The sequence below is a fragment of the Telopea speciosissima genome, chromosome 6, assembly GCF_018873765.1.
Source record: "Telopea speciosissima isolate NSW1024214 ecotype Mountain lineage chromosome 6, Tspe_v1, whole genome shotgun sequence".
NCBI classification, from domain to species: Eukaryota; Viridiplantae; Streptophyta; class Magnoliopsida; order Proteales; family Proteaceae; genus Telopea; species Telopea speciosissima.
The window spans coordinates 36,837,649-36,981,827 of record NC_057921.1 but is presented as its reverse complement, the minus strand read 5'-3'; the positions used below and the strand labels follow the sequence as shown (position 1 = coordinate 36,981,827).

The 144,179-nt window shown below is 39.2% G+C and overlaps 7 protein-coding genes across 11 annotated transcripts; 3 read left to right on the top strand and 4 right to left on the bottom strand.

The window, feature by feature from the left end:
• Positions 1-5,492: 5,492 nt before the first annotated feature.
• On the bottom strand, positions 5,493-11,738 carry LOC122663807 (transcription factor bHLH30-like). Of its 2 annotated transcripts, XM_043859455.1 has the most exons (4): positions 11,724-11,738; positions 11,682-11,684; positions 6,497-7,104; positions 5,493-5,982 (listed from the first exon to the last, which is right to left on the bottom strand). In XM_043859455.1, exons 3-4 carry the CDS (start codon positions 7,091-7,093, stop codon positions 5,515-5,517), a joined length of 1,065 nt encoding a protein of 354 aa, XP_043715390.1. In that variant the 5' UTR covers positions 7,094-7,104; positions 11,682-11,684; positions 11,724-11,738; the 3' UTR covers positions 5,493-5,514. The 2 variants fall into 2 exon arrangements, with proteins under 2 accessions (XP_043715390.1, XP_043715389.1); XM_043859454.1 differs by lacking the exons at positions 11,682-11,684; positions 11,724-11,738 and having other exon boundaries at positions 6,497-7,127.
• A 9,129-nt stretch (positions 11,739-20,867) lies between these two features.
• On the bottom strand, positions 20,868-21,920 carry LOC122665697. Its single transcript, XM_043861848.1, has one exon. The coding sequence runs from the start codon at positions 21,918-21,920 to the stop codon at positions 20,868-20,870; it is 1,053 nt and encodes a 350-aa protein (XP_043717783.1).
• Positions 21,921-27,064: 5,144 nt separating this feature from the next.
• Positions 27,065-81,047, bottom strand: LOC122664174 (DNA mismatch repair protein MSH2). Of its 2 annotated transcripts, XM_043859888.1 has the most exons (14): positions 80,861-81,047; positions 80,683-80,732; positions 80,539-80,571; positions 79,317-80,390; positions 78,523-79,077; positions 78,342-78,452; positions 78,156-78,245; positions 77,991-78,062; positions 71,005-71,115; positions 67,583-67,709; positions 44,162-44,364; positions 42,947-43,099; positions 27,473-27,713; positions 27,065-27,351 (listed from the first exon to the last, which is right to left on the bottom strand). In XM_043859888.1, exons 1-13 carry the CDS (start codon positions 80,907-80,909, stop codon positions 27,513-27,515), a joined length of 2,829 nt encoding a protein of 942 aa, XP_043715823.1. In that variant the 5' UTR covers positions 80,910-81,047; the 3' UTR covers positions 27,065-27,351; positions 27,473-27,512. The 2 variants fall into 2 exon arrangements, with proteins under 2 accessions (XP_043715823.1, XP_043715822.1); XM_043859887.1 differs by having other exon boundaries at positions 27,065-27,713.
• Positions 74,522-103,175, bottom strand: LOC122665696 (arabinogalactan protein 20-like). The gene is made up of 4 exons (XM_043861847.1): positions 102,941-103,175; positions 88,365-88,389; positions 87,705-87,712; positions 74,522-74,534 (listed from the first exon to the last, which is right to left on the bottom strand). The coding sequence occupies exon 1, from the start codon at positions 103,173-103,175 to the stop codon at positions 102,993-102,995; it is 183 nt and encodes a 60-aa protein (XP_043717782.1). The 3' UTR covers positions 74,522-74,534; positions 87,705-87,712; positions 88,365-88,389; positions 102,941-102,992.
• Positions 94,040-100,584, top strand: LOC122664176 (cytochrome c6, chloroplastic-like). 3 transcript variants are annotated; one of them, XM_043859890.1, is made up of 6 exons: positions 94,040-94,169; positions 94,269-94,398; positions 99,989-100,086; positions 100,170-100,201; positions 100,281-100,344; positions 100,433-100,584. In XM_043859890.1, the coding sequence occupies exons 1-6, from the start codon at positions 94,107-94,109 to the stop codon at positions 100,571-100,573; spliced, it is 528 nt and encodes a 175-aa protein (XP_043715825.1). In that variant the 5' UTR covers positions 94,040-94,106; the 3' UTR covers positions 100,574-100,584. The 3 variants fall into 3 exon arrangements, with proteins under 3 accessions (XP_043715825.1, XP_043715827.1, XP_043715826.1); XM_043859892.1 differs by having other exon boundaries at positions 94,056-94,163; XM_043859891.1 differs by having other exon boundaries at positions 94,056-94,169; positions 94,272-94,398.
• LOC122664178 (cytochrome c6, chloroplastic-like) lies at positions 94,273-127,451 on the top strand. The gene is made up of 5 exons (XM_043859893.1): positions 94,273-94,398; positions 126,849-126,953; positions 127,037-127,068; positions 127,148-127,211; positions 127,300-127,451. The coding sequence occupies exons 2-5, from the start codon at positions 126,870-126,872 to the stop codon at positions 127,438-127,440; spliced, it is 321 nt and encodes a 106-aa protein (XP_043715828.1). The 5' UTR covers positions 94,273-94,398; positions 126,849-126,869; the 3' UTR covers positions 127,441-127,451.
• Positions 127,452-132,991: 5,540 nt separating this feature from the next.
• LOC122664175 (ankyrin repeat-containing protein BDA1-like) lies at positions 132,992-134,657 on the top strand. Its single transcript, XM_043859889.1, has 2 exons — positions 132,992-133,560; positions 133,747-134,657. Exons 1-2 carry the CDS (start codon positions 133,288-133,290, stop codon positions 134,575-134,577), a joined length of 1,104 nt encoding a protein of 367 aa, XP_043715824.1. The 5' UTR covers positions 132,992-133,287; the 3' UTR covers positions 134,578-134,657.
• Positions 134,658-144,179: the final 9,522 nt, after the last annotated feature.

The window sequence follows — 144,179 nt, the reverse complement described above, 5'->3', positions numbered from 1 at the left end:
ACCTAGGCAAAAAAAAAAAAAAAAGAAGAAAAAAGAAGCTATTCTTATATAATTTGGTACTTTTTCCATTCTTCCCCAATGTAAAGAACACTATAAAAGTTCTTTTAGGAAGTGTTGACCTATTGACATGCGGCCAGACGATGCTTTCCGACCAACTCCATAAAGAATGAATGAAGGAAGCCTTTTAAGTTACAACTTTGAAGCATGCTTTTGGATAAAGCAAGTTTATGGTTGTTTATGGCCAAGTGGCGTGGCCACCCCCCCGCCCCAGTCATATATAGATTTCAGCTCTATTGAATTCAAATTAACAGCAGCATTTGTGGGAAGCATGTGATATACATGGACTGCTCCAGTAATGTCATAGCATGTACTTGCAGAGTGGGAGAAGTAGATGAGATATCATTTAAAAAATAAAGTAAAATAAAAAAAAAAACCAACACTGATGGGTTGCACTTCTTGGTTTGGGTCAATCTGGTTCAGCTAGTTGCAGATTAAAATTCCTTAAATGGGCTGAGAATTTGGGTTGGGTTGGACATGGGCATGTAAATAATTAGGTTAACTGGGCTAAAAAACGCGTTGATCGACCTCTTCCTGGTCTAAATCAATTCTAGTTAGGGATGTAAATGGATAATCGAAAATCCGAATCCGATCCGCATTCGTATCCGTTTAGGAACATCTGTATTTGTTTCGAGATATTTGAAAAAAAAATCCGTCTGAAAAAGAAATTCGAATACTTAATAATAACAAATTACTTAAATAATGATCTAGAGGGTTTTTGAAGATTCAACAAGCCGGTTCTAGAATATGAGGAAAAGAGAATCATGATCTAAGAGATATGGATTGAGAGTGAACTGTATCCGTTAGGGGGAGGAAGATCCGGGTTACACAAGGCAACGATGTAAACGGATGGTCGAAGATCTGAATTCGATCCGCTTCTATTTAATTAGGAACATCCGTATTCGTTTAGAGATATTTGGAGAAAAAAAATCCGAATACTTCAATAAAATTCCATCCGGAAAAGAAATCCGAATACTTAATAATAAAAAATTAAGTAAATAATGAACGAGAGGGCTTTTGAACATTCATCAGGTTCTAGAATATGAGGAAAAGAAAATCATGATCTAAGAGATATGGATTGAGAGCAAATTGTATCCGCTAGGAGGAGGAAGGTACAGGTTACATAAGATAGAGAAATCAACGGATGGAACAAAATCCAAATTTGATCCGCATCCGAATTCATCCGATTCCATTTAAAGGTATCCATATTCGATTAAAAAAATATTTGAATCCAGTCACATCCGATCGTATCCAAGCCAAATCCAAACCATTTACATCCCTAGTTCTAGGTTTTTTTTTTGGTGAAACATCCCTAGTTCTAGTAGCAATCTCTATGATGAAAACCACAGGTTGGTTTAGTGAAACTATGTAGAACATGATTTCAATCATTACTTTGCTACACTATTCCAATCTGCATAAACATATATTAGAATGAGTGTTAGGAGGGGTGAAAAAACAGTTTGAGAGGTCAGGGGATGGTGATCAGATGTAATAGATCATTACATGATCTTTTGGATGGGGATTTATATATATAGTTATCATGTCTATGCATGATCATGTTGTTGGCTGATGTGGCCCATTTGCCACATCATTAGAACAGTTGCAATGTGGTTAAGGTAGGAATTATTTTAATAATTAATTCTAATGTTGTCTCACGTGACCAATTAACTTATTGGCCAAGTATATCTCTATTTATGTATTTGGATTTGATTTAGGAAACTCAATCACAGTCAATTAAGGCAATAGAGTCCTAATCTATTTCACGCTTCTTGATGGAAGGATGTATTACGGACTTTATAAATAGGACTCTAGGTCTTCTCTCTGTCTCAATGTTTTCATATCGATCAGCACCATCGATCACTAAGAGTGTCTTAATGGGACGTGGTTTGGTACAGTTTTAGAAGTGACAAATGGGTCCTTGACTGCCTGTCTAAGAGAAAATGAAGACGTCAAAACCCTCCACATAAGAAATCCATTTAGAGATAAACACTGTTGGATTCTCTTCAAATCTTGATTGAGTTAAGTTTTCGCAACTTCCCTTACGTTATATTTCCTATAATTGGTATCAAAGCGAGAAGTTGTCATTGCTCTGTAAAGACAGCCTCACATGGTCCCCTCCACTCTAGGAATCATGAAACTCGAACCTTCGATCGGGCTCAATAGCAAGGGTTTGTAACCCGAGCGGGGACATTAAGATAAACTTTTGATGATCCAAAATATCACATAACGAATGATTTGGTAACACTTGAAGATATTGTTGGGTTCTTGATGCAATAAATTTATAAGATTGCCAATAACAGTGATTTAGGAATTGCCACAACTTCCAAAGGTCCATTAAGGTTAAGGAATGGACATTCATATGTAAATAATCAGAATGAAGATCAAATTTTGCAACTTATGCATGGTAATAGATGCCTTCCCCAGTATGTTAGGGAAGCCTTACCAGATGATTTTATGGAACGGGTAAGATATCGATTCAGTTAGTGTGAGTTGTTCCCTTTAGGGTTTTTTGTAGGGGCTATGTATCCCTATATATCCTTTATTTTTCTTGTATTCGTCTGAGTATGCCTGGATGTAAAACATTTGTATTTCTTTTTTTTACACCTTAATTTAAAATGTTATAGCAAAAAAAAAAAAAAAAAAAAAAAAAAAAAAAAAAACCAACAACAATGGAATCCCCACAAGTAAGTACCTACTTTCATGCATATAAGTTGGAATATGATAGGATGATAAATATTTAAAAAAGAAATTTTTTATGGATCATATGTTCAAAATTCTTTTGTCTGAATGTGAAGCATTATAGTCTTATTGATTAAGATGCACTATTGTGAGTTGTAACTTTAGCCCATACGTAGGTTGGGATAAACTTTAGTTTTTCACTGAAATTAACATGAATTAATTTCAGCATAAAGATTTAGTTTGTAACATTTATAGGATCTAAGAATGCCAAATTTCTAGAGAAATATAGCAACAACAATGAGAATATACAGTCATGAAACATAGAGTTCAATGAACTACCCATTCAAATTATTACTCCCATATACGAAAACGAAGGGTTTACCCCTCTATCTAACTTTAATGAGGATTATATCAGAAATTGTTACCTCATGGATGACGTTGTTGTTGAACCTATTGTTCATCATGAAAATATCGAAATCAGCCAAATAGGTTTAAGGAGATCCTTGAGAGTCAAAAAGTCTTTCGAATAAATATTTTTTGTGAATTATTGTGACGTTAGTAGCTCATGTTGATTTGGAGTTGCATAAAATATGTGTCAAGTAACATTCCTAAATGGTGATCTTATCGAGGAATATCTCATATGCGTTCTCAGTAGGCACCTTAATGGCTTAATGTATGCTCATGTCTGCACAAGACCTGGTATTGTCTTCGCAATGAGGTATTGAAAAGATTCTACTAAGAATGTACGTTTCTTCCACTTTGGAAGTAGAAGTCGCAGTATATGCTATGAGATTGTCTTTGAAGAATAATGTTAAGGCATTTTTTCATAGGTCTAAAGGTTGTTCCATATATTGAGAAGCCAATATGGATCTTCTGTACGTTACAATGTTGTGATAGTTCACTTCTCTAACACATGCTCAGTGAGTCGATACATTGAGATAAAGAACCTTGTTGTTACAGAAGATTTTGGGATCGAAAAGTAGTAATCGAATCTGTTGGCATTGGGAAAATGATTTCAGACTCTTCTACGTACAAAAAGTATGTAAGCTAAACAACTTTGTTGTTTAATTAAATCGGTCGTATGTGACTATATAAATCATTATATGTTGGATATTCATTAGGACCTTGCTACGTACAGTTCATAATTCCAAACTTAGTTTTTTCTTTCATCTAGATCTATTTGGTTTGCATAAATAAAGTTTGAAATGACAGACGCCCATAAGGACAAGCGGAAATAAAGTTTGAACCTAAAATTAACTATGAGGTTGATTCTATAAAGTTGAAGCTTGTCACATCACATGAGGGATTATTCCGAAAAAGATAACTCATTGTAATATATGGAAGGACGTAACTTACATATTAGACATTAACTACCATGATTCGAGGGTTAGAATTTTCATTTTAAACGTAAAGTAGTCCTTAGTGTTTGAACCTGAATGTTACAGTAGTATGGCCACATATCAAGTTTTCATGTATATGGAGAACACAATTTATTCTCTGGTATCTTCAACTGGCTATCTTAATCTTCTACTCGTTGTATTTGGAACTATTCTCTCATCCTCCTCTCTTTGAAGAGCTGAGACCACTGTATGTTTTCTTGGATTCGAAGAATACAAAGTTATTGTTTTACATCCTAATTGAAACTTTGAATTTTGTCACACTGGATTACTAAAAACTGATACTTGTTGATTAATTTTTTATTTTTAAGTCTTTATACATTGTTATCTTAGAATTAGGTTAAAAAGGATTTTTTTTATGGCAGTTCAAGCTCATATTGATAGGCCAATAGCTCTCAATTTACGGGGTGTGGCAATATGAGTCAAGGGGAGAATAGATTTCTTATTAAGTCTGAAGCTGTATTTGGTATGTATTATTGGAATGTATTCTAGGTTGATTTTGTATTCTCGAATGATAAAAATAATTGTTTTTATCGTTCAAGAATACAAAACCAACTTAAAATAAATACCAAACACACCTGAGTTTTCAAGTTTTGAGTACTTTACTAGGCTCTCAATTAGTACTACTTAATCTCGCTACAAATTATAGTTGCTTTACTTGTATATGTGTGGTATTAAGGAAAACCCCCTGCCCTACCCACCCCAAAAAAGAAAAAAGAGAAAAAATGAATATATCATGCAATATTTCACAAAGAGAAAAGAGGAAACCCCTGATCCTTTTTTCCTTTTTTCTTAGAAATTAATAAGAGAAAAACCATTGATCGTTTGAGATCAATGAAACATAAAAGGGGGTTAAATCACACCTCACAAAGTACAAACCAAACTACCCCAAAAAAAAAAAAAAAAGTCAAACTGTATTTACATTCTCTTCCATGTTCCAATGTTTTGGAGTTGAAAGTAGAGACACTTTTCATGGGAACTTGCACTGTGTATTTTGTTTGTGTTGGTATCAGGTCTGCAATTCGAGGGAAACCTGCATAACTCCTTACTCCTTCTTAAAGACTTTTACTTAAACATCAGAGTTCAGACTTCTTGTAAGAATGAAAATGGTTGGTGAGTCTGATCAGGTACTGAGTAAGTGGAGAAGGAGATGACGAGAACACCATCGTCATCATCAATCATCAAATTCTATTATCATCCCTTTTTGCTACCAAACAAACTTCCCCAACTCCATCCTTGGAATTTCCTTACTTAGGGTTTAATCTAAAGGTTTCTCTTCTCACGAAAAAGATCCCCACTCCTTTCTTGGTAACAACAAACCAAGCCAAATAAACTAACAAACCAAGAAGAAAAAAAAAAAAAAGAAGAAGGAAATAAGAAGTTAAAGAGACCTGTGTTCAAGAATATTGACATTGGTTCTTTGTCTCTTAATACTTCCTGAAGAAGAATCATCACTTGTTGTTCTTTCCATAACAGCTTTCAATGCTTCTTGAATTGAGCTAATGGAGTATTGTTGTTGTTGTTGTTCTTCATTGTTGTTGGAATCATTATCATCTTCCCCTGTAATGAACAAAACGTTCTTTACACGTCCACCAAGTGTAGTAATCTCAGCTTTCAGAGTTCTTAATCGGAGAGCTTTCAATGTTTTGATAAGATCTGGTAAGAGATCAGACCTATCTTCACAACATAAAGAAGCTTTAATCATAAACTTCCCATCTTCATCTGATGCATCAACTGTGAGTTCATCTATCTCAGTTGGCACTGGACTTGCTTCAGCTATCTGTGATGTTTGCCTTTTTAGTTCTTTCACATGTTGGATCACTTCTGCTAGCAATGAAGCCTTATCCGTCTATAAACAAAGGAACCCACAAAAACCCAACCATTAAAACACATTACAAGAAGGGGAGAGAGAGTGAAAGAGAGCGAGAATGAGAGAAAGAGAGAGAGAGTTGTGGGCCTTGTGGTCTTGTGGGGTGGAAACCATAGAAGAAGGGGTGGGTATGGGTTATTTTATTTTTTTTTAATAAGAGTTTTGGAAGTCGTGAAGGAGGATCTGATGGGTATTTTCAGAAGGAATTTAAAGAGTTTAAAGTGCACGCTCTATGTGAGACTGACAAGTATGCTTGTTTGTCTTTCTTTCTTTCTCTCCTTCACCGGCAAGAAATTTCTATGGAAGCTTTTTAGCTGCTATATTGTTCCTCTTTATCATACCAACTCAGCCACTTCTACGCTTGGGTTTTTTTCTTCCTTGGAACTACAAAACTAGAAAAAATGCAAGAAGAAGAAGAAGAGCTAGACTAAGATTGAAATAGTTTCTTTTTCCACCTATCTAAATTCGTATCTCATAAGAAAAATTTACTTACTTTAGTGGTGTTGGGAAGCAAGCTGCGTAATTTGGCAAGATGGTTGTTGATTCTCTCTCTTCTTCTTCTTTCAGCTTCGCTATGGCTTTTAGAAGCTGCAAGTGCCTTTGCGTCCATGATTTCTTGGGCTGTCATCTTACCCAACTCAGCTTGAAACCCGAATTGATGAGAGGAAGTGTGATGGAGAGCAGCAGAGTTATGTGGGTCTGATAAGATTCTGAGATGATCAGAAGATTGAGCTTCATAAGCAAACTGAAGAGCAGAAGCTCTTCTATTGAATAAACCACCTAAGGATGATGAAGATGATGATGGAGGAGGAGGAACAAAGAAGGAATCATGATCTCGGACTGAGTTATTGGTGAAGGAAACCGGGTTGAACGTGTGAACCGGAGGGAGAGACCATGGAATATTGATGGGTGAGACATCAGGGAAGATTAACCCTCCACCTCCACCTCCTCCTCCCTCATACCCATCAGTGTTATTGAATTGGTGGAGCTGATGCTGTTGTTGCTGTCGAAGAAGTAACTGTTCTTGGTAGGTTTGGATGTTGTAAATCTGAGAACACTCACCTCGATCTTCTTCTTTCTTGGCACACATCTCTCTTATCTCTTATCTTTTGGAAACCTCAAAACTAGCTAGCTACCTCTCCCCCAAACACTTGAAGTCAATATTGTTCTTCTTTATCTATCACTGAAAAGAGATTGAAACTTGGTTTACTCTAACTGGGAGAGAAGGGAAAAGAAGAGAAAAAATAGAGGAGGTATGAAGAAAGGAAGAAAGAAAGAAAGAAAGAGGAGGAGAAGAAGAGAGAAAGTAAGACAGACTTTGCTTCAGATGTGATGTTGTGTGGGCTTTGTGGTAGAGTGGGGGGAGAGGAGGGGTCGTAATCCTTTCCCTCTCTCTCTCTTTGTATAGTTGCGTGGTACCCAAAAAGAACAAGAGAGAAAAGCCAAGCTTAGACTTCTCTTTGCCCTCTCTTTCTCTCTCTTTTGTTGTTGGGTTCTTCCAAGTTTGTTGCCACATCTGTTACCCTCTTTTATGCTCTTCCCCTACGCTTTCCTTTTCTTTAGTGTTTCCCCACTTTTTTGGTCCTTTCTTCTGTTCTCTGAATAACGTCTCTCTCTCTCTCTCTCTCTCTCTCAGTCTATAAAATCTATGATGACTAGTAAGTATAATTATGTATGTACACTAGAGTGGGTGTGGGACTGTGGGTAGGGTAGTCTTCCTTTGCTTTAGTCTTACGGCATTCTCTCTCTCTCTCTCTCTCTCTCTTTCTAAATTGTAATAATCCAAACAAGGTCAAGGATAGCTCTTGAGTTGGTCAGCTTAATCAGCTGTGTTGTTGTTGTTGTCACCCTTTTTTTAAGTTCTTAATAATGGGTTATCGTTAGTCTAATGCCATATTAAAAAATTAAAAAAAAAATTGCAGAGAAGATGTTTGTTAATTTGTGATTGGTTTTTAAAGTGAGTAATTTATGTATGAGTAGGATGTAAATGAATAAACCGTTCCATTCGCAGATGTGATAACGGATGGTTATTTTACAGTAACGGATAAAATATCCGATCCGATCCGTTAGAAAAGCTTCGGATGCGGATGCGGATATAGCACTATCTAATCCGATCCGTTACATCCTACGAGTGCCTACTAGCGGCTTGTGCGGTTGGTTGGGGCAGCAGCGGCAGAAGAAACAGCAGCAGCCTCAGGAGGAGATGATCGGCCAAGGGACCAACACAAACACAAACACAAACACAAAGCATAATAAATAAAAAAAAGGGTAAAAAAACAGAGTGAACGCACGACACACCGATTGTCGACCGACCAAAGGCCAAAGGTCCAGCCTCAGCCTCAGCCCCCTGCAGGGCTAATAATGATAAAAGCAGCTTACCAACCCTTCTTACTTCTTCTTTTTTACTACCTCTCCTCGGTCAAGCCCCCACGTTCTTCCACACATTCTTACACACAACACACCCTCGCTATTTCCACGCCACCCCTTTCTGCTTCCCCCAAAACCATGTAATCATTGTGTCTTGGAACGCACTCCTCCTCCTTCCATTCTCCTCTCCTTCTTCCCCTTCTCTCTCTCTCTCTCTCTCTCTCTCTCTCTCCCCGTCCCTGAGTTGAGTTCTCCACATTCCTCGATTTCAGTTACTTAATTTCATGCCTTTTTATTGGTCTTTTTGAACCCTTTATTGAAAATATAAAAAAAAATTCATCTCCACCCATGACCCCATCTTCGTCATGGGTAATATCTTTTCTGAACCCTTTTAATCCTAGATAATTAGTTTTAGAAAAGTAAGAGGAAGGGGGAAAGAATTCTTTCCCATGCCTCTGTTTAAGTTTTAAGGGATCGGTTGCCCTCCATCAAAATCCACAGACCACCACAAACCCATTCACATTTCTGTTGGCTTTTTGATGCACCAAAATGAAAATCTCAACAAGTTACTCATTTCTCACAAACCCTTTAGCTATTTTCTCATTTTTTGTTTAATAGTGTCCATCAATACCTTCATATATATATAACGATTTCTTTTTTCTTGTAGTTCGGTATTTTAGACTGTCAAACTGGAGATATGTATATAAAAAAATTCATCATTGCCTATTTGCTATCGTTTCACCTAAAAGTTCGAAACAGTGGGAAGAATAATGTCTATGTATACATCAATCTCATCCGCACATGTAAGTTAAGATCCCATGGTCCTTGCATGTGCAGCTCACGTAGCATTTTTTTGTGCGGCATTGAAGGAGACAGCCCTAACCAGATTTTTGCAGTCCCAAAAGTTGCACACACGACCTCCTTACTATGATACCATATTAACTAAGGAATCAAGCTTGCTTCTTCATAGAGAGAGCCATTGTTTATATATAATCTGTTAGGAAAGAGAATCTTGACTTCGATTCCTAATAGGAAAACCCTACGGTAATTTTGGTAATTGCCACAACTGTGTGCTACAATTGCACATTGTATATAGCTAGACACGTTGCAAAACTCTGATAGTCATAACATTGCACAACAAAGAAAACCGCGGCTCTCCCTCTTCAGAGAAATCATGCATGCTCTCTCCTTCCCCTCTGTACGAGTTGAGCGTGTGATCAAGGTTTTAGAGAAAACTAAGTCGACCATGGAGGAGCTTACATTAAGGGAACACAAAGTTGTACGTGTATGTTAGACTCATTGCAAAAGGGCTAAGATCGCATGGAGGCTTTGCATTTGTGAAGTTTCAAGTAACTATGAAAACACTAGTTTCATTTATAAAATTGAATGATTTCTCCCATCGATTGCAAAAATTCGTTTCGTTTTCATGGGATCGTATCAAGAATCCTTTCATAATCAGTGAGTGATGCATGTAGATATTCTAGGATTGAAAACCCTAGAGATACATAAGGTAACACAATATGCACTAAGGTTGTACAAGGTAATAGAATAGTAGACAATAGTACACAAGTCTAAAAGCCTCTCTTGTTTCATACTCTTCACCAGTCGATCTTCTTTCTTTTTTTTTTCTTTCAATTAAAGAGCCCTGATTATGTTTTCTAGTTAGTTCTCGTATCTTTTATATGAGGATTTTTTGTTGGAACATTAGTGGGGCTCAGTCCCCCATATCTAGGCATGCCTTGACTTAAAAGGAAATGTTATATCTTGCCAAAGTCTATTCGTGCTTGTAAAACTATTGCTTTTATTTCTAGTATTGGCTCTAGCTAGAGGCTTTAGTGGGGGCATTTAGTGTATGATGGGTACATCGATGTCTGTTAATTCTATACATTTGAGGTGTCACTTTATTTCTGTTTGCATAATGATCCCCACACTAATAGTCTATGGTGTTTGATTTGTATCTATACTCCACCATCTGTTGTTGCTGGGAAGACAGATTTTTAGACTAACTTGGTTGATTATGTTAGATGTTTACAATGCCCTATTTTGATTGTGAGTGATTTTAAAATGTCTTGATCTTAGACAAAAAATTGGGGTGGGGGTGGGGGAGGGGGGGGGGGGTGATACACAATGTTTTACCTACCTAATCCCTGCTTGACACGTGGAATGATTTGGATTACAAGTAACCGGCCCACGGCCAGAAAAGAGGAGACCACAAATGAAATGGTTATACAGGTCTAGACACATCAGCAAGGTCAGTTGAGAACTTCCAAATAGGTGGAGGCTGATAACCGTAATTCACGTGCAAGAAGATCAAGGATCCCGAGATCTGAGAGGAGAATCCTCCTTTTTTTGAGGGGTTTCCTAATCCGAGCATGGGGGGACCACTTAACCAGAAAGGAAAGCCCTCTGGCGGATCCAAGGAGGATCAGAGACAAGGAATTGGGAAGAAACCTGTAAAAATAAGGGTCCTTGCACCCATGTAAATTCATTCTTTGATCAATTGAGAAATCAAGAAACACTAAAGATTAGTCTTCGTTCTCCGTAATCTTTTCTAGTCCAGACTAACTTGAAAGTTGCAGCGTTTGAGGATCTTTCCTCAAACAACATTCTTTGTGCAACAGGAGGGAATGATCTTAGAGTCTCTGGTTCAGCATGTCAAGGAGCTTTTAATTTCATTAACAATTTGTATTGGTCGATCTACCCTCATGTGGACTTAAGTTTACATGGAGAAATAGGCAATTTTTTAATAATTAGGATTCAACTAGTTTGGTGTTATATGATCAGTTATTTATTATCTTTTGTATCCTATTCTATTAAGATGGATGGAAGTAATTTTTGTTTTTTTGAGCCTTCTTGGAGGATACGTCAAGGGTGTCCACTTAATCTTTTCCCTTTTTCTTTTTTTGTATAATAGTGGAAGTATTGTCTTGTATCCTAAAAGTGTATGGAAATATGGATTTGTTTAAGGGCATTAAGATAGGTAGGAACTATCCTGAGGTGTCTCATTTACTTTTTGCAGATGATATTTTTATTTTCTATAGGGCTAATCAACATGATATTTCAATTTGAGTGCTATTTTGAATCTTTTTCAAGATTAGTCTGGTCAATAAATAAATTTAAAAAGAGTGGTGAAATTATAGTCCACGAGTAGGGAAAGAATTAAAATTTTTATTTGTACATGCAGTCCAGAGATCAGTCCTATTGATGATTCTACCACATATCTTGGAACACTTGTATATTTTACTAGAAATAAGCCTAACATGTGGCCAAGTCTCTTTCTAAGAGTATAACGGAAATTAGGAAGTTAGAACATCCTTTTATTATCATAGCTAGGTAGGCAGATCTGTATTGACTAAATCTATACCTATTTATTGGATGACTTGTTTTGAGATTCCTCCAAAGGCTTTTGCTAAATTGAACTCTATCAACTCAAATTTTTGGAAAAGTGGGGTGTCAAAGTCTAAATGGAGTTCTATTGGATGGAAAGAGTTGTGTAAACAAAAATTAAGGGGGGGGGGTGTTTGGAAAATAATCCTCTCCAATTCCTAAAAATGTGTAGTGAGGCAGTGCTAGGTGGAGATGTCGACACCTGACAGCTCAGACATCCAATGGTGGATGTCAATGAGCTCGGACCATTGGATGTCCGAGCTGCTAGGTGTCGACATCTCCACCTAGCACTGTCGCACTGCACACTTGTAGGAATTGAGAGGATTAAAATCCGGGGGGGGGGGGGTGATGGTTTAGGCTATTAGAGGCTCATACTAAAGCTCAGTTGTTGAAACTTGCATGGAGTATTCTTACTAATTGAGGCAGCCTTTGGGTTCGAATCTTGAAAGGAAAATATTTCCCACAAAATCGCCTAATTCATTCATCAACCTTTTTTAAACATGGTTAGAAATTTAGATTAGCATTGTAAGGATCCTTGCCCTATTTCAAAAGCTAGTATGTTACGGAAAGCAAAAATAACGTTAATAATATTTCTATTTGACATGATACATGGATTCCCGGCTCTGTTAATACTTTTAGTCCCTTCCACACTTACAGTTAATCCACAATATACATATGTTAATGAGTTTATTTATAATAGAGAGTGATATGTAAGTTTGGTGTTTTCGCTATTTCCTATGGATGTTGCAAATGCTATTGTACAAATTCCTTTAAGTTCTGGCTCTTTAATTTGAGGATTTTTATTTTTCCCTTTTAGTAAAACTGGGGCTTTAATACTAAAATTGGAGTTAGATAGTTGCTTTAGAATTGGCATAATAGTAGGGTGAGAAATCCTAATAGGATGTTTTTGAAATTATATTTGGCATCTAAAAATACTATTTAAGTTTTGAATGCATTTTTGGAAAGTTTTGGCAGGAGCTATGGATGTCAAAAGTAAGTTATCTAACTTTAAGCCTACTAATCCTTACTGTTGTTATTGTAAAATGGAAATAGAAACGGATTGGCATTTGTTTCTATCTTGCGATTTTTCAAAAAGGATCTTGGTTGCTGAACCATTAATAGGCCCAAGTCAGAACTATTCATGACTCCCTTTGTATATGATCTCATTAAGTTGGTGGTTTTGAATCCCAATTTGTCAAATTAAGTCTGATAAACATTGTCTAAACTTTGTTCTTGCTATCTTATTACCTATGGCTTTGCTGTAATAACATTTTTTGTTTCGTCAGCAAACCCCCAATTCTATTATGATGGTTCGAACCATTAATAAATGAGTCTATGATCTAAATCTTGTATCTCAATGTCACCTCCAAACTTTATTTGGTGCTCAGTTTACTAATGGATGGAGCATTAATTGATGCTTATCATAGGTTATTAGAAGGTGTTTCATACCTTATTTGTGATGGGAGTTATGAGGCGTTGACTAGAGCAACGAGATGGTCGACACAACTTATATGAATAATAGTTTTGTAGAGAATTCTCGAGAATCAAAGGTACGAAGAATATACCAGAGACTGCAAGGAGCAAAAGAATAGAAATGGACGGATGTAGTAGTTTGGACAGATTGTCAAGATTTGATAATGCAGGAAAATGTGAAGGTTTAGTTTTGAAACTTTTTAATTTATTATATGATGCGTACCAAATATGTTTTTTGGTTTTATGATTGTTTTTGTTTAATAGACCGAATATAGGTTATTTTTATTGGCCAAATAAATTATTATTTTTTTCGTTTATGATTGTTTATGTTTAATATCTTTAAAGGATGGTGGAAAAAGAATGTTCTAATGAAGCTTAGGAAGAATAAAACCCACTAATCAAATGGCTTAATATAATGGGACCAAGCTATCTCTGGTCTGACCTAGAAAATCTTATACCTAGGTGGGGGCACATTGAGTGTATATTTTGTGTTCTGATCTACTGCAGGAGAGAGTCTTCAGACTCAAAGAGAATTGGGATGTGACACACCCATTATTCACAACCCCACACAACCATTTTCTTGTTTTAGGATCACTAATTACTGCCTTTAACATTAAACCCTTGAAACATGAATTTATCCCATCAGTGTATGCAAACAGTTATTCAGTTGTCTCCTCTTCTGCTTCTCTTTACCCTATTGTGCCAGTCAATATGCCTCTCTCTCTCTCTTAAAGAGGTTTTCAGACAAAGGGTTCTGACCTTTTTGGTGGTACAAGCATGGCTACTTTGGTCCCCATTCTTTTATGTTTCCTCCTTTTATCATACTAATATACTAATTCAAAGACTTGATGATGGCACCACCACCACTACCAACAAGAGGGCTTAAGAGTGAGGTTTTAATGACATAAGCTCTAAGTTATCATGACGTATGTGCACCAAGCAACTATATATATATCTCCTTGCTTATGGTCCATGGAGTAATCTCCCCTGCACTATCCTCCTGTACGGCTCACATTCCAACTTGGTTTTTTTTTATTATTATTATATTTCTGGTCTAACTGTCTAAGTACCATAACTGTATATTTTAAGTTAAAACTGAGAGAGCTTCTTTGCATTGTTAAAATGGTTCAAGCACAAGTGGATTAATTAACAAAATGAGATTTATTCTCTCAACCCATTCAAAAGATTATAGTGGGACATGTACATAAGATCCATCCATGAATATGCCAACAATATTGAAGACTGTTGGGCCAATGGGCCACAACACCAAAAGCAGATCAGATCAACCTAATTAATTACTCCCTCAACAAAACCTTTTTGTGGGCCATTTCACTATGACTTTAGTCACTATTTCTTTTTTTAGGATTATATGGGTATTTCGATTAATTATCTCTATAGGGTTTCACTATAAATTTTTAACAAATGTATTTTTTTCTTTCTGTAATCGATCCAAGAGGTGTGAGGACGAGCGGATATAACCCTATTCTCCATTGATAATGAAGCATATCTCATCCACCGTTAATGTAGGCAATCTTGTCAAAACACGTAAATCTTTGCTTTGTGTGATTGTTGTTTGTGATTTCCATTCGTTTCTCTTATCGTTTTAAGTTCTCGTTTCTCTACATCAAACATGTAAAATTCTTAACATGTGATATCAAGTGAATGGCTACATGACCATTAACATATTTATAGGTGATTACGAAGACCCTATAGAACTATGTGCTCCATTGCAATCTAGTGATCGTGGGTTCCAATCGAAAAACAGCCTTGCATACATTCTGACCCTCCCCAGATCCTCCAGTAACAGGAATCTCTTGCTCTTTTTAGGCTTCTAACGTTTGAATTTTATTTTATTTTAATTTTTTTGTTGTGGGTGGGGGGGGGGGGGGGGTTGGGGGTGGGGTTGGTGGTACAGTTCTACCTTTATTGCTTAAACTAGAATTCTAGCCTTCTCCATTAACTATACATGGTTTCTTTGCCCAATTGCAAGTCATTTCTTTCCATCCTCATTCCTTTTCTTACACCTTTTGCCAAGTCATAAAGCAAAAAAAGATTGCCTTCCTTTTTCTTAAAATATCATATCATTCATGTTTAGCTATTTTTAGAAGATCATCATTCATAAGCACCTTTGGCGTATGCCCGTGTTATACCTCAAGAAATTTCTTTCTTTTCCTTCCACTATTCATTATGGGTTTCTTCAAATCATGTGTAATTACCTTGGATTCTCAACATGATGATACTCCCTCAATTGCAATGTCCATTCTCTATATAAAGTTGGGGTTAGATATATATTAATGGCTTTAAGGTTCTGTTAAGAATTCTAATTCTTCTATCTAACTCTGTTTTTTTATGTTATTTTGGTAAGGACTCTATTTTTCTTTGGATATGATAAACAAGTAGGTACGTAAGTTTTTATTTTAGGATCAAGTTTTCCTTAAGCCACGGTGAAGGGGAATCCCTTGATCGACTGCGGCTGTTGGATGGGTGGGAACGGAAGGTACCACACAACTTGGGGGTATATTTTACCATTAATAGGGGGATGTTTTATGACCGTAGGATGGTGGCTGAACCCTTCACGTGGTGTAGAAAAACTTTCTACTTTATTTTAAATGTGGAAAGTGATCGATGCCTGGTCGTGTAGCGTCTGCACCAATGTGGGGGCACATGATAGCACACATAGGGGCATCATCATAGATGCAATTTTTATTTCATGAGGGCCAAGGCAATACTTTCACATGCTTCTGTGTCCAGACCTAGGAGCTATGAGACCAAGTAGCCTTTTGTCCCTTTTTTTAATTAACTACAAAAGTTCATACTATTTAATCAATGGGCATGAGATCACTACTTGGTCGGATGGTCTCTACACAAGGGTATGAGCTAATGGGGGAGCACACTTGGGTATCCATCAGGGGGTAGGGGGTGCCACCAAGCAGGGATCTTTTTCCCTTAATAAAATTAGTAATTTTTAAGGCTTCCTTGATTTAAAAACCAATATTCACAAAAGTATGTATACCATAGTTGGAAAACTGGTTTTGATTGGGTCAAGTCACTCGAATCAAGTCAAAATTTTGGAAAACCTAGTCAAGAGTTGTGAAGACTGGATCAAGGTAAAAAATAATGAGAATCAATCATAAATCGTCTGAGTCCTATAAGATTCAGTATTTTTACTTGAGTCATGATAGACTTGGCGAGTTTAGTCATTTAAAAAAAAAAAAAAAACATTAAATCGATTCACTTAAAAACTGAGTTGAGTAAAATAGTAAATATGTATTCTAAAACAGTAAGTGCATTAATATGTGATTACTTGATTTTTTTTTGTATTTTTCTGATTTTTATTAATCTATTGTATTTACAAATATAAAAAAAGTGACTCACCCTGATCGGGTTTGACAAGGCCGAGTCCCTAGATATTTCTGAAAGACGAGTCGATTCAAAAAACCTGATTTTCCAACTATACTTTGAACTCAAAATGTTATTACAAAAAAGAGAATTATGAGAACCTTTTCCCCATAAAAAGTGGTTTTTTTTTGTTTGATATTTCATAAATTATTATTCATGTTTTATAAATTCATATACTTGTGAATTTTTTGTAAAGGGAAAAGAATGCTAGCTAGTCGTGTGGCTCTTGAGCCTAGCCCCCCCCGCATCTCAAACCTAGTCAATATTATTTGATTGTGGTTTGACGGAATAAACAATTGTTTCGAAGAGGAGCCTATGTTAAGGCCGAAGGAATTATGTAAGTGTAAAATTGGATTATTCGTAATTTTATTATTATTTATTATGTTTAATGTTATAATAATTTCTAATTGTTAGTTGGCATTCATGGATTGATAATATATTTTTTTTATAATTTTTATTCTATTTATATGGATGTTTATTGTGATGTATATCTGAGTAAAGTTCTACATTTTGAGTGTGGTTTAATTTGAAGGACATGGGTTCATATTGATGTTCGGGTTTAACCATGGGTTGGTTGGCCATGATCTTTTGAGTGGTTCAATTTAAGTGAGGGTAGATTGTTTTGTGGTTTGAGCATCTATTTGAGGGTGTTATTGGAAATGAAAAAAGTTGGTCAGCTTGCATGAAATTCTATAGATTGTTTGGTGTGTGGAATAAGCATTTTTGGATGGGTATTTTGGGAACTCCAAGTGAGGTCTTAGAATACCACTGATTTATGGTTCGATATGTACAGTAAGAGTTAACTCTTCGATATGTACAGTAAGAGTTAACTCTATGTTTCTTGGTTTTTATGGCAGCGATGGTGTGGGCTCCAATCTTTCCTGGAGTTGATTGAATGGAAAATTTGTTATTGTTTCCATGAAACAACAACAACAACTATAATCTTATCCCAACTAAATGGGGTCGGCTACATGGATCCGAAGAGGAAATGACAATAGTAAAAATAATAGAAATAGAAAGGAGTAACAAAAAGTAATAAAAATAACAAGGAGTAAAAAGAATTAAAAAAGATGAAATAAAATTACTAGGGCAAAAGTCTAAGCAGTAATCAAAGCAGCATCCTCATTGTTACCGTGAAGCAAATCCAATTGTTGATTTCTTGGCTAAATCAGCCGCTTCTCTGCAAATCTCCCGCTTCTCTGCAAATCTCGTAGGTGATGGTGCCGTTCCCGCCTTTGATTCAAGATGATATTTTATTGGATGTACAATGTAGGCTGAGATTTCGTTTGGTCTCTCCTTGATTGTTATTGTTTTGGCTTTGGCAATTGATTTTTCTTGTTGATGGCAATGCCGAAAGTGGAGAAATCTTTTTACATGTTCTGGAGCTTGTTTTAGGTCCTTTGTTTTTGTCTCTTGTAATTTTTTTTTTCTTCTCTTAATATACATGATCTTTTAGCAAAAACAAAAAATATCGAGTTAGTTCTATATTGTTTTTCACTTTGTCTTAAGCGTAGTGCTGAGATTTGGTTGAGAAACCTAGAGAGGATTAGAGAGCTGAAGTGGATAAATATTGTTGTTGTATAGGAAATTTGAGAGGAAGATTTTTGTATTGTGAAGCTTTGTATGATGATCAAAGTGCCTAGTGTGAGCTGGGATTTTTATTTATCCTCAAGCAAGGGTTGTTTCTGAGAAAAACTTAGGGTTAGTGTTACTTCCATATGCAATTAGAGAGATTAAACACACATGCAACTAGAGAGATTAAACACAAGTTTTAGAATCATGATTAAAGAGGGAAAACTGACGGTAAGAAATCAATGGTTTTGAATTGGTTCTTCTTTGAGTTGTTGGATTTGAAATTGAGGATAGAATAATGAAGTAAAGTAGTTTCTTAAATTAGATATCATCCTGCATGAGAGTTTGATTTCATCTTCAAGATGAATTTGGAAAATCTTTTAGCTGCAACCCAGTTTTTGAGAGTAATAGGAGAGAATCAAGGTAATTAGCAGCTTTGAATATTGCTGATATTGTAAAGCTTGTAGCATGGTTGAGTTGATTATTCACTGGGATTTTTAGCTCATGCTTTATTATTTTCTCGTGTTATAGATGATGGAAGAAATTAGAAGGGCAAGGGTAATGCCATGACAGAGGAAGCGTGGAGGATAACACTCCTTTACTTTTATATTGATGACGGACATGTTTATTTATATTTAATGATGAATGTCAAGTACCGATGTTGAAGGATTTAATTTAAATGGAGAGTCTGTAGCAAAAAGAATGTTACAGATCAGTCCCTTTTTGCTAAACGATGTAAATGTTGAGGGCTAATCCTGGTATAGCCTCTTATAGGACTTTTATCGGTTCCATTTTCAAGGCAGGTCCATTTCCTCAAGTTTCTCTAATAGTAGTGGGTGGAAATGACTACTCTACCTCTATCCGAACACACTGTCCGAGTGAGGTCCACCCCCTTCTATTAGAGGAACTTCAGGAAATGGAGTAAATAGGAAATGAAGCAGATAAAAATACATATATTGTTTAGAGCCATCAAGTCCATCCTGTTGTTTCTGTTTTTGAATATCCTTGTCTTCCGTGATGGATTGTAATGAATATTTTAGTTAGTTTTACCTTGTGCAGTCCTAGCTAGGTCTGACTTGTGGGCCTGGTCTGACCTGTAGCATTTGGGGTCGTGACAATTGTCCCCATGCAAAAATGAAAATTCCATTCAGGCCGATGCTTGCGTGTGCAGTCCCATTGGCCAGCACGTGCATACAGATTTAGAGGCCCAGACAATGTTCTCTTTCCCTTTTTTGTAATCAATAGAAGTATTCTCAAGTACAAGCCAGACCTAGTCTACACAACTCTTGACCAGATTTTTCAAAATTTTGACTTGATTCGAACAACTCGATCCAATCAAAACCCACTTCTCCAACTATGGTTCAAAGTTAATTTAAACTGAGTATTAATGTGTGAACTTTTTAATGGCATATCAATCAATTCACAGTAATAAAGATTTAGTGGAAAACTAAATTCTAAGCCCATTAGACCAAACTATGGATAAAGCTAGGTACTTCATGATTGGTTCTGTGGTGAAGATGGTTTCCAACCATGTCTGGTGCAAACCGCAAAAGGCCTGGTGGTTAGAAATCATGTTGGATATGTAATTCTCAGTCAACAATAAATCATGTTGCGCATATCTATATGTGATTCTTATTACCCTTTCCCTGCTTATGTGTTTACTTTGTTTGTCTATGTGTGTCTCTGTGTGATAGCTAAGTAGGGAACATGGAAAAAGCTAGATGTGGTTGATTAATTGTTAGAGATTAAGATAATCTCTCATGATCTTGTTTTTTTTGTTTTTAGTGGTAAACTCTCATAATCATTTGTTTGGTAAACTTAAACCAGCTAGCTCCAACTAGATAATTTCAATCTCATGAATAGTAAAGAGATATCAATCACAATTAGGGTGGGAAAATGGTGATGTGACACTTCAAAATCCTATTCCAATTTTGTTTGGTTAATTTTGGGATGGTGAACTTCCAAAAGCTTAAGGGATATCATTAAGTGTTTTGTCTACTGTTGTGACACTTCAAAATCACACCATTTTGCTATCCAAAGTCCTATCATTTTGGTAGGACTTTAGTTAAAGTTCATGGAAAAAGTAACTTTACCTCAACTTCAGTCTTTACTTCTACATTTCCATCCCCAACAAAACCCCACTTACATGGGATTGTTATCCTCTCCAATTTCTAAAGTGTGGCAGTGCGACAGTGCTAGGTGGAGATGTTGACACCTGACAGCTGCTGCTCGTTGATATGGACTGTTGGATGTAGCAACTGCTAGGTATCAACATCTCCACCTAGCACTACCGCACTGCCACACTTTAAGGAATTGGAGAGGATAATTTTCCACCAACATGTGGGTCTCATCTTTCTAACAATCCCACCCCACCTTCCCCTCTAAACAATCGAGGCCTAAGGATACGAATAATTATCACCTCCAATTCACGGGCACCTCCTATTCCTCTAATAGGGGGGAGTGGACTCCACCTTGGGCAGTGTTTTCGGGCAGGGGGTAGGGTGGTCATTTCTGCCCTGTGTGAGGAATTGGAGGAGACAACGAATTGGAGGGAATAACGATTCCTAAAGATACACACAAATTATATTTTGTTATTTAATCTAGTAGGAAAATATATCTTTTTTTTGGGTAAACAAGTCTTTATTAGAGGATAAGACATGCAAAACTCATGGCGGCAATGAGAAACACAACTCACGCAACCATGGAGTGGAAATGGGCCATTCAGTTGTGCATGTTAACGCCAAAGCCCTCCGAGCCAGGGAGTCAGCCACACTGTTAATCTCCCTTCGAATAGAAAAGAAACAAGAAGATACAAAAGAGGAAGATACGTTAACAATATCATCCACAACCGCACGAATGTGCAGAGGCGAAGTCCCACCACCACCCTTGATATATGAAATCAGACTTGCATTGTCAGATTCGATCATAACCCACACAAACCCAACCTTGATCATCTCCATCATCGCAAAACGAACTGCAATAGCCTCACCCACTAAAATATCTGAAAAGGGAGATGGGTTAGAAGCAGCAAGCATAGGCTGACCATTGTGATCCCTACAAAAAAACCCAATGCCTGACTTGGCTGAATCCACTGCATAACTAGCATCACAATTGCACTTCACATAATCCACTGTAGGTGCAACCCATTGAAGAGGCCTATCAACCAAAGTTGGAGAACAAGAATCAACATTGGATGTATTAGCATCATACTCACGGAAGGCCTTAACCGCTGCTGCAATTACTTCTGTAGGCTGCCATACTTTATGTCCAAAAACCAAATCGTTCCTTGACAACCAAATGTGCCAACAGATGAAGCTACATAAAGTGATTAATGGTCTGGACTGACTGGACTCCTTCTTCCCCAGCCTGGAGAATAGTTTCCAGGATGCAATCCAATCTGAAAATCGCTGATCATCTGGCAATAAAGAGATAGAGCCTAGTGGGCTCCCAAACCATACCGCCCTTGCATATGTGCAAACCAAGATAATGTGTGAAGCTGTTTCACGTTCCCCACACCGAACACAAAGTGGATCAGCATGGACATTACGCCGTGTTAAAGCATCACCAGTCGCAAGCCCAGAGACACAAGCACGCCACAAAAACTGTTGAAGCTTGGGTAATGTCTTACAATTCCAGATTGACTTCCAAACAGCCCGCAGTGGGTATAGAACTCCAATCATGTAATCTGGATGATGTCGCCAAAGACATACGGCGAGCATGTTCCTTATTAAATAGGAGATGGTAGGCACTACGAACCAAAAAAGTTCCATTCTTACTGCCCATCCACACCAAACGGTCAGGCCGATCACAAATTGATAGATTAATCTTCATTATCTCCCTGATATCAACAGCATTAAAATAACAAGAAAGTAAATCATTGCGCCAAGCATGAGATACAGGGTCAATAAGATCTGAAACCTTCCTTAAACATGGGATGTTCGGATTAGGTGTGGTGACCCTATAATTAGTGTATGTAGCAATCCATGCATTAGACCAAATATCAACACAGTCACCATTTCCAACACTCCAACATAAACCATCCTTCAAGACCCCCTTCCCCTCCATAAGACTCCTCCAACCCCAACTAGGTCGCTGCCCACATGATGCCTCCAAGAAATCAGCATTAGGGAAGTAAATAGCTTTTAAAAAATGGAACAGTAAGCTATTGGGATCTTACCACAATCGCCATGCTGCCTTAGAAAGTAAAGCACTATTATGAAGAGCTGGAAAATATTAAAAATATAGAATTGGGCATATGATCAGCGTCCATAAAAAACGATTCAAATTGAATTAGTCCAGAGGAATCGGTCAAAAACTTTAGAAAATGAAATCAAAGAAAAAGAAACAAAGATTTTCAAGATCAAGGTCTTGTGGATTTAGCTACAAGAGGTTTGTTTCATTTATTTTCTATTATTTTATTGTATAAAAGAAGGAAAAATCTCTAGTAAGAATATTTAAGAGCATTCATGACTGATTCCAAAATAAACATTGGGAATCAGGTATAATTAGAATCGGGATCGATTGATTCTGCTTTGAATCATCCAATTCCACCGGTTTCAATCCGATTCTTTAAACTATCCTAGTAGTTGTATGATCCTCATAAGTCATTCATGTAGGATCCTCGTAAGGGAAATAAAAGGAAAGAAAGCAAAATCAAATCATAACTAAAATTTTGAAATCAAAACTTTTGTAACCTTACTCTAAAACATTCCAACTTTGGTTATTACATTTGACTATATTTTACAATCAAATTCCTAGATTTTTAAGAAGAAAATTAAAGATTCCATTTGGGGAGGATTAAAAAGTTATTTAGAAAGAGTTTAAGGTGGTTACAAAATCATGATTACAAAAAAGAAAAAAAAAATTAAAGAGGGCTCAACACACTGTCAATGTATATTGGCACGTCGCACACCAAGTCATTGGGTGCATAATAGGATTGCATTATGGTTTCTACCCACATGATCAAGGAGGAGCAGGGTTTTAGTAATCGGTATTTGGATTGGTATCGGTATTGATCTTGGCTGATATCGATACTATACCGATCCGGATTTGTCCGTATCGATTCATATCGGATGGTTTTACCCTTAAATTTTAATAAAAATCAATTTTATTTACACTTTTACCCTTGATAAGTACCATGGATTGGTATCTTATCGGTCAAGAATCGATATCAATCTTTGCTGATACCGATACAAATCGACCGATACAGCCGATCCGATACCGATTTCTTAAAACCATGGGGAGGAGAGACTCTCTCATTGAAAAGATAATGTGTTGAGAGTGTGAGAGAGCATACACTACCTGCTATTTTGCTTGTTGAAGCATACAACTAAGGCAATGTAGTAGTCACTTTCAAACTTTCATTTCAACTTTGGAAATTCTTTCACCTCTAAAGATAACAACAGTCCATGTAAGAGGGCTCCATCATGCACACACCACCAACATTAAGATTTCAGAAAAGTGAAATGGCAAAGTGAAAAAATTTCTCTAAAAATCTCTGAAAAACCATTCTCCACCACTTCCTTTAATCCTATACTCAAACAAAACCAGGATTCCCTTGATGGGTCACATCTAATTCTAGTCGACAAACATCTTTGGTTGGTTGATTCCCATTTGAATGGGAATAAAAAACAAAAAAGCCTCTCTTTTGACTTGAACCTTCCATCCAATTCAAGTCCTTTCTATGATTTTTGTTCTTTCATCTCCAAAGTCTGGTAATTTTAGATGGGAAAATGTTTGTTAAATCCATCTTCAAGATCCTTATCTTTGAGATCATAAATATCATATTATGTTTTTTGAGATAATTCATAATTTAATCTTGTGGGAACAGATCTTGAGACCTATAAAGTGTTGGATATATAGATATATGCTTATCAGTTAATTAGAAATCTGATATATGAAGTCTTTGGTCGGCAATGTTGCTTTTCATTTTCAGATAAAGTAACATACAGGAAAAGTCATAACAAACTCAAAATTTACTAGAATTTTGACTAATAAAGAATGGCCTTTAGCCTTTGATGGTTCTTAAAACTGTTATCACCTCTTGATATATAGTTGGCATTTTCCCAATACTAATATTCGAGTTAGAGCAGGGGGACCATACCATACAAGCAAGGTTCTTAATCTTGATTTCGAGTCAGTTTCGGCTGGCCGAAATCTGGTATTTTTTGGGTAAAACTTGACATGTTATGTACTGTTAAAATTGATTTAAACTGATTGACACTAGTTGAAACTTGGTATTTTTTTTATCCAAACTAGTCGAAACTACCAAAAATATCCAAAATATGGTCAAAACCAGATTGAAATTGATCGAAACTTGGTAAGAGTCAGTATATCGAAAATATCCAAAATATGATCAAAATCAGATCGAACATACCCACATGATCAGTTTGGATTCTCTTGCTCTCAGTGAAATAAAAAATCCCATCCAAACCAATGCCTCTATGTGCACTCTCTACATGACCAATTTGTGTTCTCTTGCCCAAAAATTATAAATCACAATTAGCAATCTACACTTAATTGTTTATTTTATTTTTTTGGGTTAAACTTAATGGTTTAATTTAGGTTCCATTTAATGTGGCCAATGAACACATCTACGTACTGCACTAACAGATGGTGTGTTGACTATGACTGCCAAACCAATAGACCACCATAGATTTTAGGATGGATGCAGATCTCCCCAACCCCACTTCTTCCTTCCCCACCATAATCCAAAAAAGAAAAAAAAAAGGGGACAGTGGGAAAACTAAAAGTTGAATTGGTGCAAGTAAAGTCATGAACTGCAAATCTGGATGACATAAAGATTGTTCTGCAAAGGTCCAAAAAACAGACTTAAGTCATGAGAGTGTTCTGCAAAGTTCCAAAAAAAGAATTAAGTCCCAAAGAAAAAAGTCAGCAAATTGTGCTGGTCATACTCATCGTATCCAGTTGACATTTGACTTAAGATCTTCAAGTGGGGAGTAGAAAACCGGCAAAGCTGTTCCCCAATACTATTGAGATACAACTCCCCTGGGAACTAAGCCTTGTGCATCAACTCTTAAAATGTTTTGTTAATTCTTATAAGAAACTCTTGAAAAGCATTTGAACAGCACGTTTTCCTGAGGAAAAGGTGGGGTGGGGGTGGGGGTGGGGGTGGGGGTGGTGGTGGTGGCGGCGGCCGTGGTCGTGAGCTTGTTTTGTTTTGTATTATTTTTTTATTTTTCTAGGAAAAACCTGCAAGTGGCAAGGTGGGGTAGTGGGGGGGGGGGGTGTGGGGGTGGGTGTACAGAGCAGTAATGTGCATAGGGCATTTGAGGTAATATGGATAAATTTCAAAGTACTCTAGAACTCACTATTGCAATCTGTTGGTTCATCATAAGGTCTTGAAATTTTTTTGGACAAAGTTTTCCTCCACCCATATTGGACGGTCAACCACCATCCTAGGGTTCACAAATCCTAATAGGATTTTAGTATTTTCCCAAAAGACCCCGTGATTCCTTCTCTCGCCCTCTCCTGTCTTGGATTTTTATCCTCTTAAGTGCGATGCACTGCTCACACCACACTTGAGAATTCAACCATAAAAACATGGGCAGTGGTGTCTTTTTATCTTCTCAAGTGTTGAGTGGACGGTTGAATTCTCAAGTATAATACATTAGGGCAGTGCACCGTACTTAAGAGGATAAAAACCCCTCCTGCCCCATGGTGGGTGGAGAGGAACTCGGTCCAATTTTTTTATTAAAGAGTTTTTATAGATCTTGTTACAAGAGATAAGTTTCATTGATTTTGTGCTATTTTACAGACTGAAAAAAAATAAAGATCTAAAGTGTACTCACGGCTGATTCAAAAAAATAGTTTGAGAATCAAGCATAATCGGATTGAGGTCGGCTGATTCCAATCCAATTCTTTAAACCATGGATGATAATGATTCAACAAACCTGTAAACAAACAGTCTTGTGAAACCATCAGATTCAATTATTAATAACTTCGAACTCTTTTTCAAGCTTTAACTAGCAGCAACTACTTATGTGGTTCATGGATCTGCCAAGGCTGATCCCTCTTTTGTTATCCGATCTGTAACTAAATGGCTCAGTGACATGAATATTCCTCCTCCCCTCCCGCCATCACCTCCAGTTTCGCATGTTATGTATAGTAATAATCCTATTTCTTCTAGTCATCTTTTATGATATATTTCTAACTTCTATGTATAATGGCCTGTTTTAATTTGCGCAGGCATTTTTGACCTGAAGCTAAACTTAACTGGTTCGGTTTATTCAATTTTGATAGATGGACAACATAACTTAACTTCTGGTGTACATACTACTATAGACAAGGTGGATGCTGAACTAATTGGAATATTGAAGGGTTGGAAAACAGCAACAAAATCTAGGATCAATCTTCAAGAGGTCTTTTGCAGCCACAAAGATTTACACTCTTATCTTCATCCTTTTGATAATACAACAATCCCCTAGAACATTGCTCCTAGCTTTTTGGAACTGACAAAGTTAACTGCTAACTTCTCAATAGTTACATCTAGCGTATGTATTGATTACCTCTGGAACCTAGCTCTTAAAACGATTGAGGATTGGCCTTCCAATCACAATGGAAATGGTTGTAAATAGTTTTTAATCTTCTAATATATTGCTTTTCCATAAAAAAACACAAAAAAGAGATGTACCCAGTGTACAAGGCTCTTGCCACTGTGGGTATTAGGGAGGGTCATTATGTACTCAACCTTACCCCTGCGTACTAGCATCAACAAATCATTTATACTTCCCCAAAAAACTACTGATTTGTGAAACGGATAATCCCCGGAGGCAGCCACACTGAATCAAGACTCTTCACAGGAAACGCAGCACCCATTTTAATCTGGAGGAACTGTACTTGGATTCAAAACTTAGCCTTTACATTGTTATCCTTAACTTTGTTTTGATGACAATGAACAAAGTCCTTTTGCAATTAATTATACACAAAATATGGGGGCTTCTGTATGCAAGCATATGTTCGCCCATTGGCTCTTGCCCAATACAAGGACATACAGTAGAAAACAAACAAGAAATGCAACTCAGCAGGGGTAGATTCTGATTATAGTTGGTTTTTCTGTTTCAGACATTGATCAATAAAATACAGGGTGTCAGCCTCAATCCTGACTCCCATTTGTCATCCCACAAATCCCTGTGCCAGCCAAAGCCATCGCCGGAAGTTAGGTGTAAGTCTTCCTCAAAAAATAGACAAGGAAGAATGCACCAAATGGAAGTCTTACCTCACTGAATAGATCTGTTGCATTATACTTAACCCTCATAAACATCCAACAGACAAAGATGCATGTCTAGGGACTAGAAAAATTGCTGGAGCCAGCGACAATCTTCTGCATCTTTCTCCAAATCACTTCTCAATTTGTTCACTTGTTGCAGGGCCTGCTTCAAGTCCATCTTCTCTAATGGCAATGCAGAAAAGTCCTGCAAAAACTTGTTTGCCCTAACAACACCACTTGACATTTCATCAGGACCACATACACGCTTGCGTTTACACCCAACCTGTAAATCATATTAACACTGAATCAGTTGCTGGACAAAATAGACTGTGTAAAAATAGATACAACTTAATAAAAGAAAAAACTTGGGCCTCTGTCACTTGAAATTCAATAACCTGGACTAAGATCAGATATTCTTAACCAATATGCTAAATATCAAGGTATCTAATCAGGCCATATAACCAATTCAGTAAAAACAAGAATTGATGTCCAGATTTTATTTTTTGCTTCTGTTTTACCTTATTTTACTTTCTTCCCTTTTGACTTCAAGTAAGGATTACAATTAATGTCAATACATTCATCACCAATACATGAATCCCCAAATCATAATATCTTTTCTCTAAAGTAAGGGAAGATTTCTGTAAGGAGAAGAGACAAGTCTGATCATTAGAGTTTTAGCATCCTGATAGGAGGGTTCGGTAAATGAGGTGCAACCCCATGGAAATACAAAAAATGGTAGGCCCCCAGGTAATGCTTTGATCTACGATGCTCTCCTTTCTCAATTGATAGGTTTCAGCCAGAATAAAGATGTTTCATCACTGTCTGATTTAATGATATGAGGTCACTCCAATACACTACCAGCACGAAATGGTAAAAGGATCTATAGTAAGAAGCAATTTTTGAAAAAAAACAGGGAGAAATAAATAGATAATATAGAAAATCATATCCACTTCAACCACTTTTAGCATCACCTCTAATTTTATACACATTCTTTTTGGCGAGTGCTACTGTGATTCTTACAGAAAGCAAAATTTCCACAAAAGATCCACACAAAAAATAAAAAGCGGTTCTTAGGATTGAGAAGCCAAAAACAAAAATAAATCTTCGAAAGCCCCAAAAGTGCAAAAGGTTAAAGTATCAGTCCACAGAATCCAATTTGTGCAAGACGTGATTATGGTCAGAATTGCTCAGGGAAATCATAAGACCCTTACAGTCACTCTCGGGTAGTGATAATGAACAACCTTAATGACTGTTTATATGCACATCGCAGAACACATACAAGAAAGTGGAAAAATTGTGAGCTATGCACCACTAAAAATAGGCAGTGATTCAAAAAGAGAACGAATGATCCATCTACCAGAATGCTCAAAGTGAAGATTTTTATTCTACATTAGTGGATTGAACTAGCCAAACAGAAGCCTGAGAAGTGGCTTACTGTAAATAGTAGCTAGTTCCAGCCTGGATACAGCACAAATGGATGGAGTTTCCATTTTGTGACAATTAGCCAACTGGATCAACCAAGATTGTCATGAAAGAACAAAACACATCAATGTAAGCTGGGACTTGGATTCACAAAATTTCCTATTATGGACATAGTCTGGGTGAAACACTCTTAGCAGTGAAGATGTTTTGGAGACGATCAGGCACCCAACCATAGTTGTGTAGGCATAGCCTAGGCATTCAGGTGCCTTCTTGGGTCTAAGACAACAGCACGCCATGTTTGATGAAAGAAAGGCAACCGCCTTGGATGCCTTGGCATTGACTAGGCATCACCTAGGATGCCTTGGTTTTGCCTTGGACATCTAGGTGTTGCCTTGTGACAGCACACATTATAATATTAGCTTTTTGACACTTCACAATTTTACATTCATTTATGTTTATTGCTTTGTTTTTTAATGAATATGCTTGTATTATATACTATACTTTGTTTATTATATGTTGTTTTATCATATTAGATCGTTAATGCATAATTATATCATATTGCATTGATATGATTTATATGTTGCGTATATACAAAATGTTGTTTTATAATATTAGGTCATTACTAGCATATTTATATCATTATGCATATGATTTCTATGTTGCATATAGGCATAATAATATAAAATTATCATTGCTAATTACATATAAAACATGCCTAGGGCACCTAGGCACCCGTCCAGTGCCTTGGCACACCTAGTTGCCTTGACAATTATGCAACCAACTGCACCGTATATTGAGTCCACTTGAGTGGACTCAGGCTTGGAGTTCACTTGGCAGTGGATGCGGTTTGAAGCATAGTACTATATCTCGCGATATATCAATATCTCGGGCCTACCGAGATATCAGAAATATCCGAAATTTGGCGAAATTTCGCCAAAATATTGCATTTTTTCTGCAATATTTCGGGAGTCCATCTCGGTGGGTATTTGGCCATATCTAGGCCTGATACTTCATGGACACCCTTATTTAAGCTAAATAAACACATTTAAACCTTCATATTGCAAAAAAAATGAACTCAAAGTGGTGTTTTGGGTTTGCACCCTTGATTGATTGTATACGGTCGAACCCTGTTGCATAAAATAGTTAAATATATATTGTTTAAGTACTAAAAGACATAATAAGAAATTTAAACAAAGTAATGAAACAAAAATAAAGTCAAATGTAGCCTTTAGTTTAAACTCATAAAGTCATAACTCATAAACTTCATAATAGTCAATAGTTCAATACTTAATACACAGTATTTCTACGAAATTTACCAAAATATACCGAAATGTACTGAAATATACCGCTCAATACACAGTATTTCTACGAAATATACCAAAATTTTACCGAAATTTGAACTTTTTTCATTTTGGAAGGCCATCTCGTCTCGGTAGTGTCGAAATTACCGAAATTTCGGCAATATATCGCGAAATTTTGTACCATGGTTTGAAGATGATCAGGCAACCATGGTACTGTATCTAATGCAGTTCCCTAGCAGAGCATAAAAACTACAACTTCTATACAATGAAGAAACAGTTGCAGACAAAAACCATCTACTTCATTTACTGAAACTGACCAAGTGGCCTGCTTCCATCAGTAAGGCTCTTGAAAGAGTATGTTTCACATTATTCCCAAGTGGAGATGATAATACCCAATATTCCCCCTCCCACCCGGTCCCCCTCAAGAAAAAGATGACAAACACCCATGCACTCTACCTGACAACTAAGCATGAAGATCGAAGTATGATAGTTTCATAATGGAGAATACAGTTACAGCCGCTTGTCCTCGCATCTCTCTCAGATTGATTATGGAGAAAGAACCCTTGTTACAAATATATAGTGAAACCCTATACAGGTAATTTACGGAAATACCCATATAGTCCTAAAAAAAATTCATTGGGGGCTGCCACCCCCAAACCCCCGTATGGACCCACCAATTTGTCGTGACCCCACCAGTAACGAAGATTAATGCGCAAGATGGGCCAATTCGTCCGGGCCTCTTAATGGTTCTTCACAATCAGCCCACTTATGCAAGGGACGTAATACAAGACATCGTATCCCCAACAATTTCAATGTATTTATGAAGCAGCTCAAGTGGAAGTTGGAGAACTTATTCTAAACTCCCCCTCCCCCCCCTCCCCCCACCCCCCTGCCCAAAAAAAAAAAAAAAACCCCCACCCCAAGATACTCTCTACCATTCTTCAACAATTTACTGTAACCTGTATGTATGAATTCATTGATACTGTTTTATGCCCAAAAGATTTTGCAACTTACGCTGAATTCATGGAGACTTCATAGATCCTTGCAGAGACCACTTTTCCACTAAGATAAGCATGGTGAAGATGGATCAAAGTTCAGGTTTCTGTTGTTACAGGGAACTCAGAAAAGCTACATCATTGAAGAAAACTATGCATACTTGCCACCAGGTTTTCAAGTATAGACAATGTTTTAAGTATCCTACCATATTGGCCAATACTAACTGATACGTATCATATCTTCAAGGTACCAAAAAAAAAAAAGGGTGTACCCAATGCATGAGGCTCCTGCCACTGCAGGGTCTGGGGAGAATGTACGTAGCCTTACCCCTGCTTTCACAAAGAGGCTGATTCCAGACTCGAAGTTGTGACCACTTGGCCACAATGGAGCAACCTTACCGTTGCATCAAGGTCCGCCTCTTTCAAGTTACCGATATGATACCTAAAAATTAGTATTAGTACATGTAAGAAACCTCATCATTTATTCAAAATCAATTGAATGCACTTGTCTTGTCGTAGTGTTCGAGTTTATGTTGTAAGGGGTATTTTTGTCATTGGCTTAGTATAAGTCATGTTAAGTTGTAATTTTATCTTTTGTTCTTTTTATCTTTTGCCTCCCTGCCCAGGGAGGCATACGCAATTCAAGAAGTTGTTAATGAAGAAAATAGGTGAGTAGATTTCTCTCAACTGTCCTTCTTTCTCTCTTCTTCTTCCTCCTCTTCTCCTCCTTCTTTCCTTAGCTGTAAATCCTTGTTCCTTTGCTAGAATCCATTCATACCTAGTTTCTAACTTGGTATCAGAGCAGGTTTAAGAGTCGACCAAGGTCATTTGTTCTCCACACCTCTCTTTGGAATCCTAGAAAAGGGAGGGTTCCAATAGAGGCTATCCAATGTAAGATATTACACATAGAAGATTCAATGGAGTTATATCTTCCAAACTAAGCCCTAATGGAGAAGTTTTTTGGGACTGTCGAAGTGGATTGAAGCTTTAGCAGGTCTGCCAGAGTTACTACCAGCCCCAGCTTTGTTCTTATCGTTTCTCTCTCATCCCATCACCATTTGGAGTGGGACCAGGACTGTTAGAATCGCCCAGGGGTCCTCTTTCAAACCCTTAAGGACTCGGTTAGTGATATGGAAAGGTTGAAGAGTATAACTCATTCCTTTACAGTCTCACAGGTACCGCCAGCTACTGGTTTGCTTCCCTGTTTCATCTTTGCAGCCTTGTGATGTGTTGAATAGTTGTTGTTGGTTGAAGAGTTATCTTATTTGAGTATAATTGGTTGTTATGGATTGAAGCTAAGGTGCAAGCAGTGCATTTGATTCAGGTATCTTCAATAAACTGTTGTTTGTTTACCTGCTGCTGGTGTATTTGCTTACTCGTTTGCTTCTTTTCTTGGGTGGAGCGTACTCGTCATTTCTTTAAGATATTATGGTGGTGTGTTAAGTGTTTGCATAGCATGTCTGGGTCCAGATCTGAGGTCAGTGGACCTGTAGAAGCTTCAGCTAGTGGTATGGGTATATTCATCCCAGCATGACTCCATTTGATAACCCCATACTCAGAATATCTATTGTGAAGTTGGAAAATGCCAACTATTTGGATTGGTCTCACTCTATGAAGTTATCTTTGAGAAGTAGGGGGAAACTGGGATACATTACTAGTTCTATCAAGGCACCTGCGATGACTGATCCAGCATACCTGAAATTGGAGGTTGAGAACTCCACCGCCATGATCTGGCTGATTTTCTCCATAAAACCTGAGATAGGAAAGATATTTATGAGAAGGGAGACTGCAAAGGAAATTTGGGACAAGGTCTCCAAGACTTTTGACCGAGTGAATGACTCAGCAAAAGTCTATCAAATTCTCCAAAAAAGTCATCACTATGAAACAGGGTGATCAAAGCATTTCTGAATAGTACAATATTGTCATTGGTCTCTGGGAGGAGCATGACCACTATAGGGACCTCCATTTGTCCAATGCTGAGGATGAAGCAAAGGTGTATAGGACACTTGAGAAGGAGTGTGTCCTTATTTTACTTGGTGGGCTTAATCCAAAATTTGAGCCAATCCGACTGTAGATCTTTGGGTGGTCACCTCTGCATCCTTAGATGAACTATGTAGTTACTTATAGAGTGAGGAGATTAAGAGAGTATCCATGGACAATGTACCATCTCTGGAGAAATCTGCTCTTCTAGTTCTCACAGAGATTGGCGAGGTGGGGGGAGAGGCCAAAGGCCATCCCATGGAGATAACAAAGAAAAATTTAAATGTGATCATTGTCGGAAGCTGGGGCACACTAAAGAAAGATGTTGGGTTCCTCATGGTCAACCTGCTGGTATGCTTGGTGGATGTGCTAGAGCCCACACCGTTACAGCCGAGATTTAGTCATCTGAAATACAAGTTGATCCTGATTCTCTTTCTAGAGAGGATATTGCAGCACTACACAGAATAATGTCTTGACTAGGCCACTCTTCTACTACTCCTGCAGAGACAAATTCTTCAACCTCAGCCTTGCAAGCCTCTACATCTGCACCCTCCACTGCTCCCTCTTAGGTCATTGACTTTGGTGCCACGATCACATGGCTGGTGTGTCTCAGTGTTATGATTCCTATTCTATTTGCTTTAGTAGGGATAAAGATAGAGTTGTCGATGGTTCTCTTTCCTCTATTTTCGGTAAGGGTAATGTTCGAATCACTTCTCTCTCTCTCTTGATTCTGTTTTTCATGTCCCTAATTTTGCCATTAACCTATTGTCCGTAAGTCATCTAACCAAATCCTTAAATTTTCGTATCATTTTCTTTGCTTCCTATTGTCTTTTTTCAGGATTTGGTGGCGAAGAGGATTATTAGCAGTGGACGTGAGGAGAAAAGGACTCTACATTCTTGAGCCTTAGACACCTGTTTTGCTTGCTGCTCAGTCCTATGTTTGTGGCCAAAGTAACAATAGTACTATTAATTCTGTGATGTTTTGGCATCAACGTTTAGGCCACCCATCTTTTATTGTTATGAGAAAACAATTACCCCATTTGTTTACTTCTTTTTCTCCTTCTCATGTTTTTCAGTGTGAACCATGTATTTTTACTAAACATTGTTGTTCATCTTATCCTTATCATGGAAATAGATCCACTGTTCCTTTCAATAGTATACATGTTGATGTTTTGGGACCTACTCCCACTACCTGTTTGTTTGGATATCGTTATTTAGTTTCTTTGTTGATGACTATTCCTGGTCTACTTGAACATTTTTTATGAAACAAAAGAGAGATATTTGTGACAGTTTCAAAAATTTCTATCAATTGATTTGCACTTAATTTGGTACTCGCATTCAAATAGTTCGTTCTGATAAGGGAGGGGGGGGGAGAGAGTACACGTATGGGGACTCCAAGAGTTTTTTTGTTGACAATGACATCATTCATCAAGTTGTTTGTGTTGACAGCCCCCCCAACAGAATGGGGTAGCTGAGAGGAAAAATCGCCATTTGTTGGAGGTCACTAGGAGTCTCCTCTTTGGCATGCATGTTTCTAAGACCTTTTGGTCTGATGCCCTGCTTGTTGCTGCCTTCGTAATCAATTGGATGCCAACTCATCTCCTTGGCTCTAAATCCCCTCTGGAAATACTTTCATCTCAAGCTTCTGCTTTTTCCCTTGTTCCGAAAGTGTTTGGGTGTGTGTGTTATATCCATGTCAATAAATCAGCTCGGACAAAGCTTAACCCCAAAGTACTCAAATGTCTTTTCCTTGGCTATTCCTCCTCTACTAAAAGGTATAAATGCTACCAACCTTCCTCCTGAAGGCGACTTCTCTCCAAAGATGTCATCTTCTTTGAGTCTATTCCTTTCTTTTCTCCTCATCAGCATCCTCTTTAGGGGGAGACTAATAGGAGTGAACAGGCTGCTGATGTCATCTCATTTCTTTCTCCTTTGCCTATCTCCTCATTTTTGCTTGATATTGGGAAAAACAAGGAAGTGGATGTTGTTGACATTGATACTCATTCAGGTGTTGATGCTAGCAATGAAAAAGAGTTAGTTGTGTACAAAAGAGGTGAATGCTTGAAGGGAAAGGAAAAGAAGACTTGCCAAGAGTCCTCTTTGGGTCCACATCCTGAACTCCACCTTCCTCAATCAGGTAACACTTTTTTTCCTCCCTGCATAGTTGTCAAAGGCGTCGCCTAGGCGTCCAGGCGCCTTGGACGCCTTGGTCGTCTTATTGGTGTCGCTTTTATTCTGGACCGTCTCCAGCGCCATGGATTGCCTAGATGTCATGACAAATATGCCACCCTTTTGAGTTAGATCTTCCCATTGCTACTCGAAAGGGGAAGAAAGCATGTAATAATCCCATAGCCAAGTTTGTTTCCTATGATGTTTTTTTCTCGTATAGGTATTGCCTTTTCTAATGCTCTTGCTTCTTCCATTCCCAAAAATGTCATTGAGGCTATGCCTAACCCATATTTATCAAGGCGTCGCCTTGGACGCCTTGGGTGCCATGGCAGTGTCGCCTTGATTTTTGACTCTCTAAAACGCCATGGTTGCCTTCCCGCCTTGATAACTATGGTCTAACCCAAAGTGGAAGGAGGCCATGTCTGAGGAAATGATGGCTCTTGAGAAGAGTGGTACTTGGACACTTGTAAATCTTCCCAGGGGGAGAGTTCTAGTTGGATGCAGGTGGGTCTATACAATTAAGTATTGATCAGATGGTATTGTGGAAAGATAAGGCTTGGTTGGAGGCTAAAGGGTATAGTCAAGTGTATGACATTGACTACCAATAAAGGTTTGCTCCTGTGGCTAAGCACAACTCAATCAGAGTTCTCCTCTCAGTGGCAGGCAATAGAGACTGGCCGTTGCATCAATTAGATATAAAGAATGCCTTTCTCCATGGTGACCTAGAAGAAGTGTACATGCAGCCTCCACCTGGTTTAAAGTTTCCCTCAACAGAAGGGAAAGTGTGCCGCTTAAAAAAGACATTTTATGGCCTCACGCAGTCTCCTAAGGTTTGATTTGAGCGATTTAGACAAGCCATTCTAAGGAATGGGTATTCTCAAAGTCAGACTGACTACACTTTGTTTATTCAGCGAGGAAATGATATAGTCACAGCTCTCATTATTTATGTTGATGACATTGTAGTAACTGGGAATGACAATGTTAAGATAAGTAGACTGAAATCTTACCTGGCCCAATAGTTTGAGATTAAAGATCATGGACTTTTGAAGTACTTCTTGGAAATTGAAGTATCAAGATCAAAGAAGAGAATCAATATTTGTCAGAGGAAGTTTGTACTGGACCAATTGAAACAAATACGAATATTGGGGTGTAAACTAACAAACTCCCCAATTGATTAAAATCACAAGATTGCGCAGGGAAGTACTAGAGATTGGTTGGGAAACTGATCTATCTCTCCTTGACTCGGCTAGACATCACTAATGTAGTTGGAGTGGTGAGCCAGTTCATGCATTCTCCCAAGGGTGGGCACTTGGATGCTATTTATCGTATCATCAGGTACTTGAAATCTTTCTCAGGAAAAAGGCCTTTATATGCCCGGCATAACCATTTGAGGATAGAGGGCTACACTGATGTCGATTGGGCTGGTTCAGTTTCTGACAAACAATCTACATCTGGTTAGTGTACCTTTGTAGGTGGTAATCAAGTTACATGGAGGAATAAGAAACAACCAGTTGTAGCTAGATCCAATGCAGAGGCAGAATTTAGATCCATGGCTCATGGAGTGTGAACTCATATGGCTGAGGTAGTTGATTCAAGAGTTGGGTTTTGACTTTGAGGGACCTATGTGGCTCTATTGTGATAACAAGGCTGCTATAAGTATTGCTCATAATCCCATGCAACATGACCATACGAAGCACAGTGAGGTTGATAGGCACTTCATCAAAGAAAAGTTGGATTCTAGTTACATTTGTACCCACTTTGTGAAGACGGGTGATCAAGTGGCAGATATCTTCAGCAGATGTCTCATTCCTAACCAATTTAATACCCCCTTGTGCAAGTTGGGAATGCATGAAATTTATTCTCCAACTTGAGGGGGAGTGTTAGAGTTTATGTTGTAAGGAAAATTTTGTCATTGGCTTATTATAAGTCATGTGAAGTTGTACTTTTATCTTTTACCTCCCTTGGGAGAAATATGTAATTTCAAGAAGTTGTCAATGAAGAAAATAGGTGAGTGGAGACTATTCTCACTCACCCACGAGTTCTCTCAACTCTCCTTTCTCTTCTTCGTCCTCCTCTTCTCCTTCTTTCCCTAGCTGTTAATCCTTGTTCCTTCGCTAGAATTGATTCATACCTAGTTTCTAACTCGTACTTGTTCTCCTTTTGTATACATAATATATTTTACAAATGACTTATAGTATTTTACATGCTTCAAAACTGTATTTTGCAAATATCCTAGGCAATTTCCATATGTTTTTTTGACCATAATCTATACATATCTTTAATCTATTTTGCATCTCTCCCTCACTGTAGCAAATAATTTCCATGCAATTATCAACCTTTAAAGAAACTCAAATCCCAAACCGATGCGAACTAGGCCCACCAAAGCAATAAATTTGCAAATATACTAGACTGATGACAATTCTGTAAATGCTGGCAACACATATGGGAGCACGCAAGGAAATATACCAAATAATGCAATCCGTCATTCCAAAAACTGGATTGGATCGATGATGGGCCCACCAAGTCAACAAGACCCCAAGAATTAACAGGCAATGGCAGTGTGGTAAATAACCATAAATTACAAAGGGTTATTGGCAAATAAAAAGGCAATGGAATACAAGAGGGATTACTGGAAACAAAATAAGAACAATAAAAATTGGACAAGGGAGGGATGGTCAGAGCAATGTTGTAATTTTCCTGTATTCCAAAAACAACCACTTAAATAGGGGTGGAATTATAAAGTAAGAGAAGCAATTACTTGGGAAGGGGTATTTCTGGAACGGAAGGAAAATTATAGTAGAAGATAATAATGGATTGAAAAGGGGGGGTAATATAGGGAAGGAAGCTAAAAAGGTTACTCAAGGGGAAGAAGGAACCGTCTTCTTCTTTCAAAACCAGAAATCAAACCAGCGGTAAACCCAATATTCCATCGACTTATGAGAAAATGGAAACCCCATCTGCAACAGCTCCTCCCATTCCATGTTTGAGTTTCGAAAGATGGCATTAGTTCCTTGATTCATCCTTGCGAGAATCCAAGTTGTCGCAGTCTTGTCATAAACCAGAAGTAGAAAGAGATGAATTGATTGGAGAACAGGGCAACCGATAACAGCAAATCGAGGATAGCATCCAAATCAGCGCACCTCTAGTAGCAACAAGTTACCAGAAAAAAATAAAAAGCAGTAGCAATAGATGCCTTTGATAATCACCATGATACCAAAGGGGGCCCACAATCCTTATGATCGAAGCAATTGGAACAGCAGCAGCGACAATAAAGCAGTAGCAGTCAAACCCAAGAACAAATCAGCAGCTCGATTCAATTCAGATAATCAAAGAACCATAGCACATAGCAGCTCCAAGCAACAAATCAACAGTAGCAACACTAGCAGGTCAGAAAACCAGAAATCTTCAACTTGGGAGCAGCAATCGATGGGAAGAGAACTCGATAGGAGTTTCAGCAGCAGTCTTCGAAACCAAGAATCGAGCATGAGTTCGGGAGGAAGGATGGTAGCAGAAATCTTCAGCCACAGGTTCAACAATTTTTCTTTCCTAGCAAGTAGGGTTTTCAGATTTTCTTCTTCTTCTTCATCATAGCTCTGAAAACCCTATCACGAATTGCAAATCAAATATCAAGAGATACTGGTTACAGCTCTGATACCATGTGACAAAACTAAGGATCTATAACCAGTACCTGTAAGTAGAGAGAGAAGCGAGAAAGAGATTGAAGGAGAAGAAGAGAAGCTGAATGATAGACAATATGTTGTATCGGACCAACCCTTGATCTTTATATATTAAGTCAAACAGAACTACAATACGAAAATGGCACTTACCTTGCTAAGCCTAAGACTTATAGGAAAGTAAGAACTTACAATAGTGTTGGAATATGTAATCCAGAATACCGTGGGGGTATTCTGGTCCTTTTGGGGGTAGTTTAATTCTTATGTCATTAGGTTAAGTTGCTGCTCTTATACAATCAGTTAGTTAGGGGTAATTATGTCTATTTCAGTCCCTTTGTAACTTTCCCCTCTATTTATCTCTATTATAAATAGAGGGGCTTACCTATCAATGAATCTAACACATTCTATGCTCTAATTCTCTCTTTCTAACCCACGGTTCTGCTAACATGGTATCAGAGCCAAGTCTGATCTAGGTTAGAAAGAAAGAAAAAACCCTCCTTTTCTTCTTCAATCGACTTCTCCCTCCTTTCTCTCTTTCTTGGTTTCACCTTCTTCTGGTTTTCTTCTTCTCATCCTTGTAAGGGGGTAGCACTAATGGGGTAAAACCTAAACCAATGATTTAGTTGCTGCCCTCCTACATCCTATCTACTTTTTTTCCATTCAAATTCTGCTGGAACCATACCTGTAACTTGAAGGTTTCCAGAACTTTCTTGAAGATCAAATTCCTCTCACTCAAGCAGGTTGATCCTCCATTGTTGGGGCCTCCTATGCAACCTTTTCCAGCATCTTTCTACCTTCTTCCATCTACTCCCCTTTCTTTTCTTCTCCATCCTTGATTTACCCCAATCGATCTGGCCAAACCCTTAACCTTCTAATTTTGGATCAACCCTTGGTTCTCACAATCCAACCATCAGATCAGGCTGAGATTTCTTGCACAGATTACTCCCTATACAAGCCCTACTCGACCTTAGTTTGGACCCTTTCTAATGGTTGGATTAGTTTCTACAGCAAAGCTTCCTTAACCTTCTAATTTGGTTACCTGCTAAAAATCCTAACAAAACCTTGAATCCAATCGAATTTAGGGTTACAGGTTTTAGCTCTTGCAATTTTTTGGAGGGCTGATTACTTCCACTTCAAAGACCAATCGACCTCAATATTACATCCTTCCAAGCTTTTTTGAAGACCCCTACCCCAATCGATCTCTACTTTTCAGGGTTTCCAAAACCCTGATACAAATCGATTTTTGCCGATAGGGATGTTTGTTGCTGCTATAGTGCTTTGGAGGTGGTTCTAACATTAAAAGAGACACTCTACTTCATCAATTCATGGCTTGAAGAAGGTCTATTTACTGCAATAGCTGCTGCCCTAATTTTCTGCAACTTTTTGGTGTCTCTCCCTCTTGAAGATCAAGTCTCATTCTAACTAGAGATTGGTTGTTTGCATTGGAGGTCCCATTCTAGCAAGTACTAATCAGCATCTATTGCAAGTCTACATCAACAGTTGAAGCCCCCTTTCCCTATATCGATCTCAATTTCAGGGTTTTCTAAAACCCTGACTAAAATCGATTTTAGAGTTAGGGCTGTCCTATCAAGCTAATTTTTTTAGGGGAGTCTTATACATACCAGAGGAGCATTCAACCCAAATTTCAGCATCATTCTTGGAGTTTTTTTGAAAAAAATTCAGGTTTCATTCTTATGGCTCGATTTCTCCAACTATCAACCTATTCTTTTACTGGTTCCTATGTGGCTGGCTGCTTCAACCACCTATGGATCTGTTGGGTTATTTATCTTATACTTGTTGGTTCTATTGAGCTTTACTACATACCTTGCTGGTTCTATTGATTGGCTTCTGTAAACATGACTGGTTGACATGTTACCGCTGCCTTTATGAGGACTATTGCCGCCCTGTTCTTGAGACTGAATATCCTACTATTGGAGATCGAATTTCTTTCATTGTTGAAGACTCGAATCTACTACACTGGAGATCAGTTTATGGGATTACAACATTGTGTTCCATAGTTATTGGTTGCCACTACGAACCTATTCAATTGTGCGAAGTTTTCTTTATTGATTCAAATCCATCTTACTTTGAGAGCTTGATCCTAGCATTGTTCACTAATTCAGATCTGATCCAAGTTTTTTTGAAGCTTATTACATCAATTCTGCCCAGATATCTTCGTCAGTTCTATTTAGCATTTGGGAGTTTACAAATTGGAGCATTGCACACTGGTTCTTCCTTGTGTGAAGATTGATCAAGTTTTGAAGAATGGTGCTTTCTCCTTATAACAAATCAAACCTGTTTTTTTATTCAGATCTGATCATTGGAGATTGGTGTTTCAGAGTAAGTTTAATTGATTGAAGAAGGTTGAAGATTACTATGTTGCATTGTTTTTCTCCGTGATTCATTATCCCACTGCTTGTTTTTCCACTTCACCACCTCCCATACCATAACCTTTGGCATATTATACCCATAACCACTTTGGAAGTTTATGGTATTCTCTAAAATGTCACTTCTTTCTTTTCCATTACTTTTGGAGAACTCTGGAAGGTTATCCTTTTGTACTATCTCATTCATCATCTCTGCTATGTCCACGTGTACTACTACACGTGAGGGGGAGATTATGTACAGTACACCTGCAGACATTGCAGAAGCAGAACTTGCAGGAACACTTGGTGCAAAACATAGAAGATCAGTGCTTCCACCATTGCCATTGGGTATCCTTTGTTATTGGGTTGAGTTTGTCGGTAAGGGGGAGATTGAAGTATTAAATTGGTTGTTGCCAGCCTATATGAGGGTTCACAGTTGGGTTGATTCAATTGTTTTCGCTGCCTGATTCAGTTTATTCCGCTGCTTGCTGCCCTAGTCTTTCACTTCAAGATTTTATGTCACTATGACAATCTGAGATTCATCACTGGATAGCTATTGAAGATCGTTGAAAGCTGCCTTCTTCGGAAGAAATTCCAGTCCCAGTTTGCTAATCATGTTTGTCCAAGTTTTGAAGATCTTTTTTTTTTTAAGTTCTTGAAGGTTTATTTGGGAGCTGCATTCATTTGTCAAGCTGGACTCTACTGCAATATTGTTTCTTCTCATTTTGTTCAAGTTGGGTCTTAGTGCCTTGTATGTGTCAACTTGAGGGGGAGTGTTAGCATTATTATGGAGCTTTTTTTCTTATTACTTTATTAGTTCAAGTTGGAGCTTCTTTTTGCTTATATGTATAATCCAGCTTGAGGGGGAGTGTTGGAATATGTAATCCAGAATACCGTGGGGGTATTCTGGTCCTTTTGGGGGTAGTTTAATTCTTATGTCATTAGGTTAAGTTGCTGCTCTTATAGAGTCAATTAGTTAGGGGTAATTATAAATAGAGGGGCTTACCTATCAATGAATCTAACACATTCTATTCTCTAATTCTCTCTTTCTAACCCACGGTTCTGCTAACAAATAGAAATAAGAAACAATAAGAAATTAAGCTAAACTACTTAACCAAGAATATAACCCCCACGGTACAATCTCTAACAATCAATAAAGACAACTATCTAAATTTATTTCGAAGTTACTAGCTCCAAGATAGATTAAATAAATCCAGGGTGTCCTTTATCCTCTCCCTTATTAATTGTAGAATGTATATCTCTTTTTTCTTTTTCTTTTTTTCATCTAATGCAACCTAAAATGCATTGAGCTAAAATATGAGTTAGTCTATTAAAGACCTAATCTCTATTCACTCCCATATTTTCTCTTCTCTCTTCTTCCTTTGTACATATTTCCACTCGTTTCAATTTAAGAGTATACCCACTATAGACCCAAAACACATTTTAGTAGACAGTACATGTTAAAGATGTAACTTTCAATAGATGAAGTGCAGCTCATAATACACTAGGCAAACAATCATGATCATAAAGCCTTAGAGCTATGAGATGCAAAAACAGTTTTAAAACTATAAACATGATGAGGAAAGTACAGAGCTCTTTTGTGACGGACCTCTTCCCTTGTGTCATTTGAAATGACTGAAGCTGGTGAAAAATTTTCCAACTCCGCAGCCTTTTCTCTAGCAAGGGAAACAACACTCTCAGGGAAGTTTGCAAACTCTGCAACATGAATACCAAAACTTTGATCACAAGCCCCTGGTTCAACCTGAAGATTTTTATCAAATTAGATAGTACAAAAAATTAAAAGTTTCAACAGAAATCATTAACGAGTACACTAATTACCTTAAGCAAAATATGGGAAAAACCTTTTAAATAAATTATCAGCAATATACTGATCTAAACATAGTAATAACAATGGATTGATCAGTTGGTTTCTCATAACATATGAAGCAACCTATCATAAATCCCACAAAAACCCAATCTCAACTTAAGGAGATCACTGAAAAGCCCTGGAAAAATCGTATATGTTGGTTCAGGAGTGCATTACTGCAACTTTTAAAATTGCTACTCTAGTACTTCAATTTTATTACTTTTTAGTAATTCTGAATTTCATTTATTTTTCAAAACCACAATTTATTAATTGTGGTAAATCCCAATATTACCATTTGAAGTATGGCCAATTTCTTATTTATAGAAAATATATTTTTGCTATTTTAGTTTCTTTTTTTTTTTTTGGTAAACATTTTTTCTATTTTAGTTAATCTGGGTTTCTTAGTAGGGTTCTTTAGGCTCCATTTATTTCCAGGTATATCTATGTACAATGAAAATATTCAAGTAAAATCGCATTTTTTGTATTAATTTTACCTGAAGATTTTCCATTTTTACATGGATTTTACCAGAAAACAAATGAAGGCTCGATAGAATAGTCATTCCCACGTTTAAGTGTCATTTTGTTTTATGCTTTGGTTCTTTGCTGCTGGAAAAACATTTTCTGGACATCACACCCATAGATTTTATCTCTTGATTGGCATTATTAGAGCTGTACAATGATATCAGACATTTCTCCTTCTCATATTTCTCCCACTGTCCCGATGATACCTCTGCCACTCTGGCAACTTGCACAACACCTCTACAATATCATCATTTTCTTTTCATGTTTTCCTGCTGTGGAAACTCCTCTCCTTCTCCAGCGATTCCATGTGGGGTTCCTTCTTTAACAATCACAGTATGGTTCATTCTCCAGCAAATTCAAACAAAAAAATTTTCAATTCAAGAAAGGTAAAAAAGCAAAAAAAATAATATCGCTTACTCAAGGTTAAGGACCTACCTTGTAAAGCATCGTCAGTTTGTGACTTGATGAATCAATATGTGCACTGACATGATAATTTTCCACACCAAGTAAGGACTGCCTATGAGGCTCATGATCACTATTATCATGAGCTAATGCAGTCAATTCATGAAAATGTGTTGCAAACAAAGTTGGTGCTCGGGTGACCTCTACAAGATGCTCACATATAGCCCAAGCCAAACCTGAGTAAAGAAGTGAACTTTGATGAATGCAGAATAATAAAAGCAACTTCATTCTAACTATACTGAAAATTAAGAAAGAAACTTAAGGTCATTATCTAATAAGAAATAAACACATCACTTAGAAAAATATCAAGAGAAGTAGCAAAAAGACCAGGAAGCAACTTGCATGGAAAATCAGCTAAGACGGTAAACTACATTGGGGCCAATATATCCAATCCAGCATAAGGATGAGTTCATTTCTTTTGCCCTTTTCCCCTTTTCTCTTCGACTCTTTGTGGTTTTTTTTTTTTTTTTTTTTGGAAGGGGGGGTGGGGGGTGGGGCGGGGAGAGGATGATAGGTGAGATGCAAATTTATTTTTGAATTCAAATTATATGGCATTAATAGAGCATAGGAGCTATCAAAATAACATCGTTCCAGTCCCTTTTGAAAGAATAGAATATGTCATGCAGTTCCTTAGGGATCAAGGACCATAGTGGTAAAATACTAAAGATTTACCTTACAACTTGTACTTGAGTGTAATAGATGTCCTCAAATATGCACAGATTCTTCTATAGATGCCAAAAATGCAACAGCGAAGAAATAGATAGAATGTTTCCCTTAGTAGTGAAAACTATAGATTGCAAGCTCAAAGTAATGTTGGAACATTGCATTTTGTAGTATGTTTTGGTGGTCACTAACATGTGTGTGATTGATGAAAAGACTTAAGCTTGAATAGTAATAAAGCAATTCTCCATAAGCGCTTGAATTAGTACTCTTTCCGGAAGTATCTTCTCCAAGCATCAAAACAACGTAAAGAATCAAATCAAGCAACTGGAAGTGAGTCGACAAGCAAAGTGTAAAGAGGAAAATCACAAATGAACACCCTTCCAAGAACGTTCCACAAGCTCGGACAATGGAAGTGTGAAGTTGGCAAAGGATACTCCACAAGCGCTACATCGAGCATAAGGCAGTTGCAGGACTCAAAGGCAAAACAAGCTGAAGTGTCAAAGAAGCACTTAAGCATGTTAGAATAGAGTGACAAGCCAACGTGCTTCGGACGCAAGAATTGATAGTGAACACCTTCAAGGGTCGTTCCACATAGGCGCAAGTACTTAGGATTAGTTTCATACTTGTAACATTTTGTAATCCTAAGTTGTATGGCTCTCACACACCAAGATTAATGTAAGGCTGGATCACGGAGGACCTAGCCCCAGGCAGGATCTTCTTGAACAAAGTTTAATGCTGGTTTGATCTTCAAAACTGGGCAACAATTGATGAACTTGTAGCAGATATTCCTTAATTGATCGCAGAACTTGTAGAAGATCACACAATAAAAAATAAATAAAAAATAGAAGATAGGTGGAAGAAGGATAGTTTGGATTGAGCCTCTCACTCTCTCCTGGGTCTCTCACCCACGGCCTCTCACCGTACCTATCTCTCACAGGAGCTGTCTCTCACAGCTACATGGCTAACGACCACTCTTTTTTTATCTTATCGTTGGCTGATCAATACAGCCTCTTGCCTTTATTTATAACTAAAGCATGATTACAATGCTCAAATAGTAACTCCCCTTTTGGCTATTGAGAGGATTACAAAATAGAAACCAAACGAAATAGAAACTAAATCTAACTAAAAGGAAACAAAGGACTGAAATAGAAACTTAAAAAACTAAAAACTTCCAAATAAAAACTAAGCCTACTTTCTAAATCTGAAATTAGAAACTAGTACTAACTAACTTGCTAAAACTGAATTTAGAAACTATGTAATCTCCTATTACAACCAAACTGGAAACTAAAAATACAAACGAGGTAAACTAACATAGCTAAGAAAAAATAGGAACAAAACTTGTCCATATCTTGTACTCCATGCAAGCTGTCCATATGTGCCCCTAAATCAGTGTTCACGTGAACAGTAATTTATTTTTTTTCTAAATTTCTGTCTAGGTCCCTTCTCTTCTTTCATGCTTCTATCTGGAATGGAGCTCCCTTTTGTGATGCTCCATCGAACCAACAAAAACCTGCCACATCATCAGACCAGGCTACCTCTCACAGCAGTTGAATCCCACAACTACACTGGGCTGGTTTTGGGGCCTGTTCCTGCGGCTACACATGGACCTGTGATCTACATCAATGATGCCCTTGGACTTAGTAAAAAAGTCAACCAAGATTGACCAACGCTTTAACCATCCTAATTGGAACTTGACCAGACCAACTGGGAACCATGTTGAACTTTATATTGGTATATTTGGACAAGCCTGATGACCGACAAGTTTCAACAATCAACCAAGGTCAAAGCAGGTGTTTTGGCCAAATGGTAAGGTTCGAGGTCTCGGTTTCTCAGCTGGTTTCGGTCAGCCAAAAAACCGAGTTGTCATGGTAACTCGGCGAGATCTCGGTCGAGTTGCGTATTTTTTATGTCAAATCTCGGCTCTTGGTTTCGGTGGCTATATGACCTAATTAGCTCATGAAACTTGCAAGACAGCCTATTTTAGGCCCTTAAAACATGGTGGAACCCTTAATTTTTTATAAAAATCACACCTAAAATGGTAGTTTGACTTAGGACCCTAGGTTGGTTGTGTACGATGTATCACTATATATACTAATATGACCTATTCCACACAATCTTTATTATTAGAACACATAATTCAAGTAGAACAACTTAAATAAGCAATAGGAATGAAAAGATGTAACAACCCAAACCCAGATAAAGGTAATAGGTCTCAACCTCGCGAGCAGTGATCAAAAGATCGGGAAAAGTTAACAAAAAGCAGCGGAATTTTTTTTTCCCCTAAGCCATTGTTTTATGTTTTGTCTTAGCATTTTTTATTTTGGCTCTTATCTAGTGGTTTCCGCGATGGAACTTTCTTTATCTTTTGGGTCAGAATGATTTGGAACAGTTAGTTCTCAATAGCCATTGCTCTCAAGTCGTAAGTCTTAGCAGGTGTCAACCTGTGTAATTTCGAGGGTGAAATTATTTTAAGGGGGGAAGGATGTAACACCCCGATTTTCCCCAGAAATCTTACTACATGTTTTTCGTATCGTCAGGTGTTGATCGCTTCGATCTCCGACAAAACCCGAAGATTTAGTATTTTTTTCGCCCGAAGGTAATTTTATTTACAAACCTTCGGTGATTTTCCCATTTGAAAATGTGTTAGGTGATGGATAGCATAAAACAATTTAGTTTTCAGAATTTAATAAATTAGTGGCTTAGCACACTGGTTGTTACTTTGCCTATACATGTAAGAGGTCTTAGGTTCAACTCCCATCAATAGCATTTTATGTCTTAGGTTCAACTCCCATCAATAGCATTTTATGTAAAGGAATTTTAAAACATTTTATTTGTCACCTAAATGTGGGACCCACCTGATGATGTGGAGGAGACAAGGGAAAAGAAGAAAAGAAAAATGCATGAAATATGATTGGGACGTGTCTTCCTAGGTGGCATGTGCATGGATGCCACATGGATGGGAGGAGGTGATGTGGATGCTTATGTGGCAGTGGGACTGCCACTTGGAAGGACAGATTCCAAATGGAGGGTGGATCATAGGTTGGTCAACATAGTAACTAGAGGGTGAGTCAAAGGGTATTAAGGTAAACTCACCTTAGTCAACTTGGTTGCATGGGAATAAATGGGTCAAGTCAAGGCTAGAACAGTAATTTTGGGAGATAGGGGTACCCTAGTCAATTTAATTGCATGAGAGGGTATTGATTAAGAAGGGAGGTGTCAAGGGGCATATTGGGGATTCTACAAGGCAAAAGAGGAATAAAACCTCTCCACTGTACATTTTGAAAACAAGAAATAGAAGAAACCGTGTGAGGGAGAGAAGACAAAAGAAAAAGAGAGCGAGACAAGGAGAGAAAATAGGAGAGGAGTGAGAGAACCGAATTTTGAGAAAAAGGGAAAGGGAGAAAATCGTGGAGAGTGGAAGAGGACTGTGAGAGGACACAGAGGAGTTTGCAAGGGGATTTTGAGTATTTTACCTTGTGGATTTGAGAGGAGATTTTCAAGGAAGCAAGGAGTTGAAGGACCAAGCTTGAAGTAGGATTTGAAATCTTCAAAAGGTAGATTTCTTTTTCTGATTTTGGGGATTTATTTTTATGGAAGTTGCTCTATTTTTGGGGAGGGATTTGAAAGAAAGAAGAGAGAGAGAGAGAGTGTGTGTGTGAGACAAGAGGGAGAGAAAATAGGTGAGGAGAGAAGGAGCCGAGAGAGTAAAAGAAAAAGAGAGAAAAAGAAGGAAAGAAAGAGGAGAGAGAGAGAGAGAGTGTTCGGCCAAGTTGGCCGGGCACCCCCTCCCTTGTACGTGTGTGTGTGTGGGAGCCACATAGGCTGCTGATGTGGCTTTTATCTACTGTTTTACAAAAAAAAAAAAAAATCTGCTGCTTTTTGTTAACTTTTCCAATCTTTTGATCGCCGCCGGCGAGGGTGAGTGAGACCTATAACCTTTATCTGGGTTTGGGTCGTTACAAAAGACATCAAATTATGAACCATTTCATAAGTCATATATCTAACATTATTTGTTATATAAAGTCAACATTTAACAATACAAGCCAATAACTACCAAGTACCAAGTCACCCCTATGGCCCTATCCCCATATGCTCATCCTGATATTGAACGAGTGTCGGGTCTTCAATTTCATATCTCCTCCAAGGAAGGTTGTTGGGCAGCAAATCTCCTCCAAATGTTGTTCTCGAGCATCAAATCCAAGTGATCCAAGCTTTTTTTGGTAAGATTTCGAGTTTTTTTCTTCACAACTGGCGAAACCAGTCGAGTTTACCAAGAATAGGTCAAAATTTCGACTGAGATAAGTCAAAACATGGTATTTATACAACTGACTTTGTGATATTTCGGCAAGATACCGAAAATTTGGCAGAGATTTCAGCAAGATACCAAAATTTTGGCCGAGAAAATGTATTCTTCTTATTGCGCACCCTATCACTACTCGACCCAAGTCGAAACCGAGAAAATTGCCGAGATCTCGCGAGACCTCGAACACTGCTTGGAAGTCCAGGCGGTCAATCGAACTAAGACTTGGACAATGTTCCCAGGGAGCAGTGGTTTTTTGACACTTAGCTGGTCAACTGGATGAAGTTACGTGTAACCTACAACATTGCAACAGTCATACAACGGCTATTTCCTAACAAGGGGGGTCAACCGGCTCAATTCTGAATAGAGTCGTTGGGAGCTCCAACAATCATATTTTTTTTCTAATGTAAAGTTGTCTATTTCAGGAGAATGAGAGAGAGCTTCTAACGATTTTAGAACTTCAATTGCAAAAAAAAATTGTATTGGGCTAAAAGGGTGTGAGAATCATTTCTTTGTTCGTAAACTTGTATACTTGCCTATTGAGAGGCTGAGTTGTTGTTGGTAGCAAACATTAGTAACCTACTTCCCCATAGTTTTAGTATCTGACTCGGAATGCAACCAGTTTTTGCAATTTACCCATTTAAGTTTTTACTAGAAGACAGTTTAGCTAGTAATTTGATTCAGAAAGCAACCCTAATTCAAAGAGGGTAGAAGTAGAAAGATGAAGCAGGAGAAATAATATTCAAGGGGTTTGAGTCATTTTTTTTCGAAATTTTTCTTGATGGTATTTTGGAGTTTATGCAGACAAACTTAGTTAATTTCCCTTCTATTACTAGATCTTCAAAGATTCCGGTACAATGGTAAAAAACTTACTTTTAGTTCTATGGGTAATCTTTTTCTGTGAGTGGTTGAGCTTAAGTACATAGCTTAAATTCAGCTTAACGAGATGAATTGTAAGAGACCAATAATCGAAGTAGGACATTGTAAAATGACAACGATAGAAAGAGACCAATAATCGAGGTAAGATATTGTAAAATGACAAAAGTAGAAACTAAGTGATAAAGATAGAAACCACATTGTAATTGTAATTTAAATTTTGATATGATGAATCCAACGAGATATGGGGTCTCCCATACATTTATTACCACAATAAATTTCCCAGTAAGGATAGTACTCGGTTTGTTTCATCGGTTACAGTTTTCTTCCTTCCAGCTTCTGCTATATATGCCTCCAACAACTCTGGAAGGAGGAAGCTTTAGGGACTCCTTTCTTTACCAACATATCTAGTCTTTGGCCTGAACCCTGGGCAACCTTGGGGAACTTCAACTAGGTTTTGCTTGTTAAAAAGGTGTGAGGGAAACCGGGTTATACCAATGCTGTTGCAGTACCTTGAAAATGTGTAGATGCTGCAGACTGGCTGATCTCACACGAGGGCTGTAGATTTACTTGGTCCAACAAGTGCTCAGGTAAGGGAAGAATAGAGTATAGGCACAAACGCGTCTAAAACAATCAGAGCTTGATTTCTCAATACCCTATCTGATGCTGCCTCTGTTAACCCTGGCACTTCTGAACAATCACCTATGATGGCTACAAAGTCTTATCTTGAGTTTTCGCCATACCTGAAAACAAGAGGATGGACTCCATTTCTAGGCTTGGAACATTTTTTTTAACTTTCACTCCAACATCTTGACGAATATAACTTTTCGTTATTTCCAGCTATATTTGTCTCAAACATAATGACTTGTTTCCATATGGTAAATATTGTTTCATTTCTCGTCATCTTCAAGCTGTTTTTAATGTTATGTCTGTTATTTACAGTGATGAAGAATCCCTGTACCTTTTCAGCGAACGACAATGAGAATAGGACAAAAAAGAACGAAACAAATTGGGCGCAAATTGCTGGGGGAATGTTTTCATCGGATCAATGATTTACCAGAACCTGAAATTATCTTCTTGATCTTTGTTCTCAGGAAGAAAGGTAATCCTTTTACTTGTTTCCTCTCTATATTTTCTTACTGAATTTATAACATCTTCAAAAGATTGTGTTATGAAAGACTATCCGGGCCAAGATTACACTTAATTAAAGCAATGAAAGATATCTAAACAAATATCTGAACATAATTCCTTTCATCTGCTTCCAAGACTTCACAGAATAGGGATTCTCTATCACTCCGATTCCACTTCAATGATGATCAAAAAACAGAGAAAAATATGCTTCAAATGCAAACAATTGAAGCTTAGCTCGGAAGGTGGTAACTACACTGTGGATCTGACTGTGGAAATGGGGTCCCAATTTAAACGAACTGATGATAATGAAAAAAAAATAGTGTGAATCTAACTCTAAGGATTGGTGGTCCTCAAGACCTCAACCATATAACGCAAAGATGGAAAAAAAAAAATGTTGTATAAGAAAGTGATGCAGCACAAGTCCATCAGTTGGGTTCCAAGGCAGGCCCATATTTGGAACATATTTGGGGACTATTTAAGCCCATATTTCTGTCCAGGATTTCCCCCATCGGTCCAGTGTTGTGGGTTATATTCTGTTATTATTCACAAGGTTTAAAGTATTGGTATTGGGTATTGTATTGGAAAGGTGGTCTTAAGAGACATATCGTATCATATCGAAGAGACGCAAGATACACACGGAAATGTTTAGGATACATGTGAAATACAGTTTTGAAGCAATAAACACTATAAATAATTAATATGTAAAACTTGTCTATGAAAATTATCAGATCTCCTCCTTGTGAGTGAATCACCATAACCACTAGAAGTCGTCCAAGCGAAGGTGAAGGTGAGGACAAAGACAAAGACAAAAATGAAGGTGAAGGTGAGGACGAGGATGAAGACGAAGACAAAGACAACGACGAAGGCAAAGACGACGACGAAGACAAAGATGAAGATGAAGACGAAGATGAGGTCATGGTAGGGTATGCTCAAGAAGAGATAGAGGTGGGTTATGATAGAGCTTGGATTTTCAAATACATTGCTATCTGGATACAATTTCATGAAGTTCCAGGTGGATTACTATTTCTCAATTTAGAGAGTGCTGCTACACTATGGTATGAGAACTCACGAGCTTGGGGCTCCCAACGCCGTTTCAACTCTACCACCAATCTCAGCCGTCAGTGCAGTGAATATTGGTTTTCAACAGGGTCGGTAGCCACCGGTGCCGTTACAGTGATTCCCCATGGTTATTCCCTTCAACCAGCCTTTGCATTAAATGATCATAATTCCATTCAAACGGTTACACATTTGAATATTCAAGGTGCAGCCAACAGTTATACCATCACCTTCTCTGCTACAATGGTTAATACTCATCAATCTCCACAGTTGACCAATGGTTACATGCCTTCAATTTCATCCATTTCTTGCACTTAGGGATCACTATGGGGCTCATCAATCCCTACAAATAAGGAGCAGTTACATTCTATTACAGTTGGCAAGCAGTTTCCTAGTGGCAATGAGCTTCTTCAATCGGTTATGAATCATAATAGCCTTCAATTTCTCAACAATCAAGCAGCACTAACCGTAATGGCACAGCTGGCCAATGGTATGTTAAATGCTACAATGTTAGAAGGACTCTCTACAAGTAATGCCCCAATGGATGTGGCTGTTACAACTCATTTGGCATCTAGTTTAGAATCACGTAATTTTCGTTTTTATTTCAAGGGAGGAAAACAGCGTGGCTGACTGACTTGTCAGGAGGACCCGGTTCTTGATGTGTGGAACTGTTTCGCCCACTTCTGTTCCATGGTTTCATGAAACTTGTAATTCAAAATCCATGTGTACTACATGTTCTTATCAGTAAAGCTTTGTTTACCCAAAAAAAAGTAATATGTAAAATATAGCATCTATAAAGATGAGAACAAAGTACGAAGAGACAAGTGCGTTCAATTGATTATGTATACAGGATGAAGTTTCTTATTTCTTCTAATACCCAAAAAAAAATGTCATTTCAGTTTGCGGAAGAGTGAAAGAGTTTTTATACACACACCATTGCAAAAAAAAACCTAGTTTGATGCAATCATTAATGCAAACCCGAGAGGGTAAGCAAGCCAAGATCGAATCTGGAAGAGGGTTCTGATCTGAATCAGGTTTGAGTGGGTTATGTGTAGGTATGTTGATCGATGGTGGTGCAGGGAATGGATGATGCAGATGATGAAGATGATTGTTGAAGATGAAGATATATAGGTGGCAGCCTAGAGTCCCACTAGTTGCCCAACCGTCGGAGTTCTACCGAGGTCATGATTGAAGGAGTCCCACCTTAATCCCCCTTGAGTCTCACAAGCAAAAGTTCTCAAAGAGAGCAATTTGTATTCAATTCATGGTTGCCAAGAAAGCTCCCATGATTTCTCTTTATGTAACCCAAGTGTGGAGGCTAAATGCCTCTTGGAACCACAAATTTCATTAAAGGGACTTTTGGGACTGCAAGACAAAAGTAATTCCCAAAAAGTCTAATTGAAAAGACCTAAGCCACAATTAAAACTTAGCACTAAACTCTTGAGTCTTGACTACTACTTTGGAAACTGAAAAAGACTAACTAATTGTCCTAAGAATAAGAAAAGGCGCATAATCATGCCTTGGAATAGAAAAGGCCAAGTACTAAAAACTACGAGATAGAGTAGTGGCTATTAGACTTCTACCTAAGAAATATGAAAGGACTCTTAAATAAGCCTAGGAAATATGAAAAGACTGTTTGACCTTCATAACTATAATAACAGAATTGGTTGAAGCTGTTCCCGTGTGGACTCCAATTCCAAAGAGCACGCAAGGGCTAGGCCTTGGGCTGGGCCAGTACGATAATGCCCTGCATCAATCATTCAGGTTATTTTTCACTATCCTAGTGATCCATTGCAAAAACTGACGTTAAAAATCAATATTTGAGCAAAATATTCAAAGTTTTGGTAGAAAACTGTTCTTGCGCAAATCTGGTTTTAATCCTTGATTGTAGGTTGTTTAATCACCAAATGATGATTAAATCAACACTACCAGAGTCGCTTTTGCTAGTAAGAACAAGGAATCAAGTTGATTATGCCAAAACTAAATTGATTATAGTGTCTTATGGGAGCTCTTGGTAAGTGTTTGAAGCATAGTTTAAAATCTTGTCTCAGCAGGCCATTTCAGCCTGACCGAAATGGCCGAGATACCAAAATTTGGTATTTTTAAGCCCAACTTAGGTCATTTCGGTGGGTTTTAGGCCAAATTAAGGCCTGATACTTCATGGAAACCCTATTTTAAGCTATATAAACATATTTAAATGTTCATATTGCAAAAATAGTCACTCAAAGTGGTGTTTTGATCTCTTCTTCAACTGCCCTTTCACCTCCAAGATCTATGTAGGGATTCTAGCTCGTTGCTGGCCGGTTCGCCAGAGGATCCTTCCATTCCATCGAGAATGTATATGGTTGACATGAGCTTTGGTGTGTCATCTTTTTGTGACCGTGTGGGCAAACTTGCATTCAGTGTTGTTGTTCATCACATCTGGTTCGAGCGCAACCTAAGAAGATGGACTTCCAACTCCAAATCATTTCATCAGATTTAGAACTCCATCTCTTTTGATATCAAAAGTAGATTGTCTGTTTTTCCTCTAAATTTTGTGGATACTCCTAGAAATAGACGCATTGTAACTTCTTGGAACCTCAACAGTTAAGACTTGCTATGTTTTCTTTGTTTGAGCTCTTGCTCCTTTCTTATTTCCCCTTTTGGCACCTCTCTTTTGGTAATATATATTTTTATTCATCCAAAAAAAATGGTGTTTTGGATTTGCACCCTTGATTGACAGTATACAGTCGGATCCAGTTGTATAAATAGTTAAATATACATTGCCTAAGTACTAGAAGACATAATAAGCAATTTAAACAAGTAAATCATACAAAGATAAAGTCGATGGTAGTCTTTAAACTCATAAAGTCATAATCATAGAATTAAGTACATAGCTAAGATTACAATTGATGCAGGTTCATCAGCAAAATAGGCTTGTTATATTAGGAATAAGTCTAGGGTTGGGTTCTATACATGTTGGGCCTTTGATCCCATGGGTTTTCTATGTAATAGGCTACTTTCATGGGCCTAAAATATGGGTAATTAAGTTGCATACGGGATTCCTTACTTAGTTTTATTTATATATAATTAGTGGTCATGTGATCACTTAAGTGATCATGTGACTTGGTTAAGTGGTCATGTGACTATTTAAGTTGGGCTGGATTAGGACTCTATATGTCCAGCCATGTTTTAAGTCTATCTCCTTTATTATTTCAGTTTCCTAGTCAGTTTAGGTTACCTAATAGGTTAAAGATTGGGTTAGGCCTTTTCTTTTTAGTGTAAGAGTCTATTTTTGAGTCTTTTATATAAGGTTGTAAGGGGGACAAGTATGGGACACGAATTTTGATATTAATGAAAAGCTTTTGTTGCTCTTCTTCTCCATTGAAAATTTTTGTCTTGTGTTTGATCAAGGCTGGTGGGATTGGTGTTTGATCTGATTGACACCTTCCGGAGGGAAGCCCGGGTTGTTCGTTGGTGGGATTGGTGTTTGATCCAATCGAAACCTTGCGGTGTGAAGCCTAGGTGGTTCTTTTGAAGCTCTTCTTCAAGTTCTTTGAAGATCTCCTTCAAGTTCAAGATCAAGATTCAAGGTTTATTCAAGATCCTCTAACCAACTGAGCTACCCTTGCAACAACAGTAAGTTTGAATCATCCCATCAATACCCATTATTCTCCTAATCCTCCAATCCACCCCAAAACCCTAATTTTCCCACCCATCTCCCAAAACTCTTAACAAACCATTCAGCTAACAACAACTTCACATAATTGGATCGAGTATTCCCCTGCCCAATTGGAATACTCGAACCAAGCTGTTTTCCCATTACCCCATTCAATCCACAACATCCCACCTATTTTTGGAGATCATCCCATTACCCAAATTCTTCACAGACCAATCCAACCTTCAGAAACACACCATACCTGAATCGAATTTCATTCACCACACTAGGAATAATCAATCCAAACCATAGCCCCAAATTCCCATCCTAAATCCTAGATCCCCCTCTTTTTCCTCTTTTCCAAAACCTGACACCATAAACCTAAGTTGCTGTCCATTCAAATTTACACACTTTCATCCCTCAAAACATCTCAGGACCTTCACTAATAGACTCTCCTACCTTGACTTGACATAACCCTAACATCAAACCCTAACCCTAACCCTAATTTCATCAAAAACCTATTTCTGACCTAGCCGATTCACATGTTCATAACAGATCCTGGTTTACTGGCTCCTAGTTGGTCACCTACCAATCTAGGACTACATTAACAATATTCAATACACATACACATTCATAAATCCTAATAGAACTGTTTACTAGTAATAACTGTTGCGCCTTCCTGGATCGACCCCACTCAAGGTCCGCTAGAGTTGACATGCATTTTTCTCTAACTGAAGGACATACAAATGCCACGTCATAGTCTGGGAGAAGAAACGAGTATAATCCTCCACAGTTGCCATGTAAATTGCATCATCGACATACTGAAGGTAACCTATCCTAAGATATAGGTTACCAAACTGTGAAGAACCACGACTATCCACTGATTCATTGTGATAATGATGCCTCTGGCAACATGTATGGTTGGTGGCTTGGGTAGCCAGGGTATGAGAAGATGTCGTCCACAAAAGACAATCCAGTAATAAATTCATCACTAACCAACATGTATTGATCATTTTTTTTTTTTTAAAAAACACTTCTGGAGAAAAAACTTCAACCTTGAACAATGGAGAAGGCTTCAAATATGCGGAGAAGAAGCTTCAATGCAGTGTTTCCCAAGTATTTTGGCGTTGATGCAACAAAAATTCGAAGAATGAACCTCAAAAGAGCAAAAAAAGCCTTTGGAGTCGAAATAGGAGCAAAAAGAACACCCTGGTGAGGTCTCGGTCGAAATTTCGACTGAGACTACACGAGTTCTTGTATTTATATTAAGTGAGCTTGTAGTGAGAAGCTGGAATTTTAGCGAATGTCAAAACTAGACGAAATTTCGACCGAAATTTGTTCTTTTTTCATTTCGAGGGTGCATCTCATCTCGCCCTCACCGAAATTACCGAAATTTCGGCAAGATTTAGTACTACGGTTTTAAGTCATAGATCGAGTTATATAGTTTATAAGAGATGTATCAAGTGTATTGATAAGTATCAACCACATCGGGTCACGTATCGACACGATACAGCTGATAACCTTTTTTTCTTTGGTATCATATTGGTATCCTAAAGATAAGATATGTATCGGTTAGTATCTTAGAACTTCATTATTTAAGCCCACAAACCAGGCCCTGTTTGCGGCCATCGAACAGCCTGTCCAAAGAGGTAATCCTTCAGATTTGATGGATCTCATAGCCAGCTCGCAAGGAAGAGATTAGGGAGAATATTTGGTGGGACCCATTACACTTGCATGAGAATACTATGGAGTACAAGAGGTGGACTTGCGTAGAGGACAAATTAGATTTAGCATTAATTAGATTTCAGTTACTACTTAGATTAAGTTATTTCTTTCTTTATTTGAATAACTTATTGTACAAGGTAGTCCACATCATGTGTGGGACTCCTCCATTCCTTTTTGAGTTATTGCCATTAAACACAATTTATTTGTAAGAGCTGTAGAGCTCCAAAATCGAATGGATTAACGAAAAGAATTGGTTTTGCAGTCATATTACTGTGTGAGGAAGTGTAGGAGAGAGTCCTATATGAGGTGAGATGCCAAGGAGAGAGTGAGAGGCTTGATCCAACCCTGGTCCCTACTCAAGACCCCACTTCAATGCTGCTTTGGTGTGCATCAGATGGCCGGGTTTGTCTATGTCACATACTAACTAATTTCTGAACCTACTTTCTAATTTCGTGACTTGCTCATATCTCAGCAGTTAATCATTGTATCAGGCTTAATTTTGGAGGGATTGTTCAGACCTATTGGGCCTCCATTCGATAGGAATATTAGCCCCATCTAACCCCTGTGATTATTGTTCTGAATATTGTTTGTTTTCTGGTTATTTGGGCCTTGCTAATAACCTGCAATAGGCATTCTGTAGCTGCTGTTCGTGTTTCTCTTTGATTGGGGTTATTCTAAACCTTTGTTAGATATTGTTAAGAGTTGTTGAGGATGATTCACCATATTGTTCACCTACTGTTGGTGGCTGTTATATGTACTGTGAGACTGATATTAATGTCTGATTTGGTTGTAATTAAGATCCTATTTTGGTGTTGAGTCATTTGTGACTTAGCTCTACATTATTTGGTATTGGAGCTAATCACGGCCAGCAATAAATGGCATCTCTCTGACCTGGACAACAACCCAGAGGCTCATGATTATGTTTACAGAGAATTGAAGCGTTTATTAGACCGCATGACCACTATTGAGAAAAAAGTTTGAAGCCAACTTTGGTCACCTATACCCTCAACTTCAAAGGATTGCTACCATGGTGGCCATTGCAGTTTTGAAGGTGGAAAAGGCAAAGAGCAATACGTAGAATGTCCTACCAAAGAGGTCTATGTTGAAGAAATCAAAGTAGACAAAACTGAAGCCGTGGACGATGAGAGACTTGACACTGCAGATAAATTAGCAATTGAAGAAACAACTGAGGTGACTGAGAACAAGAAAGAAGAGCCTCATGAGCTCGAGTTTGAGGTGGGGAAGTTCAAAGACACAATTGTAGATAACCCCATGGATGCGACTAATGATTTCGAAGTCAAGCACATCAAATTTCTCATTCCCTCAAAGTAACTTTGAAGAACAAACTCCTCACCTTGAAGATTACATTCATATCGTCAAGGAGTTGCAAAAATTCTGCTATGGATTAAAGATGGATGTGCACAATACCAAGATTTGTCCTAGACTTACATTCATATCATCAAGGAGATTATTTTAAGTGGGGTAAAACTGATGTGGCACAAGCCCATCAGTGGGGTTCTAAGGTAGGCACATATTTGGCCCATATTTTGGGGCTATTTAAGCCCAGGTTTCTGTCCAGAATGTTCCCCCATCGATCCAGTGTTGTGGACCATATTCTGTTATTATTCACACCCACAAACCAGGCCCTGTTTGTAGCCATCGAATAGCCTGTTCAAAGAGGTATTTCTTTCAGCTTTGGTGGATTCCATAGCCAGCTTGCAACGAAGAGATTAGGGAGAATATTTGGTGGGACCCATTAGCCTTGTATGGGCATACTATGGAGTACAAGAGGTGGACTTGTGTAGAGGAGAAGGAGAGCTACCGTTGAAATCTTTAGTTTCAATTTCTCTTTTAAGAGATATTAGGCAGATTTTATATTTCAGTTACCAATTAGAATTGGCATTAATTAAATTTCAGTTACTACTTAGACTAAGTTATTTCTTTCTTTAATAACTTATTATACAAGGTAGTCCACACCATGCGTGGGACTCCTCCTTCCCTTTTTGAGTTATTTTTTTAGTTGTAAGAGCCTTAGAGCTCCAAAAACGAATGGATTAATGAAAAGAACTGGTTTTGCAACTATGTTATTGTGTGAAGCAATAAAGGAGAGAGTCCTATGTGAGGTGCAACGCCTTGAGGTGAGAGGCACGATCCAACCCTTGTCACTTCTTATCTTCTTCTCTTTTATTTCCCAATCCATTCCCTGCGTTTTTCTGCATGTTTGAGATCCAATCGAGAGCTCCCTGTTGTTGCTAGAATCCTTATTGGATCCTATAGTGCGATGGACCTAACGACAATCTCGCTTTTCATTGTGAGCATGACAACAGGGAAATGGGAAAGCATGGTAAGGAGTCGCCACCTAGGGTACGGACCTATGACCCGCAACAAGGAGGCTCGTTCCCTAGTCAGGGGAAAGAGCCAGTTTTGATTCCAAATTAGTCTGGCCACAGTTTCGGGTAAGGGCCAGGTTACGGAGGTGCAAAGGTGTTAGGCACCCATTCCGCCCGATACAACCAGTCTTTCCACAGATGCTAGATTTTGAATCCTCTCCCAAATGTGTAATTCCTAAACCCACATGTGTGACTATGTTTATCTAGCTAGGGTTTATTACTGCACCATATACTGAATTAAACCGCTACCCTAGTCATGCCTTGTTAAATTAATTAATTAACGATAAGCTACTTCAACCTTAGACATGCATTTCTAATGCTATGTTACATTATACTACCTTGTACTACGCTTCATTAAGCTATACTACTTTATACTAATAGAAACAAATAGAAACAAAGACAATTTTTGACAATTTTTGACAACCGTCCCCTTTGGTCATATTTATAGAGGAGCCCAAAGGGGAAGGTTCAAGCAGCCCAAAGGGCGAAAAGGGGGCAATTTTCCGAATTTGGTGTTTCTAGCTCTGCAAACACCTATTAATGTAGTTCTAAATTGGTAGGAGACCAACTAGAAGCCAATAACCAGGATCTGCTATGAACTGGGTAATTCGGCTAGGTCAAAATAGGCGAAAATTGTGAAATTAGGGTTTGATAGGACCTAGGGTTTGATGGTAGGGTTAGGTCATAGGGGAGCCCCGTTTGTTTGACGGATAAAAAAGGGTGGGAAACTACTGAGGGTGGGTCCACATGTTGTGGGTTGAGTTGACAAGAAAAAGAAAGGAAAGGAAATAATGGAATATGCATTTTGTAGCGGGGTGGGATTTAGTGGGAGAGAGAGCAAATGGACATGGGGTGGGATTCCATGGGAAAGAAAGGAAATAGGAAGAGGGGTGAGAGAGACTCAAAAGTAACTTTTCCATGAATAGTGCCAAAGTCCTACCAATTTGGTAGGACTTTGAAAGTGAATACAACAACTCAACCTTATCTCAACTAAGTGTGGTCGGCTACATGGATCCTTTCAAAACAAAACAAAGTAGAAAGAGGAAATGGAGAGATGGAAAATGAAAAAATGAAAATAAGAGGAAAGAGGATAGCCCAGTAAATCAGGAAAAACTTTGCTACCTAATGTCGACAACGTGGATCCTAGCCCTCCAATAGGCTCTCTGATGCAGGTTCATCATAGAAATTGGCTTATTTCTTTAGAAATAGACCTAGGGTTGGGTTATATACATGTTGGGCCTTTGATCCCTAGGGTTTTCTATGTAATAGGCCACTTTAATGAGCCTAAACTAGGGATATATAGGTTGCATACGGGCTTAGCCCAATACTTAGTTTATTTTTATGTTTTTTAATTGAACCGGTTCAAATTGGTTACATCCAATTGGTTCAATTTAAGTGATCATGTGACTTGGTTAAGTGGTCATGTGACAACTTAAGTGGTCATGTGATGTAAGTTGGGCTGGATTAGGACTCTATAAGTCTAGCCATGTTTTGAGTCTATTTCCTTTAGTATTCTAGTTTCCCAGTCAGTTTAAGTTACCTAATAGGTTAGGGATAGGGTTAGGCCATTCCTTTTTAGTGTCTAAGTGTATTTTTTAGTCTTCTATATAAGTTTGTAAAGGAGGCCAACATTAGATACGAATTTTGATCAATAAAAAATATTGTTTTGCTTCTGCTTCTCTCTTCAGAGACTGTCTTGTGTGTCATATCAAGACCCCCCCTTGTGAGTAATATCAAGGTTGAAGGACTGGAATCCCCAGTGACTCCTTGCATCTTGTAGATCGGGAGGTTCTCTCTTAGCTTTTCTTCAATCTGCTACTGTTGGAGATCAGTGTTAATTCAAGTAAGTAGTTTTATAATTCTGCAATTTCTTTCCTCTCCTTAATCCTCCACTTAACCCTAATCGATTCCCATAACCCTAGCCTCACTCTAAAATCTGTCCAGCCTTATCCCTCCACTCAATCTCAGTTGCAGCCCAATCTGTCCATCAAAACCCTAAATCCAATTCTGCCCTAAATTGCAGAATTTCAAAACTCATCCAAACCCTAACCTTTTTATACCATAATAGCCCTCTAGACCTGCCCATTAATACCCTATAAACCCCTTTCCCAATATCCAACCCTAATCCTAGTTTTACCCTAAACAGCCCCAAATCTGCCTAATTAGCAAACAGTTTCAGAACTTTGATCTTACCTGGCTCCTATTAGGCCTTGCCTATATAGGACTACCTTACTCTATCTAAGGTCATACTTGGCACAAGACCCAGACTATGAATGTCATTCTTCACAACCTCACCTATGGTCTTTTTCGACTTTGAAAGTAAATGGAGTGGGAAAAAGAGGGGTGTCACCTCACTAGACAAGAATAAATGCATTTAATGAGCTTGTCTGGAAGTTTCCCACCCCATGTAACCAAACAGTCATATATGTGGTAGTATGTGGGAAACAAGTACAAGTTTCCCACCTCTTTTTACCTTTTCCACTTTTCTCCGTCAAACAAATAGGACTTTAGTGAAGGTCTTGTTACATTTGAATGGAGTTAAGGCTGTAAACAAGGTTTAAAATCTCGTTTCGTTTCAGTGTTTTAGTTTGACCGAAATTTCTTCGAAATATGGTATTTTTTCTATGAGTTTTGCTTGGCCATTTGTGGGTGTAAAATGCTAAAATGATCGAAATAATCGAAATTTCGATGAAACCGTGCATTTTTTAGACCGAAATTATCGAGATTTCTGAAATTTCCAAAACAAGATGACCGAAATTTCACCGAACTTTTCGAAATATTGCATTTTTTCAATTCGATGTTGCAATTCATTTTGACTCGACCGAAATACTCAAAATATTCAAAATTTTGACCGAAACAAAACGAGATTTTGAACTATGGTTATAAACTTGAATTGGCAGCAGGTTAGATTTACGGTTTCTGAAAAGGAGAAGATGAGGGAATCTAGAGTTTAGGATGGTCACCTAGGGCTGATACTGTTAGAGTTTGTATGGTAAAGGGTACTTTGATCAATGTCTTGTTATAAGACAAGATAAATTGTAATTTCTGTTTTTAGTTGTTTTTATCTTTTACCTCCCTAGGGAGGCTTGTGTAATTACTAGAAGTTATTAATGAAAGGCAATAGATGAGCTGAGTTTACTCACTCACGATTATTCTCCCATCTCTCTTCTTCTTCTCTTCTCTTCTCTCTTCTTCCTATTTCCCTTGCTGTGAATCTCGTTCCATCACTTGAATAAAGCCATTCATAGATTCTAACTTGGTATCAGAACTCAGTTTTTTTTGGTTTGAGAGTCAACTAAGCTCAGTTGCTGTTTTTCACCTCTTTTTGGAACCCTAAGAAGATGGAGGGTTCCATTTGAGGCTATACTATGTGAAAGATCACACATACTACATTTGTTGGAGTTTCATTCTTCAAACCAACACACAATGAAGGGAGTTTTTGGAACTGTAGATGAGGTTTGAAGTCCTAGAAGCTACACAGAGAATTTACGCCAGCCTGTGGAGTATTTTTTTGTTTCTCTCTCATCCTCCCACCTTTTGGGATGAAATTTGGTGCATTTGGATTGCCTGGGAGTATTCTTTCAGACCCCCTACCACTCAGTTGAAGAGATGAACCAGTTGAGGAGCATAGCTCAACTCTTTGCTGCTCCCCAGGTACCGCCAGCCTCTGTTTTTTCCTTACATGGTTGAGTTTTTGGTGGCAGTAATGAGTGGTGTGCATTTTTTTTGTTGAATGTTTCAACTACTTGCCCCTTGGTTGGTGTAGATTGAAGTTGAGGTCCCCATGAAGTGTTTATTTTGTTTTTTTTTTTTTTATCAAGGATCTGCTGAGATTTTTTGTGTGCTGCTGAGACTGCTGGGACTATTTGATTGTTATTTGTTTGCTGGTTTGTTTGTATTTGGGTAGAGTCTTACTCCCCATTAGTGTAAGGCACTATTTGGAATTGTTAAGTATTTCGTATCATGTCTACTATGTCTGAGACTGGATCTGAGGTCAGTGGACCTTTAGAAGCTTCTGCTGATGGTTCGGGTGGCCTCCCCACAACTATGTCATCCCCTTATGATAACCCCAATGCCCAAATTGCTATTGTGAAGTTGGACACCACCAACTATTTGGATTGGTCACACTCCGTGAAGTTGTCATTCAGGAGCAGGGGAAAACTAGGGTACATTACTGGCTCTATCACTGCACCTGCGTTGACTGATCCGGGATATCTAAAGTGGGAGACTGAAAATTCGACTATTATGACTTGGCTGATCTTCTCTATGAAGCCTGAGACAGGTAGGAGATTTATGAGAAAGGAGACAGCAAAGGAAATTTGGGACAGGGTCTCCAGAACTTTTGATCGAGTTGGTGATTCTGCCAAAGTCTATCAAATCCTCCAAAAGGTCATTAATATGAAACAAGGTGACCAGAGCATTTCTACCTTCTACAATAATCTTATTAGTCTTTGGGAGGAGTATGATCACTACAACGATCATCATTTGACCAATCCTGAGGATGAGGCAAAGGAATATAGAACTCTTGAAAAGGAGTGTGTCCTTGTGTTACTTGGTGGAGTTAACACAGAATATGATCCCATTCGACTACAGATCTTAGGGCGATCTCCTCCCCCATCCTTTGATGAAGTGTACAGTTATTTACAAAGTGAGGAGACTAGAAGAGGATCCATGGATACTGCAGCTTCACTGGAGAGATTTGCTCTCATTTCTAGTTCTGGTCGTGATTGGAGGGGAGGGGGAAGAGGCAAAGGGCCACCTCGTGGAGCTTGTCGCGAAAGATTCAAATGTGATCATTATGGGAAGCTGCGGCACACTAAGGACAGATGTTGGGTTCTTCATGGTCAACCCCTTAGTATGCATGGTGAATCTACTGCTGCTCGTGATGGTAGAAGAGAGGGCCTAGAGCTCACACTGTCTCGACAGCTGAGACTGAGTCACCTGGATTACAGACTGATCAGGATTCCCTTTCCAGAGAGGATATTGCAGCACTACGGATGATGTCTCGACTAGGCCATTCTCCTACCTCTCCTGCAGCATCCGATTCTTCAGGCTCAGCATTGCAAGCCTCTACTTCCACACTCTCCACAGCCACTTCTTGGGTCATTGACTCTGGTGCCACCGATCACATGACTGGTATGTCACAGTGTTATGATTCCTACTCTATTTGCTCTGGTGGGGATAAGGTTAGGGTTGTTGATGGTTCCCTTTCCTCTATTTCTGGTAAGGGTAATGTTAGAGTCACTCCTCCTATTTCACTTGATTTTGTTCTTCTCCCCTGATTTTACCACTAACCTATTATCTATTAGTCATCTAACAAAATCCCTAAATTGTTGTGTCACATTTTTTCCTTCCTATTGTCTTTTTCAGGATGAGTAACAAAGAGGGTTATTGGCAGTGGATGTGAGGAGAATGAGCTCTATCTACTTGAGCCTCACACACCTGTTTTGGCTACTACTCAGCCGTATGTTTGTGGTCGAAGTGACTGTAGCACTATGGATTCTGTGATGCTTTGGCATCAACGTCTGGGTCATCCATCTTTTGTTGTTATGAAAAAACAATCACCACATTTGTTTACTTGATTTTCATCTTCTCATGTTTTCCAATGTGAACCATGTATTTTTGCTAAACATTGTAGATCTTCTTATCCTTATCATGGTAATAGATCTACTGTTCCTTTCCATGTTGTTCATTCTGATGTTTAGGGACCTGCTCCCACCATTTCTTTGTCTGGATATCGCTACTTTGTTTCTTTTGTTGATGACTATTCTCGGTCCACTTGGATTTTTTTTCTGAAATACAAGAGTGATGTGTATGATGCTTTCAAAAAAATTTATCAGTTGATCTGCGCTCCATTTAGTACCCGTATTCAAATAGTTCGTTCTGATAAGGGGGTGAATACATGTATGGGGGGTTTCAACAATTTTTTATTAACAATGGAATCATTCACCAAGTTGTTTGTGTTGACACCCCTCAGCAAAATGGGGTAGCTGAGACAAAGAACCTCAATTATTAGAGGTCACTAGGAGCCTTCTCTCTGATATGCATGTTCCAAAAACTTTTTGGTCTAATGCGCTTCTTGCTTCTGCCTTCTTAATCAATTGGATGCCAACTCAACTTCTATGCTCCAAATCCCCCTTGGAAACTCTCACCTTAAGCTTCAGTTTTTTCTCTTCCTCCAAGGGTGTTTGGGTGTGACTGCTATGTTCATGTCCAGAAATCAGCTCGAACAAAGTTGGACCCCAAGGCACTCAAATGTATATTCCTTGGCTATTCAGCTTCTACTAAAGGGTATGAATGCTATCACCCTTCATCCCGTCGGTGGCTTCTCTCTAAAGATGTCACCTTCATTGAATCTATTTCTTTCCTTCTCTCATCAGCATCCTCTTCAGGTTGAGAATACTGAGAGTGAACAGGCTGCTGATGTCATTCCTTTTCTGTCTCCCTTACCTACCTCCACATACCCTTTTCTAGTTGACACTGGAAAATACAAAAAAGTGAATGTTGTTGATGCCAGCAATGAATGTCAATGCAAGACATCATTCTTTCACTCCTTTACTTACTTTGGTGTCATATAGCAAAAGGCGCCATTTTCCATGATCCATATAGTACATGCCACCTTTTCCTCCCCTCTTTCTCATGACGACCTATTACTTAACAATTTATACTAGTTCCTTTTTCGCACACTGTTGCAGTTATTGAACTCACTTATAGGTAAAAATCTAACACAAGTAGACAAAGATATATAGAGCATCCTTTTTTCCCCAGACATAGTTTCTAATATTCAATCATCCATGAAATTCAATATATGTGCAGGAAAGTCAAGAAGATGCATTCAGTTGCTTTATCTCAATCATTTACGGAATGTGACAAGCCTTGAAAGAGTAAATCAGTTTAGAAAATGTTTCTACAATGGCTAGATCAAGAAGCTTTTTGTACCATGTCCCTTCTTTTCAGCCACATGGATTGATGATTTGACATACTAACCGTTGGATAGGTTCAGGATCCCCTTGATAAGCCACATGTCAAATTTGGTGACCTATCTCAACTTTATTGTTCAGCACTGTAGACTTCCTTGATTTTTCAAAGGTTCTAGTTTAGCTCATTTCATACACCTTTCAAACATTTTTCGACCTTGGTATAACAAATGGAGATGTCATATAGGTTTTTTGTTTTCCTTTTGGGTGAAACCATAGATGACAATGTGGACAATTTTTCCTTTTGGGTGAAACCATAGATGATAATGTGGACAACATACCAAATTTGGGCTACAAACAAACTACCAATATAGCAGTTATTTAGGGTGAGATAGGAGTAGTTTTGGATCCAGGCATGATGGAACTATGTTCTCAAAAAAAACAGAAAAAATGGCAGTGGTAACAGCTGAACCATTAAAAAATTAGTGTTCCAAAATATTATAAGGAGAAATGCTAAGCAGTTAAGTTACTGAAATAGATGTAGATATTAAATCATGACTAAATATAGTAGATGGTATCGTTTTAAGAAATATACATATGCATGTCACAAAGGCAATTCTGTAAGTCAAAATTTTGCCAAATTGAAATTTGAAAAGCAACTTAAAAATGACAAACTGTTAAAGCAGGTAGGAGACAGACCAAATCCATCATAAGTTGATGTCCCACGGCCTAACTCGTCAATAATTACAAGAGACTTATCAGTCGCTCCTTTTAATATTGATGCAGTCTCGAGCATTTCTTGCATGAAAGTAGAGACCCCACGCAACTGAGGAACAAAATTGAAATTCCCAAATAAGAAATTCAGAAAACTAACAAGGTCAGAAGACAAAACACTTTCACGTTTTCTACTCATGAATCCAAAATTATAATAAACTTTCAAGCGATGATAATGAAAAGATGATGCAAGAAATCACACAACCCAATTTTTTTGGGGTAAGGATTGTCATGTGAGGCCTATATGGGATAACCACTGCATTCAGATGAAACCCTCACATTGAAGAGCATCGAGCTTGTGGTGAGAAGCAAAATTGGTCAAGCATTCAGAACTTTGTGTAACATTGTTTTTCCAAGGGGCATTTTTGTGGTTTAACTTGGATTTAATTTAGATTGGGTCCAGAACTTCGGGAAAAGTTTGACTTTTCAGGGTTCGAGACAATCAGAAAATCAAGTAAGGTATGAGAGTCCCCCCTTCCAAATCTACACAAAAGCATCCTAACTTTGATTTTTTTTCATATGCTTGGTTAAAAAAAATTCTTTTGGTTGTTGTGGCCTTGTTAGCATGCATAGTGAATAATTGGTGAGATAAGCAGTAAAATGGAGGGAAGTTGCGGCCTTGTTAGCATGCATAGTGATTCATACATTCCTACCGTTACTGTTAGTTCCAGAAATACTCCACTCTTAAAACAATTGTTTCCAAGTGAATCCTGACTCTGTTTCTTCTCCTAAAAGGGACCCTAAACTGTTGACAATATTTACTAAATTGCCATTACTTCCTTATAATTGGGTTTTATTTGTTTGGATGGACTCACAACGATTCCAAATCTGGATTTTGCAACCAGCCTGCATCAGATTAAAGAAGCCATGAACCAGAGATTATTGCTTGCCAAGTCTACCTTTATACAAAATATTCTAACAACTCTTAACACAATGACCATTTCCAAGAACAATATAAATCAAATGTATGTTTTTGATTGATTTAAACTTCCAATAGCTTGCTTCTTCAGTTCTGCTGTCTTCTAGTTCTAGTCTCACTTTGAGAAGGGCGAGGAGCAGGTATTAGTGACACAGTTTCAGATGGTTTGCACTCTCAAATCAGTGTTGGATTGGCTTCAGTCGACCATATATGGCGCCATTTAGGTAGTGTATCATGTAGAGGAGAGCCTGAAGAAGACTTACAATCGAAGGAGCTTCCCAGACACTTTTCTCTAAAGGAGACAGGGAGAAACAACCTTGCTGCATTCTTCGTCCTCTTTTGGCCACACAAATCTCTGAAGAGGATTACTGGCAACATAACATCATTTTCCAGACCAGAGTAAAGTGCAATGACATGTTGTCAACTATGGTGATTGACAGCAGTAGTTGTACCATTGTCGTTTCTAAAGAAACCGTACACAAGCTTGGGTTGAAGATAGAGCCAAACCCCAACCCCTACAAGGTTGCTTGGGTGAACAACACCAATCTCAAAATTCATGATAGGTGTTTGCCCATATATTGCATTGGTGGGTTGGAAGATACGGTACAATGTGACAAACTATCTCTGAAGGTTTGTCACATTTTTCTTGTGCGACCATGGATATTCGACAAAAAGGTGCAGCATTGTGGGTATGAAAATACCTATTCTTTCAAGCACAGTATCCTAGAGATAAAGCTTCTTACCATGAAATACTTCCCAGTCATTAAGCTCAAGCGGACAACGGGGTCGTTTCTACTCCAACGAGTTGACTCAGATGGTATCCTTGTTCCTCATCCAAACTTGACAGAGTCGAGTTCTTTTCAGAGGGGGAGAATTGATGCACTTGCATGTGTGTGGCTGGACTGGCATGACCCGATCTGGAAACCCAAACCCAGGTGAACTCAGCACAAACCTGGGATTCTGGTGCAATTGGGGTTGGTATTAGCTAGCTAACGTACAAAATTTAGTCCTTGTTTGAGTAGGAGTCTTTTTTTCTCTCTTTATATTATGATATTGACCCAAGGTTACGCAGAGATTGAATAAGAATATACTTGAGTTTATATGCTAGTTTTCCGTCAGAATCAAGAGGCTAGTTGATTGCTGGATTCCTCCCTTGCCAAACTTCCCTCTTCCGATCTGTTTCTTCTCTGGTCTGATCTCTTCCTTAATCTCTTAGCTTGTTCTTATCTATTCTCTCTTTTCCTTCTTTATCTCCTTTTTTTCCCGTTGCTCTCTCTCTCTCTTAATGTCAGTCCATGTTTCTCGGCGAAATCTGCAGCCCAAAAGTTAGGCAACAAACTCCTTTATCCCTCTGTCCTTTCACCCTGAAATCTTGGGCTTCAGTAACCTTCCCTTGGGTGACCAAAACGTTGGAACCTTGCTTCCCGAAACTATCCTATTGGAAGTTATACATCAAAACTCAAGACTAGTTTAGTTTCTACCACCAAATCAAGTTGACGGGATAAATAATATTTATTCCTTAGACTTCTGGTTCTGTTATTGACCACCTCGATGGGATTGGTAGTTGCAACTCATCCCTTAGAATTTTAGGTCGATCCATGGTTATCTTACAGAGATTCTTCACTTGAAGTGATTCTTGGTTGTCACTGGTTGTGGGTGTTATCATGGAGGAGGAGATGAAACAGTTATAAAAATTGCAACTAAGGACAATTTGTTAAAATTAATTAAAATCCCTTGCCTTTTAAGTTCTCTTCTGTTTTATCCCATCCCTATATTAACTTCCAAAATTGTCCCCTTCCCTTTAGAATTGATTCCTGATTTGTCCCCTATTCTGTTACTTACTCTTAAGGGCCTGACTTGTCTCGAAAGTTACAAAATAGCCACTCATCCCTCTATTAGGCAATTCATTCATTTTAGTGGGTCCCACAGTGACCCAAAAACAGGGTTTTATGACCCGGGGTTGTATTCATCAGATTGGTTTTTGGCAGTCTTTGATGAGATTTATCTATTTTGAGGTGTTAGCAATTCTTCATTGCCCTTTCAATGCCTTCGACCTGCACCACACCACTATCATTAATGCATTCTTATCCCCACTGCGTATGGCCAAACCATCTAGGCATTCAGGAATATAAAACAAGGACCACCCAAAAGATGAACCAAAAAATATCACTTCTAATATGCAACATTCTAAAATTGATGGACCAAAAGTCAGAAACTCATGAACAGAGAAAGAGAAATTCTTGGTATCTCAATTTATGAATTCTATAATTATGGAGAAAGAGGATGGCATGAGAAAAATGTCTACAGAGTCCTCAATTAGAAACACCATGTAACCAATGGATTTACAATGTTTCACTTTTGCATTCAGTCTAATATCTAAATTCACAAGTAAAGAACTTCTACAAGAGTTTAACATGTTTCAACTCACTTGGCAATCTCCCGCACCTACACGAGCAAAAATACAATCACGAACACTAATGCTTGCTTTGTCACAAGGAACGAAAGAACCAACTTGTGCCATCAGGATGTTCACACCAACCTGTTAGCAGCAACAAATGGAGTGTTCAAGCCAAGCAGGAAGAAATCAAATTGGTGAAATAACATCCACTAATATGTAAAATTACTTATGGTTAAATGATGGGCAAAACTGGGAGCAAATTTTAAAAATCCAAACAAAATATACAATGGTATGGTTTCTTACACAGTCAATTTAGGAAACCTTCCCTAAATGCCCTAAAAATCAGCCATGTCGTAGACCTCAAGGTCTCCGGCCTAAATGTGAAGTTTCAGCTAAAATAAGGTTTGCCAAGTGGAAAATAAAGCTTTGAAAATCTAGGGACCACAGTTGTCACGGCATCTAGGTGACCCAAGGAATTGTAAGGGGCCTGGATGTCAGGCGACACCAACAAGGCAACCCTAGTTGTCAAGGCACCCACCTAGGCGACACCTAGGTGACACCTTGACAGCTATACTAGGGACTACAAGAGGGTGCATGGACATACACGGACAAGGATGCATGGACATAGATGGTAGGGTTTGTTATTAAAGTTGACTCTGAAATTTGGCATGTGGCTAATCTATAAGGCGTATTATTAATTAAGGGGCAATTTCCTAGATCTATGAGATAAGAAAAAGAACTACAAAACAAATAGGATTACAAGACAAAAGTGTAAAACAAAGTCAAATATACTTGTTTTGTAATTAATTTACTTATCTCGTAAATCTAATTACATGGTCAGTTGGCCAAAACTAACTGCCCACATGGCTCAAAATGGTGGACCACTTCGGAAGCCCTTCCAAAACGAGGCCTTTTAAAGGCATTTTTTTTTCCCATATACAATGTCAAACTCTTGATCAATCCTTCATGTCCAAATTATCATCTAGGCAAACTGTCTCAACATTTAGATGTGGTAAACATGAATACACTAGATGAGGCAAAATTTTCTTAAAGATCACCATCAAATGTATTCAAAAACTAAAGAACATAAAGAAGAGAAAGTATCTATAAAGATAAGAAAGTTATCTCATCGATTTTGCAATCACTAAATAGACAATTACAACTAAGCAAAGAAAGCAAGTAAACCTAATGCAAAGTTGTGGCATATTGAAAATTTAACAATATGGTTATGAAAGATGGCCCAACATGGATATATGGATATGAGCAGAAGAAAAGTGGGTATTCTCTGAATTCCATTATGCAACAAAACAAATATCTCAGTGGAAATATTGGTGTAAATTGAAAAGCTAATAACCAAGTCTTAATATGCCAACCATTATCTTCAAACCTTAAACAGAATGCCATGTTAAACTTTTTCCCTTCCAAAAAATTGTATTCATTTGTTATCAACACTTAGATTTCTATAAAAAAATTAAAGATAACAGAAAATTATAATAAAGAAAGATACATTCACTAAGCACACTAGAATTTAGGGGACTACTGAAATTAAATGGAATCACGTTTATGGCTTGATGCATGTTAAACATAGCAAAATATATGAATTTGCAAGGATTATTGAGAAGAAAATTGAACCTTAAAGGTTTGAAGTCAGTTACCCCTTCAATCACAAAACAATCTAGTATGTACAAATTCGTAATCATAATTTCCATCATGAAATGCAGACATTTTATATTAAAAATACCATAAGATAGAAAGATTCTAGAAACCAAAATACTTTTTAGTAATAATGTCCTTACCAATAAGGCACTCAACTTTTCTCTCTGAAACTCTATGCAGAATCCAAGTATAGGATGTAGTATTCTCACAGGATAAAGAACAGACCAGAATAGGCCTACAGTTCAACCTGGTCCAGTTTTGGTCCAGTTTTTCTGGCTTTTCTGAACCAGTGGTTTAGAGTTTCTGGTTCCCTCTAAAACCAGAATCAGAGGGTCTTTTTTCGGCTTTATTTTATTTATTTCGTGTTATCAATGTGTTAGTAGTCAAGCAGGAATAGGTTACTATAAATTCAGTTTCCTAGTTGTACTACTAAACCTCAAAAGCGGCTGTCGGCTGGGGTTTCTAAAGTCAGTTTCTATTTCTGTTTTGTTGCCTTCTCTGATCAGTTTCTAATATTATAGATATATGTACTGGCATAATCCTCCCCACAATTTTCAGAATTGAATACAGAAGCTTTGGTTGCTTGGTTCTGTGCACCTTTTCTGCTGTGAGATTCAGTAGAAGCCTGGTGGATTCTAGCAAGGGCTTGGCGGGATTCCAGGTCTGCAGTTCAGGTCAGATTCCTGAATTGGTTATCTTTCTTCGCTTCCCTATCCTTCTCCATCGATTCAGGTCAGATTGTCCGCAATTTTCTATCCTGCGGCTAGTAAGTTTCTCACTCTCTTAGTTCTGTTCAGCTTTGCATGATCTATTATTCTGCTAGTTAGTTTTCTGCCCTGAACATCTTCAGTTTCTATTTCTGGTTCAGTTTCAGTTTCTAAAAGCCTGCTTCAACTCTACTTTCTAAAATTCTGGTTTTCTGAATCTAGGTAATGTAGTCCTAGTCTCCTAGATTGGTAGGAGACCAACTAGGAGCCAGTAAACCAGTATCTGTTGTGAACAGGTGAATCGGCTAGGTCAAATAGGGTTTTTGGTGAAATTAGGGTTATAGTTAGGGTTAGGGTTTGATGTATGGGTAATGACAAGTCAAGGTAGGGGAGTCTATCAGTGAAGGTCCTGAGACGTTTTCATGGATGGAAGTTTGTAAACTTGAAGTAACAGCAAATTAGGTTTAGGGATTCAGGTTATTAAATAATGAAAATTGAAGGAATCTGGGGTTTAGAATGGGAGTTTAGGGTTGGGACTTGGATCGAGTTTTCCTTATGGTGAGAGGAGAGTTCGATCTAAAAAATGAGGGATTTTGCTGGCTTGTTTGACCTGGGCAGAAATTAGGTATTGGGAAAATTGAAAACAAAAGAGGGAATCTTAGGGTTTGGGCTGTGAGAGGATTAAAAGAAGAATTGTTGGCGATGGGGATGATTCAAACTCACTGTTGTTGCAGAATTTCCTTGGCAGTAGCTTGTTTGATTTTAGATCTTGAATAAAAATCCAATTTTGAACTTGAACCTGAAGGAGATCTTCAAAGAGCTTGAAGGAGAGCTTCAAAAGAACCACCCAGGCTTCACACTGCAAGGTGTTGATTGGATTAAACACCAATCCCACCAATAACCACCCGGGCTTCCCACCGCAATGTGTCAATCGGATCAAACACCAACTCCACCAGCCTTGACCAAACAGAAGACAAAAATCTTCAATGGAGAAGAAGAGCAACAAAAGCTTTTCATTAATATCAAAACTTGTGTTCAATACGTGCCCTCCTTACAACCTTATATAAAAGACTCAAAGATAGACTCTTATACTAAAAAGGAAAGGCCTAACCCAATCCTTAACCTACTAGGCAACTTAAACTGACTAGGAAACTGAAATAGACTCAAAACAGAGTCATAATTCAGCCCCACTAAACACTTAAAAAGAAAACTACTAAAATCACTTAAATTGAACCATTGGCTGAACCGGTTTAATTTATGAACAAAAATACCAAAATAAAACTAAGTATGGAACTAAAACAACTAATCCCGTATGCAACCTAATTACCCATATTTTAGGTCCATAAAGTGGCCTATTACATAGAAAACCCATGGGACCAAAGGTCCAACATGTATATAACCTAACCCTAGACTTGTTCCCATCAAAATAAGTCTCTTTTGGTGATGTATCTACATCACTGGGTTACTAATTATGATTTCAGATTTTCTGATTACTAGTTAATTCCTTAATTACATGAGCCAGTAGACTGCGGTCTCGAGATGCCGGGTAAACGTCTGGAGTAAGATCCATTCTTGCTATGAAGCACACAATCTATTTCGGAAAGCTTTCCGCAGTAGGGCATATAAGGACCTCAAAAGAAATTCCCTTTTCGTCCTCCATCTTATGAACTTTAAGGTGTATGAAGTTGACTAATAGAGTGATTACAGTTGAATAAGGGAGTTCGTTAGCCCTACTAGTAAAGCACAGGAAAAAGAGGGATTGATTTCGACCTTGCTTTTAGTTGTAAGGCTAGCTTTTGACTTATAGGGCGCTTAGGCTTAGCTCATCAAACAAGTGCGCCAAAAGTGGGAGGTGGTATCATATTATCTTATAAAATAGGAGTACGCCTGCCTTTAGCTCGTAGTTTCACTCTTGCTTTTGCCTTACCTTCTATTATATTAGTAAAGGGCGTGTTCTCATCTTTTGAAAGAAAGTGTATTCCATTATTATATTGGGATCCTGTAACGGCACAGTAGCCGCCCATGGTATTTCTACCTAATGGGAAGAGGGTCCCGAATAACAGTCTTGTACTCGATTCTCCCTTTCCAAGCCCATCCAGGTCAGCCCTATGCTCAAGGCCCAACAGACAGTCCCATCCATGAATCAACATACCCCATTTCCCAAGGCCCTATTAAAATTTTGCTTTAAAATCTTTAAAACTGTCCATCAAATTTACTGGTTGTCAGGGTTTTGGATTTCCTAGTTGGAGTAGGAAAACTACATCAAATCTTACCATCAAATTTGGATCAATATTTGTTGAGCTGATCCCCTTCCCCCGATATACCACTCAACCAGAAAGTTGGACCAAATTAGATCTGTATTTGCTAAGTTATTAAATTACTCTTAATCTGATTGATTCTTTATCCCTGTGGTTCTGGATTATTAGGGTTTTCCAAACCTTAATAATCCATAGGCGGTTAGAATCCCATTAAGCTCTACTCCTATACTTTTCACCAGTCACCATTAAGTCAGACTTCAACTACACACTTAAAGAAAGACAGATAAACCAACTCAACTGATAATCTAAAATGCAAATAGGCCAATTTGGAAAAATGTGGTTTACAATTCTTCCAATCATGATAGGAAATTGTCTCGAATGTGTTGAAAAGGAACTCTAATTTCCCAAGAAATTATGGAGCACAACTTTTCTACAGGTGCAAAATGAACCCTCCCCCCCCCCCCATCCACACACACACACACACACACACACACACAAAAAGGGGGGTGCTTTTTACTTATTGAGGCAATATAAAAGTTAATTCCTTAATGAATTCTGAAATATAAAGCAGAAATGGATACATGGAAAAACTTAAAAACTCTGAAGGTATTTCCTAAGTTAACCGATGTATGTGGATTGAATGGACAATTTGTACATGAAGCAAGCAGGAACATGTCCCTGCAATGCAAAATCACATACATATTAAGAGGAAATCTAATTTCCCTCAAGATCATAGATTGCTATAATAAGAAAACTATTTATACCAATACATTTTATAGTGTCTTGAAATTAGCCACCTATGTGATCTTTTCTTTGAGACTTTATCCACAACCAACTTCACCAATGTAAATTTTGCATTGCAACAACTGTTTTGAAATCTTGAAGTTGTTTGGTAACCGCTTTCACACCCCAAAAAAAAAAATTTTGCTGCTTGAAAAGAATATAAGGCATGTCAACAGCTGTTTTCACTAGTTAAGGTAAGCCAAGGAACAAAGTTTTGATACGAAGGTGTGTATCATTTATGTCAATAGACTTATCATGCATATGCATGGCAGGAATGGATACCAAGATGCTTAAAATTTGGAGCCTGTTTAGTTCACAATCTAAATGTAAGAACTTCCATGGGTTTTCCCTCAGTATTACTAACATAGATATCAAGGCGGCAAGGCGACCAAGGCGTTGAAGAGGCTCCAAAATCAAGGCGACATCAACAAGGTGTCCGCCTAGGTGACGCCTTGAAACTATGATTACTAATGACATGTCTCCACCCTTGAACACTTCTTGTGCATTAGTTTCATACCTAATAGAATCCACCTTGATAACACTTCTTGTACATTAGTTTTGATACGAAGATGTGTATCATTTAAGTCAATAGACTTATCATGGACATGCATAGCAGGAATGGATACCAAGATACTTAAAATTTGGAGCCTGTTTAGTTCACAATCTAAATGTAAGAACTTCCATGGGTTTTCCCTCAGTATTACTAACATAGGTATCAAGGCGGAAAGGCGGAAAGGCAGCAAGGCGACCAAGGCGTTGAAGAGGCTCCAAAATCAAGGTGACATCAACAAGGCAGACCAAGGCGTCCGCCTAGGCAACCAAGGAGCCTGGTCGCCTAGGTGACGCCTTGATAACTATGATTACTAATGACATGTCTCCACCCTTGAACACTTCTTGTGCATTAGTTTCATACCTAATAGAATCCGCCAGCAAATATCTCTTATTTCTTCTCCAAATAATAAAACTCTCCAAGAAAACTTATCAAATTATATCTATCGATCCCAAAAAAAAGATAATCAAATTACATAAGAGATGATGAAGAGAAGAGAGTGATCGAGAGAACAAGGTCAAAAGGACTGATATTATTTTATTATTAGGTGAACTATTCATTCAATGGTGCATAGTTATTTGCATTCTAAATATTCCATGTGTGAACTACTCGTTCAATGGTGCATGGTTATTTAATTATGAGGTCTCATAATTAATATTCTAATTTAGACTGTTAGTCCAAGAAGCTGTAGTGTTGAATATGGTTTTATGCTTCTTTTAATATTGAAGTACTTCTCTGATTTCTATTTCTTTTTCATAACTTCCCAATTTTCTATTTGTCTCATTTCTTATCATACTTAACTTTAAGTCATGCTGATATCAGAAGGGGATGTAATTATTCCTTTCAAGCAATTAGTAAGTATGTAAATTACTTTAAAGATAAAAAAGGATTCTGACATCAGCTACTGTTCATGTATCTTGCTTTTTATTTGACCATAGATGATGATTTGCATGAGAAAGTAGTATTTGTTTCTCTTGATACATGCATACATAGTGTTTGTGTATTTCCGCGGAGTAGAAAGTAGAAAATAGAATGTATCCACACAAAATATAAAGATCATACCTGTCGGATGAATGTTGATTTTCCACCCATGTTTGGTCCTGTTATAATCTGGAACCAACTCTTTCCCCTTACCTAACATAAAAAACATAAGGAGGTAAAAAAAAACACCTAAAATCATTTAAAGGATAAAGCAATCATTGTGTGTGGGACGGTATGAATACTCACAAGTCTACAATCATTTGGTATAAAATTCACCCCATCTTGAGCCTCCACACAAGGATGCCTACTTCCTTCAAGTATAATATCCCCATCATCCTGCAATTTCAACATAAAGCCAAAATATACTTAGGACATACATTTATCAAAGAAGACCAAGGGATACATGGGGAAAGGAGAGGTACAAATCATTACAGAAGGAGTGATGTCTGGTCGGGTGTACGGAGTAGGACAACTAGTAGCCAGATCAGAAAAACTAAGCAATACATCCAGTTCTGAAAGAATCCCAGCTAAAGACTCGAAGACCTGCACATGGAACTTCCATGAATTTTGAAATAATTCCTAAGAAAAAATCTATTCTGTAAAGTTTAAGTACCTCATGGAAACTTGCTGCAGTTTGAACTACTCGAACAACCAGCTCTTTTTGACAACTAGTATACTCCTCAAATAGTTTCAGATACTGATCCCCTAACTTTTTAAGCTTTGTGTTTGTAAACTTGACCCCATCCTTCCGAGTTTCAAGGACAATAAAATGAGTAGTAAGCTTCTTCCTAACTTTTGGCTCCTCTTTTTTTGTGATTCTAAAGACATGTCCAAATTGTGTGCCTTTGTCTAACTTCAGTGCCTTGTCTATAGGAAGATCAAGGTCATTGGCAATTTGTTTATGTAAATTCTGTATCTGCTTCTCAACTGCATCTCGCTCATCCTTCAGTGCTGATAGTTTTGGGTCATAACTAGAAGATATCATGTACTCCCCATTCTCAAGCTGGTCCAGGTCAACAGAAGCTTCAACAAGACCAACAAACTTGTTCAAGTGATCATCATCGGTCCAGTACTCAAGGGGATCCAGATACCTGTCCTTAATCAATGTTAAATATTGCCCATCATAACGCTCCAGGGCACTTTTGATGTAAGGAAGCCGGATACTAGACTGCATTAACAAAATAAATATTCAAAAGCATACCACAGTCGAATTAAACACCAAATGAAATATAAAGAAGAAAAATATGCTCTGCAGAGCCACACAGACCAATGTAGGATTGAAAAATCCATTATTGCGTAATTCGAAACATTAAACTCCGAAAAAAGAATTAAACAAACAAATGTTTTAATTTATTTTTCCTGTTCGTAACAATAAAAAAAAATTGAAATAGAAGGAATGGATATTACCTGATAAAGTTTTACTATGTGTTGCAGACTAGCCCTTTTCTTTTCAAGAGTATGCATCAGGCGCTCTATATCTGAAATTCTTTTTAGATGCTGCCTAAGATCCTGACGAAGAGCAGTATCCTCCACAAATGTATGGACCAAATCCAGCCTACAATTGATCTCATTCACATCTAATAGAGGTTGTTTCAACCACCTGTTTAGTAGTCGTTTTCCCATGCCAGCAGTACAGGTTCTATTCATAAGACCAAACAGGCTAAAATTTTTGTTTGCATCTGTTTTGCTTTCCAGAACATTTAATGCTCTCATAGCAGCAGAATCTAACCTCATGAAACTGTCAAGGTTATAACGCCGGATGGTGTAATTCCCATAGTTGCTCTCATCCGCTAGTAATTCTGCATAAGAAAGTAATGCCCCCAGAGCCCAGGAAGCATATTCAAAGCTGGAAAGCAAATCACGAACTGGTTCAATAGAACCTTTGACAAGTCGACCAAGATCCTGCACCAAATCTCTTGACTTAAATTCCGTTTTCTTTCTCTCAGTCAGAAGCACGCCGCATCTAGACAATGCATCAAGCAGAGTTTTGCTCTGGATGGACTTTCCTCCCTCAATTGGCAGGAGACACTCTTTGCAACCAAGAGCCACCAAAGCTGACTCAACATTTGTTAATTGGCTATCATCAATAAATTCTGCCAACCCAAGTATCCTCTTAGTTAGGTCCAAATAGCCCATTCCAACAATGCACTCATTTTCACGGAAGTTTGGGCATAGTGCAACAATCACAGGAGAGTCCTGCATTTCATTGTTGGCAAACAAGATATCTTCAAAACTACCAAGGTTTCCTGGTGTTCCACTCTTTGTCAACCTCCAGTTCGACCCACTACCCTCATAGAGCTCCAAAGTATGGTCTGTTCTCTCCAGCAGGAGATCACGGGCAATGGTTTCAAACATATTTTTACTGACACTCACACTAGAAATACCATTAGAGCCAGTACCCAGCTGCCGCATAGCAGTAGTCGTATGATAGTATGTCTTGGCAATGAACATCGCATTATCTCCGTGGGCAGTGTAGTAATCCTGAACAAAATGTTATTACACAAATAGGAAAAATTGACAATAGGAGCTAATACATAGATAAAGGCATTTCAGTTATAATGAATGGAAACAGTAAATGTAAGGGGATATAATGATAGAAGGATGGAAGCGATTTAAAATGAGAACTCACCCGACGATCAAATAATCGAACAGCCCTTGGGTCCTGCAGCAAACAAGTAGTAAGTGAGACCAGTGATACCAAGTTAGAGCATGAGAGGTTATTCACAATTTTTCCCCCATCAAATAAAGAGGAAAACTAGAAGGCAGGTCTTACATTTGGTAGGGTTTTGAAGAATGAAATAAACCCTTGAGCTTGCTTGGCATCTACAGTTTCAGAGCACAGAGGTATTTTTAGTTATATGAGCTGAAACAAAAACCTATAAGATGCAGACTCTGACAGAGAGAGAGAAGCTGTCATGGAGAAAGATGGTGACGCTAGGAAAGGGTCATACCAAGTTTTAGCTCTGGCAGCTTGTTTTGCTCCTGCAAATTATCCTCCATTTGAAGCACTGTAAGAGAGAGGGTTCTGTAAAATTTTGGATTTGTAAGTACTCTTAAACTATCAATCGAACAATATGAAGAAGAAAGAGGAGTTGGGGAGGGAGGAGATGAAAAGTGAAATGAAATATTAGGTAATGGCAATGGCGGGAAACAGACCTCGGGTTTTGTGGGGTGCTTGTTGCTCTTCTATGGAACTGGAACTCCAAGTGTGAGAGTTAACGGCGACTTGACGTTGACGAGAGTGTTCCTTTGTTCCAAATCCCATAAAAGGCTGGATCGTGATCCTCTACGGCGCGCTGCCCGTAGCGGCCATAGCACGGCACACACAAGGTGTGGCGCAATGACCGCCTTACCCCCGCTTGGGCAAGGCGCTCGGGTAGGAGTAAGGCGGTCATTGCGCCACGCCTTGTGTGTGCCCTACTATGGCTGCTACGGGCAGGCAGGCCGTAGACGATCTGGATACAGGCTAGATCTTGGTTCATGCTAGACCGATTTCATTCCAAGTCTGGTCCTACAGGTCTGGTCACCACAGAGTACGGCTCATTTATTTTTTGGGCAAGAGTTCTTTGTAAGGGAATGTGCCTTACGTGCACGGTGGCATCAACAGGGCAATTATAATCGCCTTTCATGGGTGCGGGGTGGTCATTCCACCGCCTCTGTGTCTACGCATAGGGCGCACACTCCCCCATAGAGGACTTTATCCCTTATTTTTTATGCTATATGGGGACATGAATATATATGGATTGGGAAACTATTTTCTGTTCAGGAGTGCGACTCCTACGGGGGCTAGTCATTTCCCCCTCCCCCATGTGTCTGGGTGTAGGCCCCCCCCCCCCCACAAAAAAAAAATAGTTCTTCATATGGATTTTACCCTTAGAGTTGTTGAAGAAATTCAAGTAGGATGTCAATGGGCCAGGATTGCCCTAAACCCTAGTCCAGCCCTATGAGCCTTAACCTAAACCCAAACTTAGCCTGGCCCGATCCTAATCGGCCCCAAATAGCCAATTACACCCTCAACTCAACCCAACCCTGGCAGGGTTTTCCCAAGCCTGGCCCTAAATATCTTGACTCATTGAGTTGTGAAACTAACAACTAGTGACCAAGTGGTCGAAATAGAGGAACACCTTTGCAACAAGGACGACTCTCTATATATTTTTAAATATATATTATATAATATAGGTCGTGGCTTCAACCCAGGCACGGCCCAGCCTTGTCCAAGCTCATGGCAGGTTTTGGCAGTCGAGTTGGCCGAGTTTTTTTTGATACCCCTAAATTCAAGACATCAAGTTAATTTAGGTATAATCTTAACTAATAGAGTGGTTTTCCATTAATATGTACTCTCTTAAATATTTGGATTTAAAGATCGACCTTATGCTAATGTGATAGTGAATTTTTTTGGGGTGGAATAATGTAGTTAATTGAAGGAAGCGAAATGCAAGCACTAGGAACAAAGTCTTGTACAAAATTTATGACCTAACCCCACCCCATAGAGTTGAATTCCTCTGCACATACGTGCAACATGCACGTAGGGTTAGAATGAAATATGTCTAACGTCTTTTTAGAACCAAAGTTTTGTACAGAACTCATGAACTACCTCACTCACATAGAGTTGAGTTCCTCTACACTTACATGGTGTTGGTGCTTTTCCAACACTCACAAAATGGCGTAGGGATGGTGTAGGTGCAGGCGTGCCAGAACCTTTGACGCAAGCTCAAACGAGGCTAAGATTGCCTTATCTGACTTTCAACTAGGGAATTTAGGGTTCCCTTGTGCTTGAGTAACTCTAAGGACCTTTGGGTTAGACTAAAGGGTGTAGGTCTCAATGGAACTCAAAAACAACAAGAACAGAAAAAGGGAAATATGCAAAATACCTAAGAAGATAAATGCAGAAAGACAAACAACTCCACTTAAATAAGGAAATGACAAGCATTAAGTCATACCATCACACATAGGCGGATAAACTCTTGACTTCTCACGACAGAGAACCTAATGATTGAAGAATACATCTCCCAAAAATGCAATAAAATAAAGAGATTGAATAAAAGACAAAAGCTTAAAAGATAAAAGTGTTGAGTTGTTGCTTGTTGTGTGTTCCTTCAGTGAAGCTCTTTCCCCTTTTATAGTTGGAGCCCACTAGGACTCCTGCTTGGCAGTTGCCATAACCGCCATACCCATGGACCCATCACTCAATCAGCACCACGTGTCCCAGCTTCCCACATGATTTCCTTTTGCGAGGAGGAGTGCCTCGTCACACCCCTCCTTTCTCTATCACCTCCTGACGCGGTGGGCCATCACAACTACCCAGCGCTGTTGACGCTTCATCTCAGCCGCCCATCTCTGGTTCTGCCGATTTCGCCACGTGGCCACGTATCTGGTCTCCCTTTGGCTGAAAAGTGAGAACCAACACGTGTATGTTGCATGTATGATCAGAGGATGCCAAATGTCTTTTTCAATCTCATAAATACTCTTCTGCATCCTTAATGGCAGTTAAACAGGCGCTTGACATCCTTTAATTTCGTACCTACAATCTATAAATACGTGCAGAGGAACTCAACTCATACATATGTGTGGATTTAAAAACTTTAGATTTTCTTATTTCATACTTTTCAAGTCTACATGTAACTGTAAGGCGCTGTAGTGATGGTCAGTGTAGACTTTCGTAAAAGGGATGGTTCTATTGCTAGCATGTGATTTAAGTGATTGTTCTACTACACATCTAATGGCTGATGGAATCATTTTATCAATTCGATTTTTATTTTGCTTCTAAGTGAAAAAGAAATAAAAAAAGAAGAGAATCAAAGAGCTGGAAAATGGGAAAAAGGACTTTGTCCACGAGCATGGCTCGTGCACCCAAACATAGCATGTGACGAAATGATCGTCCCACCCTCATTAAAGGCGGAAATTCCACCCCTATTAATTCTTGCCTATGCAATCTCATTGGCCCCCGCATTAGCTTAGGGGCCATGCTCCCAGACAAAGAATGCAACCTCTAGAAAAAATTAAAAGAGAAAGTTTTCCTCCACCATAGATGAATGAAAAGTACAACCAGCTAAAGTCATTATTATTCTGCCCTTCTACCTCTAGATGAAGTCAAATATACCCATTCCCTCATATTGATGCCTATACCACTACGTAATGAACTCATGATCATGGGATTCCCTCACACATAGGTGAAGATAAAGTGGGTCCAAGGGAGATAAACAGTGTGGCTGACTCCCTAGCACGGAGGGCACTGTCGATTACATGCACGACAGTATGGCCTATATCCACTCCTTGGTTGCGAGAGTTATGTTCACTCTCCAATCTTTGAGATGTTTTCATGTTTCTAAATAAAGTTTCTTCTTTTTTTTTTTTTATCCCGAATATTATCTGGGACCCGGGGAAGCCCCTAGAATTTTATTAATTGAAATGGAAGCAAACCAAAACAAGTACAAGGGGGGGACATTGCCGCCTTACCCCAACCCAAAGGAGAAACATCTCTCAAAAACACTCGAAAACCCCAACCCTTACAGCAGAGAATACAAAACAAAGAAAACCTACGTTCTAAGAACTGGAAGATCGGTTTTGTCCTCCCAAAGGATTTGACGAAGCTCTCTTGGAGTCTCTTCCCCAAAGTGAAAAGTCTTATTGGCAGTTGTTTCACAAGCTAACTTTGCAAGCCAGTCTGCCGCCCCAATACTTTCCCTGAATGCAAACATGACGCAAGCCCGAAAAGAGTTACCCAATCTCATGATCTCATGAAACCAGTACCATCCCTTCCAAAGATTACACTTACCTTGATTGACCATTCTAACTGTCATTGTCAAACCCGAATTTACCACCAATTCTGACAAACCAAGATTAACACATAAACTCAACCCATCCCACAATGCTCTTAATTCAGCAATAGAATTAGTACTAACTTTCCAAAATAATATATCCTTCAACATCTATTAATGAGTCCTAAAACTTATAACTATAAATTTACATCAACATCCATCCATCAAAAGTACATCCCTATGTCTATGTTCAACAAAAAACTAATTTATGTAAACTATTTCTATAAATCTAAACCATCTACTAGGAAGGTTGGACACCTTTCCCTCTAGGTCTCCGGATGCGATATGCATACTGATACTCCACATGTGTGTGCTTTGTAAAAACATTGGTAGCTATGGGGTGAGTAGTTAAGTTAGTGAGAAGGAATGCAATTCATATCATGTTCATGAATATAAAATCATGTTAAGCTGTAAAACAATATACTGTAATAAAAAGGTAATATATCATTATATCACTTATAAAAAATTGTCATTGTTTTGCACATGTTTTTTTGTAAATATTTGAAGGAAGAGGATCCTCTACATAGCCCAAGTGTAGTTTCGGGCCAATAAGGGAACCCCTGTTGGAATCTGACAAAAGGGGGAGAAGCTTTTATGACATATCACCCCCACACATGAACTGTGAGGGGGGTGTGCAATTTCACTTTTGAGCTGACATTGTACCAAATTTTTTCCCATATTTGAAATTGTAGGATTTACCTTCATTTAAATAAAAAGGTACGTATATAAAATACATAAAGGGAAAAAAGTATGATTGCAATTTATTTGACAAGTTAAGAGATGTGAACAAGAAAATCCCTATAAAAATTTGAGGAATGAATTAAAACACATGTTGGTTCAACCATTAAAATAGGACCAAGTTTTTTGTGTGAACAAAAGAAGGTGTCCTCCTCCCATCAAGTGGTCTTAATGGCCCACTAGACTGCCCATTTGGAAAAAATTGGGGCAGAAATTTTGTTAATCCTATTTACATGTGTTTGTATAGTCTATTTTATCCATTTCTTGGACTCAAATGAAAAGTTTTGCATATGAATGTGGGGAGATGCTTACACTATTATAGTAATACCTAAGGAAAATGTGATTTTAAATGTGTAAATCAGATGGGCTCAGGCCAGGTAATGTCGTAACCCAATCCAAGTTAGGCCCATCTAAGCCCATTCAAGTGCTTTGGTGTTTAGTACTACATCAGAGAGAACTTCAAATTATTGGCTCTTTATATGTTGGGTGTTTGGTAATAATAAACTACCGAGCTCAGCAGCGTGAGCTTGTAACCCATGCGAGGGCATTATGGTGATTGAACGTTGGTTCAGCTCATTGTTGGGTGGGGTTCATTGATGCAATTAACTGGCTTACCCGATCCAAGTTGAGGGTTGAACCATGTGGTTCAAACGAAGGCTTGGCCCCCACATGGCTACTAGAGTGGAGGGCACCGTGCCAGGCTGGCTTCACAGAGCAACGATTACCTCCCGCACTCTACAGTGGAAGGATAACGAACCGGTGTGTCTTGGGCCCACTATGCCCCATGAGCTGATCTCAATCGGACTGTCATCTTTTTTCTAGGAGACTTGGTTTTATTTTGGTTTGGTTTTGGTTTATTTGGTTCTTATTTTTGCATATATGTTTGATTGATATCGACCTATGTTTAGTTTGATTTCAGTTTACCTTGTATGTATATTAAAAGTGTAAGAGATCGATGTATGGTTGTGTAGTGCATGCACTAACACGAGGGCCAATGAGAACGCATGCAAAGGCATCAATATAGATGCGGTTTTTTTTTATAGGGGCAGAGAGGTACTTTCGGGTGCTCTTGTGTTTGGCCACAGGAGCCATGCAACCAGGAAGGCGCTCCTACGCCTAGACACAGGAGTATGGGAAAGTACCATCTTGCACCCTGAGATATAAAAAATCCTATAAATGTTTATGCTCTTGTGCACACACTCATTGGTCCCCACACTGGTGTTGATGCTACACCTTCGCATGCTCGTGTTGCATATATATTTGATATCGACCTATGTTTGGTTCGATTTCAGTTTATCTTGTATATATATTGAAAGTACAAGAGATCTTTGTTTTGTTGTGTAGTGCATGCACTAATACAATGGGTAAATGAGAGCGCATGCAAAGGCATCAATATAGATGCGATTTTTTATTTTTATAGGGGTAGAGTGGTACTTTCGTGTGCTCTTGTGTTTGGCCACAGGAGCTACGCAACCAGGAAGTGCGCCTATGCCTAGACATAGGAGTACGGGAAAGTACCATCTTGCACCCTGAGATATCAAAAATCCTATAAATGTTGAAGCTCTTGTGTACACACTCATTGGCCCCCACACTGGTGTTGACGCTACACAGCCAAAATTCAGGGATGTAAAAGGATCGAATGTGAATTGAATGTGATCAGATTCAGATATCTCCTAACCGGATATGGATGCAAATCAAATTCGGATTTTCAACTATCTGTTTACATCCCTAACTTGTGTAACCAAAACCTTCCTCCCCAGGGTGGATATAATGCTACTTGGTCGCATGGCTCCTGGCCATAGAAGCGCACTAAAGTCCCACCCTACCCCCTGAGAGATAAAAAAAAAATCCCATAAATGTTATGCTCTTGTGCACACTCTGATTGGCCCCCCTACACTGGTGCAGGCGCTACATGACCAAAATTTAGGGAAGTAAACAGATTGAATATGGATCAGATGTGATCAAATCTGAATATTTCCTAAACAGATATAGATATCGCTAACCAGATATGGATGTGAATCGAATTCAGATTTTTGACTATTCATTTACATCCCTGACTTGTGTAACCCAGATCTGTCTCCCCTCGGTGGATATAATGCTACCTGGTCATGTGGTTCTTGTGCTCAGAAATAGGAGTGTGTGGAAGTACCACCCTACCCCTTGAGGTATAAAAAATCCCATAAATATTGATGCTCTTGTGCACACTCTCATTGGACCCACATTGGTGTATGTGCTACACGACCAGAATTCATGGATGTATACGGAATACGGATCGGATGTGATCAGATCCAGATATCTCCTTATTGGATATAGATATCCTTAACTTGATACAAATGCAAATCAAATTCAAATTTTTGACTATCCGTTTACATCTCTGACTTGTGTAGCTTAGACCTTCCTCCCCCCTGTCGGATATGATTTGCTCATAATCCATGTCTCTCAGTTGGCTTAGCTATTTTCCTTGTCTCTAGAACTTGTCGAACCTTCAAGAACCCTGAATATCATTAGATATTTAATTTTTATTATTGATTGATATCTAATCGGAATCCGAATCTGGATATCCTCTGACAAATACAGATGCCCATAAACAAATAAGGATGCGAATCGAATTCAGATTTTCGACTATCCATTTACATCCCTAGACCAGACAACGATCTCTTGCCCTAAAAATTATGAAGGGAAAAAAGTGGAATTTAGTTTTTTATCGGTTTGATTTAGTTTCCAATTTCAATTGGTTCAATTCAATTAGATTTTTATCGATATCATAAAACCCACCCTGAAGTTGGCCCGATAAGGGTTCGGTTTGGGCCGAAATTTATCACCCACAAACTCAGGATACTATTACTCTGTGCCATTATCTTATGTTCACAGTTTGCTTGTTAAAAACAATGGTGGAAAAAAAAAAAAAAAAAAAAAACCAAAACAGAAGAGACTACCAGCTAGAATCACCCATTTCACACAGACCACAAATGATCTTTGTGCAAGTATTATATGATAAGGAAAAATGATCACCTTGTAGGCATCATATGCCCTCTTATGCTCTCTCTCCTCTTTTACACTTTTTTATCCTACCTAGCATGTGGGTCCTTTAGATACAACTTGTGTGACACCCTTTCTCATGTTGCCATTTGCTTGGTGGAGGAGATTCCATTGTACACTGATAGAGTGTCGATCCGCTGTCCAATTTATAATTAGTCAAAATCAAAATTTGTGAAAGCACTTTATTTCAAAGAGTTTCACAAAAATAGTAAACATAATAGATTTCAGATTTAGGGGGGGGGGGGGGGGGGGGAGTGGGGATAGGGACTGCCATATGGCACTAGGTGAAAATGGGAGAGTCGAACCCATGTTTCATACTATAGTTAGGATTGGTTAGACATGTGGTGCTCTAAGAGGTTGAGTCTCATGCATTCTAATTGTGTCTTGAGATGATTTTGAAGTTCTACTGCACAGCCCTCCTCTGGCTAGACAGGTGTTCTCCAGATCCTCTACTGCCGAGCTGCCTAGTAGGACCGTGCTGTCAAAACACAGCAAGGTACGCAATGATCGCCTTACCCCCATTCAGGTAAGGCGTTCGGGTAGAGGTAAGGTGGTCATTACGCACCTCACCATGTCTTGGTAGCACAGTCCTGCCCGACAGTAAAGGATCCAAATTGCTCCTCTTTGGCTTCCATCTTCTCTCTCTCTCACTCTCTCTTATTCTTCTTCTTCCTTTTCTTTACTGGTTTGCTGGTTAGGTTCTGTTACTCACATGGTATCAGAGCTCTATTAATAACAGATTGATCTCTCTCAGTTCTGGTTTTGATAAACTCAAGGGCTTCTCGTTGAGGGTTGCAACACCCTATGATGTCTATTTTCTTGTGAGGTTGTAGTTGATGATAACTACGATAAATTAGGGTCTCTATTTTCTACTTAGTTGTTTTCATGGGGTGAAGATCGACTGCAACCAATAAATTTGAAGATAGAAGTGTGCCACTTGTTCTCGTATTCTGGTTTTTCATATTATTGAGATCTCAAATTATTTTTGACCCAACCAATGGATCATTCTTAGATTTTAAAAATGACATAATTATAAGGCAGTTTCAACTTCTTCTTTTTTTGGCTAAAGGGTCAGCAAATTGTATTAAAATAGAATATGAGAATGATGTACAAGAGCCCTTAGAAAAGGGAGAGAGAACCAAGACAGAGGAGGTTTTATCTAACCACCTTTGGCAAAAAAAAACCATCAGCGGAAAGAAATAAAACCACTATCAACAATAACCGAAGAAGAAAGAAAACAGAAAAATTCCTCCCACCTTCGGCAAAGCCATCAGTAGGAAAGGAAGTTACTGATACACTCAATAAAATCTGAAGAAAGATCTTCCAGAAGCATCCCAATCCAAACCATTTGCAATAAAAGATGGCGCTGGCGTCCAGTATTGGGAGGATCAAGACTTGGCTGCATGGTTAGCAAGGCGATCTGCAACCGCATTGGTTTTCCTGAAACAGTGGATAATGCGCCAGTTGATACTGTTCATAAGATGGTAAATTGCACATCACTCTTGCCGAAAGGACCATGGAATTTTCTTTTGGATGATAGCATATACCACAGCCGATGAATCACTTTCAATCCAAAGGTTCTCCACCCCAATATGAATCACATTTTTAAAACCTAAAAAGAAGGCAGCACACTCTGCCTTGTAATTTGTACCCACACCATTATAGGAAGCAAAACAGCTGACCGCCATCCCCTTGTTATCTCTGAAAATTCCACCTGAACCCGAGTGTCCTGGGTTTCCCAAAGAACTACCATCAATATTGAGCTTGAACCATCCTGGAGGTGGTGGATGCCAAACTAGTTCAATGATTTTTTGCGCTGGAGCACTGGCAGTACAAATCCTCAACTTCTTGGAGAGAATTAATTCTTGGATATTAGAAATGTGAGCTGGAACCAAAGAAGCAAAATCTTGAACAACAGTAATAATTCCATTGCTCACCTGCTCTGGAAAACGTTTAATATTGTCAAACCGTCTTCGATTTCTTTCAGCTCATATATTCGCAGGAATAATAATCACAAGCGAAAGCCAAACTTTAGGTAAAATACTACCTGTAACCCTTCTCTTCCACCACGAGAAGAGCTCTTCAATGGAAGGGAAACTGCACCATCTATGATTGAAAAAATCCATCAATTTTGACCACACAAGAGAGGAGAATTCACAATCCAGAAAGTGATGTAAGAGGGTCTCCTCCTTATTATTACATAACTCACATCGGGAAACCAGAGGCACACCATGACTATGGACTTTGTCGTCTATAGGCAAACATCCATGCGCCAAACGCCATCCAAAAAGACTTGTTTGGGGTTGAAGGCCCTTCATCCATACCATACTCCACCACGAGGCCTGATGTGAGAGACCCGTAAGGCATCCCAAGCTGATGAAACCGTGAACTTTCCAGATTCAGATAAAGACTAGATTTTGGTGTCTTGGCACAAAGTAGTAGGAAGAGGAATCTCGGCAATCTGATCAGTGACTTGTTTAAGCTCAAAAGATAGATTTTTAAGGAATTTCCAACTACCATCCTCAATGAAGTTAGCCATAGAAGCCGAAAGACCCTTAGGCATCTCAAAATCATGTGATAAAAAATCACTAACACATTTGTTTCCAATCCAGCGGTCATACCAGAAACTAATTGAAACTCCATCACCTCTCACCCAACTTTCAGACAGGGAGACAAAATCCCAGACTTTGCGAAGCCCTGGGGGGATGGATGAGGATTTCGAATTCATCTTGAGAGAGCCATCAGAAGCAACAAACCTTCCACGAAGGAAACTAGCAAAAACCGAAGGATCAGTCTTAACAAACCAACAAAATTTAGCTAATAAAGCTAGATTAATATCACATAACCTTTGAACTCCAAGTCCACCTTCATTACACGGCTTACATAAACTACTCCATTTAATTGTGATTGCTTTAGCGGTGGTAATCTCACCAGTCTAGATGAAATTACGAAGCCAACGATCCATAATTTTAATTGATTTAGCAGGCCAAAGATAGATGAAAAAATTATGGACCGGAATGCTACACATAACCGACTTGACCAATTCAATTCTGCCGGCCATTGAGAGTAAACGACCCTTCCACCTTACAAATTTGGCTTTAAACTTATCCATGAGAGGAAGGATAAGGTTCTTTTTAACACGCCCCTTGAAAAACTCCACTCCCAAATAGCGAGTTGGGAAGGAACACTCCTGAATCCCAAGAATATCAATGATACGAGACTTTCTCTCAGAGGGAATAGATCCAAGGAAAGCCTTGCTCTTCTCAAGATTAAAGAATTGACCTGAACAACCTTGGTAGGCATCAACGAAACTTTTGAGCCGCCTTACACACCAAATATCCGCATTCATAAAAATAAGAAGATCATCATCATATAGTAGATGAGAGGGAGTGAAAACCTTCCTAGGGCCGGGGATACCTTTAATATGGCCCTTGCTCCGAAGATCCTGCAAACCGCGGCACAACACTTCTTTAGCTAAAATAAATAACATCGGGGCAAGAGGATCACCTTGTTTCAGACCACACTCCACCTCAAAGAAACCAACAGGGCCTCCATTCACAAGAATCGACAACCGGGTAGAGATCATAGATTGATGGATCCAGGAAATCCATTTTCGATGAAACCCAAAACGCGCCAGCACGTCAAAAAGAAAAGCCCACTCTAATGTGTGATAGGCCTTTTGGACATCCAATTTCAAACCCATGCAACCTCCATGACATTTAGAGAACATCATATTCGTTAGCTCCAAGGCTACACCAATGTTGGAGAAGATAATTTTTCCTTTCTGGAAAGCACCTTGTTTCTCTGAAATTAGCTTGGAAAGTAGGGGTGATAACCGAGAAGCAAGAATCTTTGAAATAATTTTATATTAAAATTCCCAAAACAAATTGGATGTAAATGGATACTATCGGAAAATAATCCGAATACTGATTAAAATCGTCAAAAAATCCGAATACTTAATAATAAAAATTAAGTAAATAATGATTTCAAGGGTTTTGAAGATTAAATAAGTTCTAGAATATGATGAAAAGAGAATCATGATCTAAGAGATATGGATTGAGAGTGAATTGTATCCGCTAGGGAGGAAGGTCGGGTTACACAAGGCGGAGATGTGACGGATGGTCGAAAATCAATCGATCCGCATCAATCCGTTTAGAGGTATCGTGACAGGAATATCCGCTCGATCACATCCGATCCGTATCCGATCCGAATCCGATCCGTTTACATCCCTATGCCCAACCTTAATAGCATTCATCACCTTAGGGATTAAGGTGATGAAATTGCTATTAACCCCCTTAGCAATTATTTCCTCGATGAAATTTTTTTTGATAGCATTGCATACATCATGACTCACCTTGAGAGGATAACCCATGACTAAAATTACTTTTTTGAATAAGATGACAATGGGCAAATTGATAAGGTTACAATAAGATTTTCCTTATATATATATGGGCATGAGATCTCTACTTAGTCTCATAGTCTCTACACAAGTGTCTGGGCCAATGGGTGAGCACGCTTGGGTATCTACCCCAGAGGGCAAAGGCGTAGGGATGTAAATGGATCGAATTTGGCTCAAATACGGATCGGATGTGATCAGATCCGGATATTCCTGGCCAAATACGGATACTTCTAAACAGATTCAGATGGATTCAGATGTGGATCGAATTCGGATTTTTAACCATCCGTTTACATCTCTATCTTGTGTAACCTAGACCTTCCTCCCCTTAGTGGATACAATTCACTCTCAATCCATATCTCTTAGATCATGATTATCTTTTCCTCATATTCTAGAACCTGTTGAATCTTAAAAAACCCTCAAAATCATTATTTACTTAATTTTTTATTATTATATATTCGGGTTTTTTCCAGACGGATTTTTATCGGAGTATTTGGATTTTTTTCCGGATATCTCTAAATGAATATGGATATCCCTAAATGGATACAGATGCAAATCTAATTCAGATTTTCAATTATCCATTTACATCCCTACATAGGCGTCATCTTACGGTGCCATGTGAGAAGGCGTAGGAAACACCACCAAGTAGACATCGTTTTCCATATATATATATATATATATATATAGGGAGAAAGTTCTCTGTGCTGTAGCGAAGGCTGCGCCCAGACACATGGGCCTGCCACTTAGGGGGGCAGGGTGGTCATTGCGTCCACCCCATGTGCCTGGGCAGCCTGCGCTGCGGCACAGAGAACAGCACCCCATATATATGAAAAAAATTCTCTGGCCCCTATGAAAGCTAGGCAGAAATCTCACTCCCAAGATGCCTTTGCGCCCCCTCTCATTGGTCCCGTGCACACGCAGGGGCCACAACCCCCAGAGAACGGTCTCCCAAATATATAGAGGTTTCAGAGGTTCTTTACTTTCTTTACCCATCTGATCTTGAGAATAGAAAAAACGCAGGTACAGATGTTCTTTACTTTCTCCCCTCTCGCGTTCTCACAGATTTAAGTTGTAAACTTATAAGATAGCTGATCAACCCGAAACGTGGAACGATCGTTGCTATAGCTCTCCTCTCAGTGAGATTGGAACAATTGAAGCAGCAGTCAGGACTGGAGCAGCTCAGACAAGACAAAGGAAGAAAAAACAATGCCGCTTTTATCTGTAATGCCTACTTGCAACAATTCTCATTCTATCCCAACAAGGGTAGTTGTAAGTATCTCTTTCTCTCTCTCTCCAAGGAATATTGGGGTACTGAATGAAGGTGGTGCTTCTTATCTTTTCTAATTTGATAATTACGATGATTTTCAGAAGTCATACTGGAAGGAAGATAAAAAGGCAGTCCCAGAAAAGCACAAACAAGAAGTCAAATTTCTCAGGAGCTTGGCTCCCCCTCTAATGGCTGCACTTGTGGCATTATTACCTCTCTGCAACCCACCGGGTAAGGACCACAATTCTGCTGCTATCTCTTTATCTTAATTTCTATCTTTTTTCAGCATCAGAATGCCTATTTTGTGTCTTTCTTCCTATAAAATACCTTAACACTCCCCATTGGTTTTTGAGGATTCATGACCACAATTTCTTATCGTTAAGAAAGTGACGAGGTGTGCATGGCATAGCCACTTATCTATGGTTGACCATAATTTCTTATCTTTGAGAAAGTGATGAGGTGTGCATAGCCGTAGCTACTTAGCTATGGCGTTTTTTAAGAAGTTCTTGTTATTCTTTCAATTCACATCCACTCAGAGGGACTGGGCTATAACTTTCGATTATCTGAGATTCTGAATGGACCTGATCTTTCTTCAGTTGTAGTTCTATCCCTCCAATTGATGATTATGCCGAAGGTGAAGGGGTTGATTTTGCATTTTATGTTTAAGTATCTGGTGTTATAACCCGTGTCTCTTTGTAATTCTTTTCATTCTTTTAATATGAACACTCAAAGAGTAAATCATATTCTTGACCTTACATTAAATAGGGTAAGTCTAAGATGAGTTTTGTGCTCTAGAATTTAGGTTAGTCGCCGGAGGTTTTTTTTTCCCAAACCTGTGATGGGCTATAACGAATTTTTATCCTATTCTGTAACTGCACGGTACTGTACTACATCGTGCGGAGGTTGCAGAGGCCATGTGCACCATGTGGGGCCTGCTGTGTCACATGGCCTCTGCAGCACCGCACTGTGTTGTAACAACAGAGGATAACGATTTGGCTTATAACAGACTGGATTCAATTGCTTTTTATTTTCAATGAAAGAAACAAAAGACAATTAAATTAGAAAAATAAAAAATAAAAATTGATCTTGTTGCATGTTCAGCCCATGGTTTTAGTGCACGGTATTGGAACGGGTATTGGCAACATGTAAAATTGATACGATATTGATACGGTATCGGCCTGGATCGGTTGTATCGGACAAATTTACCCCTGAAATTCCTTAAAAAATGAGTTTTCTGACCATTTTACCTCTTGTCCGTACCGTTCTACCAATACAGTATCGATATCATCGGTATCAGTGACTAGCAAAACCGATATGTATCGCTCGATACAGGCAATAGGATACCAATACTTAGAACCATGGTTCAGCCTCCAACCCTTGAGTCTTACCTTCATAGTGAGGTATCCCATAACCTCCATCATAGCATTCTTGCAATAATTCAAGAAAAAATTATAAATTTAATACTTAAAAGTAGTCATAACTGTGGAGTGATTAGGCTTCGCTCCTACGATGATCGGGAAATCTATGGACCCTTTGATTTGGATTGAAGCTTCAGTGACGTCGTATAAATGTGAAATAACTGGTTTGAGCCTTTCCAGGCGCAAATTCAATTCATCTTCTTGAACGCGTGAAAGAATAGCAAGTTGGTTGAATTACCGTTGTCCACTAGTGTATCCTCTGGACTTCAAAGTTAGCGATTAAAATATTAATCACCATGGTATCATCATGGGGAGTTTGGATCCCCTCAAAATCTTCATTCAGAGAAAGAGATGATCTGCCCCGTTTTTGGCTTTTTTTTCTCAGCCACTCGGTGGCGTTAACAATTCTGGCATGGACTTTGGCTATTCTGTTAGAAGAGATCTCTGACGTGACAGACCCACTGATTGTAGCGATTACTCCCGCCAAGGGGTTCTCCCGGGGTTGTTCTTGCCTTTGATTAGTTGGGCATGTGTCCCTCTCCCTCCTTCAATCCTCTCTATTGTTATCCTCTCTTCGGTCATACCGCCTTCGATCATCTCGGCAATCATCTCTCCGCATGTTTTCCTAACGCTCTTGTCTACAAGGTTCTTGCGGTTTTCGATCATCTCTTCTCATATATTGTTTGAGGTGGCCTTGCTGAATTAGCCTTTCTATCTCCCTCTTAAGATGCCTGCAGTAGTCAGTATTATGGTCATTTTCACTGTGGAATCGACAATACTTAGATACAAATTACTTCCACTTGAGATTGCACCCAATTTCTAGAGTAGATGCTCCTATCATTTTTCTTCGGTAGTCTTGTCAATAGAAATCCCTATATAATATTGAATCATGGATTGTAGAATTTTAGTGTTTTGGATAATAAAATCTTAGGGGCTGAGCTGGGTCCCAGAGACTATTCGGGTAAAAAAAACATAAAAGGATTGTAGAACCTGTTAGTGCTCGTGGTAGTGTTGTCATTGTTGGCAACAAGGTTTGGTAGCAGTGGTCATCAGCATATGGTTGTGGGCACAGTATTCTGTTGGTCAGCAGGGTGTATCTCCGCCGTAGGCGCAGGGGTTTGGGCTTGCATTTTCTTACTTCCCGCCCAAAGGGCATTTATTGGAAAGTATATATATTCACTTAGAATGACCGAAAACGCACTTTTGGAGCCCTAGAGAAGAAGGAAACCGAGGAGAAGTTGTATTCCAACATTCTGTCGTGGTTCAAGAGCAGAGGCGCGAAGGAGATCATCTGAAAACCTCGATTTGGTGTTGGCGATGGATTCGAGTGCTTGATTCGTTCTATTGAAGATCTCACAGCATTAGCTTGGAGTTGGAGGTTTGCCTTTGAGGAGGTAAACGTGATCACAAACCATTACTTCTCTGTTCTAGGTTTAATTCCTGTTTTTGAATGTATTGGGTAGAATCTAGAGTGTGATCTGTTTTAGGTTGGGTTTGTGATTGAATTTGTTTATTGGGTTGATTGATTGTAAGGCTGAGGCCATTATTGTATTGGGATTGAAGTCCTTGCCCTCACTGAGGTGAGAGGTTGAAGCAGGGTAAGGGGTATCCTGGCCGTAGGGGCGGCTTATTGTATCTAAGTTGAGTATTGGGCATATACGAAACCCCGAGGGGTATTGCTCCTTGGACGTAGCCTTCACATACTGTGAGGTGAACCACGTATATCTTGTCTCGTTGCCTGTTGCTTGTTGTTGGAGACTAATCCCTGTTTTGTAGAGTGGGTTTACAGTCTTGGTAGACCTGGCCACATTCTGGTGGTGCGAAGTGGGACTGTAAGCCACCGTGTTGTTTACAAAAAACACCAAAAAAAAAGGAAGCTGATTCACCCCCTCTCAGTTTGATCCGGTGTTCACAGAACCTATGTCAATCCATCAATTATTGTGATGACTATTTACCAAACTAGACCCAAAACAAACATAGGACTGTGATGTACCTTTTTGTTCCAACCATCGTTTGAACTCCATTTAGTTCTTTTTGAAATATCACTTCTTTCTAGAGAAGAAGCATTTGGGTTCCTAATGCTCACTTTCTTCAAAGACATTTTTCTTTTTTTTTTTTGAGCCAAGACTTGCTTGCGTCCACCATTTTCACAAGTAATCAGACGTGCACTTTCAATTAACTCATTCTTCAATCTCTCATCCTCCTAAACTCACATGGTCATAAACACATTAATTAATCACTTATGTTGTTTTTATTATAAGAGATCTTAAAGGGTCCATACTCCTTCAGAAGAGTATTGAGGATGAAATATACCAGAAAAGACTTGGAGATTCCTAAAAAAATTCAGATGAGCCACTATGTCCCTCATCTACATGATGCGCTCACACTCCTTAGATGCCATTGTACTTAAGGGAGTAAAATTTCTCTATTCACAAATTGGTTGTCAATTAGTTTTTCTTGTAAACCTACTTGTTTTGTACTTAATGTTTTAATCTAGTAGATCCACAAAATTGTCCCCATAAAAAACTCCATTGCTTGATTGTTATCATTCCATCTTATTCCAATATATGAAAATTAGCTACTTCCCTAGGGATCGATACCAATTCTCATACATTAGTTGAAAGAAAAATGACGTTAATCGCATTCGTTTATGAAACTTGCCTTTCCTTTACTTTATGGACTTTATGGTAGCGATTTTGTAAATATATCATCAAGAACCCAATAAAATACTCTAATATCACTACCAAACCTTATGTGTCACATGAGTTCCAAAATTACATAAATAACAAACTTTATAAGGCTATTATAATGTTTTGAATCATCACACAATGACTTAAAGCATCTAATGATATGTAGTGCCGCATGACACTACCATTCATCATGAACTAGCACAAAATTGCATGTCAAAATACCCTATGTTTGTTCAAAACTCACAAAAAAACTGGTGATATATAATCCAAAATGTTAATTAATTTCATAATGTAGAATCCAAACAAGCCCTTTGGAATAAATCAAGCAATTCTTAAAAGTGCATCCAAATAGGACTTAAGGAATAAACATTAACAACCTGTATCACCAAGGCACCACAGGATTTTGTCCTACATAACCTCATGGGAGTATCGAAAAGTATACTCTCGTAGTAGGGGTGCAAGTTTGGCCCTGACGGCCCGAACCCACCTTGGCCCGCCCTGAGCCCGAATAGGGCCTGGGTTGAGATACCTTGACCCTGAGGGTGAGTTAGGGTCAGGAATTTCTGACCCTGCGTCAGGGTCGGGCCGGGTCAGGGTTGAGGCCTTGGCTGAGCCCGGCCCGGCCCGGCCCAACCTGACCCTGTCTTCTAATTTATGTTTTTGTTCTTGTTCTTTCTTCTTCTTCCTAGCCTGGCAAGCCCATGCATCTTCCTTTCCCAACCTAACCAGCCCATTCATCTCCCTTTCCCAGCTTGGCCAACCCATACATCTCCCTTTCTCAGCTTGGCCAGCCCATGCATCTCCATTCCCCCCACGGCTAGGGCCAATCAGGGTCAGCCCGGCCCGACCCTGAGGGCGGGTCAGGGTTGGATTTTTCTGGCTTGAGTCAAGGCCAGGTTGGGCTTGGGCCCAGCTAAGGAGACTCAGGGTTGGGCTAGGGTTTTAATAGGCCCAGCCCAACCAGACCCTGTTGCAGCCCTATCCATTAGGATAGAAAGCTGTCCTCCCTCAATGCTTAAAGCTATAAGAGGAAGAAGAAGTCCTTCTTAGGTGATACTAAAGAAACAAGCAAACTGGTTTGTAATAGAAACAAAACAATGGCCTAGTTCAAAGCTGGCTCGGGCACAAAAGGTCCAGGACCAGTCAAAATTCAACAGGTCAGTGGGTCGGGTAAACAAGATAAAATCTCAGGTTCTTAGGTAGGGTTATCAGGTCTAGTCATGACTTGTAGTTCATGTTAGTACACATGCGCACAATGTATGTTAGCAGACTACCCTAGTGCACTTTAGCAGGTGGCTGTATGCACAACTATTGGTTTATGGTTTTAATACAAATTGATGAACAAGGCCACCATGTTTGCTAGTGTTTTCGGCTTGCACAGTTGGAGACCTGTAGTTAGTGACCTACAGGTCTCCAACAAACCCAAAAGCCAAAAGATAGTGTCTTGAGTGAGCACAATGTTATAGAGAACAATCTGATACCATATGTTAAACTAAAATTAAAAAGCTAATTATGAGATTAAAAAATAACATAATATTGGATCAATATACTTCCGATCTTTAATACTTAGTTGGTTCAGAAAAGGTAAGGCCTTACAATCCATGAGACATATAGATAATCTACTTAAATTTTCATTATCTTGAATAAATCTTTGTGCAACTTTCTTTACTTTTATCTTTATCAACTGTCATTTCTAACTCTTCTCCTGTGTAGTATCATTTGGACAGTTTATTGATGCTCAAAGAGGATCAACACTTTTTCGTCAAGCTTGCATTGGATGTCATGATGGGGGTGGAAACATAGTTCAACCTGTACCACTCTCGACCATTCAAAATTAATAAATCCTTTCTATTCTCTCTTTTGCAAACCTTAATCAAGAATCTTTGTTTCTTAGGGTGCAACACTCTTTTTACAAGATCTACAAAGGTAACACAAACTTCAAACCCCACTTATTTTTAGCTAATGAGAGACCTTTCAATAATTAAACCCAGCTGGTATGCTATAGAAATGGCATTGACACAGAAGAGGAGATATATCGGATCACATATTATGGAAATAGAAGAATGCCAGTGAGTGTTCCCGACAATTACCAATGCCAATCTTGTGCACATGACCTATTACTTTGTCTCAGGTAATCAGATTTTAGGTTCTATGCAGGGCTTTGGGGAAAATTGCACACCAAGGGGCCAATGTACATTTGGGCCTCGATTGCAGGATGAGGAAATCAAACTTTTGGCAGAGTTTGTGAAGCTACAAGCTGATCAAGGGTGGCCAAAAATTGAAAGTTATGGAAATTGATTCCAATAATAAAAAGAAGACCAACATCAACAGCGTATTTGGTCACAATAAAAATTAGGTTGTTGTGTGACTCCACAAACTATGTAAACTCAATAGCTTAATAATGAAAGTTGTGGTTCTCTTTTTAGCCACAAGAGAAAATGTATATCTTTAAATCATGTCCTTTAGGAATTAAACTTATGTCACATAACAAGTACATAATCTATAGTATTTGGAATTGCTATATTATGGTGTCAATGATGATAACAATTTCATTGGCTAATGTTAGTAATAGGTCTTGATCTGGTTCACCTTGTCTGGAGGGCCCATACGAGGTAATCTCTGACCCACTAGGGTTAGAAATCCTAATTGGTTAGATCTATAAATAGGATATTTGGCCTTTAAGAGAAAAACAATTGAGAACGCAATCTCAGCCTCTTTCATTTGTCTCTCTCATCTCTTGCCTCTCTCCCTTTTGTGTAATTGTCTCCAAGAATCTCCATCCTAGTCTCGTTAGCCTATTGAGATCTCCCTAAAGTTTCGATCATTAGGCTTCGTGAGGGACAACGCTTAGGGTAATCATATCCTTTCCACTGCATGTGAAACATCGACGAGGTAACCTTAAATCCGTGTTGTTTCTGTCCTACATTGGTATCAGAGTGAGATTGGTTATATCACGCCTTTTTGTGCATTTTTGCCCTATGTTGTGCATCGTCACACCTTGTGAGGCCAACGACATGGCGGGGGATTGCCACATGTCCTAAACCTCATCCCTCTTTGGGGGAGGGGCTAGAGAGGGAGAGGTGAATTGAATACTGGGAGTCATCACTTAGAGGAGGGTCTCGGAACTATAATTTAAATGTAATGACTGTTTTCTAATGTCTTTTAGGGACTGATCGGTCCATTGGTCTGGGTATGGATCAAGTTACGGTATGGGCATGTATTAGGTACCTCAGTTTGCTCGGTCAAGCCGGTCTTTCTATTACTTGTCTAGGTAGTAGTATAACATGCTTTTGGGCATTGAAAGAGTGATATACAAAGGCTATGGAATTACAAATATAAGAAAAATGAGTTCAAAATATGAATGGGATAGAAAACGTATTTGAAAACTTGGCTGCATAATAGAGGTTAGTATATAGGAAAGTAAGGAAATAATGACAAACATATAGAGCATGTAAATGGATGGAGATGGAAAGTCAAAGCAGGGTCTGGGGAGACAAGATGAATGCATGATAGGAATGTAAAAATAAAGGAAGGAGAAGTAATACAAAAGAGGAGCAAGGACCTAGCCTGTATGCATGTATGTAAAGATAAATCAAAATATAAAAAACATCGATGAATGAGAAATGTTATAAAACATGTGAATCATAGATAAATGAGCACCTATCTAAGCATGAAGGCATGGAAACATACAAATTCTAAACTGAAGGAAACATAGGGTAAGAAAAGAGTTAGACATATGATCACATGGAAAAATCCAACAGATATATGGTAAGAAAACATGGGGAGTCTTAGTCTATAGGGAATGTGAATCATAGATAAAAGAAAGGGAAAATTACACTGCCACTCCCTGAGATTTATCCTTAATACAGAGTGACCCCCCTATGTTTCTAAATTATACAGTTGCACCCCCTGAGTTCCCACTCCGTTAGTTAGGTGTTATGGTGTTGGTTAAACCTTCAAATGACTAATATACCCCCATCCAGTGTGTGAAATTACCATTTTGCCCATAGGGCATCCCTAACTTCACACACCCCTTCCCCTGTTACTCAAATCAAATAAGCCGTGTTTTTCAGAATCTGTAGTCCGTGGTGGTCTTGGCTGAAAATTTGGCGAATTATGGTTGAAATCCGATTGGGAGACCTCTTTGCAGGGAAAGTTGTGAGATGGTGAGATTGATGGGTTTCTATGATTAATTTAATGAGGGGATAAGAAGAGATGGATAGGAACAAAGAAACTAGAAGAGGAAGTATGGTTGCTGCGAATGAATTATCGAGACGACACCAAAGAAGTAGTAGCTTAAGAGATTCACCTGGTTGGAATTTCTTAGGCATCTTTTTTTTTTTTTTTTTAAGATAACAAGAAAGAATATTTCAAACTGCTAAAGAGAATGCAATAATTAATCCTAGATAACAACATGAAACAAAGGTAGAATAAGAAGAAAGGAAGAACAGAAAAGGGAAAACCCTTGTCCCATGTAAAGAAGAAAACTATCACAGCAGGGACAACTTGACTCTTGACTCCAACAATGGTGTGTCTACCAACCAAATCATATACCATCATCATTCACACCACTACCAAGGTTCCATTATATATATACTACGATATATAGTCACCACCACCTAAGAATCCAATTCTTCCCTCCTCTCCCACCCCCAAGCATTTATAGAAAAGAAGTCTCTAATCTCCATTGCTTATCACATCCTTTTGATAATATAACTCAGAACAAACTGTAGGATGAGGCATCAAGGGGGTGGATGAAGTATGTGAGCACTAGAGCGACTAGCATCAGCACATATGCAATTCCTTGGTCTATCGATGTCCCATCATTGGTTGGGGCCAATACTCCAAAGGAAAGAGCAATGATGGCCAATACTCCGAAGGAAACCCTAAGAACAACCATTTTTTCTTTCAAATCTCTTCTTCTTGTTTGAAACCCTAGATCTCTCGATCAATCTCTCTCTACGGCTTTCTTCCCCCCTGCTCAAGCATCTTTCTTTTTGGTTCTAGATTCTTAAAACATTTTCTTCTTGATTTTGATGATTTCTTGTATTTTCTTCTTCTTTTTCTTTTTGCAGAGGAAGATGGACCTGTGGAGTTTCAAGAAATAGTGAGGTTAAGAGATCGGCTGAACAAAAAGGATTTTGGTGCTTTTCGGATGCTCCCTCCAAATCCTGCAACATTGTCCTCTCTGTCAAACCATCATCACCAACGGAAGAGCTTTCCACCAGCAAAGATTGTTAGAGCAGCCACAACGTGGAAGGTTGTCGATGAGATGATCGGGGTCAATCCATCAATTATTGTGATGACTATTTACCAAACTAGACCTAAAACAAACATAGGACTGTGATGTACCTTTTTGTTCCAACCATCGTTTGAACTCCTCGTAGTCCTTTTTGAAATATCACTTCCTTCTAGAGAAGAAGCATTTGGGTTTCTAATGCTCACTTTCTTCAGAGACATTTTTCTATTTTTTTTTAAGACAAGACTTGCTTGCCTCCACTATTTTCACAAGTAATCAGACATGCACTTTCTATTAACTCATTCTTTTCAGTAATTAATCACTTATGGTGTTTTTATTATAAGAGATCTTAAAGGGTCCATACTCCTTTGGGAGAGTATTGAGGATGAAATATACTAGAAAGGACTTAGAGATTCCTATGTTCAAAAAATTCAGATGAGCCATTATGTCCCTCATCTACATGATGCGCTCACACTCCTTAGATTCCATTGTACTTAAGGGAGTAAAATTTCTCTATTCACAAATTGGTCGTCAATTACCTTCATGTAACCTTTAACTTCATTTAGGTATTGACCCCCTAATGTTCTGGCTTACATTTTCCTTAGGAGCATCAAGCTTAAGTAGTTAGACTAGTCTCACTTATCAAAGTGAGCTTTTTGCACCAACATACTTGTAGACACTGAGTTTTGTCACCCCCTGATCGGCGATGATGACAACGGGACATGGACAATGGATGACACACTTTCCCTCTTTCTGGACCTAAGATACCTGACCCATTAACCCGAGAACCATTCTGAATACAAAATGACCCATTTTAGGCCCAAAAACAAGAAAAAATAGCACTATGCCCCCACGGCGCCGTGGGCTCCTTCCCACGGCACCATGGGGATGTGTACCGGATTTCCACGGTGCCACGAGGGGGTGTGATATCAGCTTGCTGATGTCACCCACGACGCTATGGAAAAGTCTCCCACGGCGCCGTGGAGGACTTATCTGGCCAGGAGAGAGAGGGGACCCCTCCCTATAAATAGAAGGGTCCCCCTACCCCAAAAAACAAGGAATTCCGGGTAGAGAGACCCTCCCCAAGTGATTTCCAAATTCTTTTCCTCATTTTTCACCTTCCTTTCTCCCCTTTCTCCTATGAGAGTGTGAGTGAGTGAAATTTTCTTGGTCGTGGATAGATCCTTCGATTATCCCTTCGAGCATAGAGCACTTCTGCTCCTAAGCATTGTTATCCTATCAGTGTGCAGATAGCAATCAAAACCCCTTTATTCCAGATGTTATTTTGTCTGTTTTCTCCTCTTCAAACCATCTGAAAGAGCCGTTACTCTACCCAGAAAGAATTGGCGTCAGTCTATTCGTCTATCTCCCCTGAGCTAAGGGAATACAACCATACAGGTATAATTACTGCACTCTTGTTGATTAAATGTAGTCCTTTCATATTTCATCATTTTGGTCTGTATTTTTCATATATGTAATGTAGTTTATTATGTTCTAGTTCAATTTATAATATTTGAATGTAGTTCATAATATCTCCCATCCCCGCAATAAAAGAGTGAGAACATTCGTCCTTATGTAGCATTTAAGATAGAGAGACCGGCTTCGGCCGGGCGAAGTGGGTGCCTAACACCTTCCCACACTCGTAACCTGACCCCTTACCTGAACCTCTAGTCAGACAATATGGAGTCACGTAGCCCAATTCCGTTCACAATGGATAGGGCTACACCTAATGGGTCCTAGGCCCTAACCCTAGGTGGCAACTTCACATTATGTTAGCATATTTTAATGCATGATCCCAATCCCCATTTACCAACATTATACATTGAAATTATTATCTGTATCAATTACATACCGTCGTCAAGAAGAGGCTGAGGGAACCCTCATCGGAGCCCGGGAGGACCATGGTACTTACAGTAGCGACTTCACTGGGGAAATGTGGACAAACGTCCACTCAAGGTCAAACTTTCTAAATAGATGCTACCAATAAATGACAGAATGTTCTCTCCAAACTCTTGTGTGAAAAAAATAAAAATAAAAATAAATACCATAATATGTTTGTCTGGCTAACCCTTATGTGTGTACTAATTGCATCATGCATAGTGCTCGAAGTGAAATCAAATGGCGAGGGTACTCCCTGTCGTGCCTTTACCCCAGGGGAGGTGAGACACGTTATACTAAGTACTCAGAGATCGGATGATAGCCGGTTCCTGTACCACTCTCTTGCACACACACTCTGCATAGGAACCCCTTTTACCCCCATAGTTAGTCGTTAGACCTCATGAGTAGTCATGGGTAATTCGCGGTGAAGCTACAACCCTTAATATTCACTGTACGAGTGTAGAATCACCAGCGAGCGTATTCACTAGTGTGCTGTGGAGTGCTTTCGCCACTCAAAAAAGGCACTAGCTCGATTACTCTGAGTTTGTGTGACCTATTCTCCAGGTATATCAAAAGAACCCCGTGCCTACAATTCGTGGCCACGAGCGATAGGTATATCGGTTCTGTCAAGGGTGACCTTGTTTTGTCCTATGGAAGCCTACCCATTGCATGCATCATGTAGGAAAATAGACCATATACGATTAGGGTATGACACAAACTAACCTTGTTAGCTGTAAGAAAGACTGAGTTTAGGGTCACTTGACGATTAACCGAGATTCAATACGAGATGCCACCAAAGGTAAGGATTTTCATAGTCCCGCAATGGTCCCTCGAAAAAATATGGAAGTCTACTTCCGTATGATGGAACCTTATATGTCCCTCAAAATAAGGGCATCTCATGTTGATCCCAGGCACAATCGTCAGTCACCCGATAACTAGGATTTTTCTTTTGTTTGTTTTTTATGTTGTGTTAAAAAATGCTTGGGCAATGACAGCATTCGAAGTCCACAATCAGAGAGGTCCAATTAAAACTCTGATGATAGCTTCGATTACTTGAGCAAAAAAAAAAAAAAAATGTTATAAAAATTAAAAAATAATAAAAAAAAAAATGTATATATATATATGATAAAAAAAAAAAAAGAGAAATAAAATAAAAAATATTTTTGCTGAATAAGATTTTTCCTCTTCTTAGGACTTGAACTAGATCTTCTTCTCTTTTTCGTAGAAGCACAATTCTGTCCTTGCCCATCTAGATCCGACGCGGTGGAAGGCTGACTCGGGCCAGCCCACCATTCTTCTCAAGATCCCCGACCTCTTCTCATTCCTCTAGTTCATCAACTAAGATACCACTTGTGAGTAACATGGATCCTACGGAAGACCACTTGTTTGAAAGTCACGTAAAAAATCGAGTGGATAAGCTGCAAGCAGACATGGCTAAAATGCGGTAACTCATGGCACAACTAGTGCAGTCAGTCAATGAATTGTCTAAAGGCGGATCCGTATCTGGGCCAATGGAGTAGGAAGTTCAGAAAACCAACTCCACGACCCCCAAAACTCCAATCACCATACTGGTAGAAGAAGGGGAGGATAGTCACCCTCCGGACCCTCCTGAGACTGAAAGGGAGAAGAAGATGAGAGAAAAAGTAGCTGAACTGGAAGTGGTTGTCAAGGGCAAAGCCAAAGAAAAAGATGAGGAAGACCTGGTGTTCTTTCCCGAAGGAAAAATCCCGAAAGATTTCAAGTGGAAATTAGACAAGTTCGATGGATCGGGAGATCCTAGGGCAAACCTTAAGATTTTTGCCACCATTGCCAGATCATGGGGACTTTCTGAAAACCAAATGGGACAGGCGTTCTTGTATTCTTTGGCCGGATCTGCTTTGAGGTGGTTAACACAGCTTGATCACACTCAAACCCAGTCATGGCCTCTGTGGTTAAAGCGTTCACGAAGTAGTATTCGTACAATACTGAGATGGATATTACTCGAAGAGAATTGGAGACCTTGAGGCAAGAACCAAATGAAGAGTTTTCAAACTACATCATGAGGTTCCGAGAGAAGGCCACGAAGATGTGGAACTGCCCCACTGAAGAGGAACAGGTTGAGATGTTGTTAGAAAATCTGTATGGGGAGTACCGTGAGAAGATATACTACCAACAGATTAAGACATTTGATGCTCTTGTGACTATTGGGATGAAAATTGAAGACAAGATCTTCAAAGAAAGGCAGAATCAGGGTATGACCCGTGAAGCCTCAGGAAGCTATTTGGCAAGGAAGAGTCCAAGAGCCAAAGGAGAAAATGCAGCAGGAACAAGTAACCAAACGGCAGAAGTCCAGGTGGTAACCACAGGATCCACCCCTCTTGTGATCCAAACTGAACCCGAAGCACCCAAGAGGACTTTCAACTTTGGAGGAATGACACCATCATTGTTATTCACCAAGCTCAAGAAGCAGGGAATGATCAATTCAGTTCCCCCTAGGCCTGTGGATTTGAGCAACCCACCTACCTGGTATCAGCCCAATCAGTACTGTCATTATCATGACCAACAAGGCCATCACACTGATAGATGCCTATTTCTTAAGCATGCGATCCAGGACTTGATTGATGAGGGCAAAATTGAACTTCAGAAGAAGTAGCCGCCAAATGTCACCACAAATCCTTTGCCCAATCTTGGGGTAAATATGCTTCAAGAAGATGCTAAGCATATAGATTGTACTGCTTTGATTCACCCAGTCAGGAAGAGGAAGCTAATGAAGGCACATATCTATATAGCAATGTTGACCAAAAAACTCAAAGGAGAAAAGAAGCAACAGACTCCGCAGGAGAGGTCTCAGGAAGTGGATCAACCCGATTCCCCTTTCTATCATCCAAAGTTAGAAGGTGCCACCTGGGCGGATTACCTGATGCTTGCATGGAAAGTCTCACAATCACTGGTGAAAGGGACCTATTCTCCGGAATCATCTACAGGACTAGTAAACATGTTGCAGGAAGAAGCACCATTCCAAGATCCTACTACACCGATCCAGCCCATTCCATGGTATTTAGGGAAAGATGTGCAGTCACAGCAAATACGGGCAGAGAAGATGCAGGTCTGCATATATTGCGCCAGAACTAACTGTGACGGGAATGTCTGAACAGGCGAACAACCATGTGATCACGACTGAGGCATAGCATCCATCAATCGACTCCGAAAATTGGATTTCTTGAAGTTTGGACTAGAAGGTCTCGAGTTAATGACACCATTGTGCAAATATGGCTTCTTACCATTCGAAGTATGCCACCTGGTCACTGAAGAAGAAGAAGGAAATGAAATTACCAGAGTTACACCCCAACTCCTCAAAGTAGTCTCAGCACTGGCTATTGGCTAAGCTCTGTCAGAAGAAGTCTCTCTTATCCATATAGGGGGAGATACTGACGATAGCTCAGATGAGGTGGACGACCAAGAAATCCACGAGGAATGGATAGAGTATGCCGAGCAGAGTCCGACGATGGATGATGGAGTGGTTGTAATAGATTGGGTGAATAACATCGGGAGCGATGATAACAGTGACCCAACCAATCTCATCCAGTCCGTATCATTAGATGAGGACGAAAGTAGGGATGACGAGGAGATATCCTCACCAGAAGTCCCCAGAAGTGATTGGACCGTGTCTAGAGAAGATTTTGAGTGTTGGACCATGAGTGTATTCTACCAGGTGGCAGATATATTAGATGTTTCCACCAATACTCAAAAGATCCCTTACAAGGCCACTTCTTTATTCCCAGACTTCGTGTGCAGCAATTTTCCAACATGATGTGAGAAATTGGTGATGCCAAATGAGAGTGATGTACTCGCTTGGACCCTCCACGGGCTGCAAAACATGACTTGGTTAGCCAATGCTTTGGCTCGAGACTTGTTTGGAACCCCTCCTGAAGATCTGGCCCTGTATTCGGATTCATTCTCCTATCCGGACCCACCTCAAAGAAGTGAGACATGGGATGCATGGATCAATGATATCAGCCTCAGGGAATTTTAGAGTGACCCCACCAGAGGCATCTTTTCTATGGACATCGATGATGAAAGGGAAGAGCAGTTAGAAGAAGAACAATCATCTGAAGAAGATGAAAGTGAGCAAGAATCTGCATCAGAAGAATCTGATGGTGAAGAATCCGAAGGGGAAGAAGAAATAGAGCATGAGAAACCTTGGCAACCAAGGACGCGTCTAGAAAAATATGAAAACATCTGCGGACCAGCACCATGGGCTTTATCATTCCAGGTGAACAAGATCCATCGGGATGTAGACAAGATCCAGAAAATGCTTATGAGAATGGTGGTCTTGGATGATAAGTACCAAGAAGAGCTTCAACAGCTAGAACCCGTCAAAGAGCAGTGGTCACTCCCTCAAGCAATCCATCATTTGGAGAACTTTGTAAAGCTAACTTTAGCTCTGGCATAAGACCTACGTGGGACTCCTCCTTCATCCCCAAATCAGGGCAACAGAGAATACCGTGCGTGGGTAAGAGCGCATGACGATTTTCATATGTGTCATGTCAATGAGGAAGGAATGGTTAATGACCCAATAGGGAACATCCACCCAGTTATTTCAAGCCCTGGAGATAATTATGAAAGTTCAGGTTCTCAAGGGGAAAGGAAGGATCGCAACTTCTACAAGTCATTGGCAGAAGCAAGAAAGATGTACCAAGCGACTTTGGAAGCTTTTCACGCCGTTAGCCAATTGATACCGAAAGATTCTCACACAATCCAATAAGGGGATAAGAAGCAAGAAACCCTATCGGGAAACCTAGATCAGGCCCAAAAGTCTATTGTGGCCTTGTCTGATGAAGGAGCTGAAATACGAACTTGTCCCAAGGGTCCCCTTATCATCACTGATAGTGACGAAGAGGATGGTGACTTTTGTCCAGTCAAGTTGGTCATCAAAGGAAGAGAGTCAGAAGTTGCGGAAACCAGGAGTGGCCAAAACTTCAAGAATAAGGGTTTGACAATGGAAAAATATCTGTCTAGCCAATCAACGGTGATCATTGAGCCAGAAAATCGAGTACTAGACTAATTAAAGAAGGCCCAAGCCAACATCTCAATCTGGGGATTACTAATGGCGTCACCAACCCACCGAGAAGCTGTTTTGAAAGCTCTCACCAAGGTTCAAGTTCCCATAGAAATGGGACCTGAAGAATTATCTCACATAGTGGGGGCCACCTATGCCATTCAGTCGCTCTTTTTCTCAAAAGAGGACTTACCCCCAGGAGGAAAGAATCACAACCGGGCACTCTACATTACTGTGGAATGTAACAAGAATCAAGTCCCCCAGGTTCTGATAGACAATGGGTCCACCCTCAATGTAATGCCTCTCAAAGCAGCAAGATGCATGGGTTTATTTCTAGACAAGATGAAGTCATCCAGTCAAACCATCAGAGCATACGATAATTCCAGGAGGGAGGTAATTGGGATTCTTACCACCAATATCAAGATCGGGCCAGCCCTCTTTATCATAGACTTCCAAGTCATCGACATTCAAGCATCCTTTAATATGTTGCTTGGAAGGCCATGGCTGCATTCAACAGGAGCCTTAGCATCAAGTCTTCATTAGAAGTTGAAGTTCATACATGACCAGAAAGCGATTACCATCTTCGGAGACCTAGAAATGGTGCACACTTTGGCAAACATTGAAGTAGGTGGTTCACCCTCACAGGAAGTACAGCTAGGTGGGTTTGAAATTGGCCACATTCGCACTACCTCTGCAAATGGAGAAGATTGGAGTCTAGAGAAATTCCTGATGACATGGAGCAAGGCCTCTATAAAGATCATGAAAAAGATGAAGTACTTTCCGGGACTGGGGTTAGGAAAGAACCAACAAGGGATACCAGCATTCCCAGGAATACAGGCCAATGCTAATCGTTGTGGATTAGGGTTTAACCTGAAGGACCCAAAGAAGAAAGCCACAGGACGAAAGAACAATGCGGCGAATGGTACGCCGTATTTCAAGACTTTGAACGGGTACTTCGTGAAAGAGGGAGAAGACTTCCCTTACTGTGAAAATCAAGAACCATGGTTCAATCAAGAGCAGGGCAAACGTCTACCAGGGCTTGAAATATTCTTCGAGAATGAAGTAGATTGGGTAGCCATGGAATTAGATCAAGCCAGCAAGAAAGAAGCTCAAAAAGATCATGGGATCGGTGAGCTGTTCGAAGTGGCGGTGATCATTGAAGAAGAGGAAGAAGGACCAGCACCACATCTTCTCATACAACCCCTCCAAGGATCTATAGCAAATTGGGCAAGAATGATGGAAGATTTCTGTGTTAATGAATCTGAAGTTATAACTATCTCTAGCATAGTTTTGTTTAAGTCTATCCCTGAGTCTGTATCTGAGTCCCGTGGCAATGTTCAGCCTGCTGGGTCTATCTGTACCTTTCCCCTTATCATGAATGAAATTGCTGATTCTGAGTATGCTTCTTCTTCTTCCTGTTCTTCTGATGATGATAATGTCCTAGAACATCGTCACCTGTTAGAACAATTGGAGCAAAGAAGAGCCCAACCTATCTGAGAGGACACCAATCTTATAAATATAGGGACCGACCAATGCCCTCGAATGATAAAAATTGGTTCTTCTCTCAATAATGACGAATTGTCCCAAATGATCTCTCTCCTCAAGGAATTTAAGGAAGTTTTTGCCTGGTCTTACAAGGATATGCCCGGTATTGATCCAAGGATTGTACAACATAAACTGTCGACATATCCCGATGCTCGTCCAGTTAAGCAGAAGCTGAGAAGAATGTGACTGGAATGGAGTGAGAAGATCAGAGAAGAGGTCATCAAGCAATGGAATGCAGGATTTCTCTAAGTAACTCAGTACCCTCAATGGTTTTCCAATATTGTCCCAGTTCCTAAGAAAGATGGGAAAGTCAGGATGTGTGTGGATTTTCGTGATCTGAATAGGGTCAGCCCTAAGGATGATTTCCCATTGCCCCACATCAACATCTTAGTGGATAATATTGCAAGCTATGCTTTGCTATCCTTCATGGATGGTTTCTCAGGATATAACCAAATCAGCATGTGCCCAAAGGATAGGGAGAAGACTACCTTCACCACACCGTGGGGATCATTTTGCTACAAGGTGATGCCTTTTGGGTTGAAAAATACAGGGGCAACATATCAAAGAGCGGCCACAGCTATCCTCCATGACATGATACAGAAAGAAGTAGAGGTGTATGTCGATGATATGATAGTCAAATCTATTGACCGACAGGGCCACTTGTAGCCCTCAGGAAGTTCTTTGAAAGAATAAAAGAATACAAGCTGAGGTTGAATCCTCAAAAGTGTGTATTGGGGGCGAGAGCAAGAAAGCTGCTAGGTTTCCTCGTCAGTGAGAGAGGGATAGAAGTGGACCCTGACAAAATAAAGGCCATTACAGAAATGCCACCACCCCAAACAGAAAAAGAGGTACAAGGTTTCTTAGGCCGCATTCAATACATTAGTAGGTTCATAACTCGGTTGACATCCACTTGTGAACCTATCTTCAAACTCCTAAGGAAGAAAGAGCCGAAAGAGTGGAATGAGAAATGCCAAGATGCCTTTATGAAAACCAAAGAGTATCTACTCTCTCCCCCCATACTTGTCCCTCCAGTGCTCGGTGAACCTTTGCTCCTATATTTGTCAATAGGAGAAACAACGGTCGGATCAATGATGACCCAAATTGGCAAGATGGATGGAGAAGAACACGCAATTTACTATGTGAGCAGGAAATTGTTGGAGTATGAAACTCGATATGCTCCTATGGAGAAAACCTGCACGTCCCTGGTTTAGGTAACTAAGCGTCTAAGGCATTACATAGTATCACATCTCGTCAAGTTGATCTCGCGAATGGATCCAATTAAGTACCTTTTCGAGAAACCAGCATTGACAGGGAGGATAGCTAGGTGGTTATTGCTATTATCAGAATTTGACATAACTTATGTCAATCAAAAATTTGTGAAAGGGTGAGCAAATTCTGACCATCTGGCAGCATTTCCCTTAGAAGTTGATTCCCGAGCAACAGAGGACCTTTTCCCAGATGAAGATTTGCACTCCATAGAAGCAAAACCAAATGAAGTGTGGCAATTGTACTTTGATGGAGCCGCCAATCAAAAAGGATTTGGCGCAGGGGTATTACTGATAACCCCAGGTGATTTTTACTTACCGATGGCCTTCCGGTTAGAATTCAGTTGCACCAATAACATAGCAGAGTATGAAGCTTGTGCTATTGGGTTAGAGATGGCTTTGTCTGTAGGGGTGGACAAGATTAAAGTTTATGGAGATTCCTCCATTGTGATCTGTCAAACACAAGGAAAGTGGAAGACTAAGGATGAGAAGTTAAAGCCCTACCAAGTTTATTTGGAGCAACTGATCTAATGCTTCAATGAAGTCTCCTTTGAGTATATCTACCCAGGGATAGCAATCGGTTCGCTGACGCTTTAGCCACTTTGGCATTTATGGTAGAATGTGATACTCAGGACAAGATCCAGCCATTCCTAATAGAAAGGAGGACCCGCCCAGCATATGGAGAACCAGTCAATGCACTCACCGAGGATGGAAGGCCTTGGTATGCTCCCGTGATTGATTACATTAACGAAAGGAGGTACCCTGAAAAATTTTTAGAAAAAGAGAAGTGGCATTTACGAAAATATGCTACTCAATTCATCCTCCAAGGAAACTTGTTGTACAAGAGGTCTTATGATGGTATCCAACTATTATGTGTAGATGAGGATCAGGCTCAAACCATTATGGAAGAAATCCATCAAGGAATATGCGGACCACACATGAATGCATGGATGTTGGCCAAGAAAATTCTTAGGATGGGATATTATTGGGCCACTATGGAAGCTGAGTGTGCCGCCTTCGTCAAGCGATGCCATAAATGCTAGATATTTACGAATATTATCCACATTCCTCCAATAGAGCTACACTCGTTGAATACCCCTTGGCCGTTTTCTACTTGGGGAATCGATGTAGTGGGCAAAATAACCCCAAAAGCTTATAATGGACACCAATTCGTGTTAGTCACCATCGACTATTTCACAAAGTGGGTAGAAGCCCAGTCTTATGCAGTCTTGACCTAAGCTAAAGTGGTAAAATTCATAGAAGAGAATATCATTTGCAGATACGGTGTCCCTCAGCAATTGATCTTGGATCAAGGCTTGCACTTCAGGGGAAAAGTGGAGGAACTCTGCGATAGGTTTGGTATGAAGAGGCATAAGTCTACTACTTACTGTCCACAGACTAATGGAGCGGTAGAAGCAGCCAACAAAAATATGAAGGTTATACTGTAAAAGATGGCAGATACACACAATGACTGGGCAGAGAAGCTTCCACTAGCCCTATGGGCATATCGAACTTCTATCCAGACCTCCACCAGAGCTACCCCATACTCTCTTATATGTGGAGCTGTGTTGCCTGTAGAAATTCAAGTCCCTTCTCTTTGAGTTTTACTCGATAGTCAGTTACCTGAAGGAGAATGGGTAAGGAACAGATATGAAGAGCTCAATCTCCTAGATGAGAAAAGGATGAAAGCCATGGACAATCTCAAGAAATATCAATAAAGAATGGCTAGGGCATTCAACAAAGGTGTACGCACTCGAAGCATTGAAGAAGGAGATTTGGTTCTGAGAGAGCAGCGAGCTCCTGTTCATGATCCGAGGGGAAAGTTCCGGCCCAACTGGAGCCGACCTTACAAAGTCAAGACCATATTTCCAGGCCAGGCTGTTCAACTCTTTGACCTTGATGGAGAAGATCTTCGGGGATTAGTCAACATGGACCAATTGAAGAAGTATTTCGTTTGAGTCACTTGAAGTGACTTGAACTATGTTCTACCTGATTCCTCCCAAGGGATACGTAGGCAACTCGATATATCCGAGTGCGGTCTTAAAAAAAAAAAAAAAAAAAAGGGGGACATTGTATTAGTTCCCTTCTATAAACTCTGCCAACCGGCATCCCCTGTATGTATGGGTAAATCTCGCCACTTGGCCTTCTATTCATTGACTTAGCTTAGGTGAAAAACCATCTAGAGTTGGTTATTAACAAAGGATTTTTTCGTTCTATGCCACAAAATGCTAGCCCGATCCTTCATGCAGGTAGTATGAGGGGACCAAAGAAAGAAGGATTAGACGAACAGTTGCACCAGTGGACCCTCCGGATGAATGTGGATGAGCCCGCACTTCTAGAGGATCTCCATCTAACCATGCTGGGAAGAATCGGTTGTTTCAAGCTCTATCATGACTTACTCAAAGAAGTGTCGAAGTGCTAGAACCCCCAATTACAAGCATTTCACTTCGGAAAAATCTGGCTGGCTCCGACCATTGAAGAATTTTGGGCTTGCATGATGGCACCCCCTCGAGGAAAATTGTTCCTCCCAACCATGAAGAAAGAGTAGCTTTTCAAAGATTTAGAAGATTTCTTTGCCATGAATAAGAAGGAGGTAAAGCAAGTTCTCAATTATGACAAGGTAGATGCATTAAAAGTTGTGAAGATCTTCTACAATAATAGGTTTGAAGAGGAAGGACAGATTAGATTTAGAAAGCGGGCATACTTGTTCTGTATGATTGGGAGGTACCTGTTAGCATCTCCAGGAAGAGGCATGACTCCAATGATTGCGGAAGTAGTTAAACAGATTGAAGGAGGATGCGACATCGCTCCCACCATTTTAGCAGAAACATTCAAAGGGTTTGATACCATGAGTCAATCTTAGAAATACGGAACAGACTTCTTTCATGGATCTCCGGCAGTGTTCCAAATGTGGTTGATGGAAAAAATGAAGTTGGTAGCACCAATTCCATGTCCTCACCTCTGACCCATGCATTACCAAATAAAAAGGGAAAAGCCAGAATTCCACAAGATCCAAGACTGGAAGAAATATTTGGAGGAAAGAGATGTTCAAGAAATCAAGTGGGATTGGCCCTGGATGAAGGCCGAGGTAGAAGAACCAAAAACCCTCGGGTGCAATTATGTGAGATTCATGAGTCTGACTCATACCAGTTTTTACATCCCTTCCTTAGTATCTCTAAGGCAAGAACAACCCAAGTTGAAGAATGTCAGAACCCCAGAGATATTGACACAAGAAGTGGTGGTTCTGTTGTCCAAAATGTGGAAAAATGTTGTAAACAAGTGATATCAATCCAATGTTCCCATCTTCATTTGTTTTCCTTTCTCATGTAATGGAACCATTGATCAATGGAATTCGTGCTTCTAAGGAAAAGGATTGAGTCATGTGTGCATTTCAAGGAAAGAAGTATCCAATGAATTCATGCAATAGTGTGTAAACAACTTGTTTACATGTATAAAAGAATAAAGTGTACAAAAAAAAATAAAAAATCATAGCACATCTGTGCAATGAAAAAAAAATAATAATATCATACAAACAAAAAATAAATTAACAAAAAAGAGTAAATGTACATAGTTGTGTCGATAAAATATATATATATATATATATATATATATATATATATATATATATATATATATATATATATATATATAATATATATATAAAAATATGGCTCGGGAGCAATCTCGACATCCGAGAGCTTCCCCTCCCGCTCTGAGACATCCTCGAGGCCATCTCTCTCGACCTCGACTTACGTGAGGTTGAGTTGCAGCTGCTCGTTCGCAAGCCTCAATCTCTTGACCTCTCTCCGATAGTGGTCAAGCTCAACCCTCTGAAAAAAATAAGCATTAAAATAGAAATAAAGAAAAAAAAAAGAAAAAAAAAAGAGGGGTGAAGCATTACCATCCGATGGCCCGCATCCACCTGAGATATGATCATCTCATCCATGGTCACCATCATACGCCTCATGTCGGTGTATCGGCTCGCGTCCACCTGGACAAGATATCCGTTTGAAATGTCAAAAATTTGAATGGATAAGTGTTAGGAAGGTTAGATGTGCTCACCCCATCATAAGGAAGAGGGAGGCCAAGGTCAACGTCTGCAGCCCGAGGAGGTGGCAAGATGACCTCGACCATCCTAGGCGTGTGGTGGCGGATAAACCATGAACGATATCCTGGAATGTGGTCATCTGGACCAGCAATCTGCAAGACTGGGGCCTCTCCAGAAGGCCCAACGCCTGACTCCGCCTCCACTGCTCGAGAGGCGCAGGAAGAACTCCCACCACCGTAGACCCCTGGGACCACAGGGCAGCCTGGGAACTGTCAAAAGAAGAACAAAACAAGAGTTAGCTTAACAATCTAATGAGTAAATATAAAGTGAGAAAAATGGAGAAAATCTCACCAGAGGCCCCTCTCAGGTGAGGGGGAAGTAGACCGTCTCTCGGTGAAGAAAGGCAATATAGTCTGTCTCGACTAACACCAGCCCAATCCCAGGGTCACTCGCCCTCCAATGCTTGATCTCCTCTCGATCCATCAGGGCTGGCATTTGAACTCTGGCTGGAGGAGGGCAGGGCACCAAGCGAGCCTCGGACCACTGCAGGGACACTCGCTCTCCCAAGTAAAAGGCAAATCCCCACGGGCCCTCAAAGAGGACCCTACGGGTGGAGAGAGCTGAGGCCCTAGCAAACAGGTCCGAATCTAAAATCACCTCCCCCAAGTAAGGGCGAAGAGAAGCCTATCAAGTAAAAGTCAAGATCAATACAAAAACAAAAAAAGAAGAAAAGAGAAAATAAGATGAACAATCAGCTTAGATTTACCTCAGCAGGCTGCAGCTCATCTAGGAGGTCGCGAATGGACTCAAGGTCCTTATGGCGACCACTCCTAAGCAGGTGAGACTTACGTCACTGCGTAGATCTGGGAAAAGTGGTTCCTAGGTCATCCCTAGGTCTGAAGGTGGGGACCCAGAACCGTAAAATCTCGTAGCTCCATATCTGTAATAGATGGTTGTGAGTTAGCAAAGCGAGCTCGAATAAACAAAAATAAAACAAAAAAGGGGGGGGGGGCAAAGTTGAGGAAGCTTACCCAAAGGACATAGCAGCATCCGATCAAGTTTAACGACCCCACAACCAGATAGTCCATCATATCCAGGAAGTAGGCGTACGCCGAACCACCTCAATCATAGCCCGCGGCTAGGTCGAAGTCCTAAAAAAAGTGAACATATGCGGCATCAACTATCATCGTACCCGTCATATCGCTGAAAATCACCTTCGCCAACAAGAAGAGGAGGAAGCATTGAGCCTGCTGATCCTGAAGATCAGACGGCGACTGGTCTGTAGCGACCCTCTCATCCAGGAACCCCCCAGGACTGACGCGGGGATCTCTCTCCCCGTAACAGCGATCCCCAGCTACTGCCTCTAATACTTCAGGCGCTCTAACGGCTCCATCGAGGCTATAACCCTCTCCACCGGAGTCATGGTCACGGGTACCCCTCCAAAGGGTAACCTCGTGATCATGTAGAAGTCTAAAGGGGTGATCGTCGCCTCGCCAAATAGAAGGTCAAACGTATGGGTGCTTGGCCACCACCTCTTTATCAAAGCCCTCGCAGTCGGGCTGTCCAACTCACGGGCTAGAGATGCGGCGATGTGTCCCAACCCGGTCTAAATCACCCATGATTGTACCACCGGGCAGAGTGAGCGGTACCACTCCGAAATAGCCTCCAGTCCACAATACTTCTTGGGCGAAGGGAGAGGCTTGCCCTGCAAAGAAAAATAAGGCAAATGGTCAGTCAAAATAGTTGGGACAACAGTCAAGATCAATACCAAAAAAAAAGAGAGACTGTGAAAATAAATAAGGGGCATCGCCTCCATGTGCGTGCCAAAAGATACTTAGGGTGGTGTCTAATGGCCTCACCTTGATTTACGTGTCACTGGGTGCCTAAGGTGGTATCTAGGGGCATCGCCTCCATTTACGTGTCAAAAGACACTTAGGGTAGTGTCTAATGGCCTTGCCTTGATTTGCATGTCACTGAGTGCCTAAGGTGGTATCTAGGGGCATTGCCTCAATTTGCATGCCAAAAGACACTAGGGGTAGTGTCTAATGGCCTCGCCTTGATTTATGTGTCACTGGGTGCCTAAGGTGGTATCTCGGGGCATCGCCTCCATTTACGTGCTAAAAGACACTTAGGGTAGTGTCTAATGGCCTCACCTTGATTTACGTGTCACTAGGTGCCTAAGGTGGTATCTAGGGGCATCGCCTCCATTTACGTGCCAAAAGACACTTAGGGTAGTGTCTAATGGCCTTGCCTTAATTTACGTGTCATTAGGTACCTAAGGTCGTATCTAGGGGCATTGCCTCCATTTGCATGCTAAAAGATACTTAGGGTGGTGTCTAACACCCTTGCCTTGATTTACGTGTCACTGAGTGTCTAAGGTGGTATCTAGGGGCATCGCCTCCATTTGCGTGCCAAAAGATACTTAGAGTAGTGTCTAATGGCCTCGCCTTGATTTGCATGTCACTGGTTGCCTAAGGTGATATCTAGGGGCATCGCCTCCATTTGCGTGCCAAAAGACACTTAGGGTGGTGTCTAATGGCCTCGCCTTGATTTGCATGTCACTGGGTGCCTAAGGTGGTATCTGGGGGCATCACCTCCATTTGCGTGCCAAAAGACACTTAGGGTGGTGTCTAATGTCCTTGCCTTGATTTACGTATCACTGGGTGCCTAAGGTGGTATCTAGGGGCATCGCCTCCATTTACGAGCCAAAAGACACTTAGGGTGGTGTCTAATGACCTCGCCTTGATTTATGTGTCACTAGGTGCCTAAGGTGGTATCTAGGGGCATCGCCTCCATTTGAGGGTGGTATCTAATGGCCTTGCCTTGATTTGCATGTCACTGAGTGCCTAAGTGGTATCTAGGGGCATCGCCTCCATTTGCGTGCCAAAAGACACTAGGGGTAGTGTCTAATGGCCTCGTCTTGATTTGCGTGTCACTGGATGCCTAAGGTGGTATCTAAGGGCATTGCCTCGATTTACGTACCAAAAGACACTTAGGGCAGTGTCTAATGGCCTCGCTTTGATTTGCATGTCACCGGGTGCCTAAAGATGGTATCTCGAGGCATTGCCTCGATTTATGCTAACAGATATCTAAGGAAGGGTCTAATGGTCTCGGTTCAATCTGTGTGTTGTGTAGTACTTAAATGGAATTTTTAGGCATTGCCTCGATTTACGTGTCAGGAGACACTTAGGTCTCACTTCTAGCCGATAGTCCTAGGTCAAGGTCTTAGGTCTAAAGGTTCATCCAGGCGATAAATTAAATAACCTATAAAAATTAAAAGCATAACAGAGTGGGACTACTGACCTGGCCCCATATGGAGCGACAACCGTGGCAGGCGGTGTCGACTAGGGTAACCCCTGAAGGGTACCATGCAGCTCGTGCGTCTCGAGCAGTAGTGCCAAGCAGTGGCTCCCTGTGAGACTGGCGTCCTCGTCGGCGGAAAGACATGGTGAGAATGAGAGTGGGTTGCAAAAGGAACAAAAAAGGCAGGGCTCCGCAGCAAAAATGGCAATAGAGAAGTGAGGGGAGGGCACTTCTATTTATAAAAGAAGTCATCGCGCCCACGACACCGTGGAGATCTCCACGGCCCCGTGAGATAGTGGCCCACGATGCTGTGGAAGTTTGCCCACTGAGCCGTGGGATCTAGCACGGAGCCATGTATGCGGAGCCGTGCAAGCACGGTGCCTCCCATACACGGTGCCCTGCAGACCCCCACACGGTGCCATGGGCCAAAAAAAAAAAAAAAAAAGGGGAAGAAGAGGAAAAAAAAGGAATAGAAAAAACAAAAGAGAAGAAAATATATATGCCTTCTTTATGGATGGTGTTTATTAGGTCTCCATAGGTAAAATTTTCATCGGGAATCTCACCATTGTTTTCTTTCCTAAGTCTTTGTTTTATTTTTTCTGAGAAAATGTTTGGTAATCCAGTGATAAACTTTTCTTTCCAAAAGGGAGAGTTAGTGTCTTCCCTGGTTAGGACTTTGGTCCTGAATATGTCCTTATTCCATTTGAAGTCATGTAGTTTTCTACACCTGAGGTTTGTTAATTGTTCTGAAGATTTATCCTTTAACCTAGAGGGGTCTCCTAAGAAATATTTGGTAATACTAAAGATGAGAGTGTTGACAGCATCTTCAACGACGCTACCATTTTCTAGGATTATTGTTCCATCTTCAGTAGTTTGGACTGCTGCTCAGATTTTAGTCTTTTGATTAATGGTCAGGACATAGTCCCACCATCCTTTTAGTTGGCTAGTAAATCATGAAATCAAGAGGTCAGCCACTGCTTGGTCGGAAGTTTCCTTGATCCGGTAGGCATTGGCCACCATGGTCATTTCTTGTAACTTGTTTATTATGTTGTATTCGGACATTCCATCTATGTTCCATTCATAGATGACTCCACTTTGGTAAGAAGCTTGGGAATAAATCCCTCGATTTTCCATTTGTAAATTGGGGAAGGTTGGTTTTGGGTAGGACCTTTGGAAATTTTCTTCTATTACATTTATAGTGCTTGGTCCATTGTTGGTTTCTTGGAGGTTTATGACTCCAACAGTTCTTGCAATCTCTGAGAGTTGAGATTGGCTTTGGGATTCCTTTTGGGGACTTTCTGGGATGACTAAGGAGCTTAAACGCTGTTCGATTTCTCTTAAGGCATCAACTTTGTTTAGAATTTTCATGTTTCTCTTGTTCATATTATGTGTTATAAACATGGGTCTTGTTTTTTAAGAACTAGCAGCTTCTTCAGGGGGATCAAGTCTTGGTTGTACTAACGCTTCAACCCTAGATAGTTGGCTTCCAATTGTTAAGAGGTGTTGGTTTGTATAGTTTGTTAAGCCAATGAGTTTCTTCTCACCTTCAGTGGCTCCGCTTGTTGCTCTAAATGGGGTAGCAGGGATTTCTGCTCCATTAATTGTTAATTTGAGGTTGGCAAGTGGAGGATGGACGGACTCTATGGTATCATTAGAGTCAGTTTTCCAAGAAGTGGTAGTTATATATATATATATATATATACCAACATAAGTCTGAGGATTACTCCTCATGCAAGTACTCACGAGCAAATGGATTATCCGATTACGATGAAAGCCACTTGCAACCCGAATCATGGGGCCTCGCGTACAGTTTGACCGAGTTTTCAATTACTTCTGCACTTATGAAAGTCACAAGTCTTCTTTATAGGGGTCACCCGTTATTAAACTTTCCTTTTACACATCTGTGGAAGCATCGTAATCCTAGGAAAGTACATCTGTCCTAATATTCCTAGTGGTGTACATGCCATACTAATCCCCAATAAAGTTGTCAAAACCCTATTGAGTGGTGCCTTATCACCCTCTAAGCTACATATCCCTAGTGGAGTCCTCTAATCCTGATTTCCATTCAGGAAAGTGTCCCTTCACCTTCAAAAGCGGTGCTTCATCACCCTTAGAGTCATGCATCCCTAGTGCAGTTGTCAAAGCTATACATCCCCAGTGAAATCTTTAAAAATTTCCCAGTGAAACCCAAAACCTAATCTACTGTCGAGTGGTGCCTTATCACCCTCAAAACTTGATTTTCGGTCGAGTGGTGCCTTATCGCCCTCATATCTTCGATCAAGCGGTGCCTTATCACCCTCAAACTTGATCTTTGGTCGAGTGGTGCCTTATCACCCTCAAGATTAATCTTCGGTCGAGCGGTACCTTATCACCCTCAAAACTTGATTTTCGGTCGAGTGGTGCCTTATCACGCTCAAAACCTAATCTTTGGTCGAGCAGTGCCTTATCACCCCATTATCTTTGGTTGAGCGGTGCCTTATCACCCTCATATCTTCAGTCAAGCAGTGCCTTATCACCCTCAAACTTGATCTTTGGTCGAGTGGTGCCTTATCACCCTCAAAATTTGATTGAGCAATGCTCGCATGATAGAGATTTGGTTTTTTCGAGTTTTTCTTTTGAGGATTATCGAAAGATTTCATCGTGATTAACTATCTATTTTTGGCAACTCTGTCTCCTTTGAGCAAAGCGTCAGCAGTACATGCTCTTGGTGACAAAAGTAGTTGGTCTTTTGTCTTTATCCTTCGCGCTGTTGGCACAGGCTTCGGCCAAAGAGGGGAAAACTGTAGACACTGATTTTTGTCACCCCTTGATCGGCGATGATGACAATGGGACATGGACGATGGATGGCACATTTTCCCTCTTTCTGAATCTAAGATACCTGACTCATAAACTTGAGAACCATTCTGAACACAAAATGACCCATTTTAGGCCAAAAAACAAGGAAAAATGGCACTGCGCCCCCACGGTGTCGTGGACTCCTTCCCACGGCACCGTGGGGATGTGTATCGGCTTTTCATGGCGCCACGAGGGGGTGTGACATCAGCTTGCTGACGTCACCCATGACGCCTTGGAAAAGTCCCCCACGGCACCGTGGACATCTCCACGGCGCCGTGGAGGACTTATCTGGCCAGTAGAGAGAGGGGACCCCTCCCTATAAATAGGAGGGTCCCCCTACCCCAAAAAACAAGGAATTCCGGGTAGAGAGACCCTCCCCAAGTGATTTCCACCTTCGTTTCCTCATTTTTCACCTTCCTTTCTCCCCTTTCTCCTATGAGAGTGTGAGTGAGTGAAATTTTCTTGGTCGTGGATAGATCATTCGATTATCCCTTCAAGCATAGAGCACTTCTGCTCCTAAGCATTGTTTTCCCGTCAGTGTACGGATAGCAATCAAAACCCCATTATTTCAGACGTGATTTTGTCTGTTTGCTCCTCTTCAAACCATCTGAAAGAGCCGTTACTCTGCCCAGAAAGAATTGGCATCAGTCCATTCGTCTATTTCCACTGAGCCAAGGGAATACAACTGTACAGGTATAATTACTGCACTCTTGTTGATTCAATGTAGTCCTTTCATATTTCATCATTTTGGTTTGTATTTTTCATATATGTAATGTAGTTTATTATGTTCTAGTTCAATTTATAACATTTGAATGTAGTTCATAATATCTCCCATCCCTGCAAAAAAAGAGAGAGAACATTCGTCCTTATGTAGCATTTAAGACAGAGAGACCGGCTTTGGCCTAACACCTTCCCACACTCGTAACCGGACCCCTTACCCGAACCTTTGGTTAGACCATATGGAGTCACGTAGCCCGATTCCATTCACAATGGATAGGGCCACACCTAATAGGTCCTAGGCCCTAACCCTAGGTGGCGACTTCACATTATGTTAGCATATTTTAATGCATGATCCCAATCCCCATTTATCAACATTATACATTGAAATTATTATCCGTATCAATAAGATACGGTCGTCAAGAAGAGGCTGAGGAAACCCTCGCCGGAGCCCGAGAGGACCACGGTACTTATAGTACTAGATTTTGTAAGAGTAGTGGCTTAATCCTCTTGGAGCGCTAGATCCAAATCCATGCACCCAAGGGTAAGGAGAGCTTTCTCATTCAAATCAACATAGTTATCTCCAATCAATAGGGGAGTTTGAAGTGGTTATCAAGCATAAGAAAAGACAAAATGTGTGATGTACTATCAAAACTTTAGATTGAAATCAACTTATGCCAATTTCAGTGATAAATGATATCTTATTACAACTCACCTATGGTTAAAGCTGCAACTCAGTATAGCTTATATTCTTAATGCTAAAAAACCCAGTTTGATTCTTCACCAACAAGCTACACTACAATCTGCTAGTGGGCTAAGATTGCAAATTGCAAACGTCTACATTTTAATCAATAAAACTAGAATACATGTATCACGTCTAAAACAAGAGGAATCACATACCTAGCTATGGGACATAAAAAAATAAGAAAAATTTCCTAGATCTACTAGATAAGAAAATAAATTACAAAACAATTAGGGTTGAGTTTGTTTTACACCTAATTTTTCTTGTAAACCTACTTGTTTTGTACTTATTGTTTTAATCTAGTAGATCCACAAAATTGTCCCCATAAAAAACTCCTTTGCTTGATTGTTATCATTCGATCTTATTCCAACTTATATGTATGAAAATTATCTACTTCCTTGGGGATCGATACCAATTCTCATACATTAGTTGAAAGAAAATTTTCTACCAAAAAAAAAAAAAAAGTTGAAAGAAAAATATCGTTAATCCCATTCATTTACGAAACTTGCCTTTCCTTTACTTTATGGACTTTATGATAGTGTAGCGATTTCAAAGTCCCTTTAGTGGCGATTTTGTAAATATATCATCAAGAACCCAATAAAATACTCTAATATCACTACAAAACCTTATTTGTCACATGAGTTCCAACATTTAATAAATAACAAACTTTATAAGGCTATTATAATGTTTTGAATTATCACACAATGACTTAAAGCATCTAGACGACGTTCGCAAGCACCTCAGAAGACGTGCAACCTAGGGAAAATCTTTTCGAATTTTTGACTCAATATTTTTGTTTAGCTACTAATGACGCTTTGTATCTCTGTACTGAGCTATCTGCTTTATGCTTGATCTTGTAAATCTACTTGCAGCCAATGGCTTGTTTCCTTGCAAGCAATGGGACTAAGTCTTATTCTTTTTTTCCTGGGCATTTCTTTCTTCCTGCATCGCATCTCTCCAGCAAGAATGATTGGAGGCTTTGATATGTAGGGCCGTGTGACACTACCAGTCATCATGAACTAGCATAAAATTGCAACCCTATGTTGGTTCAAAACTCACAAAAAAACTGGTGATATAATCCAAAATGTTAATTAATTCCATAACGTAGAAGCCAAGCCCTTTGGAATAAATCAAGCAATTCTTAAAAGTGCATCCAAATAGGACTTACGGAATAAACATTAACAACCTGTATCACCAAGACATCACAGGATTTTGTCTTACATAACTTTATGGGAGTATCGAAAAGTATACTTCTGTAGGAAAGAAAGCTGTCCTCCCTCAATGCTTAAAGTTATAACAGGAAGAAGAAGTCCTTCTTAGGTGATACAAAAGAAACAAGCAAACTGGAGTAATAGAAACAAAACAATGGCCTAGTTCAAAGCTGACTTGGGCACAAAAGGTCCAGGACCAGTCAAAAGTCAATAGGTCAGTGGGTCAGGTAAACAAGATAAAATCTCATTCTTAGGTAGGGTTTTCAGGTCTACTAATGACTTATAATTCATGTTAGTACACATGAGCACAACGTATGTTAGCAGACTACCCTAGTGCACTTTAGCAGGTGATTGTATGCACAACTATTGGTTTATGATTTTAACGTAAATTGATGAACAAGGCCACCATGTCTATTGGCGTTTCTGGTTTGCACAGTTAGTGACCTACAGGTCTCCAACAAACCCAAAAGCCAAAAGATAGTGTCTTGAGTGAGCACAATATTATAGAGAACAATCTGATACCATTTGTTAAACTAAAATTAAAAAGCTAATTATGAGATTAAAAAATAACATAATATTGGATCAATATACTTCCGATCTTTAATACTTAATTGGTTAAGAAAAGGTAAGGCTTTACAATCCATGAGACATAGATAATTTGCCCAAATTTTCATTATCTTGAATAAATCTTTATGCAATTTTTTTTACTTTTCTCTTTATCAACTGTCATTTCTAACTCTTCTCCTATGTAGTATCATTTGGACAGCTTATTGATGCTTAAAGAGGAGCAACATGCAACACCTTTTCGTCAAGCTTGCGTTGGATGTCATAATGGGGGTGGAAACATAATTCAACTTGTACCACTCTCGACCATTCAAAATTAATAAATCTTTTCTATTCTCTCTTTTCCAAGCCTTAATCAAGAATCTTTGTTTCTCAGGGTGCAACACTCTTTTTACAAGATCTACAAAGGTAACACAAACTTCAAACCCCACTTTTTTTTTAGCTAATGGGAGACCTTTCAATAATTGCACCCAACTGTATACTATAGAAATGGCATCGACACAGAAGCGGAGATATATCGGATCACGTATTATGGAAATAGAAGAATGCCAGTAAGTGTTCCAAGCAATTACCAATGCCAATCTTGTGCAAATGACCAATTACTTCGTCTTAGGTAATCAGATTTTAGGTTCTATGCAGGGCTTTGGGGAAAATTGCACACCAAGGGGCCAGTGTACATTTGGGCCTCAGTTGCAGGATGAGAAAATAAAACTTCTGGTAGAGTTTGTGAAGCTACAAGCTGATCAAGGGTGGCCAAAAATTGAAAGTTATGAAAATTGATTCCAATAATAAAAAGAAGACCAACATCAACAGTGCATTTTGGTCACAATAAAAATTAGGTTGTTGTGTGACTCCCCAAACTATGTAAACTCAATGGCTTAATAATAAAAGTTGTGGTCCTCTGTTTCGCCATAAGAGAAAATGTATATCTTTAAAACGTGTCCTTTAGAAATTAAACTTATGTCGCATAACAAGTACATAATCTATAGCATTTGGAATGGCTATATTATGGTGTCAATGATGATAACAATTTCATTGGCTAGTGTTAGTAACGGGTCTTGATCTAGTTCACCTCGTCTGGAGGGGCCATACGTGGCAATCTCTGACCCACTAGGGTTAGAAATCCTAATTGGTTAAATCTATAAATAGGATATTTGGCCTCTAAGGAAAAAAAAGATAAAATTTGAGAATGCAATCTCAACCTCTTTCTTTTGTCTCTCTCATCTCCTGCCTCTCTCCCTCTTGTGTAATTGTCTCCAACAATCTCCATCCTAGTCTCGTTAGCCTGTTGAGATCTCTCTAAAGATTTGATCGTTAGGGTTCGTGAGGGACAATGCGTAGGGTAACTAGATCCTCTCCACTGCATGTTAAACATCGACGAGGTAACCCTAAACCAGTGTTGTTTCCATCCTACATAGGTATCAGAGCGAGGTTGGTTATGTCACGCCTTTCTGCGCATTCTGCCCTCCTTCATGCATCGTCGCACCTTGTGAGGACAATGACATGGCGAGAGATCGCCACATGTCCTAAACCTCATCTCTCTTTCGGGGGAGGGACTAGAGAGGAAGAGGTGAATTGAATATTGGGAGTTGTCACCTAGAGGAGGGTCTAGGAACCATAATGTAAATATAATGACTCTCTTGTAATGCCTTTTGGGTACTGATCGCTCCATTGGTTTGGGTATGGGTCAAGTTACGGTACGGGTAGGTATTAGGCACCTCAATCTGCTCGGTCTAGCCGATCTTTCTATTGCCTGTCTAAGTAGTAGTATAACATGCTTTTGGGCATTGAAAGAGTGATATACAAAGGCTATGGAATTGCAAATATAAGAAAAATGAGTTCAAAATATGCATAGAATAGAAAACGTACTTGAAAGCTTGGCTGCATAATAGGGGTTAGTATATGGGAAAGTAAGAAAATAATGACAACTGTCGTGCCAAGTAGACTGAAATACACGTTCACCAATAAAGGAAGCAGGCTTTGGGAGAGAAGTAGTAGGGGCAACCGTGAGATGATAGAGACCTCCCTTAGTCTTGCCATAGAGTAGAACCTTCCTTGTGTGGCAGTCCTTTACAAAGCAATAATGGGAATGAAACTCATAAAAAACATCATTGTTTTATCAAAAATAAAATAAAATAAAAAACATCATTGTTAGAAGTGTATTGGCTCACGTATAGCAGATTTTTGGTAATATGAGGAACATGTAAAATATCCAATAACTGAAGAGCTCGAGTAGAGGAAGAAAAATTAGAGATGCCAACATGATGGATAGGCAAACTTATGCCATTGTCGACACAATTTGATCAGTATTAGTGTAGGGAGAACTTAGACAGAGATTAGACATGTTGGTAGTGAGGTGATGAGTAACTATGGACTCGGGGTTCGACACGAAATCGAACGAAGCCTGAGTCTTTCAAGAAGGCAGACGAAAATTGACGATCTGAGGGAGGAGCGGTTAGAGCGCCATTAGTGTACCTATAGTAACGGGTTATACAACAAATCTGACATGGGGAAGAAGGTGTTGGAAGAAACGGAGGAGAGGAAGCCGGCTAAGAGTAATGGCCACGTTCATGTCCACGCCCGTGACCATGACGACCATTATAATGACGGCTAGGCTGGTGAGAAGAGTAGCCACCATTAGGGGAGCACCGGGGAGGTAAGTTGGACGAAGGATTCAAACTTTTGGTGGAGACATTGGTGTTAGGTGCTGGTAGATAAAGAGAAGTAGATTGCTGTTCTTTGAGGATGGCTTGATTGAGAAGCAATCTAGTTAAGTCGTCAAGATTGAGCGGCTCCAGTCGAATAGAGATGGTAGTGTTTGTTGACGTACCCAATCTTAAGCCCTAACCTATAGATACCCAGGCTGCAGAGAACCCTGAGAACGGCGTCAGATTCGGGAGTAGGATGGGCAGTAGCGGCAAGGATATGGACGATGTCCTTAACCTTTTGAAGATAGTCTGATTGGGAAGAGCATCCTTCTTAATCTAAAGAAGCTGTACTTAAGTTGCATCACACAGAGCTTGGGAAGTGGATGCATAGACATGCTCAAGGGACATCCAGACGGAGTGAGAAGTCTTTGTTATCCTTGAGACTTTAAAGAGGGACATTCGTGATACTTCTGTTCTTGTACCTCAAAGTCAAAACTATTGAAAGACTTTGTTGTCTCAAAATATATTGGCATCATATTTTAGATTCGTACTTCCTTAAAAATCCTGGAGCTAAAATGGTCAAACCTGACTTAGGTTTAAATATTGTGTGTTGTTCTTTAGGTAATTCAGGTAATACAAGCACATGAGCAATTATAACGAATGAATTTGACATTTCTTTGGACTATTTATGTATTTTTATGGGTGTCAAATCAAACTTCTTTGCTGAATTTGATGCTTTCTTTAGTGGTTTGAACTTGGCTAGAGAAAAAGGAGTTTCTCATTTATGGAGAGAAAGTGACTCCTATGCAGTTGTTGTTCTTTGTGTAAAACATCCGCATATCCCATGGACTTTCAAACAAATATGACATACTTTCAATCACTTCCTCTCTTCTATTAATTAGAAAATTACACAATGTTTTAGGGAGGTAAACATTGTTGCTCAGTTGCTCGCTAAGAAGAATGCACTGTCTCAAGTGTCCCATCCTTGGTCCTCTCATCCTCTATTTGCTCGTGATGAGATTATTTGGGATATTTAGGACAAATCCAAATCCGTTTCATATTTGACTGAAATATTTCTCTTTGATGGATTGAGTTTTCTGCTGATGGCCATGCCGAAGGTGGAGCATTAAGAACTTTGTTCTTTTTTTGCTGTATGGATATGAATCTTTTATCATTGTCATATGTTGGAGGTTTTCTAAACAGTGTGCGTGTCATCTTCCGTGCCTTTTATGTTCTCTTAGAAAGTTTCCCCATAATCATATTTATTACTAGCAAAAATTGTCTTGGTGGGTCTAAGAATTAATAATTTAATACCCATTCTAATACATTTTTTTGTGCTGTAGAAAAGCAATTTGAACATTCTGATAATTAGCCACATATTTTTTGGGTTCATCTCAATGATCCATCATATTTGTTTTTTTTTTCAATTCCCTTGATTTTTTGACCATCCATGCTATTCAAGTAGTTCCTAAATATTTGGATTTTCTTAATAATAGGGTGCATTTGTAACTAAGAATGTTATAGGCAGAATTTGTAACCATACAATTTCGCCCCTACAAGCTGACGTGTCACTTGCTTAAAGGGATTAAGGAGGTAAGTTAATTACCTTCTTCTCTATCCCTCCTCAAATCACACATGCAGCGTCCAACTTTGGCTCCAACATCCCCTCTCTCTCTAATCCAGTTCGACCACTCCCCTGCAACTTTTGGCCCTTCTTCCTATTCCATGTCCCTGCAAATATGCCCTTTCAGAATCTTTGGTGTCCGAGATTAAAATTACAACAAATTCCAAATCCACGATTAAATTACAACATAATTCCATTGGGTTGGGGGAGTTGCTATTAGAATTGCAGATATGATTCGACGGAAATGAATTGGAATCATTGCAACTGATGAGATAAATCATTCAAATTTCATAACGAAACTTAGGGTTTTGATAGTTATCTGAAACTTCATAAGAGCAAAGCCTCCACGTGATCTTAACCTATTGCAATGAGTCTCACAAACATGTAAAAGTTTGTGTTCCCTTGAATGCAAGCTCCTCCACAATCAATTGGATTTTTGCCAAAACCCTAATCACAGACTGGTGGAGAAGAAGATTAGAAAAAATGAAAAACCTCACCAATATTTTGAGAGCTTGTTCAAGGGTTTTCCACAACATATCTTTATATAGTGCAAAACCCTAGTATTAAGTGATGTGTTAATACCAAATTATCCTTGGGTTTTTCTAGTAGGAATCGGAATTCGATTCCTAATCGAATTCCTTTTCCAACAATCTCCTCCCTCCTAATTTGAAACTTTATCTCGTATGAGGATCCATCACGAAAAGAATAACGTTGTAAATTTAAACCATTTAACGAGAGAGAGAGAGAGAGAGAGAGAGAGAGAGAGGTGGGAGTTGGGAAGGTTTTGCATAAGAGGGTTAGGTTGTGGAATGGGGAGTTACAAGGGCAGGGAAGGGGGAGACAGAGATGGGACGAGAGGGAGAGTGAAATTACAAAAAATAGTATTACCTAAAAGAGAAAGAGGACCCCTGGGGTTTAGCTCGGCGGGTAAAGGACGCAGTGCAATGTCATGAGGTCCCCAGATCAAGCCTCCGCGATCTCCTATTACACGAGTCTATGGGAGGTGGGTTCATGTAACCAAGGTTTACCCCTGGCCTGAACCCTAAAATCAAATAGGTTACGGGGTTCCACGTTACAAAAAAATAAAATAAAAGAGAGACGAAAATAAAGTTAAGGGTAAAAAAGAAAAAGAAATTGGAAAAAATTGATTACAACAATGAGTTGTAACTACCTATTATCACATAATAATGTGTGAAGATTATAATTATAAAAAATTTAACACATGATTTTGATGATGTTCTAGAAAACACTCACTTTTATCTCGTTTCTTTCTTATGGAGAATGTGTGTTTGAAGCATTAAAAGAAGAGTGAAGTTAGGTTCCTCATTACAACTTCTTGTCAACCGTATTTTGGACACTTTTTAAAAGCTGCCACCGACAAAATTTCTTTATCGAAGCTTCTCCACTCCTGGAAGACACACAAGAAATGACTTATTATTGTTTTCCAAGAAAGTTCTTGCAAGTTACTTGATTTCATAGCTTGTAAATTTCTTGATTTCTTCTTGGTCCCTTCCCTGAAAGAAATTTCAACCTTGTTTTCTTCTTTGCCAAAACAGACCCCCAACAAAGAAATTGGCTCATCTTTTCCAAGAATGCTCTTGTAAATGACATGATTTCTTTTTACTTTGAGAAAGCCAAAAAAAAAGAAGAAGAGAGAATCATCTTTTTCAAGAAAGTTCTTGAAAATGGCTAAGATCCCTTCTTGTTCCAAAAGTTCATTTTCAAGGAAAAATGCCTCAATTATTCAGATTCACAGAAGCTTCTGTAAATGACAAAATTCATTCCTACCTAAAGCAGAAAAGAAAGAGACTCCATAGCCATTTGAAGTTTAACCGCGTGAAGTGATGCAGTGTGGATACACACCTCTGAGTCAAACTCTTTTCTCATCAAATGGAGCTCTTTGCAGTTCATTTGATTTCTGGTGAGCCCATTTTTAAGAGATTTTAATACACCAAAATGAATGAAATAGCTTCTATATATAATTAGTGATCATGAGGGGAAACTGAATCTCCTTGATAGGAAATGGCTCAGAATCAGATTGATGAGGTTTATTACTCCCTGATGTAAGCAGCTCAGAATAGAACAATAGAAAGGTTATATGAACTGCTTAGGAAAGACCCCTTTGTACTTGACAAAGCTGATCAGCAGTTCAGAGAGAATCCATTACATGTCGCCGCGTCGCATAACAATGCACTCTTTGCAGCTGAAATTGCAAACCTGAAGCCTTCATTAGCTAAAAGGCTAAACCAAGATGGATGGAGTCCTCTACACATAGCTGCTGAAAATGGACACATAGAAACTGTGAAGAAGCTCTTGAAAGTAGACAAGGAACTCTGCTTCATCAAAGGAAGGGAGATGATGGTGCCTCTTCACTGTGCAGCAAAATCTGGAGATCATAGGAGTGAAGAGGTTATACAGGAATTACTCTCTGCTTGCCCCAAGTGTATCACAGCATTAACTACCCAAAATGAGACAGCTCTTCACACTGCTGTAAAGAGTGGTAGTTCCAAAAACTTTGAAGCACTTGTGAAATGGATCAAAAAACAATGGGGCTACAACATTCTAAGCTGGAAAGACCAAGAAGGCAACACCATCTTGCACCTTGCAACATCAGAAAGAAAACCTGAGGCAAGACAGCTTCTTCTTTCAGTTACAGAGATTTCAATTCTGATACAAATTATATTAAATTATGCAATATTTTTTATTTTATCTTCCAGTGATCATATCTACTTGACCCCTGCTTTAGATTCTTTTCTTTTTCTTTTAGTACAGTGAATTATCAATGAAATCTAAATCAATTTATTTTCTCTGAAGATTGTAGAGCTGCTGCTTTGTAAGTATGGCTACTTTGTTAGAAAGGCTGCAAAGATAAACACAACAAACAACAGCGGAAAGACAGCCTTGGATGTCTTAACCGAGACTCAAACTGGATCATTCTGTAATGGAACCAGAGCTAATGAATCTCAAACACAACCACTTCAGGAGATCATCACTGATAAGGTTCAGGGAGATGAAGATGAAAGAGAAGTGCAGAACAAAATACGAAAGATCCTTCGAAGCGCAGGTGGAAAGAGTGCTGAAGATAATTGTTGCACATTTTGGCAGAAGAAAGATTCTAAAAAGAAAAGGGCTTTAGATTCTGGAATCAAATGGTTGCTCAAGATCCCAAATTTCCTAAGTTTCAAGGTAGATAACGACACTCCAAGCGACACTCGCAATGCTCTGTTAGTGATTTTAATTCTGATTGTGACGGTAACGTATACAACCGGAATCAACCCTCCAGGAGGCCTTTGGCAAGATGATTACAAACCCAACAATGATGGAAGCAATAGCCCCCAGAAACCACACACTGCAGGAACATCAATTTGGTTTGATTATAACCCAGACTCTTTTGTAGTTCTAATGCTTTGTAACTATGCAGGGTTTCTTGTTTCTGTTGTCCTGGTTTTCAATCTCACAGAGGGATATTCTTTAAGAGGTCCGATTTTAATAGCTATGCTCTTTATGTTGATTACCTATGGATTGTCGATTCGACTTCTGTTTCTGGGTAAGGGTGCTCTGGCAGTGTTGATCAATGGAATGATATTGACTATTCCATTACCTTTGGCATTAGTCCTTTTGGTTGCTACTGCAAATTGGATATGAGAGATTAAGGTGTAGCCTTAATAATTTCTTGCCTCTTTATAACAGTTCTGATTGAGAACATATACCTGTTGTTCATTTGATTTTTTTTGGTGTTTGTTTTTTGGGGGTGGGATGGCTTTGTATAAACAGAACTTCTACTTATTCATTTGATTCTTTTTTTTTTTTTTTGGGTTTGTTTGAAATATTCATTTGATTCATTGTCTCTGTAGGATTGTAATGAAATTCTGAACTCTCTCTCTCTCTCTCTCTCTCTCTCTTTTTATAGTGTGATACAAAAAGTAAAGAAGTAGCCTTGATAATTTCTTGCCTTTGTTTAAGAATTTTGGTTGAGAATTTGAGATACATATACGTTACATTCATTGTTTGTTTATGACTTAAATAAAATTAAGATTGAGTTTTCCTTCACCCAATGGAAAAAGACAATCTCTTCAGTCAGATACGAGTCGAAGCATAGCATCAAACACCATGGATGAACAGATTCTCTCTTCACCCTAATGACGAAAAACTTTTGCCATGAAAATGCTAGGGAATCTCTCTCTCTCTCTCTCTCCGTATATATTTCTTTCTTTCTTGGTTTTTTTTCAAATGCCCCCTTGAAAATGGCCAAATGTACGAATATGCCCCTAAATTTTTACTAATTCTAATTACACCCTTGCTTTCCAAACTAAGAACCACTATAGTCTTTCCCGTTAGTCAGAGACGTTATGTTATAATGGATCCCAGTTTTTGAACATTGTTGAACCATTCTGCCCCTTGATAAGGTAGAATAACAAAAATGCCCTTGAAAAAAAAACTTCAACCCATTTGCAATCATCCCTTGAAACCATAAGCCATTACTTTTTTTTTTCTTTTAATATATTCTTTTTTTCTTTTAATATATTCTTTTTATTCCTTAAGATTGGTTAGATTTGCAAGGATTTGTTGCAATGGAGAACATCATCCACATCGCCAGAATGATAAAGCAGCCGAAACTACACCTCAGCTTCTGAACCTTTCCCTGGTTTCATGTCAGTAGATTCAAACCACAACGGTCTCCCAGATCGTAAAACCCTCGCCCCATCCGCATCTTTTACAACTGATTTTGGCACAAATACCCTAGTTGACAATCTCATACTGACTAACGGCATGGGTGGAAGGTTCTGAAAGGGGAGAACACTCGAACCTATCTTCAACTCCTCCAAATCGCAGAGTTGGCGAAAATGGTAAGAACCCTTAATTGTATCCTCTTTAATCCTCCCTTTGAACAACTGGCATAAATCCGATAAGACACGACAATCTCTCTCATTCTGAAGCATAAACTTCGCCCATTCCAGCAATCTCTCAACCGGAAACACATATTTCACCAGAGAATACCGATCTACAGGAAAATCGATGAAATCAAAACACCAAACGGGGAAAGCAGGTTGAAGACCATACCTGCAAGCTTAGCATCATTGGAAGCCTGAATCTGATCAATCCATCCACTAGACATGGACGATTTCTGCGACAAGGATTCATTGAATAAAAAATTTTTACTAATTAGAGAAGGAAACGCGATCGAGAAGAAGGATCGGCACTAGTTTGTGTTGTGCTTACGGATGAATGCTTCGATTGCAGTGCAAGGGGTGGAGATCTTGGGAGGATATGAAGAGGTGAGGATGGTGGACGCGAGCTCTTCAAATTTGTTATAAGAGTCCATGGGATATGAGTGAGGAATCATCGCAACTCCGGTGAAGCTCAGAAGCTTCGGATTGGCTTTTGAGGTTGAGAGTTCATGAAGGAGAAGCGAGGCAGAACACGAAGAACAGCGACTGTTGTTGCAGGGATGATTGCAAATGGGTTGAAAGATACCTCCAACTCATCTTCCCCAATCGATTTGGGGAACATGAGTTACATGTTTTTTATTTTTTTTTCAAGGGCAATTTTGCCATTCTATCCTATCAAGGGGCAGAATGATCCAACAATGTTCAAAAACTGTGATCCGTTATAACATAACGTCTTGACTAATTGGAAGAACTATAGTGGTATTTAGTTTAAAAAACAGGGGTGTAATTAGAATTAATAAAAATTTAGGGGGCATTTGTACGTTTGGCCATTTTCAGGGGAGGATTTGAAAAAAACCCTTCTTTCTTTAGTTGTGTCTCTTCTTGAAGGGAGACCTGGAAATTGTTTTACTGCATTAGATAATTTTATTTCACGTGGTCACACCTCAAGAGTCAAGAATAGACCCTAACCCCGACATGAAACAAATAGAATCAAGAATATATGTACTGGAATAGGAATAGATAGAAACATGGCTAGGGATAGCAGACCATTTCTAACAATCACTGGGTGTGAAGTTCAGAGTTCTATTGGTGGTGAGCTTCTATTCTACAAGCATTCAAAGCTAAGTCCATCAATTGGTCTTGGAGTACAAAATCTCCACTCTATTTTTATTTATTTTTTAAAAAGTATATATATTTCTCAAAAAACATATGATTTATTGGAGGGAAAATAAAATAGAAGGGACAAAAGTCCTGGATACAACACTCAACAACAAAAACCTTACAAATCATGGAGGCTTGGGAATTAGGAAAACTTTAACACATAATAAGGCTTTAGTTCTGAAACTGGGATGGAGGCTTCTTTCTGAACCACCTTCTACTTGGGTGAAGGTGCTTAAAGCTAAATACTTTCCTAATTCCTCACTTTTTGATCTTAAAACCTTTGTTAAAAGAGGATCGTGGACTTGGAATAGTATTGCTAAGACTTCATCAACTTTGAAGAATATGGTCTTTAGACAAATTGGTAATGCATGGTTTCTCTACCTCTTGCTGGCATGATCCTTGGGTTCCATCAGACACAGGTAATTTCTCTCCTCAAGCTTTGTATTTAAATCCCAATTATATCCATGTATCAGACTTTTTGACAAATAATATTTGGGATCGACTTAAATTACAAGCTTGTTTTTGTCCTACTTCGGTGATGAACATTCTAAGGATCAATGCTTCATCATCTGAGGATACACGGAGATATACATTAACAAAGAATGGACAATTCTCAACAAAGATGGCAGCCAATTGCATGTCCAATCTTGGTCTTCCAAATCCTTTATTATCAAAATGGTGAATTTTTTTTTTGGAAACTCAACTTACATCCTCAATTTAAAACTTTCTTTTGACGTGTCTTACATGCAGGACTTCCAGTCAAAGCCTCTATTTCGAAATGGCTTCCAATAAACCCTTCATGTGTTTTATGTGGCTCTTGTGATGAATCGATTTGACATATATTCTTATCATGTGATTGGACTAAGCGTATTTGGGCTTTGGGTCCTCTCGGACTAAGAACTGAGCACCTCTCTGGCCCATCCTTCATCACTCTATGTGCATCGTTACTCGCATCCCCTGATCTTGATAAACAATCTATTTCCTGGTTTTTCTGTATTTGCATTATAACTTGTTATTATATATGGTTTGTAAGGAATAATGTTGTTATGCGTGGTACTTCAGCTGACCCCTTACTGGTTATCAAATATGTTTTAAAATGGGCAAATGATCTATGTATCTCACCACCTACAATAAATTCATTTATGATGGAATTACCACATTATAGATCTCCTAGTATGTCTCATACCTCTAGTTCTAACACTATAATGAACTTGCCTAGTTTAATTGTCGCAGGAATTTCAGAACCTAATCCAATGGTACTTTAACATTTTGATAGATGGACAGAGTTTTCTAATAGATACAGGTTGCATAAGTGTACAGGATCCCATGGAGGCAGAACTTTTTGGTCTTCTACAAGGATGGGAAAGAGCTAACAAGGAGTAGATCCCCATAAGACATGTCTGGTTATGCAACAAGGACCTCTTTTAGCTTTTTATTTCCAAAGACTCTTACCTTATACCCTAGAACCTTATACATAACTTTGTTGTTTTAGCTGAAAAACTCTGACAACTTTGAAAACATTACTTTTCACTTTTGTAAGCATCTTGCCTAGTCCAAGGCTCCTCCACTTTTGTACTTACCCGTTTAAGGTTTATATATATGTTTTTTCTTTCATAAAAAAAAAAAAACCTTACAAGATCAAATACAGGGCCCTACATGAAAGAAAAGAAAAATCAGAAAAAAAACAACCAAATCTGTAACTGAAACTTCACTAAAAACTTCTCAAATTTGGGGCATCATTTAAAATGCTAGTTGTCTTTTAAGGAAAAGGAAGTACTTTCCTCTCATAGTCTCTCTCTTCTGAAGAGGTTGTAAGGTTGTTCAATCTAAAGATATCCAACTTGTTTCTAGATGTGATTTATGTAGGAATTCATCAGAGTCGATGCAGCACTACTTCTTGGATTGTTGCTTTTCCATAGCAATTTGGAGGGAGTTTGTTTCTCTTTTCAATATAGCCTGGTAGGCCCAAGATTCCGTGGGTGATTAAGTGTCATGGTGGAAGGCAAAGAGTAAATAGGTTTGGCTCAAAGAAGCTTGGCTTGCAAGCCTCATCTTGGTTCCTTTTTTTCTTTGGTTGCAAAGAAACTCAAGAAGATTCGAGGGTAAGTTGATGCAGGTGGAGTTAGTTATGCGGCTGATTTGATGTGCATTAAATGAACAATTGCCTTTCTGCAATTGTAGAACCATTTCAATGGATGGTTTCTTAGCTTTGAGAAGATTGGGTGTCCCTATTCGCCCCTATAGGGTGCAAAGAATGCTGGAAATATTCTAGTGTGCTCCCTCTTTTCCATGGTTTAAAGTAAATGAGGATGGGTGTTCAGCTTGGTAACCTTGGAAGAGCTGGGATTGGTGGTGTGATTCTGTTGGGTAACCTAGAGGGGGGTGAATAGGTTACCACTAGTGGATTTTGACTCTTTTTCGATTGGTTGCACACTTATATTAAATATAAAAAGCAAAAGTAAATGAGGCACAAGATTTATAGTGGTTCGGCTAACTTAGCCTACATCCACTCCTCTCAACCTTGAGAGAATTCCACTAGTATTTCCCTTTCAATACAATAGGTGGAAAAATGACACATTTACAACTCTTTTTAACAGGATAAGAGGATCCTTACAATCTTAGTTCCAGGACAAGAGTATCCTTTCAATCTCTTAAGGATGAGAGGATCCTTGTACTAATCTAAGTACGGTCTAAATTAATACAACAATGCTTTATCAAATCAAAAGCATAAACAAGTAAATACAATAGAAGTTTGGTATAAATACCTATCAAAGAGTAGTGACACTTTTACCCTTTGAGTGATGGTGCTCAATGATATGAATGAGAGTGATGCACCTTGAGTCTCCTAGATGATTCTCCTTGATGGCATGAGTTGGAGAGAGTGGAGAGTTAAGAGCTTGGTAAGATCTCTTTGAAGAGTTTGAATTGAATAATTTAGCTCAATGACAAATTTTCACTTTTGTACTTTCACAAATGTACTATGCACTTTTTCTATCAAAAGATGTATTTTGTTCCTTGTTTGGATGTGTTTTATAAAACCAAAAGTTGGAGTTTGTTTGTTCTCCAACGGATATAAAACTGTCATATTTTTAGACTGTCGGTCTACCTATAAAGGTTGTCAGTCGACCATAAAAAAGTAGCCGTTGAAAAACTAGCCGTTAAGGCCAAGTTTGGGGCTGTCAGTCGGTTATCGGTCGACCTATGGATCGACCTACAAGTGTCGGTCGACCTATAATCCTGTCGGTTGCAACCGACAGGCTACTAGAAACAGGTGTGTGTTTTTTATATTCTGTAGGTCGACCAACAGAGTCTGTAGGTCGACCGACAGACAGTTGTCCTATTTTTGATTGTCTGTCAAGGGGATTTTTGGTCCAGCTTGCTTGGGACTTCATAGGTTTTTGTCTAACACTTTAATGGCCATGTTTCTTGAGTCTAGGGCATGGGAATGAGTTCCTCCTAGGGTCTCTTACATGTGAATGCAATGTGTGTGCAATGTGATATGCATATGTAACGAAATATGTTCTAATGCACTTGAATCTTCTTGGAGAGTCTTTGTCTTGTTAATTCTTGGCTTCCTTTAGAAGATGTTCCTCAATCTTCAAATTTCTTATTTTCCTTAACTCTTCTGTTGTGAGCTCCGTTGATCAAGTCTTTCCTGGATGCTTGATGCTTCCAACGTCTAACTATGAAGCTTGCTTAAATATTGGAATATTAGTATTAATCTTAATGTTTGTTATCATCAAAATTAGTTTATGGAGGAATGTGTTTTCCAACAATCTCCCCCTTTTTGATGATGACAAACATGTGATTCAAAATATGTATTACTCATGTATGCATGCAATTCAAGATAAATATATGCATTACTCATGTAGGCATGTAACTCAAGATAAATATGCATTATCATACATCATATGATTATTTGAATCATAATTCAAGGTAAAGATAAATATGCATATCATATACATAATATGAATATTTGAATCATAATAACTTCTCCCCCTTTTGTCAATGCAAAAAGGAGGAGTAGAGCATGAGTAGCTCCCCCTGAGCCAGTGCTAGTAACCAAGAACAAGCAAAAACAATCTTAGGGTGGCTCCCCTAAGAAAAATGACTTCCTGCATAGTTAGAAGAACAGAGAGAAAATAATATGAAGCCCAAGAAAGTGTTAATTTTAAAAGCATCACATGCTTCAAAATAGAAGTTCCATGTTTTAAAAGTATGCCACAAAAGTACATATCAAGAGTTCTAATATAAAGTCAGTGATGTCAACTATCTCTACTATGGAGGAGGAGGAAAGAAATGCAGATTGAGACGCTGCAAGATCACTTGGTTCTCCTTTTGGATGCGAAGAATCTCTTATTGATCTTTGTGGAGAGAGGTGAAGTGATCATCAAAGCCCTTCAGGCGGGTGTCAAGTTGTTGGTGAAAACTTGAAAATTCTCCTCTGGTGACATAGTCCCCTGAGGGTTCACCAACATAGTCTTCATCCTCACTGTCGTCCTCTTCTTGTGACTCTGCTTCGTCACTTGTGACATGTTGGGTAGTTCGCTTCCTTCGGGCTTGGTGTGAAGAAGGAGCCGCAACAAAACCCAGCTTCATCTTCTTGATGGTGGATGAGTCAATGTCAAGCATCTTGGGGTCAATGAATTCCCCAGAGAGATCCACCTCATGGAACTTAAGGATGGCAGTTATGAGTCTACCATATGGAAGGTTTCCCCTAAAATGAGGTACTGCACAGTGTTCCATGGTCTTCATAATCACATATGGAAGATTGATAGGATTGGCAGTGATAAGACACCAAGTAATGTAGGCTTGAAAGGGATTGACTTGGTCTCTATGGCTTCCTTTGGGCAAGATGTTGTAGCTTACAATGAAACTGATCATCCTGGGTAGTTCATGAAGTTTGATAGCTTTAACAGTTAGTTCAAACCCAACATAGTCTTTCATGATGGCACCATAAATTTCATCAACATTCATAAAGGTTTTGGCATCCCCTTTGGGAGGAAGATATCTCATATCTCCTAAGGTGGGAATTCCCATGATCTCTCCTAGATCTTCATAAGTGAACATGATGGGAACACCCTTTACTAGGGATGTGATGGCAAGCCTATCATCCACTATTTGGGTTCTAAGATTACAGTAAAAGTGTCTGGCAAGGTCAGGATAGCAGGGATCAACATAAACTAAGGTATTTTTCCAACCCAAATATTTGAAATATTCTTCAATGTCATAGTCAAGGAATTGAGAAACTCTTACGCTTCTTTCCTTGTCAACCTTTCTCTTCTCAAATCTTCCCAGAGAATGGAGGCTTCTTCCGAGATGAAGAGAGACTTGTCATATGCCGCAGAGCTCTCTCCAACTTTGGCTTTCTTCTTTGGTTGCTTGCCCTTGCTTTGCTTTGGAGCCATTTGAAACCTAGGGCTTTAGAGATTTGAGAGAAATAGAGATTTTTGGTTTGGAAGTGGGTAGATTGTGTAGGAAGAGTGATTTGGGGCTTGGATTTGGTGAAATCTCAAGGGATTTTGCAGGGTTTTGGCTTGGAGTTCAGAGAAAAAGGGTTTTGGAGAGGAGAGGTCTCGAACAAAAGAAGAGGGAAATGAAAAGAATCCTCTCGGTTCTTGTTTAAAAACGAAATTTTTCCATGTCGGTCGACCTACACGAGTCTGTCGGTCGACCGACAGGTGAAAAACAGGGATTTTATGGGATTTTAGCCCAGAATTCTCTAACAGCCTGATTTTTTGGGCTTTTTGAGGATTTCACTTTACTCAAAAGGGTTGCAGATCCTGAGTTCTCTCCTCAAATAGCAGAATCTCTCTTCACTTAGTGGCTTGGTGAGGATGTCTGCAAGTTGTTTTTCAGTTTCAATGTATTTTAGAACAATTTCCCATTTTTAAACTGTCTCTAAGAAAGTGATGCCTAATATCAATATGTTTGGCTCTTGAATGAAGAATGGGATTTTTGCTTAAATTGATTGCACTTGTATTATCGCAATTAATTGGAGATGAACCAAAATGTATCCCATAGTCCATGAGAGTTTACCTCATCCAAAGGACTTGGGCACAACACCTACCGATCGCAATGTACTCGGCTTCAGTAGTGGAAAGAGCAACGAGTTTTGTTTCTTGCTAAACCATGAAACCAAGCAAGATCCTAAGAAGTGACATGTGCCACTTGTACTCTTGCGATCAAAATGGCACCCGCAAAGTCGGCATCCGAAAAGCTTATTAAATCAAAATTTTGGTTCATTGGGTACCATAATCCTACATTTGTAGTACCTTTAAGATATTTAAAGATCCTTTTAACGGCACTAAAGTGGGATTGCATTGGGTTGGCTTGGAATCTAGCACAAGCACACACGCTAAACATGATGTCTGGCCTACTAGCAGTGAGATATAGAAGGCTGCCAATCATGCCTCTATAGCTTGTAGGGTCTATGGGAGTACCTTCCTCATCTTTAGATAGCTTTAGAGAGGTACTCATGGGGGTGCTAAATGACTTTTGTCCATCAAAATCAAATTTCGTGAGAAGTTCTTTAGTGTATTTAGTTTGACATATAAAGATTCTATTTTTGGTTTGTTTAATTTGAAGTCCTAAGAAAAAATTAAGTTCACCCATCAAACTCATTTCAAATTCATCACTCATGCATTTGCTAAATTCAACACAAAGATTTTCATTGATGGATCCAAATATAATATCATCAACATATATTTGCACATTAATAGAGTCTTTTCCTTTATGTTTCACAAACAAAGTTGTATCAACCTTACCTATTTGAAATCCACTTTGGATTAGGAATTCACTCAATCTCTCATACCAAGCTCTAGGAGCTTGTTTGAGTCTATAGAGAGCTTTGTTAAGTTTGAAGACATGATCCGGATATTTTGTATCCTCAAATCCGGGAGGTTGTGCAACATATACTTCCTCCATGATAAAACCATTTAAAAAAGCACTTTTGACATCCATTTGATACAGCTTAAAATTTTTATGACATGCAAAAGCAAGTAGCATTCTAATAGATTCCAGTCTTGCTACCGGTGCATAGGTTTCATCAAAATCTATCCCTTCTTGTTGATTATATCCTTTGGCAACTAATCTAGCCTTGTTTCTAATGATTGATTCATCTTCATCAAGTTTGTTTCTAAACACCCATTTGGCTCCTATAATAGAATGATTCTAGGGTTTTGGGACAAGCTCCCA

Bases quoted from the DNA above. Each gene is read 5' to 3' on its own strand.
- LOC122663807 (XM_043859455.1), bottom strand. From the start codon at position 7,093: ATGTGTGCCAAGAAAGAAGAAGATCGAGGTGAGTGTTCTCAGATTTAC. The intron at 5,983-6,496 runs GTAAGTAAATTT...CTTTGTTTATAG, and splicing joins TGCTTCCCAACACCACTAAA to ACGGATAAGGCTTCATTGCT.
- LOC122665697 (XM_043861848.1), bottom strand. From the start codon at position 21,920: ATGCTCGCCGTATGTCTTTGGCGACATCATCCAGATTACATGATTGGA.
- LOC122664174 (XM_043859887.1), bottom strand. From the start codon at position 80,909: ATGGAGGATAATTTGCAGGAGCAAAACAAGCTGCCAGAGCTAAAACTT. The intron at 80,391-80,538 runs GTGAGTTCTCAT...CATTTTGTTCAG, and splicing joins TTCGATTATTTGATCGTCGG to GATTACTACACTGCCCACGG. The intron at 78,246-78,341 runs GTAATGATTTGT...TTGAAATTGCAG, and splicing joins GACCAGACATCACTCCTTCT to GATGATGGGGATATTATACT.
- LOC122664176 (XM_043859890.1), top strand. From the start codon at position 94,107: ATGCCGCTTTTATCTGTAATGCCTACTTGCAACAATTCTCATTCTATC. The intron at 94,399-99,988 runs GTAAGGACCACA...TCTCCTGTGTAG, and splicing joins ACCTCTCTGCAACCCACCGG to TATCATTTGGACAGTTTATT. The intron at 100,202-100,280 runs GTAACACAAACT...GGTATGCTATAG, and splicing joins TTTTTACAAGATCTACAAAG to AAATGGCATTGACACAGAAG.
- LOC122665696 (XM_043861847.1), bottom strand. From the start codon at position 103,175: ATGGTTGTTCTTAGGGTTTCCTTCGGAGTATTGGCCATCATTGCTCTT.
- LOC122664178 (XM_043859893.1), top strand. From the start codon at position 126,870: ATGCTTAAAGAGGAGCAACATGCAACACCTTTTCGTCAAGCTTGCGTT. The intron at 127,069-127,147 runs GTAACACAAACT...TGTATACTATAG, and splicing joins TTTTTACAAGATCTACAAAG to AAATGGCATCGACACAGAAG. The intron at 127,212-127,299 runs GTAAGTGTTCCA...GGTTCTATGCAG, and splicing joins ATGGAAATAGAAGAATGCCA to GGCTTTGGGGAAAATTGCAC.
- LOC122664175 (XM_043859889.1), top strand. From the start codon at position 133,288: ATGATGGTGCCTCTTCACTGTGCAGCAAAATCTGGAGATCATAGGAGT. The intron at 133,561-133,746 runs GCAAGACAGCTT...TTTTCTCTGAAG, and splicing joins CATCAGAAAGAAAACCTGAG to ATTGTAGAGCTGCTGCTTTG.